The sequence below is a fragment of the Lucilia cuprina genome, chromosome 5 (assembly GCF_022045245.1).
Source record: "Lucilia cuprina isolate Lc7/37 chromosome 5, ASM2204524v1, whole genome shotgun sequence".
Classification (NCBI taxonomy): Eukaryota; Metazoa; Arthropoda; class Insecta; order Diptera; family Calliphoridae; genus Lucilia; species Lucilia cuprina.
The window spans coordinates 65957279-66077227 of NC_060953.1; the positions used below are offsets into that span (position 1 = coordinate 65957279).

The following is a 119949-nucleotide window of genomic DNA, read 5'->3' on the forward strand; positions in this document are numbered from 1 at the left end:
ATCGTTAAGAGCACGAATAATTTTTTTAATGATAATAAACAGTTTGTAACGCACGAATCAACATTTTTATGTACATAATAATAATTACATATCAATACTCGTGCATATACCTACTAACACATGTATGCACATATAGAAATATACATTGAAAGAAAAACCCCTCTTCATACAGGATAATGTGCAAAATTACTGCGTACAACAGAAGCTGCATGACGAGCTTGTTTGCAATATAATAAACATTTTTTTTGCTTGATTTACTGAAAAACCTGCATACTAAACATCCATCTCTCTCACTTGTTGCATATGCCACGAGAAAAAAGAATTATTTAGTTAACCTGCCGGGCATACAATCTGTCCGTACGTCCATTAGTTAGTCAGACTTACAGTCAGTACAGACAGTTTAGCCAACAGAACGTAGAAGTCTGAAGAAGGAGTTTAATCGAGGGATAGTCAGTCAGAACTTCTAACTACTCATCAAACAGTAGTCACTAAAAACACGAAAAACTTTGCTTTTATAAGCGTTTGCCTTTACAAATTGTCTACCGATCAGTAAGTATTGTGTCGAATTGTGGCGTTCACAGTTGCTCTTCGAACATACAAGTATGGGTGAAATGATTGATCGGTTGTTTTTAAAGACTTACTGACATTCGTTGGACAACAAATTTTGTTGGTTTGGAACGAATGTTGTACCTGTATGGCTGTCTCTCTGTCTGTCTATCTAAATGGTTGTAGGGTCAGATGGTTATGTCTGTATGACTAGAATTATGAGCTACTGTTTTTGCTCTTGGCATTAAATATTTTCTTTCTCTCGTAGTCTTCTTCTTAATATATTAATACCACATACAAATAACGCTTATTGAGGCAACAATATTATATTCATATATATTTAATCGTACAAATACATGTTTATAAGTTATTTAAGGTACAGTGTCTATCCGAAAGTGATATTCTTTAGAAATATTAGTAAAAATTTTATTTAAAACCCACTACTAATAGTTCTAAAGGTGGAAACAAAACTTGTTGGAGGTTCCTCCTTAAAAAACCTAGGAATCGAAATAGCTATTGTTTCATCTTGCTTATTACAACACTTAATTCTTTATACCGCGAAATTAAAAATATGAAATGGAAAGATGTCGATGTCTAATCTAATCTTTGACAATTGCTGTCCCGCTTTACTTACGAAATGCAAAAGGATCTCTTCCGTCGGCAGAAACATCCATCACCATTCAAAGCAATACATTTTTCCTACAAGCTCACTCTAGGTATAAGAAAAGGTATGGTACATACATACCTACATTGATCGCGTATCACTTCCAACGTTTAGTCTCACAGTCGCTGCTCTTTGTGGTGTCTGTTGTCTCGACTACAGCATCAATCTTATACCACACTTGGTAAAAAAGAGCTTCCAAGGAAGCGAAAAATAAGTAGAATTTACTCCATTAAAGTACTGAAAAAGGCCGTAAAAGTGAATATTTTAACACAGGCTTGTCATAGGAGGGATGTTCTTTTTATTTCATTCCAAACTCATAACATCTGAAGTCATTCTTAGAAAGTAGTTTTGATGCTTTTAGGAAGTGAAGTTGTACTATTATATAATACAACTAATTTGACTTAAATAATGTTACCATAAATAAACAAATTACACGCATTTATCAAACAACTTCATTTTGGATTCTTTTCGCTTCTTTGGAAGTCAATAAACAACACTTCCTTAGAAGGTGAACACATTTACTTAGTGCTACTTTTGAAGTGGTGATATATGTTATTCTTTTGAAAGTATTTCGTTTTATTTTGCTGGGACAGCTATCACGTGCACCCCGAAGAGATCTATCCAATAACCGAAACAATACAAAGTCCAAAACTTTGCTATCGATTCTCGTGGTACCAGATAATGTGGTTCTCGATCTCTTGCCAAATCAAAAACCCTTTTCCAAAGAAAGGTAGGGAATCCATTAATTATATAGCCCCGACAACTAAAACTGCTGCTGGGAGGACCTCTTTTCTTTAGGATTTAAATAATACCAAGATGGGATCTATCATAAAGATCACATGTCCGAAGAATGACCAAGTCTTAGGTTAGAATGATACATATTCACAGTGAAAACACGCTTAAGGGGTACAATAATACAAAATCGGTAGAATATATATTATCTGTCAATAGTAAGCTTCCGAAGAAATATAATATTAAAACCCTAACAAACACTGGTTAAAAACATCTAGTACGTCCAGGAAACTGAATTTTTAAGCACTTTACGATCACTTTCTTCCAAAGATCGCTAGTATGTATATCAGGCATTTCTTTCTAAACAATTTAATAATTCTAATTTTGAGTTTCACTGTTAACCGGCTCCAATGCGCTTATTCGGTTTTATCAAAATTGTAGTAATTTGGCCATTATAATGGTGGAATATGCCCACAACGAATGATTTTGTATTGGATTTTGTTTATACGATCTTTTGCTTAAAATTTGAAGCTTTTCTTTTCATTTAGCGTTGGTTTTTTTTCGTTTCGTTGGGTTTAAGTTAATATTTTAACATTTCTCTACATGTTTATACAAAAGAATGCGTTTTACTTTTATAATTTTAAACCATACACAAGCAGCAGCAGCAGTCATAAGGTAGGCTGGTTGAAAAGAAAGAATCATCTCTCTGGCTAAATAAGTATACGGTGCAACTAACAGCAGCCAGCACTTCGCCCGCCTGATCGTTTGCTCGCTCAATCGATCGATCGATCGTTTGTTCATCAGTCAGTTAGTCGTCAGTCAGCAGTACCTTTAATCATATTTTCAGCAAATTATTATAATGTATTATTATTAATGTCGATGTTGTGCTAAATTGTTTTTGTTGTTCTTATCTCATGTTGCTGGCAGTGCTGAAGCAGTAGCTGATGCTGGTGTTTATGTTGTTGCTATTACAGTTGCTGTTGTTGTCTTCTTGACTCTTTTTTTTTCTTTTTATTCTTCGATTGGTAATGATGAATACAACATATTTGATGATTCTTTGTCGTTTGCAATAATGCGTTTTAATGGTTTTAATATCGTTGTGTTTTATATTTTTATTTGTAGTATTTTTTGTACTTTTATTTTTTTCTCTGGATGCAGTTCTCTCTTTTATTATGAAATTCGAATTGTTTTTGTTAATATCATCCAATTATGGTTTACTTACAAACGTAGTAGTTATTTATTTATTTCATTCTTTCTTTATATTTTTTTGTTTGTGTGTGTGGGTTTTTTCTGTATTTATGTAGATTTGTGGGAACGTAGCAAATAAAATAAATTGTGTCCGAAATTAAAGTTCAAAAACCCCATTATTTAGAAGATAAATAAATTCACATCTTTTACTAACTTAAATAAGCTGTTTGTAAGATGTGGTAAATTGTAGGTATTTTGACGCTTGTCTTAAATTTTGCATAACAAATACATAATTTAATATTGGTTGCATATTTTTTCATTATTTCTTTTTTTTTGTATTTTGTATTTTGTTGAGATAATAAATTGTTGTGCTACCATCCATTTGTTTCTTTGACACAAAACTATTACCTTAACCATTGAGCCATATGCCTATTAACTCTAATGTCAATCTGAAATCCATTTTCTAAAAGGTTTACTTTAGTACAACAACGGCAACAAAAAAAGGAATATATCTTTCTATCTCTATGCCTGTACAATATAAACTTATACCTACAATTTGTATCTATGTACGGAAATTTGCACAGAATTTAAAAAAAAAAATATGTTAGAGAAAAAAAACTATTAAAACAAAGAACTATATGGTGCTGAAGGTTAAAATAAGCTCCTGAGAAAAGTGTAAAAGTCTAGTAGCAATGTGCTTTAGTTTTAGTATCAAAGGAAATTTGTTTCTTGTTTATATTTAGTTTTTCTTTTTTGTTGCATTTTTTTATTTTGTGTTTAAACATTATATGAAGTGACATAAAGCTGGGAAAAATGAATATTTTTCTGACCATAAAAGCATAAACATACGGATAACGAGGGTTATATCAAAAGATATTTAAAGGACTAATATTATTAAATCAAAAGCTCATTTAATCTAATATAATAGGGATCTATTAGTTATGGAACTAGTTTTGGTAGCAAAATATTTCAAAGATAATATATTGGGTGTATAACACCCGCCTTAAAGGCCTTTGGTTACGCCGTTCCATGTAAAAACACTATGCTCAAATACTCCAACTATCGAATTTGTAACCATTGCTACTCCGTTTGCAACCGACTCTAACGAGTAGGCAACAGTAACTAGAGATGTATTCGGTAAACAGAGTAAACCCTGAACATTCCTGGACAAGGATGATCATTTCAATGGTATCACTTTCCATCAATTATTCAATCCAGAAAACTTCTTATTCATCCGACACATTCAATAATGGTACTCGGTTGGGAAAGCTCCATCCGATATCGTAAATACTTAACACCAATTCATTTACAGCGCTTAGTTCAATAGTTAATCTGTGTTTTACGTGAACACCTGCGGTGTTGTCCTAATTCACAGTAGTTGTTCTCAACCACTCTGTAAGCTTCTCACCACCGCCCCATTGTGCATCTTATACGCCTATTTCCGGTCCAGTAGTCCCATTGAGGAATGAAAGGTGTCATGAGCAAGCTGAATCTAATCCCGACAAGAAAAACACAATCACTAGTTTAGAGACAATAGACAACACAACATCAAACCCAATTAATATTGTTACGAAAACTCATACTATGACCCGATAACATACCCAGACCTTATATGTAGCCCAATCACACTACTGATAGAGAAGAAATTGATAGCCCGATAAACGGACGGATAAAAACTTTAAAATAAGTATTGCCATTACTTATTTTACTGACCACAAAGTTCTACTGTTATTTGAGCATGTTTTAGAGTAAACTCCAACACACTCAACCATGAAGGAAAATCAATGATAAATTAAAGATAACTGTTTTGCTAAATTTTAAGTCATCACATCAACTCCTCCGTCACCCCATCCGCCTAACATCGAATACAACACAGAATCTCTCTAATCCATCAGATACAAGTATCAGATGACTAATAGAACACCAATGTGTGGCAATACACCAAGATGACACACATCAAGGAAACCTTCCCCGATTTTATCTCGAATTATATACTTTACCGTTTATCAGTAAGTATTTTAACCGAAATTTTCTTCCTGCGTGTTTGGGTTTAAAACCCAGCCCCTACGTGAACATCAAAGGGATCTCTCCAATAACTGAAACATGACAAAGTCCGAAACTATGCACTGTAGGCTACCGGTTCCCGTGGTACCAGATAATGCGATTCTCATGTTCGATCAAACTACTGCAAGACTAGGCCTAGGCTACCTTTGATTATCACCAGTTTATGAACATCACCAATTCTTGGTATGAAAACTTTTTGGCTGACCCGGACGATCTTCGTCCCAGGCCGCTTGCAATCCTTTTGAAATTGCTGCTTTACAAGTTCCAAATGACTTTAAAATCTCTTGTTGGGTTTGACAAGAATCTTCATGTCTCTCATTTATGGACTGCAAACATTTTGGTTGGCCGACCGATTTACGTCTTTGTTGAAAAAATATCCAAGTCTAAACTATACAATTCATCTCTCGCACATTGATACCGGTGAACATTTCTTCTTCCCTTACACTTATATTGAGTAAGATTACAAAAAAATTACAGGAAAAATTATATTAGTTCCACAACTAGTTTTAGAATGCATTCTGTAGCTTATACTAGCACTAATTTGGCGCTTTAACCAATAATTTCGGTTAGAAAATTTCATATTTGTACTTTGAAACGTTGCTGGAACTAGTTCATTAATCAATAATTTCTGTTCGAAGTTACCGAGTTTTTCTGAGACTTTGCAAAATATATTTTATATATCATAAAAACCAGTTTTCATTGCTAAAAATTAACGCTGGTTCAGCAAACATAATCGTTTACTAAATTTAAGTGAACATTATAACAATTTAAAGCTACACATGTACATAGATAATATTACTGGCAGTAGACGATAAAAATAAAACAGATTAATTTAATACAATTTCTGTTAAATAATTTTGCTGCCTATAAGCACAGGACTCAAATAGAAATTTCGTCACCAACTCTTAATATTCCTTAACATTTGATTTTTTTTGTTATTTTAACTCATCACCATCTCGTCAACTACCACAGCAACGATTGGTTGCTGTTACTAGTGGCAAATATTTGGCTGCAACAATTATGTATTGCATCATATGAATAAAACGTATATTTTATATACCTTCTTCTAAACAAACATATGTATGTTTGCATGTGTGTTTATAAGTTTTTCGTTCAAAACAAGTCACATTAAAACTAGGATCTGTAAAATATGTATAGCGTTTCGTGTCTTTTTTTCGAGTCCCCCATTTTTATTTTAAACATAGTTTTTGTACGATGTTTTGTTGGTGCATTAGACTGTATTCTTGGGAGTTCGTGTACTATTGCAATGTCCATCTAAGCAATATATAGATGGATGCATAAGAGTGTATAGATATGTATGTATGAAAGTTTGTATTTACGGTTCTTTATTGTTGTATGGATTGATTCTGTATCGCTACTGAGTAACGCAATTCTTTAGGTTCTTTTTCGTTTCCTCTATATACATATATACATACGTATGTATGTACATACAAACATATTATGTATTTGCATAAACAAACATTCAAAGATATAACAATGTATGTAAAAACTAAATATGTACAATATATGTATCCCGTAGATGTGGCTTCTTTCTCTAACATAAATACTAATAAAAGAATAGAAGAAGTAGGCTTGAGTTAGTGACTATGTGAATGTTTTATATGAGTGTTCTAGAAAGGACCAGGCCACAATCCATGCATTTTTTTTTTTTTAGTCAAAGGAACATAGTTTTTATTTGTATGTTGGACGAGCTTTTATGAAACTCCTATCAGACTTCAGATCATACGGTTTTTAGTGGCAACTTTACCTTTACCACCAATACACCAGACACGAGTACAGGAGTTGTGGTAACTACACGAGTGAACGAAAATCCTGCCAATGTTGTATGTAACATATTGATGCACCAAAAGGATTCATACGTTTGTTGTTGTTGTTTTTTTTTTCCTCTATACGCATCAACGTTTTTCTAACGAAGAACTTTTTACTGCCAAGTCATGAGTTTCTTTGGAAAAAAAAACTTTTCACTTTTGGATTGCATTACGACAGCTACTGTGTCTAACTGGGTGGCTGTTATTGATGCCTTAAAAATCTTCATACCATTACGTTTTTTGGATAAAATTAGAAGCAACTAAACTCAGATGTGTGGAATATTACAACAGAAAACTTCACTTACTCCCTTCATATTCGAAAAAATCATCATCATCAGCATCATGCAAAACAACAATATTTACAACAACGTCATTCATGTATTGATGTGCTTACTTCGTTTATTCGTTTGTCCTCTAGCTCTCACGCTGGCTATGGAGCCCATGTCTGTTTTTCTTGTACGAGTACGACATGTATGTAACATTGTATGCATGCATATTAAATTGAATCGAATTCTATACTCATATGTTAGTTACAAACACACACACATACACACAGAAACTTACCTAGAGACAGACCTTACACTTATTGCCTCCTGCCACCAACTACCGATATACGAGTTGCAAGCATCATACCAACCAGCCAGCCATCTATCCATCCAAGCCCATGGTGTTGTTCTCTATTCTATACTTTATTGTGCAAACGTCGTAGATAGAATAAGTTACGTTTAGAAATAGGCGGAGTTATCAACGTTTTCAAAAGTCTTTATAATAAAAATTCACCGTATACAAGTTTATATTTTTATATATCTTTCGATACAAATACATACATTCGTATATACTAATAAAATATACGAGCTATTCGTCCATCTATTCGTATTGATACATTACAGTATTGTTCGGTTATAGTATTTGAATTGGATGTAAGATCCTGAAAAAGTCTTGGTGAGTCCATTAATATCTTATTGACTATTTCTGTATTTAGTGATTTATAGGCTGTTCTTGAAAGTTCGAGCTACATTCGTGATGGTATATTTTTCTGCTTGTAATCAGATTTCTGGTCTCCCCATTTGTATTTGGATTGCATCAGGAAATTTTAACATCATGGAACCAAGTATTTAAGGGTATATACATATGTAGATCGGCCCACGGACCGTTCACGACTATTAACTTAAAAAATAATAATATCCTGCGATATCCTTCGAAACATTTTTTCCTTTTTTCATAAAAAATTATCAATGTACGTCAAAATGAAGTTTTGTGCGTAAAAGGGTTAAATCAATACGTAATTTGGACATTCCCTTTCTTTTGTTTATCAATTTAAGAATTCCTAAGATCATTTAGATTAAGAGGCGCCAAGGTGTTTGAGTCATGATTAAAGATGATAATGACGTTAGTAAGTAAGTAAGTAAGTAAGTAAGTAAGTTAATAAGTAAGTAAGTAAGTAAGTAAGTGAGTGAGTAAGTAAGTAAGTAAGTAAGTTAGATAGTTACTTTGTTAGTTAATTAATTAGTTAGTTGGTTAGTGAGTTAGTTTGATAGTTAGTTAATTAGTTAGTTATTAATTAGTAGGGTAGTTAGTTAGTTAGTTAGTTAGTTAGTTAGTTAGTTGAAAAACATCGTATGTTCACTGTCGCAAAATAAGTTGAGAAAATTTTACAAATTCGTCATAACCGTTATCAATCTTTCTAAATTTTCAAATTGTGAGGATACTCATACTCACAGTGGCAAACTTAAATTCAATCACACATACCCATACATACGTACACACAATCCTGAAACATTTTGTACCCTTTCACTACAAACCGACAACCAACATGTATGTACGTATGATTGTTATATGAGGACTCGTATCAATAATTTTTTTCCTATATTTTCAATATTTTGTTTTTGCTTTAAGTTTTTTATTCGAGATACATACATACTTACATGCCTGCATCATATATACAAACATATGTATATTCGTAGATACAAAAACAACAAAGTTGTATTAGAATATGTATGGTGATTCTATTTCTATAGATTTTTTCCTTATGCAAACCATTTATATGAGTTTGAGAAAAAAAATTATTGCTTTACTCAATAGTACTTCAATACTGAGATGACGTTGTCGTTGCCGATGTTGACGACGATGCTCATGATGATGATGATAATAATGATGAGAATGAGATGATGATGACGATGATGTTGAAATTGGAATTGGGTGACGGTGGCAATGGTAGTGGCGCTGATGACGATTCCAGTAGTGATGTACAGGTGGTGACTGCTGGTTGGTGAGGAAGAGAAATGAAGGTTCAAGTGTCTTTACTGTTATCGGTTCTAATGCTGCTAGTGTTGACGGTTGCTACTACCAGTTTAGTTTTCTAGTTGTTGTTGTTGTTATTTTTCTAGATTTTTTTCTTTTTGCTGTTATTTTATTATTGTGAAGGTAGAAGCGAGACATTTTTGCTAATGCATTGATTAAAATTGAATTTTTAATTAAAATATATGTTGTTCTTGTTGTATTTTTTTTCTTATACGTTTTTTATAAGTTTGTTTCGTTTTGTTTTTTTTTTACCGCTACTGCTGTGTTGTTGTCGATATTTTGTTACAACTGCACTTGTTGTTACTTTTTTTATTATTGTATATATTATATAGATTTGTTTTATTCTATACTCTAATACATACATATGTATGTATTAATGTATTTATGTTTACATTTGTGAGTGTGTATATTTCAAATGAATTTGTGCTTAAGTTTTCTACCTTCAACGAGTACTTACACATACCGTTTGGATTAAATATTATTATTATTTTTATTATTTTTTTTTCTTCAAATGATTGAGTATATAGAGTACGAGTGTATATAGAATATTTATTATTTTCATTTTTTTCTTCTTTTTATTGTTTGCATAAATACATAAATACTTACATACATATGTTTAATACATGCATTTGTCTCTATGTAGCTTAGGATGGTCCTGTGAAATATATTGTTTAAGTTCCAATTAGAACTTTGCTTTTTTTTAACCCATCAAAAACTTACATTTACTTACACATTAACACGGTAATGCCATTGAAGGCAAGTATCTACCGCATTCGCTTACAAATAGGGTGTTAAGTAAGTGCTTACTGACTAAGTAGTTTTGTTTTTAAGAAAGCAAATCTATTGATAATGCCAAAGCCTCTTCCTATTGCAAAGTCGAACATGCATGGTGATAAGCCACATCCTGTCCAAGGAACCTCTGCACAATAGATCTAGAGTGAACGCTCAATAAAAACCCGTGATTTTCGGTTGTCATTCGTACCTTGATTATGTTATGAGTATCACTGCACAGAGGGGAAAAAGACGTTTTTCAATTTTACCAAATTGACAACAAAATGTTTATAATTTTTCAATAACATCCGTTGTTAAAATTTATACGTACGTTCGACAATACTATGTTATTAGACAACGCAACATTGTCAAAATTGCAACATTTTGTTGTCGAAATCTTAATTTTATACACATCTGTTATCTAAATGTTAACAAACGTGTTTAGCTCACTATTGACTACTGATTGTATCAATTTCGGTACTTTTCTACAGCTTTTTTCCTCTATAAACCTCCAGAAAATGGCATTGTTCGGTTGTATTGGTCTCCAAGGATCTTTGCTGTATGATGTTGTTTACCCTTTCCAATTAATAAGTATGGTATTCAATCAAAAACACCAAACAACACAAGCTTTTCGGAATCAGTTTCCCCATTGGATATTTTTTCTTTGCAAATTTTTTAAAATATTCAATTTAATCTTAACATTAACATGGAACCATCCTATTGTTCATACTACTAAGTATGTATGTGTGTGTAGCAGTAACGTAAAATATTCTTAAGCGGTTTATATTGGAAAAATACATTATTATGCATAAAGTTATTGTGTATACATATTTTAATAACGAAAAAGATTTAAGAGTTATTCAAAATCAATAACTAGTGGATTGTATTTTAATAAAAATTCAAACCCGCTTTTTTGTTCATCCTCTTCTTATTCTACAACTAATGGCATGAATATGTATGCTTTTAATTAAAAACTTTTTCAACATAAATATATACATACATACCTACATATGTAGGTACATATACATATATTCGAAGTAAGAAAAGAAAATGACAAAATGTTATAGTATTTTTGTTAAATCTCATAGATAAAATGTTGCAATAAATAAAAATATTTTATTTAGAGAAAATTTTATAAATGAAAATTGTACAACAACAATTGAATATGCGTACGTAAATTTGTACGCATACTCAAAAACTATATTACAACTTTATAATGGACTACTAATACTACTTACTACTTGTGCCAGTAACCTTGAGGAATTCCCTTGTCTTGCTAATGCAAGCCAGACGAAATACAAGAAAGACAGATGAACACATGTATGCAAAAATCTACACACATTCTTATATTTATGTACTACTTTCAAGATATTTTTGTGTCTGCTTCAATGTCTAGTCTGACAATCATGTGAATCTTATATAAAGATATTCACATACTTATACTTACTCAAAAGCCAACAACAGCAAAAACAACACATATTGCACTAAAAGTCCTTGCCACATATTTTCTTCATTCATGGAACTAGTGCACAAATATACAAGCAAACTTACTAACGGACGGAAAGAGGGACGAAACGGCAGACAGACATTTAGTGAGACAACTTGCTAAGTATGAATAAAAATGTGTGTTTGTGCAAGTGTAAACATTTGAAAAATAAGTATCAAAAAGGAGTTCAAAAGTTGCAACAGCATCTTAACACAACAACTAAGTGAACCACTTTTCCACAAACTCACACACACACAGACACATGGCAATAAATTGGCAATCCTTTGCAATTCTTACACACACTTACACTTGAAGATATACATATGTACATACATATACACAAGAAAGAACTTTTACTTTCATACATTGTTTTTCATTAAACAACAAAATGTTGCAGCAAGCAAGTGTTGCTGTGAATATGTTTCATATTTTGAAAATTATCTGTAATTTCTCGACACCAAGAAAGTGATTTCCTCTGAGACGTAAAAGAACTCCCCAAAACTAAAATATAAAAAAAGAACAAGAATAAACTGCAGCAGCAGTAGTAGAAGCAACATAATGAACCCACATGAGTCAAGGAGCAACTGTTCCCATGTGAAGAAATATGTTGCAATAAATATATACAAAAAGCATAACTATGCAACACACACACACACAAAACTTCTACATACAGACGACCATAAGAGTGTCTACAAAAGTCATGTAGACAAGGACGTTTTACTTATTTCTTCTCAAACAGCTTCGACGGACAGACAGATCCAAAGACTTAGTTATACACACATACTGCTTTAGTTAAATACTATAGACGTACGTATATAAGTAATACTACTAGGGAGTATAGACAGACATTTAAACAAACCAACAAATACTTTACTATAAGAATAAGAAGAAGACTAAAGTTCACATATTGGCAAACAATCCAAAAACAAGCAACACAACATGAAAACACAATTGCCACAATTGAGTTCATCACACTACTTAGAAGGATACGGCAAGGATATGTATACAAATTGTACATGCAAACAAACACACACACACACTCCCGAAAATAACGTACAATCATATGCAGAGATATTTAAAATACAACCAACACAACTCAACTAAAAAGCCAAGTCAAGTAAAGTAAAGCAAAGTACTTTCTCATATTCGTACATAACTAGATTTCGTCCTTGTTAAGACTATTTTCTCTCTCGTCTACTCGTTCTAAAGACAAGAAGAAGAGGGTTTTTGTACATTGTGGCTGGCAGCCTGACTGTCTTCCTTTTGTAGTGCAAGTGCAAATTTTAAGGTATTTGCATGCTGTTTAGTTTCAAACTTTGAGACGACTACTAACTGCATTAGGTTAGAGAAGACGTAGGCGATGAAAGTCAAAATATACTTCTATACACAAGCAAACATACATATATATACTTACTAGAATGCAGCAGTGATTTTAACAAAAATATTCTCAGGATATCTGAGTGTATATATGAGTGTGTTTGTTTTCATATAGAAGTCCGAACTAACTTAAAAACGAGCCAAGTTATATGTATGAATGAAAGCTATAAACATTTAAGCAAACACTTATACTACAATTCCTTATTTCATTCATTCATTTATACTTTCATTGTAAGCAGACCAAGAAGAAAGAAATCATAGTATAATTTTTTGGTTTTGATTTCTCGAAAGGAAGTTGTATCAGCAGCAACAACAAATGTTCACACATAAATATTCGAACAAGACACATAAACACAGACACATCTCTAAGGTTACTAAGACAAATTTACTTGCATACGTTATATTAAGTTGACCCCGATTATACGGACATAGAAGAAAATAATTTCAGGAACATAAGAACAAGTTAAGGATACGCTACATATACATATCTCGAAGATTAAGAAAGATGAGGAACAGTAGAACATCTAATAAAGTAAAAGTGCAGTAAAATTAAACATTTTAATAAACACACTCGAGCGGATCCGCAGTTCTACAAAATTCGAGTTTCCAGCTAATAATAACACATAGCTTCATCCATAATATGTTGTTCTTGCTCTGATCGATTATTTTAACAAGTACAAAATTTATCGTGATAAAGGTTGATACTCGATCAAATATACATTTTCGGGATAATTTTCTAAAGCTGATAATTCATTAGGTACAAGTACCTGATGAATAAGTTGGATTCTGTGTTGTATCTGTGGAGATGTCCGTATGACAAATGGAGTAACGGTTAAAGTGATGGAGGGGTTTGATGTGCCGTTGGCGAAGTTCTTAATACCTTAATCTTTAATTTATCGGCGATTTTTCTTCATGGTCCTTGTGGTCACCGAAAAAGTGTGTCGAAATAGGTATAGATCTGTGATTCAGACCACCAATTAGAGAAGTTATCTTAGTAGTGTGGTTGGGCGACTTTTAAAGGTCCAGGAATGAACTGGGGTGAGTCTTAAGATGATGGGAATGTTTGAAGGACATTTCATTCCACATAGCATTAATAGGCTATTTTCATCTGATATTGGGTCCGCCCTTCTTCCAACCAGCCGGGTTAGATTGAGCTTAACTTATGAAAGCTGTCATTCCTTAACGGTGCTACTATTGCAAGAGATTTTGTAATCTCAAAATAACCCAGTACCAATGGACAACCCTATAGTGGATCTGTTTGGCATTATGGTTATATGAAAACTAAATTTCACCTTTTCCTTTGTCGAGGTTAGATTGAGCTTGACTTATGATAGCTTCCCGAGCTACTATGGCAAGAGATTTTGCAATTACAAAAGTACGCAGTACCAATGGAGATGGCATTCCACATAGCGTTAATAGGCTATTTTCATCTGATGTTGGATCCGCCCTTCTTCTATTCGGCTCTAACCAGCCGGGTTAGATTGAGCTTGACTTATGATAGCTGTCATTCCCCAACGGAGCGACTATGGCAAGAGATTTTGTAATCCACTTCATTTAACTCAGCAATCATTAAAATTGAAAATTTTTGAAGAATTTTTTTTTCTTAAACTTCACTCTGATTTCAGCTAACAACTCTTTTTGGGGAATCCTTACAAATGGCATCATTCTAATGTAAAAATAAATATTTCTTGTTAATAATATTTGTATAGTAAGTAACATTATTTTTATTTGGAAGTCAACATGGCTAAATATATTGTAGATATTTGTCTACAAGTGTTTGTAAATTGACGTAGACAATCCCTGCTGCTTGCTGTACACATTAGTATGTACATTTGTGTAGCATTTCGAAGAATGCCAAGACTACCACGGCTAGGAAAACGAATAAACATACATACTTATGTATGTATGTGTGAATGTGTGTGTAAGAGTATTTTTGTTTGTTCTTGTGAATTTCCAAAGGATGCCAACTTGAGATGAGCTAATGCTGTTGCTCAAGTGTGTTTAGCATGAATACTTAACATTCATTTGGTTTCCCTTGCTGCTGCTGTTGATATTTCTTCTTTTTTATCAGTTTTGCTGTTTTTGTATTTCCTCTTCTACTTTTACTACGTTTAGCTCTGGGTGACCTTGATAATGACTATGTTTGTGTTTTTGTTGTTGTTGATGATGTTGCTGTAGCTGGTGATGCTGATAACGATGGTGTTGGTGATATCTCACATTACCCAAGTGTCTTTATAAATGATTGTCTGTCCGTTTGTCTGTGGGATTGTCGTCTGTTTGTCTGTCTTTGCAAATGTCTTTCTTTGCTTCTTTCTTCTACTTTCCTGCTGAGAGTGTTTATGTACGAATGTTTGTATGGGAATGTCTGTATTTTAGTCCGTCTGGAAACTGTTTTGGGGCGTTAAGCTGTTGATTGCCACAACTATTGTTTTCTTTCAACAAATACTTACACTCAACGACCTTGTCGTTTTGACCATATTTTCAAATAAACACACACATACAAACATATCTAAATAAACAAATTGTATGTAACAACATACACAGATACATTTATATGTGTAAGTGTTAGTATATATATTTTACATGTATTATATTAAATGACTCCAAGTTGAATGAAACAATAGAAGTAGAATATGATTCTTAATACCTTGACCGAATTAATCCACAACTTGGAAAGGGAAGGAGATGGTTTTATGCACGTATATGTAGCGTAACGTAAAATTTAGAAATATAAAACCAAATATGTGCTAAATACTTACATAAAAAAACACTCACTCAAGACAATTCATACCCTCTAACAACAAATCTACATACAGAGAAATACACATTCAAGCATACTTCGTCAAGCAATTTGTAACGCCTTTTGTCTGCTAGTTTCCGAGATGCTTCCAACATACCACAACTAAACAGACAAGCAGCCACAAAAGAAGCAACAAATGACTGTCAAGATTACAAACCACGATACCAAATGACAAAGCTTGATGCCAACACATGTTGCCAATATCATCAACACTACTACATTATACTTTATACTTGCTTCTACAATTTAGTTTTTTTTTAGTTTCTGTTTCCTGTGACTTGACTTGACTGCGACTATATTTTCAAATGGCTGCAAGTGTTTAACTCTTGACCATTTTATTAACATCACAGTTTTTTTTGTTTAATTATTTCATTCACTTGTAGCTGATGTCAACTTTTTTGACTTTTGTTCTCTTTTTCTTTATAAAGGATTAACAATCAATTTGAAAAGTTTTGTAACACTTTGGTTTGGTTGCATACTATTTATGTATGTGTGGTATTAAACAAATCCTTGAAATTGACCCAACAATGTCAGCGGTTTTAATTTATATTAAATGGTTTAAAGGAATGATAAAGAACTTAAAAGAGAAGGATTTATAAAGAAATTATATGGTGAATAATGATTAAGTAAAAGGATGTTTAGATATTAGACTGCAGCAAGATGTTATGTAAAAATTTTAGATTCAAAGCAAATCAAAAATATTTATTTTGAAAAAGGGCTACCAGCGTTTGGACTTATTTATTCTAAATAGGATTTTAGAAAAACGTACTACAAACTTACTTAACACTGACTGCTATATAACACCTGCATTACTTGGAATGAGTCTAGGAATGACTTATAAATTTACTTTATTGCTTTGACATTTTGATTTGTTTACAGAAATGAAAACAAGGTTTTGTCAACACTTAAAGAAAACACCGTGAACGTATTTTCGTTTTGTTTGATTATAAACAAAACTACTTACTTTTAACTACTTTTTTACCAAAGATCATAGTAAGTATTTACTTAATTCCCTATTTATCGGGCTTGGTATGTAGTTAACTCTAATGTCATCGCCGTGTTAAAATATTGACCAAAAATTCTTCATCTTTTACTTTTCAATGTAAGTTTGTGCTGGAACCCTTTTGCAGCTCTAGTTTGGGTTACTCTATACAACTAAAGTTGTTTTACCAAGTAGATACGCTCTTTCACTTCTGATTATTTCCAAGCTTGCAGTTGCCCATATAATGCAAAGCTAAACTCTCGAGATTTCATCTTTTAGAGTCCAACAAAGTCTTATATCTTACCATCGAGTACATGTTACCTTAATAAACTTCTCCCCATCTTGATATTATAAAAAGAGATGCTACTAATACCTTTAGTTTGTCTGGGCTACAAACTGGTAATGATCAAATATGCAATCGGACTTTTCTAATGATTTAACATGTACCGGTTATATGAGAGGTGCACTTGGTGTCTGTAGTTTAAATCCAAATTTGTGGAAAGAGAATGTTGGTTAAAAGACAGATTCATGGTAAAGCCTATAATTCGCCCAACAAAGGAGTGACTTTGGGTCTAAGCGTTGGAAATAAGTTGGCATTAAATAAAAAAGAACACTTTTAGCGAACCCTTGCGATTTATAGATTACTTTAACAGCTTTAGAATATTTTTTACAAAAACAAAGAAACCTATGCCTTTCATGTTTCGGCCTATTTGACCAACAAAAACCGATTGGAATTTAGTTAAAAATGTTAAAGCATGCTATTTGTTAATGTAACTTACGCCATTTTGGTTTTCAGAAAAACTAATTCTTTAGGGCGTAAGTTACATATCTCCGTTGGTAAAACGAAATTTTTCTTTAAATACTAATTTCTTTATAAAAAATAAGCTTAACTTGAGAAAATGTCAAATTTTTGGTTTATTTATCATTTTAGAAGGTTTATTGTTTCTCCTGAAAAATTTGTTCAATGTAACTTAGGGCTTTTTGGATTTCATATCACGATATGTAGATATCTTAAGTATCCAAATGTAATACCCTTGTTCGGATATTTTCAGGTTTCACTCTGTTCATACCGGATTTACCACAGTGTGTTCTCTGTGTATAAGTATAAGTCCTTGGCTTATTTGATGGATTCGTGTTTCGGTCTACTGATTACGTATCTAGGAGCAGCAACGGTCAAAGATCAGATTAAACGAATACTTGAGCAATATGCTTGTACATGGACCAGCAGAACCAAGTACAAAAATTGCCACCGGTGTTTAAGATACATAAAGAGACGGTGATTATTCTCACCCTGGGGATGAAACACAAATGGCCCGTCAATAAGTGTGTTCACCTAAAGCAATTCTACATATTATCAGCTGTTATCGTACTGATTCCCGTCTGGCTGTTGGAAAATACATAAGCATCTTACTCTTCATATTTTAGATTACATTTAATCTAAACTATGAAGCTTACTTCGCTTTACCGTTCAAATCTGATTTCTGATTTCAGCAGTTAGATAGACAGATATAGGCGGATCGTTATAAAGGTTTATAATATAAATATTATATAGAAATTTTCCAAAAACGCAAACCACCCTAATACCGAAACTAATAGCTAACATGTTCATTAGCTGAGTCCTCGTCCGCAAATAGAGGTTTTAAATAAACCTCAAGTCAAAATATAACTCTATAACCTGTAACACAACATTCTTTTGTATGACAAATAGACTTTTATAAAACCATTATTTTACATGTTTATACCCAAACATAAATGTCTCGAAATCCACTTACATTTCTATAATATAAATATATACATAAATACTGTGAATATAACAAAGATCTTTCATATAGCAATAAACAAAACAAAAGGTTAACAGCGACTTTTTGCCCATTTCCTTTTTGAAGCCGAACAAAAAAAAAACACATTTCGTTGATCCACAATGAACAATTATTCTACAAGCGATTAACTTAGTCAACACCAGCCAGTCTGCCACACAATACAACATTTCATTACCGCAGTACTAGTGATAGGCGACAATATTTTTTTTAAGCTCATTCCGTCACTCTCCGATTTATAATTTCTACTGTTCTAAATGAATCCTTTATTTTTTGCACCAGTCTTTATTATTTTGTTTAATTTTATGAAAACATTAAGCAGAAATGTAATGGAAATCTTGGGTTGAATAAAAAATGGAAAGCTTACACTCGAAAAATTATAGGGTAAGAAGTAAGAGCGAAACACGTTAAAATTCAAAAAATCCACATACTTCATAAGGTTTTTAACTCGAAACTATATTTGCATTTACTTAATATCAGTACTAAAATCTTGACTCCGCTTAACTTGTTTCATTCAAACAGTTGACAAATACATCAGATCTTTTACCATAAATGATTACGAATAAAATTTTCCGAGTTTAAGTCATTCAACCAAAACACACAAAACAAACGAAATGTTGTTGATGATGTCTTTTATTTGTATATATATATTTTTTTTATAACATTTTATCCTTTTTGTCTTTTGCTTGTCTATGTTAATATACTTGTTCTCTTGTTAGTTGTTGTCCTTTTGAAAAAGGATTCTACAGTAATATTTTATACTTGTTGCTGTCATGACTACATTATTGTTTTATTCACAAACGTTTAAAGTTTTTGTGTTTTATTCTCGTTTTTTTACCACAAAGATAACAAAATGCGGCTTAACAAAGCCATTCATACATACAGTTGTGCTAATCTCTATTTTAATAATGTGATAATCTAGTGTATAACTCTATTAGTAAGTAATTGTGAAAACAATTTAAATATATAACATCCGCTCTATTCATGTGAAGAAAGTTAATTGTGAAGTTAAATCCGGTTGTCTTTAAATTATGCGGGGTATATTGAAGTTATCATTCCGTTTGTAACATAACAAAATGTTGTTCATAAACTCTCAGCAAGAAGAATATAAATATTCTGGATCTTGTGAAATTCCTTAAACTGAAACTATATGGCAGGTCTAGAGTACAATATGTTTGAAATATTTGAAGATTCAAAATTTGTAATTGAAAGATGTATCATCTATTTGATAGCTGTTTTAAATTGATAATATTATTTAAAATAAAATCCCAGCTTATATTTACATTGTAAATAACTCATTAAATTAGTTAGTGATTTTTATACCCTACACCCATATAGTGGGGAGGGTATTATGCGTTTATGCTGAAGTTTGTAACACCCAATACCAATCGCCTCAGAATCACTTTCTGAGTCGATTTAGCTATGTCCGTCCGTCCGTCTGTCTGTGTCCATGTTAACCTTGTGCGCAATTTTCAAGATAATTTGATAAAATTGGCACATACTATTTTTTTGGTTCAAGGACGATCACTATTGAAAATGGTTGAAATCGGTACATTATTTCTCCTATACAACCGTACCCCCCGAATCGGGCCTATAGGCTCATAATTACGTTAAATGTTTTATAATGTCAACAAAAATCAGCAACAATTAGTTTTATAGAACAATAAATGACAATACTAATTTTTATTGTGATCGGGCCTCATTTGACCCTAGCCCCCATACAGACTCCCCTTCAGAAAATGATTTAAAGGTCAAAATTAACTTATAATTACTTATAAAACGATGACTTTGAAGTAGAAGTAAATTCATCTACCAAAATTTATAAGGATAGGCCCATATTTACCCCTTCTCCTCTATAAGCCCTCTTGTAGAAAATCTCTCTTTTTTGTCAACAATAAGTAAAATTATTTCACAATAAAACAAATTAAATGCTTTATTTAAAAAAAATCTAAATTTTAAAATACTGACTGGTGTAGGGTATCATATGGTAGGCAATGTTCGACTATAAATTCATACTTGTTTGTATATTATTTTTTGAATATTTAACAAATACATAATTCATATTCTTTTAATTTCGTAAAATCTCGTAAATATTTGGAACTGGAAAAACTTTACCCTTCTTATTGCGAACAGCGAGATTGTAACTAACTAGTTAGTAACTAACTAACAACCTACCTGTCTACGTAATTTACTAACTAACTAACTAACTAACTAACTATCTACCTATCTATCTATCTATCTATCTATCTATCTATCTATCTATCTATCTATCTATCTATCTATCTATCTATCTATCTATCTATCTATCTATCTATCTATCTATCTATCTATCTATCTTTCTACAAGTAGCAACGCTATTATATATATTTTCTTAAGATTCATTAAGATCGTTTGAAAATTAAATAATAAAGTTCTTAACTAGTATTAGTTCTTTTCTGAGGGGCCCTTATATAGAGAGTGAAGTAAATTGTGGATTGATCCCTTTACAATTTTTTAGATGTATTTTGACTCGTTTGCAACTTGCTTGTGCTAAATTTTAGAGCTAGACTCGTATAAAACTTATTTATTCCGAATTTCATTACTATCATATTTAAGACAGTTATGATCGTTAAAACATTTATCCGGAGGCCGCTTGTATGAGGGCTATACGAAAATGTGGACCAATTAGGAAAAATTGTTGAATATTTCAACTCTCTAGCTCTTTCCGTTCGGACGAACGGACAGACATGACTAGATTGTCTTTAGAGTTTACTAAGGTGCCAGAATATATTTTGTGGGTCTATGACCAATAAGTCAATAATACAATAACAAAATCAATATACCCCCATCTTCCTGATGGGTCGGTATAAAAAATTGATATAAAAACATGATACATTTATACTGTAAAAACCTATGTTTTGATGAGATCATCATTAAAAGCTGTGCTTTTAAACAAATTATGCTCCTTCTGACACTGCCCGGCCCAAGAGTGTAATAAATTTACTCCCTTTTATTTTTTAAAAGGTTTATAAAATTTGATCAAAATATAACCACAATTTTTTAAAAGTGATCAACATACTTACGTTCATTTACAATCCATTTTATAAATATAAAACTAAAAGATCAGATTTTTTTGTATCAGATATTTAACTGAAAAGTTTTATTCACATTTGAAATGTTTTTATTTTGTTTTTTTTTTCTTTAATTATATTTTTCTTCACATAATAATTATGAATTAAAGTTTTCATTATCTTTTAATCGTATAATACTAATGAAGGTTTTTTTTTTGTATTTATTTCTTTTTTTACTTTTTAATAAACAAAATAATTTATTTGCCATTATAATATTTTTTTCTTTATTTAATAATTAATTTTTTTATTTAATATTTTTGTCTCCTTTTTTTAAAAAATATGTTGTTTTACTCGTATATCAATTATATTTTTTTCAATTAAAAGTACTTGTGTGTGTGTGTGTGTGGGGGGAGGTAGTAAGGGGAAGGGAGCTTATGTGTGTTGGTAAAATATTTATTGTTTTACAATGCATTGCATAAGTTAGGGGTTGGGGGTGGGTGAAGAGGAGGAAGTATCTGTGTGTTAAAGTATGCATTTTTAAGTGTTTTAATATTTTATAAAATGTATGCTTAAACTTAAATGGACCTAAATAAATCTTACAGCTACAATTTGTACAATGTCTATTTACATTAAAAGAAAAAAATAACTAAAGTTATACATAAAACTACTTAATAAAATCTCTAGACTCATTTAGAGAGGAAGAGGGGAGGGGGGATTGTAAATATTGGAAATACTAAAGAAAGTTAAAGTATCAGTTTTTTATATAGATAAACTTAAATTAGTAGTTATATAGTGTTTTTTTTTATAAAATGTGTTTTATGTTTTAAATGAATACATGAACTTGGAATATTTTCTTTCTTTTTTTTACATTGTGTAAATGTCATCATTAAGGCCGAAAAGTTGCTTTGAATTTGTCACAATTTCTGAATTGCTTGTTTAAATCCCTTAAATGGATTTTCAAACTATTTTTATCGATAAAAAACAAATCAGTTTTGCTTTTTTCGATTCTTTTTTTTTTATAAAATTAAAGGAATAGTTAAGGATCATGTTTGAAATTAAAAAAAAAATTACATATACAAATAATTCTAAGTTTAAAACCTGTGTAGGTGTGTTTAGGAGTAGTGGTTGTATGTGTCTGTATATTATATAGTTTATATTCTATATATAGGTTTATTTTAAACTGAACTTAACCTACCAACGTTGGGGATAAATAGCAGTCATAATGTTTGAAAAACATTTAATTTTTTTTTCTAATTCATATTTGTTTTTTCTTTCCAATCATCCTATAAAATGATGATTACAAAAGTCCTTCGTTTACAGCTCCTTTGTGTTGAATCAATCCTCATGTTGCAGCTCTGTGGGTTGATGTTCCAATTTGATTTTCATAAGATTTGTTTCTCGTTGCGGTGGAAAATGTGCACCGGCACTTGCTGACTCGGGGCCTGTCATTAGATCATTCATATCTTGACCTTGGAAAAAATCTTCAAAACGCGGACTTTTGTTGGTGGATTTCTGCAGTAAACCATTAGCTATGGCCTCGAAATCTATGCCGGGTGGTAAACTATCTAGAAATCTTTTGTTGTAGGCATAGTTGGGATGTTCTTTCATTTTCATTTGGGAATAGGGAGAAGCAGAGCCTGTGGATTTTTGTGAGTCTCCCGCTGCTGAGCCGCGTGATTGATTGCTATATTGCCGTTCTCTTTCGCGCTCCCGTTCTCGTTCTCTTTCACGTTCTCTATCACGAGTCCTATCGCGTTCTCTTTCTCGTTCACGATCTCTTTCACGCTCGCGTTCACGTTCGCGTTCTCTTGAAAATGCTGCTGCTGTATTGGAGTGCATTTGAGTGTTGCGTGAACCTCCAGTGGGTATAACATTTAGTCCAGGTAAACCCATAAGACCCAAAGCACTAAGATCTGGTAAATTTTCTGAACCACGACGATCAGCATGTTGTTTAGAACTTACACCAGATATTTGTTCTTCGATTTCGGAACGTTGTACATACGAAGGCGATTTATACATGTTCATCGATTGTGATATGGGAGACTGTTGTTGTTGTGACATTATTTGACGCCTTAAGTTTTCAGTCATGGTAGAAAGGGGACTGGTGGACTCTTGAGCCATGCCAGAGCTTTGTGCAGCTAGTTTGGCAGCATTATGGAAACCATTAGAAACACTAGCCGAACCTCCAGGCGAAGAGCCAAATATGGCCTAGAATAAAAAAAGTAATAAAAACAAAAACAAGTTCCTTTAGTTTTATTTTCACTCTATTTTATGTCTGTAACTTCCTTAATTCCTAAAAAAATATACAACAAATAACAAAAACTTCCACCTACCACATGTGGTTGTCCATTGGCAAACGGCAAACCGCCCATTTCATCCTTTATTTCACGATAATCCCTAAACACCACCGCTTTTATAACCGAACGTATTAAATCTTCCGGCCACATGCCCAACAATATACGCTGCGGTCTCCCTCTAGCCTTAGGTCTGGGATCCGAACCACCATCTAACGAAGGACCCAACATATTATGCACACGATTTGCATACAAAACAAATGTCGGATATGGAATATCAAATTTTCTAGCGGCCTGTGACAAAGATAACCCCTCCTTTAATACACTGAAAATGGCTTCTGCCATAGCTTCGGGACGCCACGATTTTAATGGTCCGCGCTCACGAAATCTCAATTGTTGCACCAGATTTTGCTGATTAGTATTCCAACATTTCTGCCACATGGACTGCAATTGATATTGATAGCTGTCTGTTGTGGTAAAGTAAAACAAAAAAGGAAACGGAAATTGAAGAGAAACGTTTAGAAAAAATACCATAAAGGATAAGAAAGTCAATCACAGTTATACAAACAAGTTTACTGGTTTGTTATAACTTTTGTTTTTTTTCTTTTAAACTTTATAAAGACAAATGCAAATTAAGACACTTACCGGTTACCGATGAGGTTGAGGCACCACCCATCCAAGGATGTCCGCTTTCAATCATTTTTGCCTGCAAAAAACAATAAAGAAAAATTTAGTTGCATTAAATAAATGTCTTCATTTAAATAAACTGTAAAGCATATATATAAATATAAACCTATGAAATATACAAAAATACAAACATATGTACATTTTAAACATTAACTCTTTTTAGAAATGTTTTTTACAAAATGTAAATTTACATTTAATATTAAACTATAAATAGTGTTGTTGTAAATAATTTTTATGTAAAATTGTGGTATAAAGAGATTTCTTAAGAGGAAATTTTTTGAAATTAAAATTATTGAAACAAAAACCTTTATTTCGCGTTAAAGTTATACAGATTGCTGTATTATAGTTCATTCGTGAGCAAGTTCATTGCGAGTAGAATCATGGTAATAAATTCAATAAAATTGCGATTTAAAAAACTTGTTGTTAAAGAAAGCTTTAAATTTGTTGCATAAAACTTTGAAAGTATTTCTCTATCTAAAGAAAGCTTTCAGTTAATTATTTTATTAACATTTAAGCTAAAGTAAACTTTTAATCAAATCGCTATTCAAGGACAAGTCACGATGAATTTTCTATATTTAAAAAAAAAAAACTTTTTATAAAATATTTATGAAAGAAAGCTTTTATTGTTATTCAAAGTAAAGGAAGCTTTTAATGAAATCTCTATTAAAAAAAACTTGAGGAATTTCTCTATTTAAAGAAAGCTTTTCATGAATATCTCTATTTAAAGTAAAACTTTTCATCAAATATCCTTGAGAAGAAAAATTCGACTCAAAAATTCTAATTTGATAAATTTTTTATTGGAAGACATCATTAAAAGAACTCTTATAAAAAAAGCTTAAAAAACTTTCATCGAATTTTTTTTTAAGAAAATAGTTATTTCTATACATAGAGAAAATATTTTGTGAAATTCTATATTAAAGAAAGTGTTCAATTAAATATCTTAAAAAACACTTTCGATTAAAAGAAAACTTTCTATAAAATCTTAATTTAAAGAAAATACTGGATATATTAAAAAAAATAAATCTATTTAAAGAAAACCTTCGATGATTCTTTATAAAGACAATTTTTATACAGAAAAAAGCTTTCATTGAATTATATAGCTAATTTAAGAAAAGCCTTCAAGTAATTTATTATTTTTAAAAAAGCTTCTATGAAAGCTTTATTCATGTAAAAAAATTTTCTCTTTTAAGAAAGCTTTGGAAAAATTCACTAAAACTAAAAGAAAAACTTTTAGTGAAATCACTATTTTAAAAAACATTGATGATTTTTTTTTTTTTGTAAAAAAACAAATTTTAGAAAATTAATTATTTAAATAAACCAAAATTTTTTATTTAAAAAAGCTTTCAGTGAAATCTTTATTTAATGAAAACTATCGATCGAAGCTTCTCTGAAAGCTTTTTCACGCAAAGAAAAACTTTTAGTGAAATTGCTATTTTAAAATGCATTTCATGATTTTTTTTCTTGAAAAAAACAAATTTTAGTAAAATAATAATTTAAATAAAACATTTTTTTTACTTAGAATAGCTTTCAGTGAAATCTTTATTTAATGAAAACTTTCGCTCGAAATTTGTTTTTTAAAGTAAATGTTTGATGAATTCCTTCTACTAAAGACTCACTATTTATTCCCAAATTTAAGCTATCTATTGATGAAAAGCTCTTGATAAAGTGGAGAGTGTAAAGAAAACTTTGAACACATTTTTTAAGTTTTTTTTTAGTTTTTCAATTTAAAGACATAAGGAGTTTAAATATTAAAATAAAACTAAAATTTCCACTTAAAGAAAGCTTTTGGTCATTTTAAGAGCTTTTTTTGTATAAAACTGCCTATAAATTCCAGATTTAAGCAAAACTTTTGCTGGACTCTCTTATTAAAGAAAGCTTTGCAGAAAACTAAAATCTCTACTTAAAAAAACTATCCAAAAACTCTCAATTTTAAGCCAACTTTCAAAAGATTTATTTTTTATGAAAAAAAAAACTTTCGAAAAACTACTTTATAAAGCTTATGATGTGTTTTCTTTTTAAAGTAAGCTTTCCTTCAAACAATAATTCATTAATTGTGAGAGGATAAAACGTCACTTTTACCGAGTTAAATTGTATTCTAATAAAAGCAAAATACATAATTTCAAAATCAGGAAACTTAAACCCCCCAATCGCAATGTAATTCTACTTAAACTATAAAAACACTAAATTTTTTATTATATTCCTAAAACATTGGACCCTGTTATAAAGAAAAAAAAAAAGAAACTATAAAAAGCAACAATATTATGCACTCTACCAACATTAAATTGCAGCTGCATGACATTTTAAAATGTTGTCGGCAAAAATTCATCAACAAAGTATTTTAAAATTTTATTTTAGCACCATCTATGCCATCACACTATAACGCCATCTTTAGTTATAATATTGGTGCTGTTGATGTTGTTGTTGTTGTTATAGCTATAGCTACTGTTGCTTTTGCTGCTGTTGGGTTTTAGCAACAACAACAGCAAGCAAAGCAACCAGCCAGCCAGTCAACCAACCCATGTTCAAATAGCAGTCATCAAGCCAAGCCCCCTTCTACAGCAATAAATTTACTCTCGTAAACTATTTGTGCATGGTGTTGGCGTTGATGTCTGGATGGTTGGATTGCTAACTGACTGCCTGGTGTGGTGCTAAAGATGATGATGATTATTATAATTATTATGATGACGACAACGACGAAGAAAGAAAAGCAACATTGATAATAATAATAATGATGTTGACGAAGTTGTTGATGTTGTTAGTGCAAGTAATATTGCTGTTGCTGCTGCTCGTGTTGGTGGTGGTGGTAGCAGTAACAGTAGCAATCAAAAAATATTAATAATAATGGTGAGAGGTAGCGGCAACAACATTTTTTGTAGCCTTGTCTAGTTTTAGTTTGTTGCAATTTTATTGCTATTACCATTATTTGTGTTCTTGTTGGCGTTTTTAGACGCTGCGTTTCTTTTTTCGTTACTTGCTGCACAAACACGAAACTATAAAAACACTTCCGACTATTTTTTCTCTATTTTTTTTTTATTTCTTCTTCAATTATTCATATACTTTATGGCCTTTACCTTAACATGCATGTGCATGTCCATGTGCTACCACTAGTGGCAAAAAACAGACAGACAGACATACATACATACGTTTTGATCATTGGGCAAGAAACTAAATTTAAAAGTAACAGTGGTATCAATGTTATATTTTGTTTTGTGAAAAGAACAAAATATTATGTCCCTGTTATACTCGCATTTTGGACCACAGTTGTAAGATAATATATATAAAAAACTTCATACATTTTATATGTTTAAGTTTGCCATGTTTATGTTTTGATCACTCCATTTTTATTCAACACCCCACATGTCCCTTATTACCCTAAAGGTTTTATTGTAACTAACCCAATTTATAATATGATTGTTGCCTCTGTTGCAACCGAAAAAAATGCCGGGCAATTTTTTTACCTCCAAAAAAAGAGAGCAACATAATATAAATACATTTATAACTTTAACAAAATTTTTATACTTATGTTGTAATAAACATGAGTGTTTGAGTGTTGAGACTTTATATTGCTTTGAGTCTGTTAAAATGGTTACTAGAATCTAGTCAGTCATAGGGTAACAGTTAAACTAGACTTCCATATATGTATACCTTTTAATGTTTGTTGGTTGGTAATCTTTAGTTTTGGACATTGTAAGCATAAATAAAAGTAATGCATTCAGGCTTAAGCAGCTCGCCCACTCTCCTTTACCTTAACTGAATGTCGTTTTTTACATGTGAATGGTCAAGTAGTCAAGTTCTTTTTTTGTTTGTGTTTAGCGCCTAGCTAAATGTAAGTACATAGTATATTTCACTCTGACACGAAGCAAACATCAATTTAATTTATTTTATTTTTTTTTAGAAACCAAGTTACTCCACCCATTTGTCTCTTGAAACACATACACATATATGAACTAGTTGTATGTATTAGGAAGGACTCTGAGATATAGTTTGAAATATATAAAGAATTTGTTTAATTTTGTTGCAACTTTGCAATATAAAAATATCATTAAAGGAAGTAAATTTTTTAGTTTTCTAGAGCCCTATCCTCTATATTAAGAGCGGTTATGTGTAAGATGACCATTTCTTCATTTGCGGTTATGTGTCGGTTGGTACTGTAGATACAAATCCGAAACACACAGTACACAAATCCTGGATGCGTTTTTCTTATATTAAGCGGTAGTGTTTCCTGTAAATAACACTCATATCAAAAACATCATGAAAGCAAAAACAAAGTAGTAACGCTACAGTTTAAGGACTAAATAATCAAATACATGCAGCAATATTTCATCTATTCGCAGTCATCTGGCCTTGTCATCCTGAGATCGTGAGCAACAGATTACTAAGGAAATTGATTTTCGTTTCGTCGGCGTATGTACTCTGAATCATAACTTATCTTAACAAGGTTGATGTCGAGAGCAAGCTGGTCAAAGGAGAGTAATAATGCTGAGACAAAGCCAAGACTGCTAGTGAGAAGTCGATTAAGTCTGCTGTTACCTCTGACCTCCCAACAACATAGGTAACTGACAATTTTAACATTTGCCTGTCATAGAAGACAGTCGGTTGTCTTCACATAGATTACAAAGAACATTCGGAAAGGTAGTTCAAATAAGTTAATACGTGTTCACCAACCTTTGCGCTTAAGTTTTTACTTAGTTGTCTATTCAATAGATTAATAGGGGACATTAAAGTAAAGCTCTCGCCTAAAAAATTGACTCTAAAGAAATGAGAGTCTTCACTCTCGTTTACAAAGAGTACATTCATGACGAACACCGAATTAGAGACAACCAAAGTTCTCCCTACTGAAAATAACTATAATTTTCGGAGGCATGGACTCTTTGTCAAACTCTAAAGTTATGAGAGTCTTCACTCTCGTTTACAAAGAGTACATTCGTGACGAACGTCGAATTAGAGTCAACCAAAGTTTTTGTTACTACAAATGACTAATTTTCGGATGCATTAAATCTTTATCGAACGGGTAGGAAAGTTTAAACATAAACATACACCGCAGTTTTTAGAGATATCCTTAAACTAGATCTTTAACCTACCAGTTAGAATTACCCTTTAGCAACCGACTAACCAGGTGACTAGCTAGTCCTAGAGACAGTCAGATAATCAGTTCAAAAGAATAAATATATAACAATGAACTTGTTTTCTTTAATTCTTATTAAACTAACTACACTTTAGATTACTTGGGTACATTAACGTTACAATTGTCTCCACTAAAGCGATCAAAACTACTGACAGTCTTCAATCTTATTTACAATGAGTAAATTTGTAACGAAAGACAATTTGGAACCAACAAGACGGTTAAACGTTGGAAGTTACTGCAATTTTACTATAAATTAACCCAGCAGTTCTACAAAGGTTCGAACGTTTTAATGTTGTTGATGACTGAATTCCCATAGAAAATTTCGTATAGACTTCATCATAATTTCAGGCTGGTTGCCTAAATTGGAATCAACCTATTGTATTTATATTGCATGAACACATGCTTCTGTTCGTTTGTTTTTTTATTACATAAAAATATTTCTTTTTTTATAATATTTTTATAACATTACAGCTTGTAAGTGTCCTAAGAGAATGAATTAAAAAGAAAGTAAATAAATAAAACTCTAAAATATGAAATTAGTTGTTTTTTCTTTTCTATATTTTATTAATGCCTGGCGAAATATTTTGTAAGCTGGTAAAATTTTGACAGCTGATCTAGGCTCCAGACATGAATTTATAAAATGCAATAAACATAATAAATAAAATGTGGAAAATAATAAGATTTTAATATAAGAGATTAGTGGTCATTTCCACCTGAGGCAAAGGAACTTTAATTCAAATATCAATGCCAAGTTTAGGACTATGTTTTTAAAAAGTCTATTTATTAATCTTTATTTATATTAGTTTGGGCTTAAGTTTTCGACTCCGGCGAAAGACTTTTTTCACTGCAAGTCTTCCTAAATGTAAAATTGAAATTTATTGCATTTTATTTCATTTATAGAACTAACTTTAACGAGTTCTGCTTTAAGAACATTCCAGTATGAGCAAAAGAAATAATAAATAAATACTCTTACTTGCAAGAGTCAAATAAAAGGTGTAATGGGTATTAAAAGTCTATACTTATATATAAATCTATATGAATGCTTACATGCACTACCCGGCAGTTTTAAAGGTGTTGATATAACTAACCTATAATACGTTTACTTACGTTCACAATTTAGCACTGCTTAACTTTTCACTAGCGAAATCATTAGTATCATATAGATACTACTAAAAACCTGAATTCAAACTAAACTGCCCTCCCAGTAAGTTAAAAGGTAATAATGTTGGTAACCAGTAGAGTGATTTATCAATGATTTCATACATATGCATTGAAAAGTAAAATATCAATACTTTTAAAAAGATTAAAATTTGGTTATAATATCTATGGATTTGCCTGGTCTACTCATGGATTTTAGAACTAATTTTTTAGTTTGATACTGATCTGAAGTTCGACAGGGTATATACATATAATCTTCTTAATAAGTGTATATACATATATACATATAAACTTCTTAATAAGTGTGTGTGTGTATTTTATTATGTATACACATTTATATTTATTTACACTTACATTGTTAACTAAGGTAACATCAAAAGTATAAACATGGCGGAAATATTGAAATCGAAAATGAATTATAAATAAAGTGTTATATATTTTTTATGCATACATCTACATACCAGATGTATAAGTGTGTTATATATTCCTCTATATATACATATAAGACATTAAATATGCATTTGTTTCCTTTTCTGCAGAAAGAGTCAGTTTACGAAAAAAGAAACTCACTCGAAAAATTAACTTAATTAAAAGTGCAAGTCCAAGGTTTCTATAAAAAAATTTTGAAATTTTCAACACTTACATAGACAAAAAAAAGTTTCTTAATGAGATGACATTTTCGAGATAAAAAAAACATTTTGGCTATATTTGAAACGCCACAACTGTAAACGCCATCTTATGTCATCTACAAGTCCAATCTGACAACTTTAAACTAAAGTTTGAACTTCTGTTTTATTTTCTCCATTCTTCGAAATATCTTAAACTAAAGTTAAAATAACATTCTAAAATGGATTTTAGTTCTGAATTCAAGTCATGACAAAAGAATTAAAAAGAAATCGTTAAATTATACACACATGATTTTTTTGAGTGAATTTTAATAAAAGTAAGAAAAATATAAGTTTTTCTATAAAGTAAAAAAAATTAAAACTGCATTAGACGCCGAGTAAAGCGAGTTTAATAAAAAATACAAAAAAAATTTAAATTTTTTTTGCAATACTAGTATGAGCGAAGTCTTGCAGTTAGTTGAAAAGGGCAAATTCAGTTCTATATTTATTTTTTGTGTTTATAACGATCTAAAATTGTTCATACACTCTCGAACATAAGCGCGCACATTTATACAAAAAGTTGTACAAAAGTAATAGAAAGTACAAGGAAATTGCAAAAGTAAAATTGTCTACGTTAAATATATGTATGAACATACAAACAAACATATGTATGTATGAACATATATAGATATAAATGGGCACACACACATAGAAACATTTATAAGTATATTTTATACTTTGTATGTAGGGAAAACAAAATAACAGCAGCAGCAACAACAACAACAACCAAATAATCAATAAATTTTATAGAAAATTGTAGTTTGCAGAGAAGAAACAAAAACGGCAACAACAACAACAAAAAGTTAATTAAATAAATTATTATATGAATGGGGTGTGTAAAAGTCCACAATATATTTATTCTGTTAGCCTCACAAACAACAACATACCACCACCCAACCAAACATTTATCCATACATTTATTAAAAACTCAACCATCTACCTCCTTCTCCTCCTCCTATCCACTACAATCATCTCTTCTCCACTTTTTGGTTGTCTCGTATTTTGCATGCATTCACATGTTTCACCTTCCAATACTTGGTTGAATTGAATTGAAAAGCGGCATGGAAAACAAAAACAGCACGATGAGTAATGGTAGATTACAATTAAAATATATTTTATATATATTTATTTATATGTATATACAAACTTACTAACATATACATACATTCATACATACATAGTTATCTTGTAAATATGTATGTTTGTCTGTTTGAATTTGTTGGTTTATAAGTTCTGTTTGAATTCATCCGAGCAAATATCTATAAGTGTATCTTTTTGTTTGTGTGCCTCTGTGTGTTCTCTTGTGGTGTTTGTAAGTTTGTTAATATTCTTACATACCGACATACAAACGTACAAATTAAAGTTACGTATAGAAATCAGTTAATTAAAAGAATTGAAATTAGTATGAAATTGAAATCAATTGCAACGTTTAATAGAAACTGATTTATATATGTATATCAGTCAAGGAGTTCATCGTTATTAATATGTTAACATGCAGTTCTTTGTGCAACAAAGTTCCGCCAGCCTTAACTACACAAGCTTTCGGTAATCTGTTATAACAACAGAGTGAGCTAGAGATGATTCATTACCACCCCTTTGTAATGGTCTGTATACAATATATTTGCTTAAGTACATGAACCCTTGCAGTCTCTTTGTTGAATGTTTGGTAGTCCGGAGGTGGGGGGAGGGGGAAGGCAACAACAGACCGGATAGAGGTACTCTCCTAACCATAATCTAAATGATTAAGCCAACATATCGGGGGCATGTTACTATCTTGATGTTATTGCTATCTCGTTCTATTAGTAGTTCTAGTTTGCCGAGACTTTAAACTGCTGATAATCAAATGTATCTATCCTTGGCCTCAACTTAGAATGATTTGACATGGAGTCAAAACAGAGAACCACATAACTTGATACCACGAAAACTGGTACCTCAGAGTTGGACTTTGTCTTGTCCCTTTTAATGAGAGACTCCTTCGAGGTGCACATGGTGCCTGAATTGGGGGAAAGAGAATGTTGGTTAAAGGACTGATAAAGTCTATAATTTTGGATATGTTCATGTCTATAAACACCACACAGAAATGAGACTGTTGGAGTAACCATATGTATGAAGAGGTATACGTGCCTTACCTTACCCGAATAACCAGATTGAGTGAGTGATTGAAAAGTTTGCTGTTTTATAGGGGCGATGGATGTAAGTTAGATTTCTTGTTCAACATGGACCGACAAAACCTTTTACAAAACTTGCTACTGGTGTGTAAAAACAAAGACCACCGCAAAATTAAGCCTTTAAGAAAACGTAAAGCACTTCGGCAACTTACACTCAGAGAAAACTCCATTATAGGCCAAGAATAAAGGAAGAATAAACGGAAATATGTATATACGAACACTATCACACCGACCTTTCATCCTGCACATTCACAAGACTATGGGAATGGGGTATGTTTAACAAGGCTCTGCATCAAAGTAACTTCCCCCAAAGAGGGGGACTCTTCTTAGTGTAACAATGCATATCTTTTTTTTTTGATTTTTTTTCTTTTTCATTTGCTTCTTCGATTGATTTAATACCTTCTAAGCTCTGTTAAACACAGACATTTAAATGTATATCTGCACTTTTGTTTTGTTACATTGGAGGCACTTGTCGTGTGCGCTTTATGTTAAAATATATAAATGTAAATATATTTAATAAATATACGTACATACAAACAAACAAACCTATATAAATAAATTATAAACGTATACCACTACAACTTTATAAATAGTCTCATACAAGCATGTTGAAATATGTGGCTAAAGACGACGACGACGACTACAACTCTGACTGCTTGAAGTACGCCTGAAAATTCAATTATAAGTTTTTAGTAGAAAGAGTGAAAAAAAGACGCGCTTGTTTCAAATAAAATTAAATTAATTAAACCATAAAATAAATGAATGCTAAAAACAATTGTAAGTTTAAACAGCAATATAATATAATTATTTAGGAAGCATCTTAATACCAAACAAATAGAAAACCTAGCAGAGGGGTGGGGAGAATGTTAGAGCTGCAGTGAAAAAAGCAGGGCGTTGAATAATAATGTACATTTAAAACAATATTTTTTGCAACCCTTTTATTTGGGAACATACATACATATGTATGTGTATGTTCATAAATACGTTAGTATTCAGTTACATTTTAATGACATTTATATTTGTAACATTTTATATATTTTTATTTGTTTAAACTAATTATTAAAACCATTACAAAAAAATATACGCACCTAGTTTATTTATTTCTACAATTTTAATCTAATTGTTAAATATTTACCCTTATTTTTGTATAAAAGTATGAGAAATATTTATTAATGCACTTTTGTCTATAAAAATATAGAAACTTTAGCTTAAATACAGTTTGGGTTAGAGTTATAATTAAGCGTATATACGGGTATGTAGTCATGTTAAAGAACTTGTATTTAAGCTCCAATGACTTTATATCATAGGTCATTATAATATTAATATTTAATTATTTATTAAGTTGTATTATTTGTAATTTATATTTGATACCCTCATTTGTTATACAATTGTAATTATTAGTTTTTTTCTATATTTTTAATAATATTCAATTGTATATAATTAGAATTTATTAATATGTTACGTTTTTAACATGTGATATGTGAGAGTCGGCTTAGTGTCTTAGAAATAATCATTAATAAGGTACCGAAGCAATTTAAAATAAACGGTAGAAACCGAAAACATATTATTTGCGCAAAATTTCTCTGAACTTTCTATATTGACGTTCCCGATCCAAACTAAAACAAACAGACCCGTCAAGTTGTGCTACTAATAGATTAAGCTCGTTAATAATCGTTTTTGCACAAGGCCCTAATTGTATAAAGGCTATACTATTGACAACTCTTACGACTAGTATAATTAAAATTAAAATTCAATTGATCAGTTTATGGACTGAGTCATTTAATTGTATTTCGAATAGTTTTTTTAATAAACTATATTTTCGATTTGTTTTTTTTTTTAAAGACGAAACTTTCGACTAGAGAAAGTACTAGTATATGGACTGGGTTAATAGCAAATCGATGAACAACACTAATAAGTGCTCTTTGGATTAGCCTCTTGACTATTCTATTTAATAGTATTTCAACTGTCCTTTCGACTAGTCATTTAATCAGTCTATAGATTATGACCACCGACAAGTCTAAGAATAGCTATTCGACTAGTCTGTTTAAAGTTTATGTTTTAATTTATTGAAAAGTTTTTTTCAACTGGAATAATCTAGTCTATTTCCTCACATTGTCGTTAGAATAGTTTTCTTAATCGTTCGACTAGTTTCTATTCTAGTCTTTCAAAAGAATAATATTCTATATAATATTTTGACTAATCTATTCACTGATTAACAGCAGCGAACCCAGCTCTAGTGTTTGGGTGGGGGTTACTTTCGTTTTTTTTACTTATTTTCTTTTTTTTCGTTTTTCCTCATTTTCATATATTATATGAAACATTTTCGGTTTTAGGGGGATTTCCCTTTTTCAACAACATAAGTACTATTTTATGGTCTATGGACCATTCTATTTACCAGCATATTCACACAAATAGAAAGACTTTTTTAATCTTTCGACGAGCTTATTAACTTGTCTTCCAAAAGATTATAGTTCTATCTAGTTTTTCGACTAGCCTATAAGGCAATGATCAAGTCTATTTACTAGTTTATAAATTAGTTTAACTGATATGTGAATTAGAGATCAATATATAAGCAATACGTTCTCGACTAATAACTTAATCAGTTTTTCGACTAGTCTGTGGACTAGTAAATTGACAACTATTAACGTATTGTGGACAAGTTAAAATTACAAGTATATAATGACTACTTGTTGTTGTTGTAATAGTTCTACTGTTGGCGATAGTTTTTCTAGGAAAACAATGTCGGTTAATACAGTCGGTGTGTTGGCAATATTTGGCCGAGTATGACTCGTGTTAATCCCGACCGAAGAAACTATGAACTAATATTCGTACTTGTCTATGGACTAGTCTACTCAGTTATCTGTAAAATAGTCGATAGTCACGACTTTAAAGTAATCTATTGACTTATGAATTTGTATATTAACAAGTAGGTCATTACCGATCGTGTAATACCCTACACCATAATATTTATAGTATGAAGGACAGGTGTAATAATGTATCGATTTTAAAAATTTTCAGTTGACTTCACCCTTGAGATAAACACGTTTGCTCCAAATTTTGTCAAGATATCTTGAAAATCAGGGCCGAAACGAAGATTGAATTGTCGTGGGAATGTTACTAGACTATCGGTTTCACAGGTCTGTTCCATCAAATAATACTCAGAATAGTCTTTTCAATATGTGGACTAGTTTACTGACTAATATTTACAAAAAAAATTGACTGAGTCTCTCAAATGATTACAGTTCTGAAGCCTACAAAATTGACTTTTCTATATGTAAAGATTCCAAATTTATGCATCTATAGAACACATTCAGAAAAACTAACACAAATCTCCACATTTTATTACTTCTAGTTTAAACATAATTCTATATCCTTCTCTATTAACTTTCTTCATGCAAACACATTTAAAAGTCCAAAGTAAACACGGGTCAAAAGCTGTGTTTTTTTTTTCATTATTTAACAACTTGTTTTGCATAAAAGTATATATCTTTTGTCTAAAAAATGCATTACAAAAAATAAAACTAAAAACATTGCCTCTAGTTAAAACGCAGTAACAAACACTATTTATACATTTTTACTAAGAATCAAAACAAAGTTAAATTAATAATTAATTAACGACACACAAAACCCAAGAGATTCTTATAAATATAAAATAAAACTGTTGTAAATGTATGAATGGTTAAAGTTATCGTTACTACATATGAAAACAACCTACAAGTTAAATGCAACTAAAACAACAAAAAAAAGATTTATGCATTTACACAAAAACAGGACGATTTTCTAAATAGAACTCTACAAGATATTGTGCGAAATAAAAAAAAAAACAAAAAAAATTTTCTTTCACTACGTAGTTGCTGTTGTTGTTGTTATAAAAAATGCAACCGTTGCAATATTTATTTATTTCATACACTTGCACACAAAAAAAGAGTGCAGAATGAAAAAAAAACGGAAACAACATAAAACATCTAAGTTTTTAGTACAACGGATACGAGTACAATGTATTTAATATGTTTCACTACCTTGAATGCGTTGAATGCAAGTCCATAATTCTGACAAACGACACAATCTACAAAAACAGTATGAACACACCAACACATATATACACACACACACACACACCCCGTGTATGTGTAAATTTAAATGTTGTATATAAAGGACGTTTGGTAAACGTGACATATTTGAAATCCGCACAGGTACCTCCCTTTTACAAACAAATGAATAGATGACTGGTTAGTGCACATGTTTTAAATCTAATGGACAAATATGTATGTTTGTATGATTGTATGTATTCTATATAGAAATAGAGGAACAAACTTACACATTTGGTCATACACGTAGAAAATAATTTAGTCCTGAATCTACACACACTTTCATATACATATGTATGTATGAAGCTTTACGTTTGCACAAACTCACGTGCATTTAAATGTACCTATATATGTATATGTATGTTTGTAGCTTTGTATATTTATAAAAAGAAACATTCTATTTCATATTATTTGAAATGCAGAATAACCCTCGAAATAATATTTAATATTTAGAGAGAAATAAATATTAAATGAGTGTGTTACTTAGAACACTGCAAAGGTATGCAAGTTCCATTTATACTCATTCATATACATTACGTACATACACACATATTTACTTATATTACATACTTCTGTACATAAATATGTTTGCATATATATGTCTGTGTAGGTTCTAACATACACATATAGATATTAAGTAAACAACAATCATCAGGGCTAACAGTAACAGTCGTAGCCAAACTTATTCTAAGCAATTGTTGTACATTTTCTCGTACTTTACTATAGGAGGCCTTTTTTTGCTTCTTCTTCTCTGCTGCGTGCATATAAATAAACATAGTCAAACGACAGTGTATGATTAGGGGGGCTCTCAAAACAAAAATTAAGATTTTCAGATCGTATCCTATGGATTAGTCAATTCAATATATTATTAGTTGGTTAGTAAGTTTTAAATACACCTAGGCCTCTATTAGGCCTGTTGTACGCAGGAAGGAATCGAACCACCACCTCCGGTCTACCAGACTAAAAAACTAACCTATCGGAGGTCTATAAACTAGTATAAGATCTATTCTTAGTTTTAATAACATCTAGCCTACTAACTAATATAAGGATTAATTTATTGACTTGTCAATTTATATTAAAACTAGTATATTGATTAGTATACTAATTAGTCTGCTTACAAGTTTAATCTATTGCATATGAGTTTATTAAAATGTTTGAATAGATTTTTGAATCCTTTTTAAAAATTTCCCAAAATGTTCAGTTTCAAATGTAATATTAATAATTTACGAAGGATTTTTTAATTAGATCCATATGAACCGATCCATGTGTTATTCTATGAGCTAATCTGTTGACTAATCTAAGCTATTCGATCGTTTATTTACAAGTTTACCGACTATTCTATGAACTAATCTTCGTAGGTCTCCGGTAGGTTAGTGTTCCACCAACGAAGGTGGTTGGTTCGATTCCCACCTGAGACACTGGTTAAGAAGCGCACAACAGGCCCGATATAGGCCTAGGTGAATTTCTACGGATTTGATGTATATACATCCTTCTTTCAAACTAACTTACTAACTAACTAATCTTCGTACTTGTCTATGGACTAGTCTACGCTATAATCTATTAACTAAATAGTCTATAGACAAGACTATAGAGCAGCCGCGGAAATTTTGTTTTTTTTACTTCGTTTTCTTTTTCCTCATTTGTATATTTTATATGAAAAATTTTCAGTTTTGGGAAGGAAAATTTCCCCTTTTTTCCCCGTGAGTCCGCGCCTGCTTAATAGAAATCTATTGAGAAATGTACTAGTTATGAAAAATTGTGATATTAATAAAAAAGTCATTATCGATCATGTAACACCTTACACCATGATATATATAGTACGAGGGATGGTTGAAATAATGTAGCGAGTTAAAGCACTTTCAATAGGCATCACCCTTGTGAAAAACACGCTTGGTCCAAATTTGATCAAGATATCTTGCGTACACGTTTTATATCGACAGAAAGTCGAACAGACGTAGGAGCGGATATACCTTAATCGACTAAAAAAGAGATTCTGGACCTTCTTAAAAAAATGTGAAATAGATTTATTAATAAATTTTAAGATAATCAGCCTCTCTGTTACGATACGATAGGAATGAAAAACCTACTCCTCCAAATGTTTGAGATGGATCCGCTACTTAAACTGTATTCAAATGTGGAAAATCGGTCCACATTTGTATCTAGCTCAAATAAAGATCCCTCTCTTTTATTGAGTTGTGTGAGAATAACGTTCTAGTTTACTTTTAGAAATGGTAACATGAATTCTATTTCTAAGAGCAGAGTCCCTAATTAAGAATACGCAGAGAAAGAGAGAAACGATCTTTTTTAGCATTAGTTTTTTTTACTCAAAAGTAAAATTTACAATCGATGTAAGGATTGACCTTTATTTCGGTATAAACGAGACAGTTAACCGGAACTGCAGGGATATATGTATTTAGTAATGCGTATTTTCCTTATTTTATTTATTTTCACCAAGTTTCTTTTCTTTTTGGTCTTGATTACTTTGTCCTATAAAAAAATCCTTATTGCAATTTTTTACTTATATGCAGCACACTCTTGTATAAATGTTTAAGTATATGTATACATGCACATATGTCTGTATATTTGTTTATATTAATTTACATACATTTATCAGTGTGTATTTAACCGAAATTCGTATAAAATATTAAAAGCGACTGAAATTTCTTATTTAAAATGCCATTAAATTATTTTCTTTTTTTCTCTTCCTTTTGACGTGGAATGTTGTGGATATGACAGTGGGTTTGTCTATTCTATGGGAATGAATAAGTGAGTGTTTGCATATAAATGCGTGTGCAGGTGTATTTGTATGCAATTGTTTAGAATCCTTAGAAAATAAAATAAATATAAGAATTGTATGCGCACTAAAAGGAAATGCATTGATTAAAAAATTACAAAAAAAAATATCAGTTGAAGTAAAAATAAATAAAGAAAGAAAGAAACTTTTTGTTTTCATATAAGTAGTTCGTTTGAATTACAAATTCGTCGAGGAACGAGTCTCAATTATATTAAATCAGAATATTTATTAAAGCATTACTTATAAACTAATATAAACCTTAAACTTAATTACTGCCCTTAAACACCTTGCAAAATGTATTAATTTTAAAATCAAATTTGAAAATTATATTAATATTAAACAGAAAAAATATATAAATATTTTTAATAATAGAAGCGCGTGTTTAAAAAATGTGTTGTTTTTTTAATTAGAACAATAATAATGTATTAATTTTACACGTGCGCTTTAAACAAAAATGTCAATAATCTAAAATTAATACCAAAACACACTTATGTGTATATGTATGTATAAGAAATATGAAAAGAAATAATTTAAATTTAAATAATTATAATAAAAAAATATACAATAAATTTAAAATGAATAAAGTACACAAGCTTTCATATACATTTAAAGGTAGACTTTAAAAGGCCTTTTATGTGGAGGCCTTTAAGGAGGCTTTATACGACCATATGAACTTTCTGAATTTCACAAGTACGTAAACTGGCATAAACTGTAGTCTAGTCTATAGTCTATACGATAGTCTTGTCTATAGTGTAGTCTATAGTCTAGTCTATAGTCTATACGATAGTCTTGTCTATAGTGTAGTCTATAGTCTAGTCTATAGTCTAGTCTATAGTCTAGTCTATAGTCTAGTCTATAGTCTAGTCTATAGTCTAGTCTATAGTCTAGTCTATAGTCTAGTCTATAGTCTAGTCTATAGTCTAGTCTATAGTCTAGTCTATAGTCTAGTCTATAGTCTAGTCTATAGTCTAGTCTATAGTCTAGTCTATAGTCTAGTCTATAGTCTAGTCTATAGTCTAGTCTACAATCTAGTCTATAGTCTAGTCTATAGTCTAATCTATAATCTAGTCTATAGTCTAGTCTATAGTCTAGTCTATAGTCTGGTCTATAGTCTAGTATATAGTCTAGTCTATAGTCTAGTCTATAGTCTGGTGTATAGTCTAGTCTATAGTCTGTCTATAGTCTAGTCTATAGTCTAGTCTATAGTCTAGTCTATAGTCTAGTCTATAGTCTAGTCTATAGTCTAGTCTATAGTCTAGTCTATAGTCTAGTCTATAGTCTAGTCTATAGTCTAGTCTATAGTCTAGTCTATAGTCTAGCCTATAGTCTAGTCTATAGTCTAGTCTATAGTCTAGTCTATAGTCTAGTCTATAGTCTAGTCTATAGTCTAGTCTATAGTCTAGTCTATAGTCTAGTCTATAGTCTAGTCTATAGTCTAGTCTATAGTCTAGTCTATAGTCTAGTCTATAGTCTAGTCTATAGTCTAGTCTATAGTCTAGTCTATAGTCTAGTCTATAGTCTAGTCTATAGTCTAGTATATAGTCTAGTATATAGTCTAGTCTATAGTCTAGTCTATAGTCTAGTCAATAGTCTAGTCTATAGTCTAGTCTATAGCCTAGTCTATAGTCTAGTCTATAGTCTAGTCAATAGTCTAGTCTATAGTCTAGTCTATAGCCTAGTCTATAGTCTAGTCTATAGTCTAGTCTATAGTCTAGTCTATAGTCTAGTCTATAGTCTAGTCTATAGTCTAGTCTATAGTCTAGTCTATAGTCTAGTCTATAGTCTAGTCTATAGTCTAGTCTATAGTCTAGTCTATAGTCTAGTCTATAGTCTAGTCTATAGTCTAGTCTATAGTCTAGTCTATAGTCTAGTCTATAGTCTAGTCTATAGTCTAGTCTATAGTCTAGTCTATAGTTTAGTCTATAGTCTAGTCTATAGTCTAGTCTATAGTCTAGTCTACAGTCTAGTCTATAGTCTAGTCTATAGTCTAGTCTAGTCTATAGTCTAGTCTATAGTCTAATCTATAGTCTAGTCTATAGTCTAGTCTATAGTCTAGTATATAGTCTAGTCTATAATCTAGTCTATAGTCTAGTCTATAGTCTAGTCTATAGTCTAGTCTAGAGTCTAGTCTAGAGTCTAGTCTAGAGTCTAGTCTAGAGTCTAGTCTATAGTCTAGTCTATAGTCTAGTCTATAGTCTAGTCTATAGTCTAGTCTATAGTCTAGTCTATAGTCTAGTCTATAGTCTAGTATAGAGTCTAGTATATAGTCTAGTTTAAGGTCTCTAGTCTAAGTCTTTGGTCTCTAGATCTATTACGGATCTACTTGGATCCTTAGGTTTGATCGTTTTATCTGTCTTTTAGCTATGTGCAGGGAGAAGGTGGTGCATACAAGTATTATGCAAGTATAGTTTTTGTATTTGCAAAATTAGGCCTTTTAAAGGGGCCTTTACTAATTAACATTAACATCTGCAAAGACATACTCATAAACAAACATTTGCGATCAATGACAAAAGTCTTGTGATATTTATTTAAATATATATATATAATAAAACGATTGCTTCATTAAAAATAATAATAATTTTGCATTATTAAAATCTAAAAAAATATATAAATGTCTGTATTTAATAATTGTTTAAATATATATAATTAAAACATTTTTTAATTACATTTAGATATATGAATCATAAATAAATCGTACGTAACTGGGTTTTACCTAAATACATGTATCTAAACTTTTAAATATTAAAGATTTTGTTAAAATAATTCTTAGACTTTTTATAAGTAATATTCTAGAGTCTAGTCTAGAGTCTAGTCTATAGTCTAGTCTATAGTCTAGTCTATAGTCTAGTCTATAGTCTAGTCTATAGTCTAGTCTATAGTCTAGTCTATAGTCTAGTATAGAGTCTAGTATATAGTCTAGTTTAAGGTCTCTAGTCTAAGTCTTTGGTCTCTAGATCTATTACGGATCTACTTGGATCCTTAGGTTTGATCGTTTTATCTGTCTTTTAGCTATGTGCAGGGAGAAGGTGGTGCATACAAGTATTATGCAAGTATAGTTTTTGTATTTGCAAAATTAGGCCTTTTAAAGGGGCCTTTACTAATTAACATTAACATCTGCAAAGACATACTCATAAACAAACATTTGCGATCAATGACAAAAGTCTTGTGATATTTATTTAAATATATATATATAATAAAACGATTGCTTCATTAAAAATAATAATAATTTTGCATTATTAAAATCTAAAAAAATATATAAATGTCTGTATTTAATAATTGTTTAAATATATATAATTAAAACATTTTTTAATTACATTTAGATATATGAATCATAAATAAATCGTACGTAACTGGGTTTTACCTAAATACATGTATCTAAACTTTTAAAATATTAAAGATTTTGTTAAAATAATTCTTAGACTTTTTATAAGTAATATTTATTGCAATTTGTAAATATTAACTTTGAATTAATTTTTTTTAATTGAATCTCTATATTTTAAGTCCTTATTGCTAAAGAACATTGGACACACTTTTCATAAATAATATTGAATTATTTCGTTTTTTCATTCTTTTGTCCAAAACTTTATTTAGAGCAAACGAACAAAATTTAGGACACATGAAAATAAAAATTCTTTGTTGTGTTAAATAAAACAAAATATTTATCTCTTTGTTTAGCTAAAGAATCATTTCAATTAATAATAAAAATCAATTCGAAGAAACTGCTTTTTTCTTCTTTTCTCATAAATGTATAATTTATTTTGAATATTTAAATTTATATCCTTCTTTGTTTCTTGATAAAATTTTTAAAATCAAAAACTTTAACTCATACAACTATAACTTTATTAATTAGTAGTTAATTCTTATGTGAAAATGTTTAATTTGTTTCACAAAGAATTATGATTAAAAAATTTTGAAAAACAAAAATTTGTTTTAATTATTTAAAGGTTCATTTTGTGATGAATCATTGTGACCACCAAGCCAGCGGAAACAAAAGCATTTTAAACAGAGTTGGAAAAATGTCTAGTTAATCACAAGATTTGTTTGAATTTGTTCTTTTCGATTATAGAATAGACTAAAGACTAGACTATAGGCAAGACTACAGGCTAGACTATAGACTAGACTAAAGACTAGACTATAAACTAGACTATAGACTAGACTATAGACTAGACTATAGACTAGACTATAGACTAGACTATAGACTAGACTATAGACTAGACTATAGACTAAACTATAGACTAGACTATAGACTAGACTATAGACTAGATTATAGACTAGACTATAGACTAGACTATAGACTAGACTATAGACTAGACTATAGACTAGACTATAGACTAGACTAGACTAAAGACTATCTATCTATCTATCTACCTATCTATCTATCTATCTATCTATCTATCTATCTATCTATCTATCTATCTATCTATCTATCTATCTATCTATCTATCTATCTATCTATCTATCTATCTATCTATCTATTTATCTATCTATCTATCTATCTATCTATCTATCTATCTATCTATCTATCTGTCTATCTATCTATCTATCTATCTATCTATCTATCTATCTATGCAATGTTTAACATTTCCATCTCTGTTTAAAATCTTAAAACCGTTTTCTTCTTCTAGTGAAAACAGTTTCAGTTGTTCTCGTGCATTTGTTGTTTTATACTCAAGAGTATAATTTAGTCATTCGTATACATTTAAAATTCGCACACTTTTGACTTTGTTGTTGTTTTTGTGTGTATCTGGCAGATATCTTTTTATTATTGTTATTATTAATTAGTGACATTTTAAATATTTGTTTGTTTATTTATATTTCTTTATTTTTTGTTTATGATTATTTTGGTTTGTTATTTTTTTCTTATATCTGCAACACCCTACAAACAAATATTAAAATTTGTTTGTAATTGGTCGTATCTTTTTCTATAATAAAAAAAATTTACATTTTAGATAAAAACTTTTTAAACTTTTTAAATTAAAATCATTAAACATAAAAGAGATTAAATTAATTTAATTTTTCTTATTCATCATTTATTAAAGTTTTATTGTTGGTGGTGGTAAGTTAAAGTCTAGTTCTTATTGCTCTAGTTAATTGTAGAGTTTTTATAGTTCGTTACTTGACCTTTTATAACACACACAAACACACCTACATTTTGAAAACATTTATATATTTATTGGTTTTATTTTTATTATACTTCATAGCTTTAAGCTTTATTTATTAATTAATTTATGCAGACACGTTTTATTTTTATTATGTCAATTTCAGCTTTTAAATATATTTCGGTTTTTAAAAACCAAAAAAAAAAAAGCAAAAACATTTAAAATTGAAATTAAAAAAAAAATGATTTTATTTCTTAAAAATACATGATATTAAATGTCGGTATTTTGTACCCTATAGTTAGTAGTTTAAAAAATGATCCTTTAATGTCGATTGTTATTAGTTGTATATGAACTAAATACATTAAATAGTTTTAGAAAAAGTGTGTCTTTGTGTGTATTACTACATCATGGAGAGCAATTTTAAAATTATTATATATTTTTATGAAATTTATTTGATTTACGCAAGCGTACGACGGTACATGTGTCTACAACACTTTATATTTGTTCATTTTATTTTTAATATTTAAATAAATTAATTATTAATGCAAACAATAAATTCACAAAGTTATAAAAAAAAACTTTGACGATAAAAAAATATAAAAATAAGAAAAAAAATGTAAAAACACACAAAAATTGAATCAAGTATTCAAACAGACGTAAATAACATGAAAATTAATAATAAAAAAAAATCAGAACGCACGTGTAACGATTTTTATTTTTTTAAGTTTGTTGTTGTCGATGAATATTTTTTTTTTTTCAAGCAGAACAACAAACAAAACAACAATCGAATTGTTGATATGTATGTATGTTTGTATAAATATTAATACAAAATATATAAGATATAAATTATATATTTACTAAAAGCCCCAGTTTAACGGCCAAACATTTTATTATTTTTAGTTTATAAAAGAAAACGCGATTTGTTTATTAATTTTTAATGATGTGCTTAAGAAAACTATAACATAATTTTTTATGGCTTTTGTTTCTTTCTTTTTTTTAAACCAGGATTTAAAACATTGTCTAGTTCAAAATTTTTGAATTTTTCAAAAACAAATAAAAGTTTGTTTTTTAAAGTTAAGGGTGTTTAGTTATTAAAGCATTTATAGCAATAAAAAATCTTAAGCCAGCTAAACAAATATAATTTTTAATTAAAAATTTTATTGAAAAAACTGCATTCAAAAACCCAAGTTTTTTCCCTCCCTCTTGTAATATACATACATCCATATAATTACTATAAAATTAATAACTTTTTTTTTTAAATCTTTTTAAAATTATTGTAATTATTTATTTATTTAGTTGTAGTTTGTTTTGTTACTTCTTATTTCCTGTGTTAAATTAAAAACCCCAAAAAAAAAACTATTTTAATTACAAATCAACGCCTTTAGTTTCACAACATATTAAACACACAAAAACCAAATGCAATTTAGATGGAAAAAACTATAACTCCGTCCTCATACCTTTCTATTAAAATGTTAAATTAAAAAAAATAAAATAAAATCAAAAAGAAAACACGCACTGTCATCATGACTTTAAAGAAATCTAACGAAAACTTATAATTACAATTGTAACAGACCAACATATACATACATACAAACAAACAAAAATACCCTTATGCATAAATACACTCACACACTCAGTTAGTTTTTAATAAGAATCATATAAATAATGAGTAAAAAAAGCAAACATACATACATACATTCATATATATGTATTAATTAAATGTATTGTATTATATTTGTTGGAAAAATATAATAATAAATTAATAATACATTGGATGTATGTAATACATATACATACATATAAAAAAACAAACAAACAAACAATAACATTTGCTCCGAATAATTTTTATTATTTTAATGCATCGCAATGTGTATAATTAAAAATAAAATAAAAATTATATTTATATACAAACATACATACATATTTCTATATGTTTGATTTAATGTTTATTATATTTTTTAAAACATATGTTTGTATGTTGGTTTGCTTTTTAATAAAGGTATTCCTGTTCATAAGTAATTGCTATAGTTTTGAAATTTTTAATATTTTATCTTAAATTTGTACACCCTACATCTTTATAATGGAGAGGGTATTATGCGTTTGGGCTGATGTTTGTAACATCTATACATAATTGAACCTTAAGTATACCAATCGGTTCAGAATCAATTTCTGACCTATGTGTGGCCACGTAAATCTTGTGTGCATGCTACATATGGAAATTTTCAAAATAAATTGTTAAAATTTGACCCAAAATTTTATAAATCGGTCCTTTGTTTCCCCTAGACCCCATATCATTGTACCCTCGAATATGGTTTTTGAAACTAAAATTATGTTAAATGTTGTAGAATCTTTACAAAAATCCTCAAATTTTAGTTTTATATAATTTGAAATGGTACTGCCGATTTTCATTATAATCGGGCCTAATTAGATCCTAGCTGTCCATACAACGTCCTCTTCAGAAAATGACGAGAATTGAAAATTCATTTCTAACACCAGTATCACAAAAAAATTCTTCATAAACAACTTTAATGTCATCGTAAATTGTCCACCCAAAATATATACAGATTGGACCATATCTACCTTTTCGCCTATATAACACCCCACCCCTCACATTTTTCCCAGAAAAACACTTTTTTGGCAACAAGTTTTTAACAGTTTTAAAAGTTTTGAAGAGTTCAAAATTTTCTAAAGAAACCTCATAACATTTTAGGGAGACACTCCCAGAATACTTAGTTTCTAAACATCGTACGATAATACTTTCAGGAAAAACTAGATTTCTCCCACCACATAAAGAAAGAAGCACGCAACATAACCGATAGTTGTGCAAAACTTCAGGAGTTTTCTACTGAATAAATTTAACTTGTTTTGAGAAAAAGCTCTTCTAAAGGAAAACCATAAAAATTTTGTAAAGAAAAAGCTTAAGTTTTTTTAAAAAAGAAAGATTTCCTTAAGAAAAAGGTCAAATATATCTTAAATTTTTCTAATGAAAGTAAAGCTTTTTGTGAGAAAATGCTTAAGTTTTGCTAGAGAAAAAGCTAAAGTTTTTCTGAATCCAATGACAAATGTAAAATTTGTCTAAAGAAGAAGCTAAAGCTTTTCTAAAGAAGAAGCTAAGGATTTTCTAAAGAAAATGCTCAAGAAAAAACTCAAGTTTTTCTAATGAAAAAGCTCAAGTTTTTCTAAAGAAAAAGCTAAAGTTTAAAAAAAGCTCAAGTTGTTCTGAAGAAAAAGCTCAAGTTTTTCTAAAGAAAAAGCTAAAGTTTTTCTAAAGAAAAAGCTCAAGTTGTTCTGAAGAAAAAGCTCAAGTTTTTCTAAAGAAAAAGCTAAATTATTTAAAAAAAAGCTAAAGTTTTTCTAAAGAAAAAGCCCAAAAGAAAAGCAAAATTTCCTAAAGAAAAAGCTCAACTTTCTAATGAAAAATATAAAGCTTAAGAAAAAACTAAAATTTTTCTAAAGTCAAAACTTTATTATTTCGAAAGAAACATTATTAAAGTTTCTTTCATAACACAACTTTCATTGGACATTTTATTTCTATAGAAAGCTATTATGAAAGCTATATTTGTTTAACTTTTTAATATAACTTTTAAGTAAATTGTATATTTGTCCATTAAAAAATTTCAATTAAATTTAATTTATTTTAAACAAATTGTTTGCGCCTGAATGCACATGCTGTTTAAATAACGTGGGTTAAGATGTCTCCATTAATTCCCCGGAATTATTATAAATTGTTTTACTGTAGTTTTGTTATTGTTATTATAATTATTTTATTTGTATTTTATTATTATACTTCAGATATACAAACTTATATTAATATTGTATGTATGTAAGTAAAGTATGTTTAATTAAAAGTAGAGAAATGTGTGTGAGTGTGTGTATGTAGAAATTTCTCAATAATATTTTTCATATAAAGTTTATTTATGAGTAATTAAGTTTTAATTACAAACGAAGGCGTTAATACTAAAGTTTACTTTGTTATTTTGTTTTTTTTGTATTTTTTTTTTTTGTATTTTTTAATGAAAAATAATTTAAAAGTAAAATTACAGAAAAACAAAAAGTAGCAAAGTAATTGTAATAATAATAACTAGTTATACATACACATGTATATATGTATGTGTATGCATATGTGTACATAAGTTTTTCCTTTTAAATAATTTAATGAGAATTTTTAAAGATGTTTTTTTTTAAGGTTTAATTATAAATTTAAAAGAATAACAAATTTGAAAATAAAAAATTAGATTTTTTTGTTGTTGTAAGTAATATAAATAATTAACACTAGATAATCCTAGACAAATGAGAGAAAAAAAAAACAAATTCAAATGAAATTCTTAAACTATTGTGAAAAAAATGTTTAAAACAACAAAAACACTTTTAAATATAAAGAATGAAAAACACACACACACACACACACACACGCTGCTACATCAAAGAATATTAATAATTTATTTGTATAGTTTTTTGTTGTTGTTGGCATAAACACACCACCATGAAAATGTCGACAAACCCGATCACATAAACACATACATTTGTATGTATTTGTGTTTGTACATTTACAGATGCAGCTAAATACTTAATGATCATAAATTTTTATTATTTTTATTTTCATTTTTTGGTTTTCTTTAAGATAAATCAAACAGGAAAATTAAAAACCAAATATCTTTTTCACAAATACCTACAATGTTTATATGTATGTTGGTATTTGTGGATATGCATGTGTATATCTTTTTTATTCCCTACACCACTATAGTGGGGAGTTATATGTATTTGTGCTGATGTTTGTAACATCCTACACTCACCTTAAAGTATATCAATCTGGTCAGATTTAATTTTTGAATCCATTTAGCGATATCTGCCATCCGTCCGTCCGTCTGTCTGTGTGTCTATATAAACCTTGTGTGCACACTACAGGTCGCAATTTGCAAGAAAATTTGATAACATTACTATAAGTCTATTGAAAATGCTTTAAATCACCTACCTCCCTAATAGGGCTTTTGAGCTCATAATTATGTTAAATGTTCTAGTATCTCTAAAGAAATCGGCAAATCTTATATTGATATATATATATACATAAGTCTAAGTGATACTTCCAGTTTTCGTGATGATCGGGCCTCATTTCAACCCATATAAAGACCCCATCTAAAAATGACTTTCGCCTAAACCCCACACATCAGTACATCCCTAATAGATCTGTTCAGCTCATAATTATATGAAATGTTCTAGTTTCTCTATAGAAATCGGCGAACCTTATATTAATATAAGTCTATATGATACTATAAGTTTTCGTAATGATCGGGACTCTATTGAACCAAGCCCCCATATAAGATCCCCTTTTAAAAAAAAGACTTAAAGGTCGAAATTCACTTAAATCCATCTGCCAAAATTTATAAGGATAAACAAGAGGGAGAATAAATAAATATACATGCCTGTTACCAAATTGATACCAAAGTTTTTAAAATTTGTCAATAGCATCCGTTGTCAAAGTATATACATACCTACTACAACACTATCAAACAATTCATTGTGTAAATCTAAATTTTATACACATCCATTGTCTTAAATAGAGATTTCGATAACGAAATGTTGCAATGTTGACAACGGTACGTTGTCATAGTGTTGACGTATGTTTGTACATATTTTGACAGAGGATGTTTTTCAAAAATTTGGTGTCAATTTGGTACCAAACGTTTGTATTTCTTTTTACCTTTGTGTATCCTTATAATTTCTGTAGAGGGATTAACGTCTGTCCTGTGTAGGATCATATACCTATGTAGAATCATTCACTAATGTAGAGTATCCTATCAGTCGACCATGATCGACTATACATTCTCACTTGTTTAAATTTTTTTATTTATTTGATTGTTTTTTTTTACTTTTTTTGGACTTCTTCTTCGATTTGTATATTTCTTCTTTTTCTTATAATAAACTATTAAATATTGATGAATGCACATTGTAAACAGCAGATTGAACAAATACACACACACACACACACAAGTAGTTGGATAATGTTGAATTGAAATAAAGAAGAATCTTTGGGTGTGTGTATGGATGTAACTGAATGAATGCATTCGTTCATAAGCCTTAAACTAAAGTCAATAAGACAGACAGACAAACTGACATATGAACACAACTGCAGTCTTTTCTCTTTTTGCTATCATGTCATATCAAACTAAGAAATTCACACATACACACACACAAATAAATATTCTTCTTCAATTTTTTCTTGTGTATAGATTTTTGTTTTTAATAAATTACACGTTTTAATGCATTAAAGCAGATGTGTTAAAATTCGTAAAGTAATAAAAAATACCATTCTGTATGAAAAATGTAAACAAACAATGAAATAAACAACAAAAAAAACAACAACAATTTTTCAATAATAAACAACGAATTTGTAAAACCATATAAGAGAAAAGGAAAAATTTCTATAAAACAAAAGCAAAGTTAAGAAATGTTATGTAAATTGTTTTCTTTTGTTTCCTATAAACAACTAATTATACATTCCATGTTATAAGTAGGGTGTCTGCAACTTCTTCTTAAAATTTTTGAAAAATATGCGTATGAAAAAAAATCTAAAAAAAGAGTTAATGCGTTCTAAAAGGTTTGAATTTCTTTTATAGTTTTTGTTGTTGTTGCTGTTTTGTTTTAAAGTACAGCAACAGCAACTGACTTCAAAAGAAAAACTACAATGAATAAACAATAATTTTATTTTATTTAAATAAACAAAAATTGTTTTTGTTTAATTTATGATTTTTTCCGCATTCATCTCAGCATGATGATGTTTGATGATCGCTGGTTAAATAACGTGGGCTCTAGCGACAATTTCTTTTAGTTAAATGAAACTGATTGAAATTTTTAATATTTAAGGAACTTTTTTATCAAATTAGATTTCCTACAAGATATAGGTGAGCTTTATAAGAATTTTCGCTGATTTTATAGTTTATGTAAAGGAAGACCCTTTAAGCTTTTGAAGCTCAAAAGCCCTTTTTTCAGGATACGGTTATATGAAACTAGGTAACAAAAGGACCGACTTTTCAGTCAAAAGAAGAGAATGAGCCAAATTTTATTCTTGCGACCTGTAGCGTGCGCGCAAGATTTACATGGTCACACAGACTGATGGGCATAGCTTATTCGACTCAGAAAGTGTTATTGAGCCGATTGCTGTACTTTAAGGCGGGCGTAGGATCAATATTTTTAGTTATTACAAACATCAACGCAAACGCATTATACCCTCTGCACTGTAGTGTTTTAAGGTACATACAACTACCCTCTCGATTACTAAGTTAAAAAGGTTCTTTGAAGATCTCTTATTAGAGGTTTTCATGGTCAACGTATTCAAGTTTAATGCCTAAATCCAGATTAAATTTGAAAACAAACGTTTTAAAATCATTTATGGATTCAATGCTAATTGTTATATTATGGGCGACAAGATTCAATGTCTACGAATGAAGGGCGGGACATTTAAATATCATCCTATTATGGATCAAGGGAAACGGGGCAAAAAATGTATTAGCCAAAGCGGAAATCTGTTGTAGTTCCTTCTGACCTTTAAAGGTCAAATATATGAAATAGTTTAGATAACTAATATTAATAATATTTGATCATTATTCGGAATAGAAAATGTCGAAGAAAACGCATCGCTTTTCTATATAATAATTTCTATAAAAGTTGTCATAAAGCGAACGATCACTGCATTTCTCACTTTCATTTTGTCATCTGATATCTTAGCATCCAATTTACGTCATAACTGTCCAGTAAAATCTCTACTTACTCAGTAAGTAGGCAAGTGATAGTGAAGCAAAGTGTAAGTGCTTACTTTTTGGGTGAATAACTATTTATTTTTGTATAAAAATAACCAAAATAATAACTGGTTATAAATGTGCTTGAAAATCGGCTTCAAAGTTATTTTCTATTAATATGAACATCCGTTTTGATTTAACCAACAAAAATCTAGAAATTTTGACAATCAACAAATCTTTGCATATAATTCTCAATTAGTTTAAAATAGCGAAAATTTAAGCCTAAATTATAACAACAACAATGTGTTATATCCACCACTGTCTGCCTAACTTGATGCACATTTTTCTGTAAGTAATGGTATTAAAATATAAAACATGTGTGTATATTCATTCCTCTCATAAGTATTAGTAAATATCTGTGATGATGTGTAAGGCGGTTCAAAGACCTCACCCAACAAATTATTTGCTTTGGTAAGTTTTTTTTTTTTCTATTATTTTTTTTAATTCATTTCATATTCAATACATTTAGAAAGACCGCCAGAATGAAAATAATTCTTTTACAAATAAACAAATTACTCATCTTAAAATAAAATAAAAAAAATATATAAGAAGAGGAACAGTACTATTCAGCACAGACCCCTTGCCAGAGCGCCGAGATTTAATTAATATATATACACAACTACAACGAACATACGAACATGTCTATGTATGTGTGTGTGTTTTTTAAATAAAAAGTTATGTTCACAAAAATATTGTTAAACAAATATTTTTTATTCATTAATAAAAGAAAGAAAAAAACCCATGAGTATTACTAGACTTTATGACGCATTTACATATGTATGTACATACGTTATTTGTTTATCTTTTGAGAAAAAGAAAATATTTTATTACTATTTTTAAGCTCTCTACTGTAGATGTCCACAAACGCTCAAACACACATTCGATCGTTGATTCATGAAAGAAAATTAAATACATATTTCAACTTTTTTTGTGTGTATGTGTTTCTTTTTTTCTGTTGTTCTTGTTATAAAAATATGAATTAAAAATAATAACATTAATTACACACTTGGCGTTTTTTTTTTGTGCACAGTGGTCAAGAAAATTTAAATTTGTGTTAATAAAGTAAAATACAAATGATTCCAAATAGTTTAAAATTGTTAATTTTTTTTTTCTCAAACATTGTTGTTGTTGTTTACATTAATACTATTTTTCAACTTATTTTGAATTATAATAAAAATTAACATTTACCTCTGTGTTGTTGGATTATTTATTTTATCGTTTGTTTTTTTTTTTTTTCAATTTTGTATCTGTTTCTAATTTTTTATTGCTTCATCTATTTATGAAGCTTCAAAAACAAATAAATTTATTTATATCTTATAGATACATTTACATATTTATTTTTATTTTTATATTATACACATATTTCTATAATTAATATATATAATACGTTTGTATGTATGAATGTACGAGATATCTAAAATAAAAACAACTACAACAAATAACTATTATAGTCTATAATGATAGTAATTGAAATAAAATATAATTAAATAGTTCATAGTCATTTTTTATTATATTTTTCCATTATATGTCTAGGGGAAAATCCCAATATAATTATTTTATACAAACAGATCTGTAAATAAATATGTATATTAGACTAAACTAAATTAAATTGCGTTCAACGAAATTAGAGCTTTTTCTATAAGTTTAAAAAAAAGCTTTAAATTTTCATCAACAATGCGAATTTTGACTATTAGGAAGTATTGCTCTTACCAGTTTTTATGGCAATTGGATCTACGCTTCGGAAAGAGCAGTTGTGATACGAGTAGTAACCGAAAGTTTATTTCCTGGAACTATTACAAAAAATACTAGTGGTGCCCATGGTCTATCTATAGATAGATAGATAGATAGATAGATAGATAGATAGATAGATAGATAGATAGATAGATAGATAGATAGATAGATAGATAGATAGATAGACATAGAAATTATGAACATTTTCACTTCACAACTAAATATTTTTGATCATTTTGTGAGCCACCCTAATAAAATTGATAGCAAAAAAGCTTTCTTTAACTTTAAACTTATAAAACCTTTTAAGAAAATATTTCTGCAGCAAAAAAGCGGATTGAATGAGAAATTTTGTATAAAAACATTTTTTGCTATATTCGTACATATAAACTTGTTAAGCTTAAAAGCTCTACTAAAGCTCGATTAAATTAAATGTTCTAAGTTCATTATCAAAAAACGCCCTTTTGGAATTTAATTTAAAACTTTTTATAGCAAGTTTATTGAACTTCAATGTTTTTTCCTAAACTTTTGAACTTCAATACACATTTTTTACATTTAAAACAAGCTTTTTTAAAAGCTCTTTTTAATTTTAAATTACTTTTCGTTAAGTTTTGAACTTTTCTTTTAAGTAAAAATACCTTAAAATAAGTAGTGCTTTAAGCATTTTTTGATAATATACGTTTTCTGAACCTGAAGCATTTGGACTTCGACATGCCTTCGTTAAACTGCGGTAAATTTTGAAATTAAACGTTTTATTAAAACATTTTTGAAGCATGTTTAAAATAAAGCTTAAAACTTTCCTAAAAGCTTATACATTTAGCAAGTCCTTTCCAGCTTAATTTTATTATTTAACCTTAAACTTTAACATTCCTTGCTGAAACTGCAAGAAATTTTTAAATCAAGTTTTGAAAAAAAGCTTTGTCATAGGAAATGTCTAAAGTCTGATTTTTCTAAATATTTGTTTAAGAGAATTACTATTAAATTAAGGCTTTAAAGTTATAAATATTATCTGTTAATGTCTTGTCATCGTAGTGAAATGATAACAAATTGCAGATGTGATTTTAGTCATCAAGTGTGTTAAACACTTTTACAATTATTAAAACAAGTGTTATAAAAGCTTATATAAAAAAGCTATGTATGTACATTTAAAACATAACTATACATATGTATGTACATTAATTCATAGTACATAAATATAAGTATTTTTATAACTGTTTATAGGTAGGTATGTTTATAGCTACATATGTATATGTTTTATAAAAGTATGTGTTTATATTGAAAATATTACATCCTATCGAAATTTTCCACAAAATTACATTTGCATAAAAACACAATTACCACAGAATGAATGCTTTGGCTCTAGCTTGACTGAATGACTGGCGTATGTGTAGCGTTGTGTTGTGTTGTGTTGAGCAAGGCATAGTCAAAGGCAGGCCTCTCAAACAACATAGAATTTTAGTAAAAGTAAATACCTTTAATAGACATCTCCAAGAGTAAAGGCTTTTCTAAACATATTTATAAACACACCTAAGTACATCTAGATACCCAACAGTTTTAAAAGGTGTTAGTGTCTTTTTTTCCTACTATGAACATTAAAAGTCATTTTAGTTCCTCCAGATTGTTAAAAGAAATGTCAAACATAATCTTATTGTCACGTATGAAAGGAAGTCCAATCAGAGACCCAGGAATTAAGCAGGAAATCAAAGTTATTGTTTTACGTCCTTAATAATCATTTTAGAGTGTCCAAGTAATCTAGCTTAAAGTCATTTATGAAGAGAAGTTATTAATCAAATGTAAATGGTAATTTTAGTGTCTCTAGGTAATCAAGCAAGTAGACAATCGTTACCTTAATATCGCTGGTCAATCATAACTAAATACCTTATCTATATATGAAATCTAATCAAATCAAGAGGGAAAACAGTCACCCCTTTAGAATCCTCGAGGAGTAACTATTCAATTATAAATTTATAAACAAAATATGATCGTTCTCCCAAACTACAGGGCTAAACAGTTTCCAGTACCTTTGTATCTAAATACATATGTATGTGTGTGTGTGTGTACGTTTGTTTATACGTAATAAAATGTGTTGTGTTAAAATTACACGACGACGCTTTCCATTCAAGTCAAAAGAATGTGTGGCAAACTCACGGGGCCAGTGCGAAAAACTGCATCAATGAATGATATAGACACAAAGTGATGGAGTGAGTGAGTAAATGAACGACTATTAGACAGAAAGACTGTCAGACAAACTAACTGAGTGTAAAACTGTAAAGGTATATATTTAAAAGTGGTTTAGAGAGAAAAAAAAAACATCAGCATTTTCAAGTGCTAGTATGTTTGTGTAATTGAAGGAAAATAATTGTATTCGGAAAATAAGAAATATCCCTTTTTTTGCCATTTGATGCTGTTTATATATGTATAGAGTATGTAATACATGCGGCTCTTGCCAGGCTCAAAAGGAAGGAAGTATGGAACAAATTTGCCAAAATGCCAGAATGCACATGATGCAGAAAATAGCAATAATGTTTAGTGTGAAATATGGAGAGAAATGAGCAGAAGAAGTAGAACTGCCTGCATTTTGCAGTTATGTTACATTATACTAGTAATTACATATTTTACCTTAACACATTTACATATGGTAAAATATGTCTGGAAGTGTAGAAAATTTCTATTTTAGTTTCAAATAAATGTTATTATTCAAATATTTTCTGTCACTCAGTTTTGCCATTAAATAAAACTTTAATTTATATCCATCCATAAGTTGGTACAACTACTACAACTACAACTTACAGTTGACCAAATATTTATTATTATTTTTATTATAAATATTACTTTGTTTGTTGTTTTTTTCTTTTTCTTTTGCGTATTTTTCATTATATTTTATTATTTATTTGTTAATATAAACCGTTATATCTACATAACCTCGTTTATTATATTTTTTTATTATTTATACATACATACAAACATATAGAGAAGAAAACTAGATACATATGAACTCGTACTACATCAAATGTTAAATAAAAAAAATATGGAAAAAAGAATGGAAATTTCAAAGTAATTATTTATATTTATTGTTTACCATACAAAGATGAAAAACGCTTAAGATATAAATAGTATGTTGATAGATAGACAGACAGAAAGACGGACGGACGGACAAACAGACAGACCCACAAACAGACAAAGACAGCCAAACATGAATGCGTCGACACAGTTTCAAACATTTTGCACATTTACATATAATATGTTCAGTAGTAGGGTCCCCAATTGGATGAAATAGAAGACCGATATTGTTAACTTAAATTGTTCTTTAATTGTATGTTCGAAATCTAAAAGTTTCGTCATGAAAAGTCGTAAAATACGTTTTTTCTAATCTTGAACAAATCTATATCTATCTATCTTTCTATCTATCTATCTATCTATCTATCTATCTATCTATCTATCTATCTATCTATCTATCTATCTATTTATCTATCTATCTATCTATCTATCTATCTATCTATCTATTTATCTATATATTTATCTATCTATCTATATATCTATCTTTCTATCTATCTATCTATCTATCTATATATCTATCTATCTATTTATCTATCTATTTATCTATTTATCTATCTATCTATCTATCTATCTATCTATCTATCTATCTATCTATCTATATATCTATCTATCTATTTATCTATCTATTTATCTATTTATCTATCTATCTATCTATTTATCTATCTATCTATCTATCTATCTATCTATCTATCTATCTATCTATTTATCTATATATTTATCTATCTATCTATATATCTATCTTTCTATCTATCTATCTATCTATCTATCTATCTATCTATCTATCTATCTATATATCTATCTATCTATTTATCTATCTATTTATCTATTTATCTATCTATCTATCTATCTATCTATCTATCTATATATCTATCTATTTATCTATCTATTTATCTATTTATCTATCTATCTATCTATCTATCTATCTATCTATCTATATATCTATCTATTTATCTATCTATTTATCTATCTATCTATCTATCTATCTATCTATCGATCTATCTATCAATCTATTTATATATAGATAGATCGATATATATATATATATATATATAATATATATATATATATATATAATATAATATATATATATATATATATATATATATATATATATATATATAATATATATTATATATATATATATATTATATATATATATATATATATATATATATATATATATATCCCTTAATTTTTCCCGAAAGCACCCTACTATTCCACATATTTGTTTAAAAAGCTAACCAAACTTATACAACACTTTACGTCTCACATTAAAACACTACTCGCACCGCAAATCAGACGGTTAAAAAGGGGCACGCATGAAAACCTATTACGTTGATAATGATGATGCACCAACCACACCACTCATAATGCAAAAGTAAAAGAAAAACTAAAAGAAGAAAACAAAACGTCTCTACTACATGGCTAATAATTTAGTCGTCATGTAATATAAATTACATTCATATTTTCTTTTCAATTTCAAACGCATAGTATTCACATGTTCATAAATAAATTTTTCTTAAAAATATCTAATAAGTTATTTTTACGTAAGTTGTTTGTAAAAAAAAAATATAAAATTATTAATTACATCTGTTTTATATATAAATAAATAAAAAACAAAAAATTAGGTGAACTCTACCTTTTAATTACACAGCTAAAGGAAGTAAAATAACAAAAATTATTTTAATAATATAGTTACCCAGTGAACAATATAAAAATAAGTTAAAAGGTTTAAAAAAGGTCGGCTGAGATTATATAGTAATTAATTGCATATCATTAACAATAACAATAACTTGAAATTAAATTTACATTTTTTTAAATCGTTTGAAAAAGTTTTATGTGTCATTTTGTTTGTTGGGTTTGTATGTGTTATTATTTGTAGTGCGTTCACATTAGTGATATAATTGTCAAAACAAAAGTATTGATCAATAAAAGATCTAGTTATTGTTTATTTAAAGATTAAATTTTATAAAAAAATTGTTTTTGTCTTTTTTTAAGTTTTTAAAAGTTTTCGTAAATTTTTTTTTAGTGTGAACCTAGCTTTAGACAAAAAATTACACTTGTGCTTACTTTGTTATTGTCAGCGTCATTGTTTTCTTATTACGTTGATTTTACTTTTATGTCTACATTAGGATGGTTCCATATGTAATTGATGTCATGTTGAGTTTTCATAACTGACAATATACTCTTGAAAATAAAATTAGTTTAGCAAATGATTTCTCATCAATATTGAACTTGTTTATTGTTATTATCATATATCTAGTAATATAGTCAGTTGAGAGAAGTTCTATGACTGAAATATTTAATATCATTTTATCTATAGAATAATCTATTCGGAAGTCTATGGAATGGTCTATAGACTAGAATAGTCAATTGACTACTTCATGAAATAGTCTATTGACTACTTCTCTATTAACTTGTATTCATTTTCACTGGTTAACTTACTTTTATATAGACTGATCAATTGATTAGTCACTTGACAGCCCTATGGTTTAATCTATAGAATACATATTTAACAGGTTTTAGATTCATATAAATAAAAATGATCTCTTACTAACAGGTGAGTTGTAATAGCTTTAAAGGGAAGGTAGCTCGAGGCAGTTAACCTGACAAATGCAAAACCATTCGACGCAACAAAAGTTGAACTAAAAATATGGGTGAGAGAATCTCATTAGACTTCTTGCAATAATGAAACAGTGGGTAGAACCACGAGAATTCTATGAGGTGACCCTGATGAGGGCAAGACGAAAAATCTCCTCAAAATGAGCAAGTCTGAAGTTAGTATGTTAAAACGTGTTCTGAGTGGACACAAAGGATTACGAGCACATTTATGCAAAATTGGACGTGCGGAGCATGTGGAGAGGACAGTGAAACACTGGAGCAATTTCTTTGCCACTGTCAGGGGACAGTGAAACACTGGAGCACTTTCTTTGCCACTGTCAGGCATTTGTCGAAGTTAGATCCAAGTATTTTGGAAGTGATGTTATTCCGGAAATAACATTCCTGACTAACACTGATTAAAAGATTCTTAGGAATTACGTTCAGGAAACTGAGTTTCTGAAACTGAAAATTAATTCATTCAGTTACTTTTTTTTTTCTGCGCACAACAGGCCCGATTGTGGCCTAGGCGTATTTCTTCGGATTTGATGTTGTATACATACATCATCCTATCAACCTAACCTAACAGATGAGTTTTATCTTTTTAATCTATTACACCTTTCTCTTAGCTAGCTAATACGTTAATCACTTACTAGCTAATTAACAAGTATATAGTTTGATCAATTGACTAGTCACTTGGTCTTAATTATATAGACGTTTAGCACATTCATTTGTATAAACATGATCTCTTATTAAAACTCTAATTGCAACATAGGAAAGTATTTTCATTATTAATCTACTACATAGTTTACTAGTAGCTAGCTAATATGTTAATTCCTTAGTATTTTTTAATGTTTAAAATGTTAACCTTAAAGTAACCTACAATATCACTTAATCATTTAAACTTTAGACATATTAAAAAAAAATAATAATATAATAAATATAAAATAATTTATAACAAATATCTAAAGATTATACGATAACTATATAAAGTTATAAATAATAAATTTAGACTAAATATTTTTATTAATTTAACAATATATTGTTGCTATAATCATTAAAAAAAGTCTGTGAAACGTGGAGACGTTTTCTATTAAAAATTTGTTTTGTTGTTTAAATTTTTTTGATTAAATAAATAAGTAATTAAATAATTTTATGATAAGTAAAGCTAATAAAATTAATATTATCGCTAAATAACATCAAAACTAGTTGAAATATAGAAATTATTATAAAGAATGGTAAATATACTATTTAATACAAACACACACACACACTCATACACACATAGTTTATTATACTTCTTTATATATATTTTTCTTTTGGTTTTTTATTATTTAATTTTTATAAGCTTTAATAGTTTAATCTGATAAAATAAATAAGAATTGTTGAAAAAAAATATACAGAAAATATAATGTTTAGATAAGATTGTTAACTTTTTATTATTATATTAAATTATTTTGTTAAATCAATTATAAAGTTAACATTTCTATGTATAATAAGTTTAATAACTTATGTTATAAGTATGTATGTGTTAAAGTATGTATGTAGGTTGTATTTGTGTAGATATTGTTTAGAAAAGGACAAAAGAATCTTATGCAACTATGAAGTGTCATAAAATGTTTAATAATTTAATGATAAATTCAATTATAAATTAAAAAAAAAATTTTATAAGAAAAAAAGGTGAATATTAAGTTATAAAGGTGAAAAAAAGAATATTATAGTGCCTGTTTAGTTATGAAAGTATAAAAAGCTCTCTGAGTAAAAACTTAATTTAATTATACATTTAAGTTCATTCAGGAATTCATAGGAATTAAGTTGTTGAACAAAATTTGTATATTAAATAATTTTTAAAGCTTTTTATAGTTCATGAATATTGAAAATAATGTTTGCAATTGATTAACTTTAAAAGTAACTCTAAAAGTACATTTAAACTTAACTCGTGATCAATCGCGAATATTTTGTAAATCATTGCTTAAGGTGATTTATAAACTGAAATTAAATACAAAAATTTCTAACATTATTATTAAATAACCTGCATATTTATAATAAGACAATTTTTATAACAATATTTTTTTAACCTAAGTTGCACCAGCGATATCTGTCTGTTATATTTATTTATAAGGGTTTATTATTATTAACAATAATAATAAAAACCATTAAACTGTATAATATATATACATTTATATATATGTATATATACGTTTATAATATTATTGATTAAAAAAATAACATTTCCTTGAAAAAAAAAAACAAATATATATTTTACAACCTAATTAAAAATTGTAACTAAATTATAATACAAAATTTAATTTTTATTACACTAACTATTAGTTGGCATTTTATTTTATTAAATTTTTTATAATGATTAGAAATATAAAAAATTATTTAAAAAAAAATTAACTTGTATTGCATGGTATTTTATTTGTATTAAAAACTTGTAATGAAATCTTAATCAAATTGAATTAAATTAGTTAGTTATTAGTTTTTTTATGTTTTTTGATATTTATGTAAAATTCGTGATTTCAATTGACATTTTACATTCCTGATGAATGTTTTTTTCTAACCTGCAGTCATATTGAAAATTACAATGACACACCTTTTGCAAGAGAAGCCTGAAAAATTCTCCATTTTAAGAGATTTCTTGATTTGAATGTTTTATTTTTTAGTGAAAAGCTTAAAGTTCGTTTATGTTTGGTGTTCATTTAATTCGTCGATCAGAGAACTATACATGATCTATAAATTTCTGTGATCTGACGTTCGATCCTTACAAGTACAACTAAACACCAATAACCCGTTTGCTACAATTTAAAATTTATTTTTTAACTGAAATATTTATCTCAGAATTGTACTTCTGTTACTTTCAGAGTTTTACTAAACTTCAAAAGAGAGTGTAAGACGTAGTCCATTCGACATTCTATGGATAAATCTATTGACTAGTGACTAGTCTATTGCCTATTCGATGGACTAGCCTATTGACATGTCTATTGCCTATTCGATGATCTAGTCTAGTGACGATTCTATGGACTAATCTATTACCTATTCTACTTGCTAGTCTATTGACTATTCCATAGATTAGTCTACTGACTATGGACTTGTCTATTGATTATTCTATAGACTAGTCTATAACCTATCATATGGACTAGTCTATTGCCTATACCTTGGACTAGTCTAATGACGATTCTCTGAACTAGTCTATTGACTATTCTATGAACTAGTCTATTGACTTTTCTATGGAGTAGGCTTTTGACTATTATTTTACCTATTCGATAGACTAGCCTATTGACTATTCCATGGACTAGTCTATTGACTATTATGTGGACTCAATAATTATTCAATAGATCACTTATTATATGGAGTAGTCTATTAGCGACTGTAGGGACTAGTCTAATGACTATTTTATGTACATGTCAATTGACTATTCTATGGACTAATCTATTGGCTATGGGCTAGTCTATTGACTATTTTATGGTTCAGTTCATGGACTAGTCTACTGACGATTCCATGGGCTAATCTATTGACTATTCTATGGACTAGTATATTGCATGTTCGATAGACTATCCTATTGACTTTTCCATAGACTAGTGTGTTGACTATTCTAAGGACTAGTCTATTGACTATTCTATGGACTAGTCCATTGTCCATTCTATTGATTAGTGTATTGATTATTATATTAAGTAATATGTTGACTATTCTATAGATTTATGCATTAGCTATCCCGCGAACTAGTATATTGACTATTCCATGGAACTGTAAATTGGCTATTTTAAGGATATTATAAATTTTGAGTAAAATATCGGAAAATTTTTGAAAATTCCTTAAAACTTAATTTTTACAAAAATTTAAAAAAAATTTCGAATATTACAATAAAAATTTGAAATTTTTAACAATTTTTTCACTTCAATACCGGCTTTTTTAGAAACATCTAAATATAGTATTTCCTTTTCCTAAATCTCTCTATTACTCAACTAAATAAGAAATAAAAGACCCAACACATTCAAATCCTTTAAAATACTTTCATGACATCTAAGAAACAACTGTTTACAAAATTAAGAAATAACGACAGAATTCCCAGCCAAAAGTGAATATCGTAATAATGGCGTAAATTAAAATAAAGTAATTTCTCTATAAAGTCTTTTAATGAAACTAAAATAAACTACATTTTAACAAAATGTAAAAGGAAAAGAGAAATTACCAACAAAATAAATTGCCAAAGGGATGATGAAGAAGGCATACAAAAATAACAAATACGAAAGAATATTTATAATCATTCAGGCACATTAAGAAAATAAATATTAAATATAATAAATTACATTTAGATAAATTTTTATGAATTAGTGAGTACACACGTACATTGCAGGCACACACACACACGCACACATTGAAATATTTGCTCATAAAACTAAACAGTGGGGTTGAAAATGTTTTCAAAAGTGATTATCATCAAATTCAACAAATTTCATATTAATTCTGTAAAGATTTAAAGGAAATGATTCTTAAAACTCTAGAAAATTTAAGGTTAAGTTATCAACAATACCCTGGTAACTAGTCGAGTAACTAGTGTTTTTTCTCTATAGAATACAAATACCGTTTACTTAGAATGCCAGCAAAATTTCATATTAACAATATTTAAAATAAACAAAATTTACATTGTTTTTTACACCTTATTTTCTTAGCACAACTGTTAGTGTTGTATGTGTGTTAGTGAATTTTATAGAAGAGAAAAGGGAAGATGAACTCATACTACGCAGACTTTGTAAATAATTTGTAATGTTATAAATAAATAATATATATAAAAATTGTTATTTTTATGTGTTTTCCTTCTTTTACACTTTTATTAAAATTTATTTCTTTAATGTACACGGTTTTATACTCATACTGAGCCAATGAATTATTTACCAGTTTCAAAAAGGCAAGAAAATATTTCGTAATAATTTTCTATATTTATTTCCCGAAATAAAAAATTTATATCAAAATAAACAGAATTTATACAATGATCGCATTTAAAACTATAATTTAACATTTCTATGGTTTCATTAATTCTCATCATATATACCCAGCTGTGAGACGGGACCGTCCCGAACTATCAATATAATCTATCACTTAGGATAAGTCTTAGTTATAAACAAAGAAGATTACTTGGATTTCCTTACAACGACTACTACTAAGTGAACATGTTCCAAGTCTTGCATTAAATGACTTTCGACTGCTATATCTGGGACATCGATTTCGGGAAGACACCTTAGAGATATAAGGTATTAGAATATATAACCTAAACGTCTTCCTCAGGCATTGCGGTTGGTTCAATCAAACAAACTCCAACAGCACTGATTAGTAGCTTTTTCGAGTCCGACCCTCTTCTTCTGTTTTTCATCTCTTTCTCCCTCTCTCTGTCTTTATTTCGGTCTTTTAGCCTTTACTACTACTATGAACCTATTAAATTGATATTTCAATGCCTAATCTTACTTATTTTTCTCTTCATCGACTTATCGGTGAGGTATCAGAAAGGAACTAAAAGGACCCACGTGTACATCTATTGAAGTCTGATCAACCAACCAAGTTCACATAATTGTGAGGCATGTTCCTAACATGTTCCTGCCAACGTTGTAAGATTTTACAATTGGGTATCTCAGGTTTTTGTGTGATTTTTAAGAGTCCACTCTCTAGATTACTTATTTTCCTCATCATCGACTTATCGACGAGGTATCACAAAGAAACCAAAAGGGCAAACGGGTAAATCTATTGAAGCCTGATCAACCAACCAACCAACCAACCAAATATGTGTTAGACATATTCCTATTATTTTTCTGCCAACGTTGTAAGATCTACAATTGTGTATCGCAGGTTTATGTTTGATTTTTAAGAGTCCACTCTCTAGATTACTTAGGGATATAGGTTGTTGTTGTTGTAACGTCTGTGGAAAAAAGTTTTGGTTGATACAGCTGTTGTTGGGTTGACAAACTTTGCCAAATATGACTCGAATTGTAACGGAGCGGAAATCCAATTATAGTGGAAACGATGGACTTATGTAGGACTACGCTGTCTACTTACAAATGTAGCACTAAAGTGACGACTGTCTTTTACTATTGTTTACAAAGAGTATATTCGTGACGAAAGACGAATTAAAGGTAAAAGGTTATTCGGATGTGTAGTGTCCGATTTTTTAAGAAATCACCAAAATATGAATAGATTAAGACAGAGCAAAGCAAACTTCGGGATACAACGTAACAAGTAATGTTAATTTAGCGCTTTTGTTATCTTTATTTAAATAAAATTCTAAAATTATAAAAAGATTTATAAGCTTTTAATTAATTATTTTTAATAATACAAGTTAAAAGTAATTTGCCTTAACTTTTTGTTTAGCATCACTGACCGTTCTCAAAGTCAAAGAACTCAAAAGCGACGAACAGCGACGGCATAAACAAACAAAAATAAAACACACTCACACGCTAAATAATGTTGTTATTTTAAAAAACACACGTGTAAGAACATTATTGAATGTATGAACGTACAAGCAACAGCGTCAACGCCAGTCAAAGCTTTTCAACTTTTGCAATTGCCAATTTGCCAGGCATACAGAGATGGATAGTGAAGAAACAAAATAAATTAAGACACAATTTTTTAACAGTCAGTACTTAAAGGCCTTAACGTTTATTTACTTGTGTTTTTGCTTTGTGTTTTTTTTTTTATTCCTTTAGCTTATATTGTTGTGACTTAACATTCTTGTAGATATGTTTATACATACATGTACATTGTATGTATGTATGTATGTACATTCAACCAAGTAATAAGTGTAAAGAAAAGCATACGCGCGCCGTTTTTTTCCAAGATGTCCCCACCAAAAACAGCCAAACAAAAACAAATCAGTCAGTCAATTCGCTCACTCACTTGTGTGACTTACTTTCTGACTGTTAGTCAGTCATTCAGTCAACCAAAAACTTAAACATACATTTTAACAAACAAATTGAGTTTTGTGTTGTTGTTTTCTTGCTGGTATGTTGTTGTTGTTGTTTTGTGAAAATTTTTGTGAATGAAAAACTGAATGAAATATAAAAAACAAATTGAGCAGTTGTTGTTACTTGGAACATCCAACTCATGTGCAAATAAACAGAACAACATTATTTATATTTTTCATACTCATCATCATACTCTATCTAAATAAGAAAGAAAAACATACCTTTTTACACTTTTGTGTAGATGTATGCGTATTTATTTATATATGTATATAAATATGTATTAAAAGTATTTTGCTATTAGTAAGTTTGTAGTGAAATTTATGAAATAATAGGAGTTCAGCTTTAAGCAGCAAGATAATCAAACAATCATAAAGGAAAAACTTTACTTACTAAAGATGTAAAATTGTATTTTGTGTGTAAAAAAATAACGAGTATTTTATTCGTCATACATGTTATATTGGAACTCGTTTTTGAGTTTCTCCAAAGAACTGTATATAAACACTTAGGGAAGACTTTTAAATTCGTTTGGAACTACATATAAAGGAATATCAGGTCTTGGAGTTAAACAAAAACTGTTCATGAATCATTCTAAAGAATGAAGTCGAGGCGTCCGAAAACGGCTATAATTTCTACAAACGTTGAACAACCTGTTCGCCATTGGTTACGAATGTACTCTTTGTAAACGAGAGTTAACTGTCGCCACTATTGTTTACAAAGAGTTAATAATAGTGACTATTTTGTGATCGAAAGCATTCTGGACTTTACTAACCCTAGGTAAACTGGAAGTGAAAAGTTCATTGACTCCTTTGAACTAGCTCTCTGACTATCTCTTTGTTATCTGTGGAGTGATGATTGACTTCATGCTACGTTGTCTAGTTATAGATGGCCTCCGGAATCATTTGAAATGCAGATAAAATGTCTAATAATTTCCAGCAGAAATGGTTCTCAACTCATTCTAAAGAAGGGAGTTCGTTTATTAACCTTTCGACAAATCCCAACAGACATGTTTGATAAAAAAACTTTTCGACTAAAGCTTTCATAGAACTTGTTTCTATAATGATGGAGTTAAGGGTCTGAGAGATTATCATTTCTCAAACGATTGTAAAATCCATATTTGTCAATTTCGAATCTATAGCAGTATTCTTGACCTTTTTACTTAATTAACGTAATCATTATCATCTGCTGTTTTCCGGTTATAATGTAACTACAAAAAAAAATTATTCGCTTATAGGTTTGATTCAAAAAATTATTCGCTTATAGGTTTGATTTTTGGCAGTTTGATTTCGAAATTGTCCTAATCATTATGATCAGTTTTCGCTTGCACTATATTGTCTTTTGCTAATCGATTTGGTTAAGAGCCTTTAAGAGAAGTTGATAAAGATCCTGTAGTGAGTGTCTGAGAGACTCTCGCGTATACCGTATTGTTTCCGGTTTACAATTTATCTACTAACAAAGTCGTTCGCTTATCGGTTCGGTTCAAAGCCTTTTAATAATTAAGATAAACTGATAAAGATTTAGATTATTTGGATTTTGTGGGGCTCTTTGTAGAGGCTCTGCAACAATAAGTAGATCAGAATCACAATGACGTAACGCCAACTTCAAAAACCGAAATATTTTTGGCAGTTTGACTTTGAAATTGTCCTAATCATTATCATCAGTTTTTGCTTGTACTATATTGTTTCCGGCTTGCTACTTGATCAACTAATAAAGTCTTTGCTAATCGATTTGGTTAAGAGCCTTTAAGAGAATTTGATAACGATCTTGTAGTAAGGGTCCGAGATACTCTCGTCTTTGGAAGAAGCTGATAAGGATCTAGATTATCTCGCTCTTGTCTTGAATGTCGGAGCGATTTTACCAAAACCGAAGCAATTTTCAATATAATTTTTTCTTTAAACATATTTCGTTGATGTTGCTTTTAAGTGATTGGCAGAAGCTCATAAAAATCTTGATTTGTTCGGTCTTGTGGTGTTGGTGAATGTCGGAGGATTCATAGAGAACTCTGACTAAAATTAAAGGTGGCTAAATATCTCTACCTTTTAAGACTTTATTTAAGACACATAATTTTTAGTATAAATAACCGATCTAAACTGTTATACAAATTGTCATTAGAGACAATATATAAGGCCTTTAGTAGGACTAAGAATAAATAAGAATATCTTTTATTAGAGCAATAAATTTCCGATTACGAATCGAATACTACATCTCTAGAAAAATTAAAAATAAATATTAGCGTAAAACAAAGGAAATAAAATACAGTAAATTTTCAAAGTTTGAGTTTTCTTGGGGCGAAAATTATCTTTCCTTTACAAACAAACATCACTAACACATACATATGTAGTAGTAACGAGAAGTAAGGAGAAAAAGAAAAGGTAGCAAAACAAAGAAAATCCTTTTTCTATTAGTTAACGCAGTAAAATATCATAATTTATAGAACGGGATTTGGAAATAAGAAAATTGAGCAAAAACTTGAAAGGCGCCATATTTATTTTTGTTTTTGCTTATACTTTTTACATAAATAATTTTTAATAAATTAAAGAAAATAATGAAATTTTTTGCGCAATACAAAATGTTTTAATTATTATAAGAATAGATATTTTATAATTATTTAGTTTTTTTTTTTTTTTTGTAATGAAAATCATGCATAATAATATGTATAAAATAAAAAAACGGATTGAGTTTGTAACTAAATTGCGGTGGAATGAATGAATAATAATAATAAAATTGTGTGTTTGTATGTTTGTTTTATTATGGCCATTGTATGAAAATATAGTCTGCGCTGGAAACTTAATCGTAACCTTTTTTTCAGTATAATTTTTTTGTTTTTGTTTTATTTGTTTGTTAAATAAGTACACAAGTTAATTGCGTTTTCCTCTGATTTTATTTATGATTGTTTTTTTTTTGTTCGTTTTTCATTGTTGTTGCATTAGCAACTTAAATAAATTGTTTATAATTTAGAAAATACTACAGGTTTGTTTTTTTTTTGCTTTTTTGCAATAGTATTTGTTTAAATGATGCTAACACATACAAACAAACTTATGCTTTAAAATGTCGATAAATTGATGTGGATAGCATAAAAGCTAAATGGTTTAACTTCCTTGTAAGAAATTTTACAAAAACTAAATCTTCCAAATTATACTTTTAAGTCACTTCTGGACGATAGTTAAAAGATTTAACACATTTCACAAAAACTAATAATAATGAATGTATTTTACTTAAACAATATTTTTACATTATTATATAAGTTTAAGTTTATAAAAATTCTCAAAGTCTTCTAAAAGTAACTTCTATGTAACACTTAAAGGTTACTACCATGAGTAAAAGTTAATCCTAATTATAAATCAGAACTATGATAATTCGGCGACTAAATTCTTTATCAATTTAATCGCTTTATCGTGTGGAAGATACTTAAAAGTGACTACCACAATGTTTTTTCTAAAGAATAAATTCCTTTTTATAAAAACTTAAAAATTTTAATTAAACTCTTTTGCTTTTTATGCAACGCTATTTGTAACTTTTAAGTTAAATATGATGTGTGTAGTAAGAAGAGAAGAGTAAGTAAAGTCTCTGTTAAAAACTTGAGCATACTTTGGCGTGGCATTAAGTGCGTTAGTTGTGTGTGGAAATAATTTCAAGTTAATGACAAAATTACTTAAAGCAAGCAACTCTATTTATCTGTCTGTCCCACTGACTCTTCGTCACTCCATATGGTCGTACGTCTGTCTGTCTGTCCGTCCGTCCACAACTATTTAATAACAATAAGTAAATAAGTTATTGAGTGATTGCATGTGTGTGTGTAAATGTATATGCGTTTCGTATCCGTCAACATGCAACAGTCATGAGGCAAATGTAAATATTTGTCAAGATAATTTGAAGAAAACTAAGTAAATGAATTAAACTACAACTGCATGTAGGTAAATTGCATTGATTTAAAATTTTCAATTCACTTTGTATTAATTTTATTACAACAAAAAACAAAAACAAATCTAAATACTTAAATATGTATAATGACAGTTGTAGGTAATGAGTGAATAAATGACTTACCCTTTCTTCTTCACGTATCATTTCGGCAATTTCAGGTTTAATTTCCATATCATCATGATGTGAAGATGAGCCGGCGCTACTGGTGGGACCTGCGGAAGCTGAACCCGCACCAGCAGCTGCTGCTGCCAAGGAAGCTCCTAAAGCACTGGCCATGGCGGCATGCGAATGGGCAGCATGAAGCTGCTGTTGGGCGGCAAACTGTTGAGCCGCTGCTGCCGCATGATGGTGGGGGTGATGTGGATTTGCTAAGGCAGCTGCTGCCGCCGCTGTAGCAGCTGGATGCGGATGTATAGATATTTGTGGTGTGGTGGAACTACTGTTAGGTGAAGCTAATGATAGACTGCTGGTTCCAGGATGAGCTGTCATAAGGGATGGCGATAGACTTCTCTCTCTGGCACGGTAGCTTGCTGCTGCTGGTGTGGACGACACAGAGGATCCCGATGTAGCTGAACCCGAACCAGAACTTGAGGAGGAAGACGATGTTGAAGTTGCACTAGCATTAGTAGCCGCCGGTTGATTGCTGGGATTTGGAGAAGCAAAAGGATTTCGCACTATGGTAGAAGCAGTCATTACTATGGGTGGAGGTGTCGTTGATTCGGTAAATTTTTCTCTGTTTTGTGGTGAGGGTGAACGTGACAGGGAACGTGTCCTTAAGCGTTCCTCATCGATCAGTAAACCATCTCTAGAACGCTTGCGTACTCTCTGTTCCGCTAACTTCAAATCTAAAGCCGAAGTAGTTTTAGCCGAAATTTGTATTCTAGCCCGTTTGGCTTTAGAACACTCCACTTTATCCTCGTCATTGTCATCATTTTTAGCTGCCACCTCTTCTTCGTCCTCTTCATCATCAAATACTGTCATACGCTGTTCGGGTATTAACTGTTGAGCCGCCATGCCATTACCATTAGGACTAACCTCCGCTAAACCGCGTATTTTTAACATTTCAGCCACTTTCAATAGAGGATTAATTTGTTCCTGGCTAACATTGATCTCTCCCTTATACATAAATTCCATTAAAGCCTTTAACTCCTGCCATCGTACATCACGCATTATAACAATAGGATGCTGGCAAGGATTGTCATAAAACAAGGCCTGGAAATAGGGTGAGCAAGCCGATAAAATCATTTTGTGTGCCTTAATTGATTGGCCCTCACAGGCTAAAGTCACATCGACAAATGATTCATTTTGCAACAGTTCATCAAAAACATTGGTAAGATTAGTCTGGTAGTTATTCCAGCGCAAACAAAACTGTTGATTATTGCGGGTCAATGCCTCGGCATTGGGTTTAATTAAATTACTCAGCTTTTTGTCAGACAAAAATCCAGTCTGTTTTAAGGGAATTTCCCTTTGCTTTTCCGGCTTAAATGTAAATAAATCGGAAATATGTGTAGTTTTTAAGTGATTGGGCGAAGCTGGTAAAGATCTAGATTTATTGAGTACTACTGCTGGATCCAATTGCATTTCGGGATCATCTAAAGTTGTTATAAAACCCACCACCTCGCTAGAGGTTAAAGGTCTAGGTGGCGGTGATATATCTCTACCCATGGCGGTCTTTATGGATGACACATGGGCGGTATTCTCTATTAGTTGGGGTGTTGTAGGTTTTTGTAATTGTGCCGTCGGCATTTTCGCTTCGAACTTTTCGGCGTTGTGTTCGTTGCTACTCAAAGCATTGGCTTCTTGTGCCATTTTACTGATCTTTTCCATATTACTGAAAATACTAAAATCTTCACCGCTTAGTATTTTAGTTTCAGAACTTTTTATATTATCGCTGTAGTCTACTTTCTGTGTAAAATCAATTATATCTTTTGTTAAATCCATTTTTTAAAAGTTTTGTCTTTAATTGTTTGGGGAAATTATGGTGTTTATACTGATTAATTAGTGTATATTGTCAGTGCATTTTGGGTGAGAGAGTTTTTTTTTTTTTTAATTATTATGCTTTAAAGGTAATACCTGCAAAGAAAATGAAGAATTAGTTTATTAATTTGCGATTTTTAAAAAATTTTACTTAATATATATTATATTATATTAATTTATTATTTCAAGTTTGAAACTAAAGCGTTTACACTAAACCCAAAATAAAAACAACCTTTTTCTATTCAAAATCTTGAAATTAATTAGTTTATTGGCATTGGTCAGAATTTATCCACTTCCGGATTACTGTGTTCACACTATGCTTTAGTAAAAAAGTCTTTAAATGTGCTTTTGACACCCGATTACGAAAAGGAGTAAAACATTATAACAGAACACCTGAAGTCCATTAGGTTTAAATGCTAAAAAGATTAAATTTGCAAAAAAAAATATTTTGTTCATTAAATATAATTTTTTAATGCATCTATCTATATTTTTAAGGTAGTGTCTTATTTGCAAAAGAGGTTAACTCCACAGTCAAATAAAACAAACAAAAAAGGGAAGAATTTTAAATTTTTGCCAACAGAGTTTTCGTCTAAGAAAACTACGTTCTTAAGTGTAAAAAAGTAAACGGAAGCAGTAGAGTCTTATTTGCAAAATAGCTTAAGTCACTAAAACTTTAAAATTGTTAAAACAAAAAAAGATATTGCACATTTTTAGAAAAGCGCAAAATATGAATTATTCGCCGTCAAAAGTCCTCTAAAGAAATTATGGATTCATATTAAAGGTTTAAATGAAGCCTTTTTGCAAAATAGCTTAAGTCACTAAAACCTTTAAAATTATAAAAACAAAACATTGGAAATTATAAAATTTTCAAAAATTGGAGAATATCAATTGCTCAAAGTCAGAGACAAATTTGTCTAAGAAAAAAACGGTCTTTAGTTTAAAAGGTAACAGAAGCAGTAGAGCTTTATATGCAAAAAAGCTTAAGTCACTAAAACCTTAAATTTCAAATAACAGAAAAAGAAAAAATCGAAATTATAAATTTTTAACTTTTTTCAGTCAGTCTTCTAAAAAAAACAACGGTCCTAAGTGTTAAGGGTTAATAGAAGCAGCAGAACAAATTAGCTTAAGTTACTAAAACCTTAAAATTATAAAATGAAAAGAACAATGAACGCAAAATATCACTTATCCGTAGTCGCAGGCAAAATCTTCTAAGGAAACAAAGATCTAAAGTAATAGAGCTTCATTTACAAAACAGTTTAACTCATTGAAACTAAAAAAATGTAAAATGAAATGGAGAGCATAAGAAAATTTCTATAATAAATTTTCAAAATGTATCTAATATCAATAGCTCGCAGTCAGAGACAAAGTCCTTAAAGAAAACAAAAGCCTTTAGTGTGAAAAGGATTAAAACAAGTAGTAGGGCCTAATTTGCTTAACAGCTTAACTTACTAAAACCTTTAAATGTTAAAAAGAAAAGAACAAACATTGCATAATATTAACTTCACGCACACAGAGGTGAAGTCTTCTAAGAATGAGTTTGGTAAAGGTTATGCAGAACATTTTTTTAAAAGAATCAGAATTAAAGAAATACCCGGTATAGATTATAATGCCTAAAAATTTAAATTTAATAAAAAAATAAAAAGTGCAGTTAAACACTTTGACAAACAAAGATCATATAAAAAAACTTTTAAAACGAAATTAATATGCAATCTATAGATTCTTATAAAGCCTATTATGGAAGAATAATATCCACCAAAGCTTTTAAATTAACATCTTGAAAAATATAATAAAAACATTGGAATTAATCACTTTAGCAAATAAGCAAACCTTTATTGCCCAAAAGTGTGCTTTTTTGTTTGTTTTTGCTTTTTTGGACAAAAATAATGGTAATGGCAACTGTTAAGTATCCACACTTGATTTCAATACTTTTATAAGATTTTATGAATTTTTAGCTGACTATTTGTTATTTGTGTAAATTAGTGAAATAAAAACTGCTGAGTTCAGCAGTTGCTTATTGCTACTAAATGTATGAATATTTGTATAAATGTGTGTGTGTAAAAGTCTCTGAGTTTAAGGGTGGTTTGGGTGAACTTTTGTTATGCCTGGCTCATAAATAATAAATTTATGAATACACGCGCTTTCAAAAACACACACAGACACACACACAAACGCTCACAACACATATTTATGTATAAACTCAATAATGAACACAATTTATAAGAAATTTATACATATATAAGAAATTTATACATTTTAATAATTTATTTAATTTAATTAAATTAATTTATTATTATTTTTCTTTCTCTTCTTGTTGTTGTTGTTGTTGTTGATATATTTTTATTGTATTCTGTGTATATAAAGCTTTATACTTGGCGGATTGAAAACTAAATGTTGGAAAGTTTATGTGTGTTTGTGTTTGTATGAACGCAGCATATATTGAGCGCCATGCTTCATTTACGTGCTGCCAGAAATTGTGGTTTCCCAGTAAACAACACTGCTGAACTAAACTGAACTGAACTCAACTGAACTGACTCGATTCGCTGGCTGTTGGGGCTTTGTTGTCTGGCTGAGGATCTATAGCAAGCTGCAGCATAAAGTTTTGTATAAATATATATTATTTGTAATTTCTATACAAGTTTTCTGAAATATTTATGTGCATGTTTATGTATTTTTATTAATATTTAATGCTGCACGTCATAAATTATACAAGTGTCGACATTAAGTACTGCTGCAATGATGTTGAAACTAAACGATAGAATTTTGCGAGGAAGAGCAGGAATGAGTTGCTGATGTTCAGCTTGTTTTTGTTGCTAAAGTTTTGCATTGGTTTTTAATTTATAAGAACAAAAACAAACTAAAAAAAAGTCTTAAACATACACCATCATCAACACCAACAAACTCTTATGCTATAGAAGAAACTTTCAGCAGCAGCAACAGCAGCAACATTTAATAAATTATTGCTTTACTTTTGGCTGTTGCCACCACTAGTGGGGTTTTTCTTTCTCTCCTTTTTCCATAGCTTATAATTTGAAATCTTTATTTTCCACAAGGAGTCACTTCTTTTTGCTTTCTTTAGTTATCTTTTCAGTTTTCTTTTAATAACAAACAAAAAGAATAAATTTTATTGCGCGCCCTTTTGGTTTATTGTTGATTTTTCTTAGTTTTGTGTGTTTAGTTTTTTTATTTGCTGAGATCCTGTTCAGTGACTTCTTAAGCTGATGCACGTTTGAAATTTTATTGTGGCAAAGAAAGTTTTTGTTTGTAATTGTTGTTTTTGTCTTTGCTACAATTTATTTTCAACAAAATGCTCAACGGGTGACCAATTTTATTGCCACCCACTCACTTTCGGCACGTACACTGACATACACACATACACAAACACACGCACTACTATAACAAAAAATATACCCACAACTGCAAATATCTGAGTGTATGTGTGTTTGTGTATATTTTTGGTTCTTTCGTGTATTCATTGTATGTTTGTTTGTTTATTTGTTTGTCATCAACATCTCCAACAACAGCAGCAGCAGCAACAACAGCAGTAATGGCAAAAGTTTTTATTGTGCGCTGGTGGTATGTATGATGGTATGAACAGCAAGCAACACAGCACGTTGTTATTCATTGACTGTAGTGCAGAGGAGTGGGGGGTCACAAGGAGTCATCAGACAGTCAGCCATACAACCAGCCAGCCAGCCATCGAGCTAGTCAGGCAAGCAGTTAAGGAAGCAAAGAAGGAAATCGGAGGTTTGTATGGCAGAGTAGTGTTATAAATTAATAAATTACAATTTATGTGTAACTGCTGAAGCTGTAAGCTGCTGATTTTACAGCGAAATAAAATAAAAACTTTTTCTTTTGAATTTTTGTTGTTGTTTTTTCTTAACACAAAAATCGATTTTTGTAAACTGATGAACATTGCAAAGAAAAATTAAAATTTCATTATGTAAAACAATTTATTAGGTGAGCATTAACTGTTTTCTAAAATCTTAATTTTTTTAAACACCAAGTCCAATTTTTCAACACTATAGGTTTATAAACTTTTACAAACTTACAAGTTTTTATGGAAAATCTTTTATATTTATATATGTATGTAGTATGTATGTACCTTTCTTAACAATCATTTGTTTTTGATTTTTCTTGAAAAACTTTTTTAAAAACACTATTCACTTCTAATAAAAACACTTTGTTTTTAAAATTGATTTGTTTTTTAATAAATATTTTTTTTTTTCAAATTTAACAGTTTAATCTCTAGCAATTGTTTTATTAAACGTCTTAAGTTTAACTTTAAAACACTTGACTAACTGTTTTAGCTGATCTTTAGTTAGATTTCAGTCATTTCGTTCGTTATTTTTTCTTTTCAAATCAAACACTTGCACATGCATTTCTCAAATGGTTGTTGTTTTTGTTTGTGTGTGTTTATTATTTGTTGTTGTATTTGTTTTTTCTTTTTTCATTCACTTGAACATTGCACACGCGATATTCTATTAGAATTTCGTACACACGACGACGACGGTTGAATGTGGACTGATTGTTGTGCCATGAATGAAACTTGATTGTGGTCACACAGTCAGCACACAAACCATGAGTTCAGTGACTGAGCTGCTGCAGTGACGTTGCGTCATAATTGCTCTGAATGCGCTACTCTCTCACTCACGAAGTGTGTTAATATGCGTGAGTAAAAAAAACAATTAATGTTTTAGTTGAGTATCAGTGTGTTAGAGAACACTCACAATGTCTTTTCATTTCATTATTGTTTGTTTTTCTTTTTGTCCTGTCGGGGGTGTGAGTTGAAATATTTTGTTCCGGTTTTTCATTCCATCCATTTGCTTCCATATTATCCGTCCGTCCATCCATATGTTTGTTGCTACAATATGGAATATGAAACAATTTCTTTAAATTGAGGCGAATTTCGGCCTTAGCAATTAAATGGTAGAGAAAACAAGAGTATTTTCTGAGGTGGTTACTATTTTAAGAGAGTTTTTTTTCTCATTCTCATTGTTTTTTACAAAAAAAAACAAAATCGACTTGTTAAAAGTTGTTTAAGCCAAAATCTAAAGATAACTGAATTTTCATAGCTTCATTAATAATTTAAATACAATTTTTATTAACTTAATTCATTCATTAATTAGCCATCTTTAAAACTCTAGAGAGATTAAATTTTCAACTCTATTTAATATATTTGGTTGGTGGAACTAACATAATAATTTGCAATCTGCGAAGACTTAGGGCCTTATGCACACACTACACACTTTTTTCTTATAAAAACAGATTTTAATAACCATTGTTAACATAATAATAGTTTTTTCATAAGTAGGCTTGTTAACATTACTGGTCCTTCGAACCAGAGCAATAGGACAACAAACACAAGCATAATGTAGAACAGTAGTTATGTATTTGTTGCTTTGTGTTAATGAGCTATGCGATCGAGTGAATGGCCTTCTCGGAGAAGTATACAATTTTTTCACTACACGTAACCTGAAATTATCACCAGCGAAGTCTTCAGCAACACCCTTCACCACCTGGACAAAGGAGGTAAACATGATGGATGGAACCCAAATACAGACAGTGAAGATTTTGGAAGTCACCTTTGATAGCCTGTTGATCTCCTTAGCTCATGCCACTGCAATTAAGCTTAGTATGCTAAGCAGCGACAAAGTCTTCAAAGCTCTAGCTGCAGCACTTGAGGAATAGACAAAGAAACCTTGTTTTCTACATAAAAAACAATTAGCCGGTCCAGCGCAGTCTCCCTCGCTGAACAATGAACAAATATTCAAGGTTGCCAAAATGCTGCTATACGAACTGTAACAGGCTGCATCAGCTTCACGAAGAAACGAAGGTCCTCCCAGTCAAGGAACATAACGTCATGCTGGCTAAACAATTTCTTATACAATGTAACCCGAGGAGTCATTCCTTCTCCCCTGAGGCATGTTAGAGGGACCTTCGTGTTTACGAAGATGTATATGTGCAGGATCCCTTGTATCGTAATTCGGTAATTCGTATACAGCAGCTATGAACAACATTCATCAACATCAATGTCGTTCTTGAAGGTCGCCCACCGCCTATAGCAAAAATAGAAAAGAACTTGCCGCGGAAAACAAGAGTTGCTCTGACATAACTGAGAATGTGTACCAGATAGATCGTGACTTCTCCAATATACATATGCCCAGTATGTGGTCAGGGTCCCCATGATATCTACCCAATGAAGTAGAAGTAGCACAATTTCTTGGCTTGGTTCATGAACCCCCAGGTTAAAAATTGTTTATTAACAGTGATCTCTTCACTTTTTTTAAATCAGATCGATTCAGAATCGATTATAACTAGAACCAATGTAAATTTTGTAAAAAGGTCAAAGCGTGACGATTTATATTATGATTGAACAGCCATTGGTAATGATTTGGTATAAACGTGATATTATTTGGATTTTTTAAGCGAGGTTTCTATTTCCGAGGATTTATTCTAGACAAGTTTGATTGTATATGTGTTTCTCTAAAATATAAAAAGTATAGTCTATAGTCTACTCTTTAGGCCCCAGTTTGTAGCAGGGCCGGATATACTTAATTAAAAAATTTGTGCAGATAATTTCTAAACCATCCGCGCCCGCATCAGGTAGTAGATTACTTCGCCTAAGTATTCTTTTATTTTTGGGATCAGTTTAAATGTCCATCTTCCTTTCAAAATTTCTTTCAAACTCTTCCGTCATATTTGCAAGGATTTTAATCTTTCAATTTTCGAAATCTTTTTGCAGCAAGGTGAATTTTTTGTTCATAACTCACCTGGCTTTATTTACTATTTAGTAAGAAAGCTACGCCTTCTAAATGAATGTCGTAAGTGATATATTTAACTATTTACTACAATGTTTATTGCATCTATCATAGATCTTATCTTCCGGAATCCGTATTGACGGAGAGTCCACCCTTTGCTTTTTTATCCTGTCAAGGGAATCAAGGAGACATATGATGAGGCTCTTCCAATTGTTTATTACGTTTCGGAATTAGAACTTATGTCAGTTTTTTCACCTTCCTGCGAATGTACCTTCTTCCAAACATTTTTCGGACATTTTAGCTAATATCGCTACAATTTGGTCCTGGGGCCAATAACTGCAGTTATTGGCTCATATAATTTATACTTGCATCAATCCTTTAACCATCATTATTTTCTAGAAACATGGACCTTATTCAACCTTATTCAACAACCAATAAAGGACGTATGCTGATGGAAACGGCATTTTCTTGTGAGACACCGAGACAAAAGAATTTAAGAATTTGATCCTCCAGATAAAAGTCCATACAAGATTAGAAGTAATGTGAACACTTATACACACGCAGATAGTAATCACATTAAGATAATGACGGTTTTTTAAAATAGCATGACCTAGGCAGGGCTGGAGTGAGTGATTTGTTAACTTTAGAACAGTAACAACAACATCAACTACAAAATTGGATTGGAACAAGTTTTCAAACACTTTTCTTCATCCTGAAAAAGTTTCTTAGATTTATGCACTTCTAGAATTAAAGATCCTGTACATAAACATTCAGGATCTAATGATACAAGAAGATGTTTATGCAAAAATGCTAAACTAACTTAAATAATTGGTGTAATTAAAAATTTGGAAAATTTGCAAAATAACGTTTTTTTTAACGTCAGTTTTCATTATCAATTAATTACTAACATCGCCATGTAATTAATATTTTTCATACACATACACACTATAAATTTAACATAGATTTGTATGTTTGTAATGTAAAACTGTATAGATGCCTATGTATATGTATATTTAACATTGCTAGATATACGCAGAAAAATCATTAAAATTGAAAAAGTACCTGCTACTCACATTTCGTTTTTCTTTCTTTTTTTTTTAATAATCAAGTGGCAAAGAACAGTCTTAAGATATTAATTGCAACTTTTTTGTTAGCCAATCGTTGTTGTAGTTGTTGTGTGTGAGTAAACCGTTACAAAGAAAAGGATAGAAAGGGTTGCAGAAATGTGTCTAAAAATTTTACACACATTTTTCTACATACAACAGGCGTAAGGATATAAATGCTTATACAAGTGTGTATATTTTTTTTACAACACACTTTGTATGATGTAAAAAAGTGTGTGTGTGTGGGTATGTGTGTAGTTCTGTGGATTTATTGGGTGGGTATGGTTAGTATTTATGGCCAACATGCTAGCTACTGTTTTGTTAATATGTTTAGTATGGGCTGGTGTGTGTATATGCCTTGAAATTCTTATCTCGTATTTGCAACAAAAGTTTTTCTAGTTTTCTGCCTAGTAAATATGTATTTTTTTTGTCGTAACAATAGTTTGGCTTCCAAGGAATGAGTAAGAGTGGAAAGAAAAAGAAAACATGCATATTCACCTACGAACAAGAACAAGTTAAGATTTAAGCCACGCCTTAAGAGTAAACTCACACACAAATGCTCATACCCATTTAACTACCTGCTGGCGGCGAAAAAAAGTTTCTTTTTTTCTCGTTTTCTTTATAAATTTCTTCCCCATTCTCATTAAAAACTTATAGTTTCATATGCCCCAACCCAGAAAATATACCGACACATACACACATACATGGGTAAATGTTTACCTTTGTACACTCTCTTTAGTTGGGGTATGATACTCTTAAATATAAAAAGAGCAAAACAATTTTATTATAATTTACTTGTAAGAGTCATTTTTCTATATAACTTTTTGAAGACAATAGAAAAAATTGTATTTGCATTTTATTATATGAGTTTTACAACAACCACATTAACCGTTCTTTATCACAATTACACACAACTACACAAATACTGTGGGAATCTTGTGTGACGTCATGGAAGAGGTGGAGCTAAATGTATTATTTTTATCGTTTTATGGGCCAAAACGGGTGTCTCAAACAGGACACTATTTACAAACAACACAAAGGATGATGGCAGAGTAAGTGTGGTGAGAGAGTCTGTGTGTGTTTGTGTGTGTAGGAAACGCATACAATTGTTTATAAAATTATATTTGCTCCATCACGTGACTCATGACAATAACAACAACAATAGCAACATGTATGAATCCATGGATGGATGAATGAATAAATGTATAGGCATTACCATCACTATACACATACACACTCACACAAACATTTATATTTTATTTCACATGACCTTTCTCTATTGCTGCTCTATGAATATTTAAATTGACAACAAATGTTGTATGTATGTGTGTGTGTGCGTATAATTTATTTATATTAAATAAATATATACACATACATTTATACTATTGCTACAAACAAATATAGGCATTTGTATATAAATATATATTCATTTGTATTTTTTATTGTATATAATATTCTGGCACCTACACACACACACACACTCATACTTACACACAAATAAACATGCGAATTAAAACATTCGTAATGTCACTTATATATATATATAAAAAAAGTTGCAACCCACTTCTTTGTCATTGGCAGATCGGCAGAGGCCTACATGCGCCCTGATATACATATAAATAAACACACACACGCATACACATTTAAATATATAAAATATTTTATTTATATATAAATAGAATATATAAATTTGTATTTTTCTTCAGTGTTATTAATCAATCTTTCATCTCTTAAGATTTTCAAATGAAGAATGAATAACAGATATGTAAATAAGAATGCTTAATTCAAGGCCTCTTTTGTGATATAAGGATCTTGAAAAGTCATTCTATATGTTTTTAAAAGTTCCTTACTAAGACTCATTTATTTCTATAATGCATTCTTATAACTTGAAATTGCTGTAGATTCTTTCTGATTTTATTGGCCTCGGAATTGATTCTGTAAGAGTGTCATTCGCTCCATAGAATGGTTCTAATAGCAATTTTTTCATTAATAATAATTCACCCTCTGAACTGATTCTACGATAATGTTATAGAGTTGGCTTTCGTTCCATATAATGAGATATACCCAATTTGGTAATGTATGCTCCAAATAATCTCTAGAATAAGGTTTCAGGTTCTCCTTTGCGCTAAATAAATAACACTTTCCAACTTTTTCAGAATAAAACATGTAAGAGGTTATAGACGGTCGAGGTCGACCATATAATACCCTATTTATGAATAAAATGTGATTTAGTTTTCATAATAAATCACAAAGTTGAATTTTACCTTGCCTCAGATATACTGCAGCCATTTATTGTTTAATAAAATTGTGGATATTAAGGTAAAATTTTGATGGTGGCTTTTTAATGAGGCCCTACAATTATAAAGTGGGCTAGTATAGAACTTGGTTTTGCAGCTTTTTGTTGAGATAAAAGTATATGCATCATAATTAAAAGCCCTATTTGACCGATAGACCGATGTTAACTATTTTCAATAGGCTGCATCTACGGTACTCTAAAAGATTCTGTGCCAATTTTCATTTAATTATCTCCAAAATTGCTACCTGTGGTTTGATTACAAGGTTCACAAGCCCTATATAGGAGTTCAGTTGTATGAGGGCTAGGTGAAATAATGGACTAATGTCCCTTGAACATTAGAATATCATGTACCAAATTTCATTGAATTATCTTAAAAATTGAGACCTGTAGTTTGATTACAAGGTTTACATGGACAGACGGACGGACAGGCGGGCGGTCATAGCTATATCAACTCAGATATAGATTCTGAGCCGATTGGAATACTTTAAGGTAGATATAGGTCCAATATGCATTACAAACATCAGCACAAACCCAATATACCATTCCCACTAAAGTGGCGTAGGGTATAAATAATTCCATGCTTTAGAATACTTACATCATCCTAGGCAACGTCATATTTAATTCTATTATCGTAAGATCTTTCACCTTTTGCGATATACTAAAAATTTATTATAGCTCCGCAATTTGATCGATAGAATTGAATTAAGAAAATACAAGTAGCTTCCACTTGGGAATTGAAAAACTTTCGAATAATCTTTTAGATATCGCAAAAAGTTTGACCTATTGCGATACCCTAAAAATGTATTATACCTCAACAATTTCAACCGATATATCAGTATGGCCTCCGTTAGATTAGTGGTAAGTGTCCCAGTCTAATAGTTTAATAGACCGGATGGAGGTTACATCCTCAAAACAAGTTAATTCATAAATGATAATTGTTCGAAAATTTTAAATCTGAACTGATTCTATGAAAACTTTATGGAGTTGATATTTGTATTATAGAATGATCTGCACGAAATTCAATAATATTTGTGAAAAATTGTTCCAATTAATCTCTAGAATAAAGTTTTTCAAGGACCAAAAGTGTAAGGATTCTCTCTCTTATTCCATAAATCCTCGAAACTACAAAAAGTACAGGGAATTAAACAACTTTCCGAACATTTTATTCAGAATAATTTTTATTTCATGGTTTTGAATAATGATAACATCCAACGTCATATTTAATTTCATTTTCTTAAGAATTCTGACCTATTACGATATCCCTTAAAATATATTATACCTCCAAACTTTGATCGAAAGTTCAATGTGGCCTCCGATAGATTAGTGATTAGAATTCTAGCCTAGTGGTTTCGATCCTCACCTGAGGATCACCTGTAAAGTTTTCTGCATTATAAACACAATATTTGTTTTAAGTCTGTTCCGATTGTGGGTACAAATCTATGATTTTATATCTTCTGCTAAAAAGAGCCAATTCAGTCTTTGGTGTATCAGGCATTTCGACTTTCTTTTTGTGAATTTTTAGTCTGCAGGAAAACTATGAATATCTCTATAGCTTTTTGGCGATCATTTGGGATTTTAAGGATTTCACAATTTGTGAAAATAAAGACTTAAATCGAACTTCATCAACATTATTGTAAGACGAATCGTTCATATAAAATATTTGATTATAGAAATAGTGGAAATTAAGAAGTAAAAAGTAATAGTTTTTAAAACTTTGGCTTTTTAATAATGGCATTAAAATATTTCCAAGAAACCTGTTGATTAAAAGCTTCTTCACAAGACATTATACGTTCGTAAACCTGAGAAAAGATCGTTTTACCAATTCCAACGTTAAAAATGTTAAACCACTTTAAGTTTAAATCTTATTGCAAATTTAAAAGACGAAATTTTCAAAATACATGTTCTTTAAAGGTTTATGTCTGTAATTTATTCCCTCTTTTGGCCCCAGTGCTCAAAAAAATTGGATGAACAAGAATTGGATGTATCATTCCATAAACATTTTTATGAAAATCTACAAGAGTTTGCAAAATCATTAGGATCGACTCAAACAGCAATTTTAAAACACCATGTAGAATAAGAATCAGAATCGAAAGATTTTGAAAGACGATTTTACATTTTCAAAATGTTACTTGAGCATTGTGAAAGAAAATCAATTTATCCGATTCACAATTGCAAATATCGAACCTGAAAATCACATCAAAATTAAAAGTTTTTACAATTCCTCCATCACATCTCATTATGTGACAGAATGGTCTCTAGGTCCAGGTTTGTAAAGATTTTATAATAGAATGTAAAACGGGTTTGATTCGACTCATTATCGAGCAAAAACACGGTAGTGACTCCTTAATTAGTTCTCTTCAATAGTACAATGTATTCTTATTAGATTAGCACTTTGGTCTAAGAACTTTCTATAAATAAGTAAAAGTTTTGATCCCTCAAGTAAAGACTCGGAAATGTCCTCATTTTCTAGCTTGTACAAGAACGAGAATATCCATAAATAATTTTATTGATATTCTCGTTCTTGTTATATTTTTATCGCTACAAATTTTAAAATAGGAACAAAATCGTATCCTTGCCTCAGTTGATTTTTCCTTAAGCAACAGTATTAAGAATATAAAAACAACAAATTTATTGTGTCTTTTATTATTACAACTAAAGTGAACCAATTTACATTTAATGAGAAACGGTCATTTAAGATTTATTTAAAGTTCTCTTTTTTTTGCAATAGTTCAACGTTCTGTTTCTAATATGTCTACACTAAAAGGGAAATGAAAACTGTTTCCGTCTAACAAAAAAAAAATGTGGCTTCCGAAGAAACAATATATAATATGGCAGGAAAAATGCATCGCTAATATATTGAAATATTCTTTAAAGTACAACGACAAATTGAAATTCGACCAGATAAACTAAACCATAATGTATACAAGACAAGACAAGAAAAAAAATTAAAGCGACATCAGAGCAAGAACGAACAAAAAAAACACCAGAAAATAACGACATCCGCGTCAGAAAAGAAAGAGTTGAAAACCATGAAAAAAAAATAAAATAAAATCAAAAAGAAGAAAAAAATATACAGGAAGTGGACAACGCTTCCACATAAATGTAATATAAAGCAAAACCATTTCAAACAAGAACATTTTATGAAGAAACCAAAAAAAAAATTAAAAGAAAAGAAAAATACAATTATTGGCATTCGCAAATGGAAAAAACACGAAGAATCTAAATTGAAACAAAACAATGTAAAAATTGTTTAAAAGGAAAAACAAGACGATAAAAGCGAATTAATTCATACAAAATTGATTTTAGCAACTCTGATGGCCACCAAGAAAATAGTGACCAAAATGATGGGGGGGTGGTGTTGGTAAAGAAAAAAGAGTTTAAAAATATTGATTTAATCATATTTTAGATAACAGAAAATTATTAGAAAATATAATTGCATTAAAAGAGAGAATAACTTGTAAAAAATGGAATATGACAAATTTGTGGAATTAGATGTATAATAAGATATTAAAGAAAAATTAGAAGAACGAGGAGAGCGTGGGAAATGAGAGTGATCGCAAAATGAATGGATTTAAATATAAAATAATTGTTTATACATATATCTATCTATCTTTCTTTTTTTTACGAGGAAAAAATTATCGAAAGACTCTGGCCCCCTGATGCCAGGAGTGCGAGACTTTAACACGCTAAAATAACCTCGAGACACTAGTCAATATTCCCTGCGGAACCACCGCAAAAGTATTACTTCGCAGGGAGGGGTTTGTCAAGGCATAAAACTATTTTATTTTCTTTCATACTATCCTTCTAATCTGCTCTTGCCTGCCTAATTCCACAATAACCACCTTTTTGAACTCACACACGTAGTCCAACTTTTCTTACATACACTCTACTTCCCATTAATCGGTGAAGATTTGCTCTGTCGTAATTGAATCGGGGACAATTAAAGAACACATGTTCAGGATCCTCCTCTGTTTCGACACAGTTCGGACAAAACGGTGAAGTTGCTAGTCCAAATCGATATAAGTATGATCTGAAATTGCCATGACCACTAAGAAACTGGGTAAGGTAGAAATTAATATACCCATGTATATTGTACCAGACATTTACATTGGGAATCAATGTATACGTCCACCTTCCCTCTGTTGATGTCGACCACCGCGACTGGCATGTCGCAATGCTGACCCTTTGGACATTTCTGATAGCATTTTCAGGCTATCAGATGTATCTTTCAGTTCATATGTACATTTCGTCTCCATATTCTCTGATGGGCCGTTCAATTCTATGTTTTCAATACACAAACAAAACATTTCCTTATCAAACGTGCTGCTTTTCCAACCATTTAGTTTTTGTCTATAGTCTTCTTTGGCAATTAACATCTGGGTTGCTTGCTGATGTCACCGCGGCTTGTGGTTTTGGTGGCAATTCGGCGCTACTAGTTTCATCCGATATCTTTGTATTTCCTTCTTCTATCTTCTCTTTTTCATTACAAATAGGGGGGTTTCTTTCATGCTTTCGGTCCAAACTCAAGGCCGCTATCTCCATTCGATGTGTAGTCGCGTTAGGATCCCATGGTTATCTATGCGTGCAGTGAGGTCATGCCCTGGGTTGACTAGGGGCCCTTATGGGGTCCACAGCCAGTGCCAGATCCGCGTTAGTCGGGAAATGTCATCCGAGCCCACACCACCAACTAAACGGTGACGAATTTTGAGCGCTCCTTGAGACTTGCCAGGTTTTAAAAGGGGGAGGCGGTTTTCATATTAGCCTAGAAGCCATTTCTGAAAAGTTTCACCTCCGCGTAATCAGGTTCTAGAATATCATAAACCGTCAGCCCAGGGTTCATTATTTCCAATCATTTTCCAGATATACCATAATTAAGATCATACTGGTATCGATCTTAATGCCGTAAAGACGTGTCGTTAATTTTTTGCTGCCGCCCCTCCTGGGGTCAGACGCAGACCAATGAGCCGCCCAATATGTAACAGACGCTACTGGATTTCTGATTGGGGAATCCACGAAGGCATCACTCTTCTAATTGCTCCTCTCTTGAGGGCAGCCCCTGTGGCAGGACACATACTTCGATGGCGGCATTCGCCATTGTCGCAGAAAAATCATGGAGCTTCTGTACCTTTTTATAGCACGCCTCAAAAACTACCGCTCTTGGTCGGGGACTGCTTATCAATCGCAGCTGGCCTACATATCTGCAGGTCGTTCAGTTATCCGCCACCTACTGACCCCGATAGTGGCATGAGCTCAGCTCTATCTATCTCTATCTATCTCTATCTATCTCTATCTATCTCTATCTATCTCTATCTATCTATCTATCTATACACTTATCTATCTATCTATCTATCTATCTATATATCTATCTATTTATCTATATATATATATATATATATATATATTATATATATATATATATATATATATATTATATATATATATATATAATATATATATATATATATAATTATATTATATTATATTATATATAATATTATATATATATATATATATATATATATATATAATATATATATATATCTATCTATCTATCTATCTATCTATTTAACTAACTAAAACTTGAACTAACTAACTGACTAATGGGGATATAGCGGGCCTCACAATTGACCTATTTACTTCTAAAAGTGATTTGGCTTGCCTAGGTAATATTCGTTTTCCGTGTCAAATTCATCACCGATGTAGCATATTTCGTATAACATTTATTTATAGGTAACTTTACAGACATCTAACAAACATATAGACTCTAAATCGACATCAAAATTAATAAAAACAAAAACCTCTTTCAGAATCTTTAAGCTCCTACTAAATTTAATTTCAACTTTTTTTCATACAAGTTAAAAGTCAAAGTTCACTTTCGCAATTTAACGAAAATTCTAATAAAAATTATACTTTTTGTGAGTTTCAATTCTATCATTTAAGTGCTCCTCGTACTTTAGCGACATAGTGAGCCCAACAGCTGTTTTTTTTTTTTCTTCAGTTGTTGCTGCGTTTGTGTATTTATTTTCTTGGATAAATTGTATGTGTCTATGGAATGAGTTATGGTGCAGTGTGTCTATATTTGCGTTGTGCCAAATGCTGGCAGGATATTAAATTGCATACGAACATGTATTTGTTCTTTATGTTTTTTTCTTTTTTTTTTGCGTTTTACTTCTTTTGAAATTTCAACTTCTGATGTGATCCTTTTTGCTCCTATGCAATATATTCTCTTCGAGGACACTTTAACGATACGCACACCCACTTATTCTTTTTGAGTGTTTGTGTAACTAAAGTATGGAAATGTGTGAATGTAGGTGTGTATGTGTGTATATATAGTAGATGCTTTCATTATCCTTATGGACGTATGTATATTCATACTAACATAAATACTAGTTCTTAAAATATGTTGTAGGAGGAGGAGTTTTTGCATTTATTAAAAAACTAAAAGAAATTTGTCTTATGGTGAGAAATGAATTTTTAAATATATTTTATGTTTCCTTTTTGTTTTAAAGGAATTTGTAATTTTAATAAAAATATGCATTGTAATAAACTAATAACTGTCATTTTATTTATAGAATAGTTTTAAAGTGAATTTATATTTAGTCCTTTAATATCCTATTTTTAATACACTTTTGTCTTTTAGCATTTGAAATGTGCATGATAATGCAATAATACAATAGTTCCATATATAAATATGAAATTGTAATAACAAAGTAAAAAATATAAAAATAAAAATAAAAACCATTTAACTTCAACATTAGATGATGAAAAACAGTCACTTGTCTCATATATAAATATAATTTTCATATATTTTTTCCAACATTATTTCTATAACAATCTGATTTTTTCATACATACATATAGACCACTCCATGTAGAAGTCACAAAATATGAGACTTCAAAAATAAAACAAGCATCGACTGACTATAATCCTTTACAGGAAGCATCAACACAACTTCAAACTGAGTATAGAAATTAAACTGCAAAGATAAAGAATAATAAAGCATTAGTTCTGGACAATCTTAGATCGGAGCTATTTAAACATAAGCCAGATCTTGAACAATAAATAAAATTTTTCTTTTGACAAGTTTTCCTTTACGGAAAGCACTATTTTACATTTATAGTTATTCTAATGTTGTCTACCTTTTTTTCTCTCAAACATTTAAAATTTCGTCGGACATTCTTTTCATAACTTCAATCAAAATACAATTTCGTAATTTAGTTACACTGATAGAAAAAACGTTTGCGCACATACAAATATACACTCATATTAGAACTTCTTCAGGCATAACTATCATCATAAAACCAAAATTTATTTCAATTAACCATTTCAAAGTATTTTCACTGAGAATAAATCCAGTTTTATTAAAGGGTTGAAGGTCACTCTTATATAGTTAGTGATCATACAGCTAAAAAAATTTATTTTATATAGATCAACTGATAAACAATGGATTTACTCGATTTTGACAACTAGCCAATTCATAATCGATGTGGTATTTTAATACCCACCATCAAAAAAGATGGGGGGTATATTGATTTTATCATTCCGTTTGTTACAATTAGAAATATTGATCCTTATTAAATTCTAAGACGATCTAGTCATGTCTGTCCGTTTGTATGTTTGTTGAAAGCAAATTTACACAAGTATTCAGTATAAGTAAGGTTTGTTTAGTATAAATCTTATATGCGCCAAATTTTCTCCGGCAAATTTTATGAGGATCGGTCTATTATTAACTCTACCCTTCATATATGGACCTCTCTAAAAAAAATTACTTTAACGCCCATTAATGGCTTAAAAATACGAGTTTAGCGCTGATATTGTACATAAGTAAGTTTCTTACGAGCAAAAATCTTTCTACCGATTTTTATAAGAATCGGTACATAATTAGTTAGTTAGTTAGTTAGTTAGTTAGTTAATTACTTAATTAGTTAAGTAGGTAAGTAGTTAGGTAGGTAGTTAGTTAGATAGATAGATAGATAGATAGATAGATAGATAGATAGATAGATAGATAGATAGATAGATAGATAGATAGATAGATAGATAGATAGATAGATAGATAGATAGATAGATAGTTAGTTAGTTAGTTAGTTAGTTAGTTAGTTAGTTAGTTAGTTAGTTAGTTAGTTAGTTAGTTAGTTAGTTAGTTAGTTAGTTAGTTAGTTAGTTAGTTAGTTAGTTAGTTAGTTAATTAATTAATTAATTAGTTAGATAGTTAGTTAGTTAGTGAGTTTTAATGAAAATAAGAAGTGATCACAGATTTTTCTTTTTTGGAGCATTATTTAAGGACTCATACACTACTTAAAGTTTTTCATGTAAAAACGATTTTTTAAGGAAAATATAAGAGATTGCTGATTTTCACTATTTTCTAAATTGGAAACTTATTTTGGGATTTATATGCGATTTTAGTTTTCTTACGTAATAATCGACCTTTAATAAAAAAAGTGATCACAGTTTTCACTTTTTCCTTAATTGGAGCTTTATTTACTAATTTATAGCCTTTTTAAGTTTTTCAAGTAATAATCGATTTTTTAAAGAAAATGTATTTGATCACAGATTTTCACTATATTGTCAATTGGAGCGTGATTTTCGTATTAAAAAATGAATTTAGGTTTTTCTTGTAGAAATAGAATTTTGAAAGAAAATATAAGTGATCACAGATATTGACTATTTTCTTGATTGGAGCGTTAATTAAGGATTTAATAACGATTTTAAGTTTTTCATGTGAAAATCGATTATTTTATAGAAAATATAAATGATCACAGATTTTCACAATATTTTCAATTTTCAATTTAAGGATCAACGCACGATTTAAGGCTTTTTAAGGAAAAAATCGATTTTTGATGGAAAATTTTGATAACAGATTTTCATTTATTTCTCAGCTGGAGTGTTATTTACGGATTTTTAAGCGGTTTTCAGTTTTTCATATAAAAATAAATTTTTAATGGAAAATATAAATGTTAACAGATTTTCACTATTTTCTAGATTTACGGATTTTTAAACCATTTTAAATCTTTTTCATGGAAAATATAAGTGATCAGAGATTTTCTCTATTTTTTCAATGGAAGCTTTATTTGCGGACTTTTCAACGGTTTTAGGTTTTTCATCGTAACAGTTAAGAAGTAAATTTATGGTCGGGCGAGGCCGACCCTACACCTGTTACAAAAATAACATGTAATTTAGTTTTTATAATAAAGTAATTAAGTTGAATTGTACCTTCCCTCAAATTTTGAAGGGGACTCTTTATAGGGGCTAGGGTCCAATGAGGCCCTATAATTATAAAATTCATGAGGGTTATCAAGGCTAGTATAGAACTTGGGTTTGCAGCTTTTTGTCGAGTACAATTATATTAATGAGTTCAAAAATTATTGTTAATTATGCAAAAGTAATTGTGATTTAAAAAATGGGCTTTGCTTTAAGGTTTGTGTCTTCAGTAAGATTTAAAAACTAGAGCGACATCTGGTGTGTAATATGAAAATAGTATTATTAGCAATATCATGAACCATAAACGTTTTCTCACTAGTGTTGCCAGACAAATTTTGACTCATGCTCCCAATTTTAGGTTGTAAGTCGCAAAAAAAAATTCCCATTTTGAAATTAAAATCCCCATAGTTTCTTCCAAAATGTTAAAATAAATACAAATTTAGGAAATATTAAAAAATGTAATATAGAAGTTATAGATGGGATTCTACCCAGTATTTACCCAATAGTTGGGAAAATTGTCCCCTAAATCTAAAATTTGCTGTCACAAAGTGAGAATCACGTTCTCTTATCGCTTAAATAGTCATTTCTGAATCGAAAATCTTTTTGTCGTTGTTGTAATCGAACTGCTAGATTATTCATTTCGGGTCGTTCCGAAACGAAGATTCAATTGTCTGGCTCTCACTTACAAGATCTTCAATTAAAACTGGACACCTACCCAGACGACAAAGAGTCAATGTATCCGAAAATAATAGTAAATTCCATTTACGTCTAAGCGCCTGGTTGACTTTATGTCGTCTTTTATCAGGGATGTACTCTTTGTAAACGAGGGTGAAGACAATAGTCACTTTAGTGTCCCCTTGGAAAACAAACTTAAGCTTTTTTATGTCTTTTCGTAATCTATGGGGTGACGATTGACTTTCTCGTAGGACAAGCCACACTCGGCGGCTAAGTGATAGGTTAAATAGATAGATCGGGACTGTCCGATCGAACTGCTGGGAAGGTTGAAGTGTAATTATTGGTATATTTAATTCACGCAACTTTTATTTTTATTTTGTCTATTCGAATTAGTTATTTCAATAGACACCATTTGAAAACAATCTTTCTTATCACTTGAACTGATCGTCGTGAAATCAACAAATCGGGAGACATGCAATATGATGATCTTTCAAATAAGTACCAAAATATTTAGACATTTTACTTTTGTTTAATAAAATGATCTCATCAGTCTAATTCGAATACTTTGAGAGTACAGAACAAACGATCATCCAATAGATCAATTCGTAAAAGCGAAAAAAAGTGTGTGCGATTAACTTTATCGGGATTTAAAGAATTAGAAAGAGAAACGGAGCGAAGTACAAAAAAACAAAACTAAACCAAACAAATAAAATAGAATCAAGGGCAAATGTGTAGACGGCCGTTTTAAGTTTAGAATTTTTTGTTTTTGTTATTATTGCAGTCAGTCCATTCATCATCATTTAAGCAACTTCCTCTCGGCGTAAGCGTGTTTTTTTTTTATTAAATTCATAATATGTATATATTTTTGCTATGTGAGAGTAATTGTGCAAAAAATGCTTTTAAAAAAATGAATCTCATAGAAACATATTTATTTTTATTTTATTTTTCCTTTAGATTTGTTTAAAATATTTGTTGTTTGTGTAATTAAGTTAATTTAATAATTCTTATCAATATTGCAAAACGCATGAACATTCTAAAATATTAAGACAAAAACTTATTTCGATTCTAATATTATCATTATCTTTTAAAATTATATAGCACTAGCAAGGTGTTCATTCTTTGGATAACGAAATATGAAGCTCAGATGAAACATAGACATAGTCAGGTCTAAGTCTATGATGGGCAAAAAGAGTACGTTGCATACGAGAGTTAAATTCAGCATTAATGTATTAGTGCAAGTTAAGCTAGTCGCTCATTTTGAAAAGATTTTTATTAGGAATATTAATTTTCGTACCCCGGGTTTGTTTGTCAAAATTGACTTGTCCTTGTCAATTTTATATGATGATAATATGAATTAATTAACATCACCAACAACAAATACTTTCTAAATAATGATTTTGAAGGACATGGAAAATTATAATAACTCCTTTTCGATTTTTTCCAATAACTGATAAATATATAAAGAAATATTTTAAAAATCAAAGTTTAAAAAATTTTAATTTGTTAATTTAAGAAAAGTTTTTTGAGACCCTCCTAATACACATGTATTTATATTATCACCAAATTCTATATAAAATATATTAATTGCAATTTTTTTTATTTCTTTCTTACTTTAGACTCTACGTCAAAAATTTAACGTTTAAAACAATTATACCCCAAAAATATATAATGATGTCACGAACCGTCAGGTAAGTTAATGATTAATTGAATTTATTTTTTTAATTAAACATATACCTCTTAGAGTTTTCCAAAATCTACGTAAGTGTTATTATAGAAGGGGATATGAAATTGTAACATCTTACGATAATAATAAAACTTACGTTAGTTTAGGTCGTTGGGGCTCTATCGGGTATCCTTTATATAGAATTTGTATATAGATTACCGTATGTTTCTTAAAGTTTTCCAATCGGTGGAAATAGAAAAGTATATATATTATATAAAATCCGTAAAAACACTCCTAATCTAATATTAGGCCTATTGTGCTCTTCTTTAGGAAAGTATTATCCGTCCGATTTTCAGAAAGTCAGTTTTTCAATTAGTGTTCACGAGGGATGTAGTATCGCAAGAATCCGTAAAAACACTTCTAATCTAATATTAGGCCTATTGCGCTCTTTTTAAGAAAGTATTATCCGTCAGATTTTCAGAAAGTCAAATTTTCAATTAGTGTTTGTAAGGGATGTATTTCCAATTTTTTTAATTTAAGTTCTATAATGAAAGTATTCCAGAATTGTATTGCGACTATGCATCAAGCATTCTCTCTACATAAGTCAGAATCCGCTGGTAAAATTGAATATAGTTGTGTCCGTAATCCAGGATGCTCATTCGGAATATTTACGCTTACCTTAAACTTGTTCAATTTGAGGTGTCTTTTCTTGTCCTCTTCTCGTTAGGATTACACCATAGATTCTATGTGTTTCCACTCATTGTTCCATTATCCAAGTAGACTGTTTTTCACCCGTCTTTTTAACTTAACCCGTGTTGCGTCGATCGGTTTTGCATTCGTTCCTAGTTACTCTACAAAGAGTCAATGCATCGGAAAACGGCAGTCGTTTCTACGTCACGAATGTACTCTTTGTAAACGAGAATGAAAAGAGTACTCATTTTAGTTTCTCTTTTGTAAAAGATATCAAAGACAGTCGTCACATTACTGTCTTCAAGTAATCATTGACTACTTTGGACTTACGACAATTAAATCTTTGTACTCGAACATGGCAGTAATTGCTACTAACTTCGAGCCACCTGGTCGCCTCTAACATGCCCTACATCACGAGTGTACTTTTTGTAAATGAGAGTGATGACAGTCTTTATTTCAGTTTCGATTTTGTAAAAAATAGGGATGATAGTCATCATATTACTACTACTTAAGCAAACAACTTGAGCGAAAATATAGATTTCAATGTTAGTCCTTTGGACTAGCTACCGAAAATGACAGTAATTGCTGCTAACCAACTGGGCGCCTATAACATTTCTTACATCACGAGCGCACTCTTTTCAAACGAGATTGAAAATAGTGTACGTGTAAGAAATAGCGAAGACAATTGTCACTTTACTGTCTTACAGTCACATAGATAGATAGTATAGATAGTAGATACTTAAACAAAAACTTTAGCGAAAAGTTTTATTGCCATGTACTGATCTGTGGACTGACGATTCGCTTCTGGTGGTAAAAGCACATATTAGAATTGCTATTCTCAATAGTCGGGTGGCTAGGTGAAACCCTAAGTGGTAGGCTGAATAACTAGAGATGGTCTACCTTCCTCGAGTTCCCTTTCCTTTACATCCTTTACCATTACTAACTGCCCTAGTACTGATATGATTGAACTCTTAATGAATATTTAGTTGGGACTCTCTTACAGCTCAATACAAGCTTAGATTTGACCTTATTGCATTCTGACGGTTGGTAAATCACCATATTTATTCTAATCCACCTAGAGTTGTATATTACTGGATTATCTTTAAGTTAGGAGCCATCAGCTTAGCAACAAATTCCCGCGACTATTAGCTCTAACATCCCTTTGGATTCAGTATCCCAAAGTTTTCGACAAATATTATGTTTGGTATGCGATCGGACACATCCGATGACGCCAGAGAACTTCAAGGAACATACAAATATATATCCATGTGTGCTTTCTTTCATTTATCGTATGTTAATAATTGATATCCTTTTCCATAATTGTAACTAACGTGAAAAAATGTTTGGTCTTACTTTAAAATAAACCAATGTATATATTAATCCAAACCAATTTTCTTTAACCTATTTTTAGATTTTCTTGCAGATATTTCAAATTAATGTATATTGTTGCGGGTATACTGTTGAGTAACGAGGATATATGTGAAACAGTAGATCAAATACAAATCGCACCACGTGTTGAAATGAAAGAAAAATTTCCCCTTCAACAGGCCGCGAAAAAAGTGCAACGTCTCGAAATAAGCGAAAATAAAACAAGTCCAAACCAGTGTTGGTATCATAAATTGAATGTATTTCGTGTGGTGAGCAGCCTAAAGAGACGTCTACGGCCGCAATGGAGTGCCTTTAGTCTATGGACTATACCCAACTATTTTATACAGTGTTCCTCTAATTTACTCTGTCGCACGTTTGTTATTAGCAGTGACTGTGATGTTTTATATAAATAATACAATTAAAATTTTAAACGATTTTCATTTCTAGTTAAATAACAAGAATTCAATACTCAACTAGTTAGACGTTTAAAAAGCATTTAATAATTTGTGTTATTTTTTGTGTTTTGTTTAAGCAATTTAAATAGAATATGACTTGTTATTAATTAATTTTAAGCCAATATTAACATAGATTTACTTAAATAAAAGTGGCTTTAATAATTTTTAAAATTTTTTTTGTTGTATATACTGGATCCATACAAGTACTCGTACATAAATAGATGTTAGTGAGTTGATAAATTCCATAAAATTAAAACTACAAAATATTTTTTATCTAAATATTAAAGTTTGGTCCCTAAACATGTTGCATATATTTGTAAATCGTGGTCCTTAACATTTGTCCATGGATTATCTACTGTTGTTCTCCATTCTCTACTATGGAGTGTTGTGAAGTATCTGAATTATCGGGGCTTACAGCACTGTTGGGACTTCTATCTCCACCTCTAACATTCAAAGTTGTCTGCAGCATATTGGCAATACTTTCAACATCTAAATTCTCATCGGTGGCCGATATTTTACGCAACGCAGAGCACACGATGCTCAAGTCCCCTTTGAGTTCACTAACCACCGCTGTTATTTTCTGGGCATTCGATAGTACCTCAACGCTTTGGGTATAGGGATTATAGCGTACACCAAAAGGTCGTTGTATGCTTTCGGCAAATAATCTGCAAGATAAGAAATCAAAATTAAGCAAAAATTGCTTAAAGGTTTCGAATCATTGGAAAAGATACTCACCTCATTTGCTCTTTGGCCTCTTCAAAAGAGTCTGTATAATAGTAAGCATTCTGATAAGAAGTTATAATACATTCTTCTTTGCAAGTGATTTCAGGATCAAATTTTTTAATTTTATCTTTAGCGGCAATGGCATGCTGCAATTCCGCCACGGAACTTAACAGGCCAGCGCCATAAACCTTAAAACTATTATCGGGTTGATGACATAAACCAAACTCAACGGTAAAGAAATAAAGCTAAAATTTAAAAAGCGTTTAAAATTATCTCACTCTAATGTAACAGACTTTTAACGCACCGTTGCTAATTTCTCAATATCTGCATCGGAGGCGCCCAAAGAAGCTAAACCAATTTCTTGGGAAAATTGAGCAAAACTAGAATTGGCCAATAAAGGCATGTGACCCAATAACTCATGACAGCAGTCACTTTATTTTTTGAATAGAAAACTTTAGTTATTTTAAAACACAATTTTATTATATTAACACTTACGGTTCGGGTGTATAAAAAGGATCGGATGAATGTCTTATATATTGGGTACAATGGAAAACACGAAATGCCAAACCCGAAAGAAAATCTCTAGGTGACAAATAACCTGCCACTGGTCTTAATTGAAAACCAGTTTTACGTTTTAGAAAAGTGCTAACATCCTGCAGCTGAGGCACATTATCCTCTCTATAACCACAATATTTAACCAACTCTGGCCAATTTTCCATATATTCGGGAACGGCATATTTAACATACAAACGATGCAGCTCACGAAACACGGTACCCCTTTTAAATTAAATAATTACAAATATTCCTTTTCTATCAAATTAATTTACTTACCAAGTTTTTACCTCTTCGGGTGTATATTCAACACGAGGTATAGGATTACCACTTAAAAAAAATATAAATATATTCTTAATTTCTTAAAACTATAAACTTTTCCACAAATTACTTACTGTTTAAAATTCATAGCTATGGTATAGAACTTCTCTCTTCTTTTGCGATAAACGGGATCCTTAAAACCGGGATGATCAGCATCTAATTCAGAACCATACATTAAAACATTTTGAGCCTTATCTAAATCGGAGATTTTGCGTGGAAACCAAACCATTTCACCGAAATCTTTTGAGGAACAAGAACAATGAAAAAACTATATAGTAAAATATTAATTAACAATTACACACCAAAACTAGAGCAGGCTGATAGAGATGGCGCTCTCACGATGGCATTTTTATCGACCGATGTATAGTTTACCGAATGTACCTCTCGATTAAGCATTTGCAGCACCTGATCCAAGCGTTTTTGATCACATTCCACATCCACTAACACATCAGCCTTGTTTTATGAAAATTTCATATTTTAATAACTATTAATCCGCATCAGATCAACGGGAACTTAAGGCATCTAAATTGTTTTCAATTTCAAAGTCTAATTTCGAAGTTGTAAGCATAAGTTTTTACAGTTTTTCTCTAAGATTTCATATAACTTGAAGTTGTTGTTTAATGGAAATTCAATAAAATATTACAAATGGATAGAATACTATCCGATATTTTTGGTTCCTTAAAGCGTGTAGAAGTTTTTGATTTCCTGAAATAATGATAAATTTATTGTGTTTCTGAAATTTGAATTGAATTGGGTGCTGATTGCGGCATTTGAATTCTATGGAAATCGGATAATTGAATGCAGAATTTTGTCGTTAATCCGATGTATTAATGACCAGATTATAGAAGAACTATGATGATGTCAAGAGACGGGTTTTCGGTCCATAACTGAGAGTTACAGAATGTCTTTAATATGGAGATTTTCATGAAAGACATTTATGAAAGCATTCGAAATAAAATGCATCTCTCTTAACGAAACCGCCTTCATTTGGGTTATGAAATTATTCATCAGGAGATAAATGGGGCTTTCGATTTCAATTAAAATAAAGAGGGTTTCATTAAGAGGGATGTAGTTTGTTCCGAATCCTTTCATAATCGCCTTTAATTCAAAGTCGCTTTATAAAAACATTCTGTAATTCTCAATTCGCTTTTTGAACGTCCGATTCTTACTGGATATACAGATTAAGGGACACTACCGCAATTCGGCGAGGAGAAGCTATCAGTGAAGATAGTGGAAGAGTGAAACACATACTCTGTCAGATATTAGGAAAACTATAAACTCTTCCTAATTAAGGCTTTCGATTTCAATTAAAATCTCAATTCCCTTTATCTCTCTTTATTGATATCGAATGCCGTAACTTGTTAGTTCGTTTTTTGATCGTCCTATTCTTACTGAATATGCCGGAATATGGACACAACGAGACCAATTTCAACAAGCGGAACCAGACAAATACAGTGAATGCTGCGGAGTTAGTTAAATGAGAAAACTTTCTATCCATCCATTAACAACAACGATTGGAAAACTTTTAATAATTAAGATTTTAAATTCTGAAGATAATTTCTTTAACAAACCTTTTATATGAAGGCAATCATGACCTCCTTTGAACATATCAAAACCAATTCCAATTCAGATTTGAACCATAATGGAGTAAAATATCTATTTTTAAGCGCCAATTCTCGACAAGAATCTGAATCAGAATTTCTAACCTCCAACGTTAAAATGCCTAACATTCCCGACGATCTAATTTCAAAAATTTCCAAAAGTTACACACACCTGATTCGTAGCACTTTCCAAAGGTGACAATTCCAAATGTAAAACATTTATGCCCAACTCTTGGAAAACCTGAAGAGCTCGAGCCAAATTACCAACTTGATTCTTTAAGGTAAAAATGATCGAAACTCTATCGCCAACCGTACCGTATTGGAAAAATTCCTCATTCACGACTGGATTTTCCTTGTTTTTAACACTTAATCCAGTTTTATCCTAAGACGACACAATTATTAATTTCTTTTAAAGCTCTTTGTAAAAATAAAATCGTTTTATTCTTACAATACTAGCAGGACTTCCAGAACTATCCTTACTACTTGAACGTTGTTTATGCAATGGACTGCCTTGTTTAACAGCCCATTCCTGTTCGCCACTTCGATAGAGCCACAAGCCCAATAAACTTTTACCCGAAGCACTCATTTTATTTAATTTTCTTATTTCTTTTTTTATAAAAATTGCTCCTTTGTCTATGAGTCCAATCGAAGTAACCAACAAACGTTCTAAGTGAATTCCACGCAACGACTAAAATAATCCTGTACATTATTTTGGCTTTTATACTGTTGCGCCACCATCTTCAGTGGCATCATCTACTACTACAACAACAGCAAGTCAATAGAAAAAGCAACAGTTGGAAGGATACTTGTAAAAAAATCATTCAAAAAGAAACATACATATTCAATTGTATATATTATCAGGAGTTTTTATATACATATATCCAAACACATGCACATTTATTCATTTATTTTATGTGTGTATGTGTTATACTATAATGTGTAAATTGGCCATGTTAAATGCTACCACTGGAGCGCTTAAAGTGTGTAAATAGTTTATCTTTTATTTATTTAAATCTTGCCTTTTGAATTCCTTGGGTAGCCAGCCCGGTCATCGTTACTTTCTTGTTTTTGACATTATCTTCATCATGATTAAAGTACCCAGTTTTCATGTATGTATTTTACTATGTAACATACATATGTACATACATATGTATGTATATATGTATTTATTCAATATTAATATTCATGCACATAATTATACTTCTTTGATTTCTTTCTATCCGAAATATCTGTGTCATCTTAATGATGTTACAAATATTTAAATTTTTCTACTATTGACTTCTTGGCATTTCGATCTTTTTAAGCTTTAGAATACACCAACCAACCAACGTACCAACCACATTCTACTTCATCAATAGTGCATTTAAGTAAATGGCAAAATGTAAATGTATGAACGTTTTCATGTGTAAGTAGATGTATCTGTGTAGGTGTTTATTTGTTATAAACTCTGATTGGTTAAATAACTGAAAAAACAGGCTCTCTGAAACTTTTGTATCTAAAGTTTTAATAAAACAAGTAGAAAGTGTGACGTCAAATATTGTGCAAACTTCTTTTATGGTTGGGAATATTGTTGCTTTTTTACATGTATATATATACAATATATACGTGTATGTATGTGTATTGTTTCTGATATATTTCTTAAATAAATCAATTAAGTTTTAGGAAAATATATTTTTGAAATATTTAAATTCATACAAATATTTAATACTATGGACTTTACTAGAGACTTTAATAAAGCTATTGCTAACTTTAAATATATATCTCCGCTTCTCTGACTTTCACTTCCGAATTGATTTTGACTGATTCGACAGAGTCAAAGCTATGTGATAGCAGTTTATCGATATATATATGAAGCTCTTGGATCTTATTTTGTTTGGTAACTTTTCAAATTCTGACGGTCTCTCCCGAATTGATTTTGACGGATTCCACCAAATTAAATCATACGATTTCGGTGACTAATGTTACTTTATCTGTTTGATATAACTTAATCGAGATGTATAGGAATCTTATTTTGATTGGTAACATTGTGGGCTACATCGGCGAAAATGAGTGACGTTAAGTGATAATGGCAACCAATTTGATAAATATTGTCTCCCCCAGGGGCTTCCTATATTGATGTAAGACTCCATCTTAGTGTGATTGCAATCCCGGTGAAAAGAGGTGCTAACAGTACCTCTAGTCTCCCGGGACTATAAACTGGTGATGTCAATTAACTCCTTGGATTTTCCATGGAATAATTTGGCATGGGTAGAAAGAGAGATCCACATAATAATGTAATGTTGCCCATAGGACTTGTCTTGGCTCTTAAGTTGGTTAAGGTTCCTTTGAGATCCACGTATTTGCTGTGGTTTTAAATCCGAATTCGCGAAAGGAGTAAGTGACAGAAGCTTGTCCATTTGTTGAAAAAGACCACCGTGAAATAACGCCATGTAAGGCACTTCGACTTTTATTCCCTTTTTATAACACAATATAATTATATAATCATCTTATGGATATGATATTATAGCTCCTGACTTGATATTTAAACTGAATATCTAGTTTCTAATATACGACTCAAATTTGTAAATACTTTTAGGTATTTCTTTGAAATTTTACGTCGGTCCGTAGTTGAGTTCTTATACTCTTTTCTGTAATGTATCTTTGTGATGCGTCTTCCCAAAGCTTCTGAATCAACACACAGAACTTCTTATGTAAATAAAGGGGACCGTCACAGAATTACAACAAAAAAAGAGAAAATGTTGTCGTTTACTCTTTTTGGAAGATGAATTGATAAAATAATTTGTGATAGACCGATCAGCCGATTCAATTCCCGAACTAATAAAACGACATTTACTTCTGCATGTAGTAGACACGTTGAGGACTTCTTCGATATGTGGCTGCACTTAAAGCCGAACGGCTCATAACTTTAATTGAGCTGGTCAAAAGCGGTTATAGAACACGTCATCAATGTAGACTGTATACATGTGTATCACAATAATCGAACACGTCTGATCCTAACACAGAATTTGCAGGAATTTTGAAACGCTGATCACAGAATGAATGTCTTGGTCAAGAGGAATATTAGAGCATATACAAGTAGGAATCCGTTGCTATACGGATTTCAGAGACAGAAATACATCACCTTTTAACTTATCATTACGCATTGCCTGGAAGCAGATGTCCAAGCAATAACGTAATGTGTAAATTGGATTAGAATAAATATGGCGTCCACAGGGCTTAACATATTTACCGATAGCTAGAAGGCAATTAGGGCAATATCAAATGATAAAGTTAAATCAAAGATTGGATTGTAAGCTTTCTTAAAAGATAATATATACTGTGTATACAGTTATTGAATTGAAAGTGTCGCACAACAAGCCCAATAGTGGTCTACGTGTATTACTTCGGATTTGACGCTATATACATCCTCCTATTAACGAAAACTAATCTAACCTTAATATTTTTTGTTTCAAACTTCGAGGCCGTAAAATTAGTTTGACACGGGTCTTTTAATATTGATGTCACTTTATTAGCAGTTCACTGCACTAAATCCGAAAATGTTTTCATTTAAATACAATCAGTTAAAATAAATTAACAAATAGATATATTTATAGAATCATAAATATATTTAATTTATTTTTAATAATTCATACCGCCACTTGTTCACTTAAGTGGCCATATTTGAAAAGATAAGATTTTGTTTAAATAACGGCCTCTGTTTATTGATAATATTTAAAATCAAAATTTCACACGTTTATTCACAATTTATTGTTTATTATTTTGTCAATATTTTTATATATAAACAATGATAATATAATTTTAAGAAATTTAATCATATAGCGACAAGTGGTTTGATTTTTAAAGGGATTAAAGACAACCATTTAATATTGAATATATGGTTTTGTTAAAACTCTAAGAATTTCTCCACGGGGCTAGTTTACTTGATGAACGATCTTCATATTGGTGTATTGCAATCCTGGGGTAAAGTGGAGCTACCATTACCTCTAGTCTGGGGGAATATAAACTGTCTATAAACAATTTTTCTTGAAGAAGAAATCTCATCTTGGTTTATTGCAATCTAGGGGTAAATAGGAGCTACTAGTACCTCTTGCCTACCGAGACTATACTTTCATGATGTCAAATGTATACCCGGTCTTCCCTTGAAATGATTTAAGGAATGATTTAAGGTACTACGGGTGGCCTGTTGCCGGCAAAACTTTGTCCTGTCTGGTCAATTGGCTGAGGTTCCTTCGGGGTCCACGTAGTGGCCATGGTTTAAACACAAATATGTATGAAATGGAGGACTTGGTTGGATGATTTATACACAGTGTAATAAAGATTTTCGGGAAAAGTTTCTGTTACCGCTCCTAGTTTCTAGGAGTGATGGTTGTGGAGTTGTAATACCTTAATCTTTAATTTATCGGCGATTTTCCTTCATGGTTGAGTGTGTTAAAGTTTACTCTAAACATGCTCAACTTATCATAGTAGGCCCTTGTGGCCACTGAAATAAGTTCTTTAATAGGTCCAGGAATGCACTGCGATGTGGGTTTAGATAATGAGCATGGTTTAGATAATGAGACAATCCATTCATCATAGCATAAAAAGGGTGTTTTCATTTGATCTTGGGTCCACACCTTTTATCAGCTCTAACCAGACTTTTCCTCTGACGGGTTCCGATTGAGCTTGACTCATGACACCTTCTATCAGAGATACAAGCCGAAGCGGCTCAAACTGGCCGCCGGTAATATTTTGCAAGCCGCGCCGCCGCCGACTTCTTTCGGCTCAAAAGCTAAGCCGGCTTAAACGTAGCCGCTGATAATGATTTGAATAGCACATGTATTTCGGAAAATAATTTCACCAATTTGAACAGTGAAATTCTTATTACAAATTGAAAAGTTTACCTAGTGGCTGAAAAAGACCACCCTGAAATAGGCCAACATGACAGGTGTTCACGTAAACCTCTTCGATATACATGTATATTCGATTCAAATGCATAATTTTGAAACTTATTTTTTTTTTTCAAATATCTTTAAATCTTTCGATTTTTTGTGTCATTAAAACAAAGGACCTTTGAAACATTCAATAACTGAAAATTTTCTTTAAAACTTCCAGATCAAATTTCCAACTATTGTTATAGTAATTGATTTTAGTTTAACATATATTTACTTATGGAAAAAGTTAAATCTTAAGGATTTTTTAAGCCACACACACATACATACATAAATTTCCAAAAATACATATTGATAGAATCATTGAAATATTTTATCGGTTGTCTATAAATAAAAAAAAAGATTTCATTGTCAAGTGTTAAGTTGGAGGGAAAAATGTACATAAATTGTTATGTATGTTTATTTAATGGCGCAAAGTCTTTAAAGGAGTTCTTAAGTAAGTTAGTTACTTCGTATGGACTAGACTATTTACGTTATAGAGTTGCCCTTTAATTAAGAAAACAAAAATTTAACAACTAATAAAAACTACACAATATTTCCAAGTTTCTTTAAATTAATTTAGAAAAAACAAATCAATTTTCTTAAGTGCTTTTTATGAAAAAAAAATTCATTAGTTATGATATGGTAATGATGGTAATCCTACACCCGTTTAACTTTTTCCACCTTCTTGAGAAGTCGCACAGCACCATAACATTTAGTTGAGTAGTTGTAGTTTTTTTTTTTCATTCATCCATTTGCTGATGTTACTTCCATCCATCTACTTTATGCTTTTTCTTTTTTTTTTCTAAGTGATTGAATGTGAAATGAAAGTAAAACGTTTATTTGTACAACAAACCATTTAAGTATGTTCGCACTCAAGAGGATTTATTTGATTTAACATCGAAATGATAGTGAATAAAATAGAAGAAACAAATATACAAAAAAGTTAGAATTGTAAAGGATATGAACCAAAAAAAAAACTGTTATATAAACATCTATGTATGTTAGCAACAAGTGCAGAGGAAGTTTTAGTCCGAGTGGCCAGATGAGAGAGGAGTTATTGTGCTATCGGGAACATTCAAAATGAAAATTTTACAAAATTCTCATTTTCATTAATTAAAATCAATTTTCATTGAAAATTCTATTTTCCAGCAAAAATTAGGTAATGACATTCAATTGTAATTACTTACCTAACAACATATTTTTCATTGACTACTACTTACATAGAAGTAGTATAATCTTATCAATAATGTGTTGATAATTTTTTCTAATTTATTAAGACAACTTTTTCTAATTACTTGTAAGCGATTGTGTTAAGTACGTGTCCCCAATGACATAACCGTGTTAAAATAATGACTTAAAATGTTATTGTGTAATTAAATTTTGTCAGTTTAACCCCTTATAATATAATTAAAGTCTTTGTTAGGTTCATAATACTCGGCCCCTCATTTTACGATTTCCATTTAGTTAGAAACTATTTTTATAAATAACATCTACACAAGGATTTGATTAGATTCTCCGAATCAGAATAACAACAACAGAAGACACGTTTGCAAACACCAACTTTCGGAATGATGCTACGGAATGGCTACATAATCACAAAAAGTCGACCATAAACATATACGTAAAGTTTTGCAGCCATCAAGATAGTCGCCTCGAACGTGATAAGTTCGAAATGTATACTCAATTGTATTTAACGAATCGTCCTTCGACATGACCTTTCTGAAAAGCATATTATTATTTTCCTGGCTGTGTTACGAATGGGTGACAGTCAATTTGCATAATATCTATAATACTCTGACCCTGTTTTTCTCAGAAAAGAACCTAGAAATTCGTAATACTTCTTACGTACTGGGCATGAAATGGAAGTTTTTGAGACCAAGCATCAATGGATGGAGAATTGATATAAAACCTTGTATGTTACTGCCTAACAAGAGCATAAAATAAGATATTCTGGTAGAAGCCTGGTCCGGACAGTTATGCGATAGTAACGAAACTACTCAAATTTGTAAAAATTTGATCAAATTAGGGAGGTATACAGAGGGAACATGAAATATACACGTCTGGTGCCAAACTGCCAACGTTTCGTTGTCAACATTATATAGTGTTGTCGTAAGTAAATATATACTTTGATAACGGATGTTATTAAAGAATTATTAACACTTTGTTGTCATTTTGGTACCTAGCGTATGTATTTAATTTTCCCTCTATGTATAAGGGCATGGCGATGGGTAAAATGACCTCCGAGTACTTTTGCAAAATCGCGAGTTAACAAATTTAAAATTCATCCTTAGAATACCAAACACAAGTACAACATGATTACATTACATAGTGTTGTCGTACATATGTATATACTTTGACAACTCTATGTTGTCAATTTAGTATCATTCGCGTATATTTCTTTTTCCCTCTGTGTATAAAGCTGGAGGTCCACACCACGCGTTCTACGCTTTCAAGTCAAAAAAGTAGAATTAATGTATTTGTATGCTGAAAGTTACAAGTACAAAAGCGTAAAAAGCCTTGAAACGTAGAATGCTTAAAGTAGATCTTCTTTCTACTTTTATAAGCATCACAAGCGGCTCTTTAACATGTCAACTGATTTTGACATTTTATATGCGAAGTAGGTATTAAAAACAGGTATTGCTTTGACGCGAAGACGCAGAGTATGGACCTCCGGCTTAAGGGGTAAAATGGCCTACAAATACTCTTGAAAAATCGTCAGCTAACAAACTTACGATTCTTACTTAGAATATCACTCACAAGTACAATATGATTTTAACCCTCGACTTATGAATTTTTTTCCTTTAAATAAGGGATGTAATTTACAAAAGTATGTCAACACTGGTAACTACTATTTACATGTGTATGCGTACGTTTGTCTTTGTGAATGAATAACAATATTAAAGTTTGCCATTCTTAAGATTGTTTTTCTTTTGTGTCTTTCCAAACAATGAATGAAAAACTATACGGGTATTAAATTAATTGAATAAGAGTTTTTTTTAGTATAATAGATTAAATAACAACAACAGCTACAATAGCAACAAATTAACATACAACTATTGTTAATTAACAGTGATTTAACTTTACCAGCAGCGTATTAAAACGAAATAAATACAAATATTTAGACCATTTAAAAGTTAATGGATTGGACCTATAATATCGATTCCTAACACTTTAGAACTCGAAAATTAACTGCCTGTTCCTCTAAATGCGAACGAACATTTCTTTCTCATTTTATATTAAAAACAATAAATTTTTTTCGAATTTATTTGTTGTTTTCAATATAAAACTAGAAAATACTTATTCGTTCGCATTTACAGGAACAGGCCCTGAAACATTTAAAAAATTCTAAAATTTTTATTAAACAATAAAAATTGATTATTAAAATTATTTGTTTAACTAAACTTTAACATCTTTCTGAATGTCACGCTTATCATTTATCCTCACAAATCTTACAGTTTAGATTTGAATGTCGTACAATTAGTGAGCGCACACAATCAAGTCAATTACCAGTAATAATTTTTGTTAGTAATTCAATTTATTACAGCCAACTGTTGCAAACATACAACAGTTATATTTATTTATAATAAAAAACAGACATACAAATGTATAGATGTATGACAACCCTGTAGTCGTTGAAACTAATAAGGGAAACAGGATGTCAATGAAACTCCTCATTATGGAACCAATCTACCCACTTGAAAAACATTAAACTAAGAAATTAAGAACGATAAACTTATTTCAAGAAACTGTTGCTAATGTGTATTGTTATCAGATTTAAAACTGCAGGGTACTAATAAACGAATGAACACAAGTTTAAAATATTGTTTAATTAAAAAAATCTCACTAAGCTTTCATTGAAATCTTTATAAATCAAATTGTTTTAAATATAACAATCAACATTAATTTGGTATATTTTGAAAAGTCTATTGACACACACTGTTTCCTTGAAAAGGCATATTTATCAATTTGCTTTCTCATATATAAGTAAATAAGTCAAAACTTTTTCTCTCGAAGGTTTAAATGATATTAGACTTTAGTGTGTGAATCATTTGTGTAGTTGTCACAAATAGGGTTCTATAAATCGACTTTTAAATCTATAAACCGTACAATCGACTTTTTGTCGAAAAGTCTAAGTCGGCTATTTTGTTCCATAAAAGTCGATATCTCGTCTATCGTCTATGAACAAAGTAGGAAAGTCGATTTTATAAATTAAAGTAGAAAGAAGTCAAAAAATCGAAAAATAGTCGGAAAAAGTCGAAAATAGTCGATAAGTCGTAAAATGTCGAAAAGTCGAAAAAACTCGAAAAGTCGTAAAAAGTAGAATATAGTCGAAAAATTTAGAAAAGTTGAAAATAGTCGAAAATAATCGAAAAATCGGAAAATAGTCGAAAAGTCAGAAATCGTCGAGTAAAGTGCTTACAATTCTACCAGAAAAAGTACTTATTTTTGTTTGAGGTGCTCCAAATCATTAATCATAGAAACCTCAAGAACTTTTTATCCTTTGATTCAGCTCGACAAATAGTCAACAGCCCTAAAATAGTCGAAAAAAGGTAAAAAATAATCGAAAAGTAGAAAATAATTGAAAAATCGATTGAAGTCGGAAAAAGTCGAAAATAATTGAAAATTCGAAAAACGTCGAAAAAGTCGAAAAGGTCGACTATTCATAAAATACTAAAAGTCGACTTTTTACTAAATGCAAAAAGTCGACTTTTAACTAAATGCAAAAAGTCGAAAAATCGACTTTTCGTTTCAACTATAGAACCCTAGTCACAAAATATCTTTCTTTAACGACACCTCACAAGAAAAAGACTGAAGCAGTGACATTGCAAGTCCATTTGATAACAGGAATACCGAACTTCATGTTACAAAAGATGTTTTATTTGGTAAGCTTTGTGTCATTCTGTTGAAATCGATGAGAGTTTTTGTCCTCTTTGAGGCGTTACAAGTGCGCCAAGAAGGTTTCGGTCTCTTCGACCAAATATCCTAACATTGTTCCCTATTTTAAATCATGAATATAACGGAATATATCTCGAAGAAGAATGAGGATATGACAGGTGTTAAGCCTTAGAACAAAGGCATCCAAATAGAGTTTTGTAACATGTGATTCCAATTAGACCCCCGCGAAAGCTTAACAATAAGCTAGACTTATGGGCATCATAAAGAGGCCAGATTGACCTCGAAGTTAGACAGATGGTTTCACTGAACTATTTCAGCCATTTCAGAAAGTTCATTTTGTACAAGCGCTTTACAATTGGCAAGGGACCCATACTAGCGTCTCGCTATCTCGTTAAGAGATACTCGGCATTCTTCGGTTAACCTAGATGTCGTAAAGACACCTACTAATTTTTTGATTGCAGCTTTGCTGTCAGTATACTTATATACGTATATCCCTCGATATTTCGTAATACCTCAGACAATTTACCGCTCGTTTTATAGCAGATAACTCTGTATGTAAAATGCTCTGGGGTATTGATAAAATGATAGTTGGGTATTCTATCGCTACTTTTGCAGCCATCTGTGTAAACATTTGTTTTATCATTGGATGTGTGTGGTCTCAGATACGGAGTTCCTTTCGGGAATCAGAGTGAAAAAGCGTTTGTGTTGACGGTGGCATTCAAAACTTTCGTAAATATAATGAAATTATTTCATATCCTACGGTATAACGTTTTGTATATAATTTTTTCAAACTTTTAGCAGCAACTAGATATTCCAACAAAAAACAATAGAAGACAATGAGTGAAATCGAAATGCAAAGTATTAAAGTTGTCAAACGGAGAACATTTTGTTTAAAATAAAAAATATTCTTAAAAATATTTAACTTTTTTATCCTTAACACAACTGTCGGTATTTTGTATTATCTTTTAAATTTCTAACGGTAAAATTAATTAAAATAATCCATATGCTTACTGAACAAAGCCAATAACCCCCCTGAAAAAAAGAGCACACAAAACGAATATTCCAGTTGTAACGCATGCGCAAACAAGGTTTAGGTCATATGATGACAGGTTCCAAGTTGTAAACAAAACAATAATAATCATCCCTCTTGTCAAAGTATGTAAGGAATATGAAAAAAGAAAAAAAAAAACTACACAAGACATATTGACGACTTAAAAACAGAGAGACAAACACTGACACACACACTTTTGGCAAGGGCTGAACCACTTTTTTTGCGTACAAAAAGTCACCGAATGAACAGTACAAGGAAATTATTGATTTTTTTCGCATAAAACATATTCAGTTCAAAGACAAAATATAGTGCAAGTGATTTTTTGGCTAAATTAATTTGTAGTGTGTGTCTGTTAATTAATTAATTAAAAATGATTTAAAATTTTAAAAGAATATATTAAAAGAGATTAGTTTGCAACATTTTCCTGTTCCGGAAGAACTCATTTTTAGCTCATAATGGCTGACAGTGAATTCGAGGAATTTCATCGTCCAATATTTGAAGCACACACAATACAATATACCAATAGTACCGTTAGTGGTGCCAAAAAACCAAATCCTCATACATTTTACTCGTAAGTTATAACAATTAACTAGTTGACAAAAAAAAGGAAATAAAATTTAATTGAATTAAAATTACAAAAATAAAATTTTAAAGGACATTTGATGAGAAAAGAAAAGTGGAAGTGAAAAAACAGCATGTATGTACATACAAATTGTGTGTGTGTGAATTGTTGTGTGAAAAATCAATGAACATTAAATCAGTTTAAAGTTTAGTATTTTAACAAACGACTTCCTTTATTTTTTTTTTTTTGGTTTTTGCCATTTGTAGTCTAATACCCAATGATGATCTGGAGGATTCCCCTTCTTCGAAAAGTGACACTTCAGATCAGGAGGACAATGGTGATTGCAATAAAAACAACAGACAAGTGGAAGATGATGAAATTGGCGATGGTTTAAAGGTGGTATCGTTGTCATCGGATGGTTCCTTGGATACCAATGATTCATTTAATTCACACCATCATCATCCATTGAACCATCAAGATGCTATTGGTGGTTTAGTGGGCATTGGCTCCAGCAATACACACAATGGCTCGCATCAAGTAAACCACTCGACTCACAGTTTACCCATTGGCATATTAAATAATCAACAGCAGCAACAACAACAACAACAACAAAGACGTCGCCGAAAGTTGCCCGAAATTCCCAAAAATAAAAAATGTGAGTGAGAATTTGTGGAAATGTGTTTTTGCTTGCCCAATACGCTTTGACGGTGTCAAGGAATTTTTAATTTGCTTTTTACTCCTTCTATGTAGTTGTCTTAGTGAACTGTAGTGTTTTGATTTTTATTTAATTGCATTTGATCACCGATTTTTGCAGCTTCCATTCTGCATCTTTTAGGTGGTGGTGGTGGGGGTGGTGTTGGTGCTGGCGGCAATGGCTTTGAACAGTCATCTTTGGCCGATGAGATGTCCAACGGTCAGGGTGTTGGTCGCAATCGAGGAATGACTGGTCCCCAGGGACGGCATAATCAACGATCATTTTTGACGCTCAAACATAGTTACCTTCTAGACGAGGATTCCAGTCCCGATTCGGAACGTTTACAAAGCTTGGGTGATGTTGACAGTGGTCATAGTACTGCTCATTCTCCAAATGATTTCAAGAGCATGTCTCCACAAATTACTTCTCCTGTATCGGAATCACCCATTCCACAACCCTTCGGTGGGGTGCCTTTTGCCCACCTTGAAATGCTAGAGGCCACACACAGAGGTCTGCACAAATTTATACCACGTCATCATGATGAGATCGAAATAGAAATCGGTGATCCAGTGTATGTACAAAAGGAGGCCGATGATTTATGGTGCGAGGGAGTTAATTTACGAACTGGCCGTCAAGGCATCTTTCCCTCAGCATATGCCGTTGATTTGGACTATAATGAATTTGATCCAACCGTGCAGCAGGTTAAGAAAGAACGTTATCTATTGGGTTATCTCGGTTCGGTGGAGACCTTAGCCCATAAAGGCACGGGTGTGGTTTGTCAAGCGGTGCGTAAAATTGTCGGTGAATATGGTAATTCGCCCACAGGTCAAGTATGCATTCTGGAAATATCTGATCAAGGTTTACGCATGGTAGATCGTTCCGGACCGAATGTAAGTTTAAGAAACTGTTACTTATGCAGCAAATATAAGTTATTATTTTAAAACAATTTTCTTTTTAACAGAATAAAAAGGATAAGAAACCTTGCATTGATTATTTTTACTCGCTCAAAAACGTATCTTTTTGTGCGTTTCACCCAAGGGATCATCGTTTCATTGGATTCATAACCAAACATCCAACGGTACAACGTTTTGCATGTCATGTTTTTAAAGGATCTGAATCAACTAGACCTGTAGCAGAGGCTGTGGGGTAAAATTTTAAACAATTTTGTAATTAGAAATATTTTATTTATATTTTGTTTTATTTTATTTACAGACGTGCATTCCAACGTTTCTATCAAAAATTCATTGAGACGGCTTATCCCATTGAAGACATCTACATTGAATAAATTTACATATAACCCACATCGAGGGTCTCTAATAAGAATATATATATAAATAGCTACATATATATGTGTATATAATAAATATATAGGTACGAAAAACAAAAATTACTTTCAAATCTTAAAGAATAAAAAAACAGAAAAATATTGTCTTCGCCTCTAAACCAACACACACACACAGACACAGACACAGACACACAGTCGAAATGAATAAAATTAAAAATACAAGTTAAAACAAATGAAAGAAAGGATTTCTATATCCTTAACTAACATTTGACTATATTTAATATATATTTTATTCAAATAAACTACAAAACAAATAAAATCTTAAAGTATTATTTATTAGTTTAAATAATTATACACACACATACATACATATTTAATCTTACGAAAAAAACCAAAAAGAAGTAAATTTCTTTATAGTTTCAAAAAAATATGGAGTGACAAAAAATCAAAAAGAAAAAACAAAAATAATTAACAAAAATAAAACTTTGCAATTAGTTGAACTACAATACACTACAATAGCAACAACCTACAATAACAACAACAACAACAACTAAGAAAATGTATCCAAATATTGTTCGTATTAATTTTGAATTAACTTAAAAGAAAAACAAAGAAAAAAAGAAAAGATAATAAAGATTCATTATGACAATCTTTTGAGCATTATGATGTACTCGTTATGAATTCTACTTCAAAACGAATTTGTTTTAAATTCATTCAACACTCAACCCTTTCAACTGAAATTTGCATTAAGTCATTAAATATATTTAATATATTTTTCTGTGATCCACTTTTTATTTTTGTTTTTGTTGTAGCTGTGAGTCGCATTTAATTGTTCAGATAAGGTGTCCAATCAAAATATAACTAATTATTATCGGTCGGCTGATGTGAACACTTATTTGTTATTTTTTTTTTATTTCTCTTAGTTTATTTTAACAATTCTTAAGAATCGGAAGTAAATATTATCTTAAGTAATATAAATTATAAATGAAATAAATAACAACAATAACAACGTAAGAGCGTAATCTCTGTCTCTCTTAATAAAACGTTAATGACTAATACATGTCAACGGTAGACAGTAAAGTAGATAAAGAGTTTATTTTTGAAAATTGTAATAAAATAATGTAGTAGTCATTTTTAGTTAAATATTTAATAAAGTTGATTGAATAATCTCAAATAGAAAAGAATTTTATATATAGAATCCAACATATTTATCTAATTTAATTGAATGATTTAGTTATTTACACAAAACGATATTGGTTATACCAATCCTAAGTTCCACATTTGAACTATAAAAAGTTTATATCTTTTTACTAATAGACAAGATAGTGAGAGCTTAAGATTCGAAAAGTTCCAGAGAAGCTAGTAATTACATACCAGAGATGGCAATTCCATTTGTAAGTTTACTAAACTACATTAAAATATTCACTTTTTTGATTCAGTTTGACATTTCTTTTTCGAAAATTATAGCAATATGGGAAAAAACAAATCAAACCGACTTCATGAGTCCATAAACTAGTCAATAAGCAAATCATTATTTAAGATCACTTCACACGATCACAGTTTACGTACGTAAACTGTTCTACACCGATTTTTGACAGATCGTGTAAAACAGGCTTTAGCGTATAGATTAGATAATAGACTTGTTCATAGACTATTTAATAGACTAGTCAATGGAATAGTTTATAGAGTTATCAATATAGTAAACTAGCGCTAAGAATAGTTAATACTTAGACTAGTCCATAGAATAGTCAATAGAGTACACCATACGAGAGATCATAGACTAATTAATAGTCTTGTTAATAGACTAGCCCAAAGAATAATAGAAAAATCTAGTTAATAAACTAGCTAATAGACTAGTCCATAGACATACTAGTAATTTATCTTGTTACTAGACTAGTCCATAGACTTGTCCAAGCTTAAGTCTATAAAATAGTCTTTAGATTAATGCATAGAAAGAAGAAAACTAATCCAAATACTATTTTTCATCTTTTGAAGGTAAAAAATCAACCCAAGTAGGTAATTATTTATTCGATACCCACCTGAGGTTAAAGAGCGCACAACAGACCCGATAAAAAAATCTTCCGATTTAATTTGTAAAAGTGATCATCATTTGCATCAGAAACTACCACCTAGAATACATGGAGAAAAAAATTGAAAGTTTAACTTTTTTATTTAAAAACCTTAAAGTTTATCAAGTTTAGTCATGAATTAAAAGAACTGGAGCCAAATATTTATAGAAAAATCAAAGATCAGTTTCATTCGTTTATCTTGAAAGAAAACTAATGACGAATAACGAAACTACCTATAGCCTACATTCCTGATAAAATGGAAAACCTTTCTGCACATAAATTGATAACGCTTTAAACATATCGTTCCCACGACAGTTGTCATATTCCAGGAGAAAAATGTCGGCCTCAGTGGAACTGTTAGTACAACATCGGTAATATAAATTTATATCGTGTAAAATAATTTCAAAAGAATAAGTTTTTTCACTAGGGTTCCTAAGTTTATATTTTTTCTAATTCCGTTGCATTATACTCGTCCAGATAGTGTCAATCTATTAACAACATAATAGCTCTCAATGGCTACATTACAATCTGCATAAAATTCTATTAATTTCTATAACCATTTTGTTTTTAATTGCTATCTAAAAGGATTCAAAAAACAAGGACCATAACCTTTCTCAGTTAGACGATAACAAATCCTTCTTTTTCATCTCGTTGGCTTCTATTCATTATTCGAATAACAGATCAACAACAACTTAGTGCCGGTCCACATTAGCAGACTTTTTATTGGGAAACTTTTGATTTTACGCGAGAGAGACAGAGAATGAAATATGATTCATGTCACTCGGGGTACGGAGTTTTTCGTATTCGGAAACTTGTGTTGTTTTGTTATTCTTCTTATTCGTACAAAAACAAAGCAATGCAATCAACACATAGTTTCTGAAACAAATGTTTCTATGTCTAGACATTAAGGAAACTTCAAAAATTTACAACAAGTTTTTCAATAAAACTTTCCTAGTATGGACCAGGTCTTATGTAATGAAGTCGCAATATTGCATTTCTTCTTTATTAGTGATTTTTTCACTAGAACTAAACTTTTACTATTGGCACTTGATCATCTGAGACGATGACCATTCAACTCGAACTATTGAAAGTAAACAACAACAATTGTCATTAAATGTCTGGCAGTTCGAAAATCAGTCAATGCATGAGCAAAATATACATATTGTATTTCCTCTATGCACTTTAATTTGATGTATTTCAATTTATTATCAGTTAAAGGAGGCCTACTGTGACTTATAGGTGTTGCTATTTCCGGCAATTAATTTTCTCTCTCTCTATTTTGTTCTAAAGGAGAATCGTTAACATAAACAATCACAAGATTCAAATTTTTAACAAATTTTATTATAATTTTAATACAATATTTTTCTTAAAAAAAAGATAAAGCTACTTTAATTAAATAACTTTAGCTATTTTTAGAATAACACCATAAACCGGTTGTAGTCTAATTTATATAATTATGTTGACTATATATGAACAAAAAAAAAGGAATTTGTTACAATATCTAAATATAGACAATTATATGCAACAATTACTGAGCTATACAAATAACACCGCTATTATTCGGATTCAGATTAAATAAATACAAATAGAAATTTCAAAGCAAATACCGCCAAGTTTAAGGAAAAATTATCAGTAAAGATTTGCGTACTTTTTAAGAAGTCTAAATAAATATATGTTTGAATGAATGTATGTATGTAGTCTTAAATAAATAGTAGACCAAATATTAAAAAAAAATACCAGAGATAAATGTTTAACGTCATTAAACGTAAATAAATAGAACGAGAAAAAAAAACATCCCTAGATATTTTAAACACAAGAACATTTTTTTACAATATTTATATTTTGTTTAATTAAGAAAAAAATATTTATTATAAAATTAAAATTAACAAAAAAAAAAAAAAAAAACACAAGGTAGGTACCATATATAATAAAAATTATTAAACAATATAAAGGAATAAACAAGTTATAAAAATACATAATTGTAGTACAATTAAAAACAATTTAAAAATTGTAGTTTTTTTAACCCAAAAAATTAACCATCAAAAAGAAATACATATGTTAATGTTCGGCGGGCAGCAACATTCCCATTCCTACATCTTTAGTATATTATGCACTCACTCATGAATGAATTCAATGTTGCGCTAGATTTGGGCTATTTGAAGGGCAGTTTCCTTTCAGTTCACTAACCCACAAACGCCACACTCGTGCTTAAAAACATAAAAAAACAACATCGATCGCATCGCATAACAAAAGTAATGGGTTAATAAACTGTATTGTCTATTTAGGTATTTCTTCTTTTCAATCACATTAACGACACATCGAATTAAATAAACAAATAAAAATACAAATCAACAACAAAAATCCATACAAATACCAATAGTGTATCAATAGCAATTATAAATAGTTACCTGTATGGATAAATGAATTATTACGTGACAATAAAAATAATTTAAAAGGTGTTTCAATTAATTTATACAAATTATTCGTACGCATACAAGCGAGTAAACGTGTGAGTGAGTGACTTAACGAAATTAGCTTGGAGTAGATGAAAGTTATATTTTTACATGTTTACATTTTTGAATAAATAAATTACATTTTGATTACAATAACAAGATCACTCAAAGATGTAAAGATGATGGATGAAGTTTATCATCTGATATGATGGCCAATCATTGTACTAAAACACGAACATGAATCGGCCTTTACATACTTAAACACAACAACAGCAATTGCCCTTATATGTCTAGCATATCGAAAAATAGTTAATGCATACGAAAAAGACATTATTTTCCCCACCTTGTTATGTAAATAACGGAAACTGTCATTAGTTTTCGGCCCACAAGAAATACATAGAGAGTAGACACTTAAGATAAACTTTTCATTTTCATATAATGACTCCATTGGAGTTGCTTTCTTACTATCTCTTTGTAATCTAAGGAGTAACGATTGACTTCCTACTGACTTTTACATCCGTAAAAGACAGACTCTTTCACCACTTAGTTGGTTTTAATTCGTCTTTCGCTACTTATATAACGGAAACAGTCATTAGTTTTCAGCCCAAAAGAAATGTATAAAGAGTAGATACTTGAGATAAACTTTTCATTATCATGTATTGACTCTATATGACCAGCTTTTTGACTATCTCTTTGTAATGTATGGAGTAACGATTGACTTTCTAGTTTCTGTTCACAAGAAATGTAGAGAGTAGACACTTGAGATAAACTTTTCATTATCATGTATACCCTCAATTTGACTACCTTTTTGATTACTTCTTTGTAATCTATGAAGTGACTAATGACTTTCTCCTTAGACAAATGCATCCGCAAAAGAAAGTCTCTTTCACCACTTAGTTAGCTTTAATTTGTCTTTC

The 119949-nt window shown here is 30.4% G+C and overlaps 4 protein-coding genes across 7 annotated transcripts; 2 read left to right on the top strand and 2 right to left on the bottom strand.

Moving 5' to 3' along the window:
* Positions 1-22867: 22867 nt before the first annotated feature.
* Positions 22868-78234, bottom strand: LOC111676846 (protein bric-a-brac 2). Of its 2 annotated transcripts, none has more exons than XM_046951106.1 (5): positions 77812-78234; positions 71856-73805; positions 24547-24607; positions 23941-24368; positions 22868-23815 (listed from the first exon to the last, which is right to left on the bottom strand). In XM_046951106.1, the coding sequence occupies exons 2-5, from the start codon at positions 73671-73673 to the stop codon at positions 22943-22945; spliced, it is 3180 nt and encodes a 1059-aa protein (XP_046807062.1). In that variant the 5' UTR covers positions 73674-73805; positions 77812-78234; the 3' UTR covers positions 22868-22942. The 2 variants fall into 2 exon arrangements, with proteins under 2 accessions (XP_046807062.1, XP_046807063.1); XM_046951107.1 differs by lacking the exon at positions 77812-78234 and adding an exon at positions 77759-77798.
* A 16070-nt stretch (positions 78235-94304) lies between these two features.
* On the top strand, positions 94305-98072 carry LOC111676832. Of its 2 annotated transcripts, none has more exons than XM_023437819.2 (3): positions 94305-94559; positions 95356-95427; positions 97504-98072. In XM_023437819.2, exons 2-3 carry the CDS (start codon positions 95408-95410, stop codon positions 97871-97873), a joined length of 390 nt encoding a protein of 129 aa, XP_023293587.2. In that variant the 5' UTR covers positions 94305-94559; positions 95356-95407; the 3' UTR covers positions 97874-98072. The 2 variants fall into 2 exon arrangements, with proteins under 2 accessions (XP_023293587.2, XP_023293588.2); XM_023437820.2 differs by having other exon boundaries at positions 97516-98072.
* Positions 97987-101807, bottom strand: LOC111676820 (tryptophan 5-hydroxylase 1). Its single transcript, XM_023437806.2, has 9 exons — positions 101561-101807; positions 101285-101494; positions 99814-99964; positions 99586-99751; positions 99470-99520; positions 99134-99415; positions 98943-99069; positions 98651-98883; positions 97987-98580 (listed from the first exon to the last, which is right to left on the bottom strand). The coding sequence occupies exons 1-9, from the start codon at positions 101696-101698 to the stop codon at positions 98268-98270; spliced, it is 1671 nt and encodes a 556-aa protein (XP_023293574.2). The 5' UTR covers positions 101699-101807; the 3' UTR covers positions 97987-98267.
* A 10349-nt stretch (positions 101808-112156) lies between these two features.
* On the top strand, positions 112157-118460 carry LOC111676825 (JNK-interacting protein 1). 2 transcript variants are annotated; one of them, XM_023437811.2, is made up of 5 exons: positions 112157-112540; positions 112798-113186; positions 113346-114115; positions 114187-114371; positions 114438-118460. In XM_023437811.2, the coding sequence occupies exons 1-5, from the start codon at positions 112425-112427 to the stop codon at positions 114508-114510; spliced, it is 1533 nt and encodes a 510-aa protein (XP_023293579.2). In that variant the 5' UTR covers positions 112157-112424; the 3' UTR covers positions 114511-118460. The 2 variants fall into 2 exon arrangements, with proteins under 2 accessions (XP_023293579.2, XP_046808188.1); XM_046952232.1 differs by having other exon boundaries at positions 113367-114115.
* The last annotated feature ends 1489 nt before the right edge of the window (positions 118461-119949 follow it).

Excerpts from the sequence above, each read along its gene's own strand:
- LOC111676832 (XM_023437819.2), top strand. The coding sequence starts at position 95,408 with ATGATGTCACGAACCGTCAG. Across the intron at positions 95,428-97,503 it reads ATGATGTCACGAACCGTCAG|ATTTTCTTGCAGATATTTCA; the intron begins GTAAGTTAATGA and ends ACCTATTTTTAG.
- LOC111676820 (XM_023437806.2), bottom strand. The coding sequence starts at position 101,698 with ATGAGTGCTTCGGGTAAAAGTTTATTGGGCTTGTGGCTCTATCGAAGT. Across the intron at positions 101,495-101,560 it reads CTGGAAGTCCTGCTAGTATT|GATAAAACTGGATTAAGTGT; the intron begins GTAAGAATAAAA and ends GTGTCGTCTTAG. Across the intron at positions 99,070-99,133 it reads CCTTTTTATACACCCGAACC|TGACTGCTGTCATGAGTTAT; the intron begins GTAAGTGTTAAT and ends CAAAAAATAAAG.
- LOC111676825 (XM_023437811.2), top strand. The coding sequence starts at position 112,425 with ATGGCTGACAGTGAATTCGAGGAATTTCATCGTCCAATATTTGAAGCA. Across the intron at positions 114,116-114,186 it reads TAGATCGTTCCGGACCGAAT|AATAAAAAGGATAAGAAACC; the intron begins GTAAGTTTAAGA and ends TCTTTTTAACAG. Across the intron at positions 114,372-114,437 it reads CCTGTAGCAGAGGCTGTGGG|ACGTGCATTCCAACGTTTCT; the intron begins GTAAAATTTTAA and ends TTTTATTTACAG.
- LOC111676846 (XM_046951106.1), bottom strand. The coding sequence starts at position 73,673 with ATGGATTTAACAAAAGATATAATTGATTTTACACAGAAAGTAGACTAC. Across the intron at positions 24,608-71,855 it reads TGATACGTGAAGAAGAAAGG|GCAAAAATGATTGAAAGCGG; the intron begins GTAAGTCATTTA and ends TGTTTTTTGCAG. Across the intron at positions 24,369-24,546 it reads CTCAACCTCATCGGTAACCG|ACAGCTATCAATATCAATTG; the intron begins GTAAGTGTCTTA and ends TTACCACAACAG.